This window comes from Pleurodeles waltl, chromosome 2_2 (genome assembly GCF_031143425.1).
Source record: "Pleurodeles waltl isolate 20211129_DDA chromosome 2_2, aPleWal1.hap1.20221129, whole genome shotgun sequence".
In the NCBI taxonomy this organism is placed as follows: domain Eukaryota; kingdom Metazoa; phylum Chordata; class Amphibia; order Caudata; family Salamandridae; genus Pleurodeles; species Pleurodeles waltl.
The window spans coordinates 76,442,760-76,586,938 of NC_090439.1; positions in this window are offsets into that span (position 1 = coordinate 76,442,760).

Genomic DNA, 144,179 nt, shown 5'->3' on the forward strand with positions numbered 1-144,179 from the left:
CCTCTATTGCCCTTTTCCTCCTTTTTGTCACTTCAATAAACACCCCTGAACACAACTGAACTGTTATGTGCTTTATTTAAAACAATATGCAATGTCTTGAGCTGCATTCTCCTGTGCAAATGTCCTGTAAAGTGTGAATCCATCCACCAAATGTGTGAAAGCAGCCTGTAGTCATCACATTAGTTCACAGTTGTGACCACACCAACATCTGCGAAAAGGAAAACCATTAGTGACAGTCAAATGAGAAGTAAAGAATCAGAGCAACATTAGCCCCTGTAACATCACAACCTACATTCAGTTGGACATTTCTACTCTGTAATTTGCACAGTAATTGACTCCTAATACCATAAGTGAGTAGAAACAACCCATTTCAGTCCGTCACACAAGATGACACCGTACTAGCTATGCCGAGTTGTCAGCATGCCAGTCCCTCCTCTGGACCACCTACTCTGGGCCACACTGTCAGGGAAATTGAAGTCACAGGGCGGTTGTGTGAGCACATTGTAAGTCACATATGCTATGTACTGTATGGGATGAGAACACAGTTTGATGTGGGCATGTATCTGAGAAAGCTGAACTACTGACACAATGCTTGGGCAGAATAAGCCTGTTCTATATCGCCATAACACTTGCACGACTGACCACAGATGAAACAGTGTTGTTGTGTAGCTATTTTAGCCGGGTTCTAAAACATCTTGTTTTATATGACGAGTCCTGCCGCTGTGCACTTTAACCGAATTACATTTCATCTGCATTGCTTTATTTTTCTAGCAATAGCTACATTTGCAGTGCTGTTTTATTTTCTCTATTTCATTGTTCTTTCAACTAGGAAAGCATCATGTTCCTAGTAGGACATGTAGTTCACTTTGGGCTTTCTTCAAGGCTACAGTCAGATAGGGTTGCCGACAAACACTGTATGATGTGTCTCCAACATTCATATAAAAACACACACTCATTCGTGGGGATTATTTCTTAGAATGTTAGCTGTTTTATTATAAAAACACCCATTTGTCACAGACACATTAGAGGAAGAATCCAGCCAGATGACAACAACTGTATGCTGATTGCTACAAGCTTTACTACAGCTACCTGCCTAGATGGCTGAGCCCTGATCGAGATGGGGACTGTGTCTTTATAGACTTCAGGTCTTTTCTTCTGGTATGAGGAATAATGTTCTCCCAGGAGGATACCCGAAGGGCAGATTAGGCTTAGTATGCTGTGCTCATACTTAGCGTAGGTGAGGGTTTATAGATCCACTCCCCTATTTAGATAGCATGGTAGGAATGTTTCTATGTTTTATACTTTCAGTTACATGCCTGCTCCTATTGTCTTTTATTATCCTCATTATTGCCATGCTCCTGCTTTTATCCAAGATGCAGATATTTTAGTAAATGCTTATTGAAATATATTCTGCCTCCGTTGTCCTTGCCTGAGTGAGATCCTGGCACTAGAGAGAAAGGGATGAGATCTGTTGTACCATGATTCCCTGGGGTGTCTATCTTGCCATGAGCCAGTTGCCACAATCATCTCGGTCAGAGATGGGGTGCTGCTAGCTAGCCGGAAACCCCGGATTAGGCTGACAGGTATCACCTGGTGTGGAACTGTACTTAATACCCACAACCCAGGCGATCCTACCATCCAAATCCAGTAGCCTCGTTTCCATAATAAGAACCTATGCGACATGGCACCCAATGTTTGGTCAGGCACAATAATCGGATCCTCATAAGTATCTCTGTCTCACTAAAGGGTAAAGGCACCTCGATATTATATACGGAGACAGGCGTGGTATTGAGGATTTATTCCTCACTATGTAGGTGGGACCTATCCTGAGCTGTAAGTAGTTCAAGCTTGAACCATAAAAGGAGTAATCCCCCGTTGGTATCCTTATCTCTGAACACATAAACTAGTAATATAGCGAACCCTCAATGGGTAGCAATAGCAGTAAATATGAGAGGCCCCCTTACTGTACCTTTATTGGCAAACAGCCTAATGGCCCAGGGAGGTCCAGTTACATTTGTTGTAGAAGCTCATGCAGCCCACAAAACAGAAACATCTTTCCAGCAGTAAATGAGAACACAAATACATTTCATAACTACATACCGGTAAATCCACCTGCACAATGGAGAACTTCTGCATATCCAGAATACCTTTATCTTATCAAGACCACAATAATTGGCTTGATGGCACCCTACCCCATACAATAATCTTTGTTAGATTAGGTACGTTGAGTAATGCTGGCCCGACCTGGCCTTTATCGGCCACATATACACCACATCCTGACGCAGCAGGCTTGGCGGTAACTGAGGTCCTCTGCTTATATATAGAGATCAGAACTATATAGAGATTGGTAGTACAATTTGTCATGCAAACACTAAATACAAACTCAGCACGGGCTGCTCCAGTGCAAGCACATGCAGCAACGCCAGGCAATAATCCTGTAACTGTACATTTGATCATGGGTAAAGTACTCTCCAAACGGGAGGAGATTCCATATTGGTTAGCTCAAAAAATGAATGCACTGGAAGCAGTCTTTCCCCGTACAGGACCTCAGGATAAAAATAGAATTCTGACAATGTGCTTGCCTTTCTGGATGGTTCAATACATGGGGCACGGTCTTTGCCGCACTCTAAACAACCGCATACAGTACACCAACACTTGCCAATCTTCCGGAGGTATTGAAACAAATTCAAGATGGATATGGGGCAGCCCCTGCCCTATATTTGGGGATGCAGTTAATAGGTAATTTTGCCACTGTGTCTTCAATCATATTAAGGAACATTAAAGGGGAAGCAGTTGCACTGACAGTGCGCATGAGGCTTTGTGAATTTCCGGTACAGGATCAAGAACGTGAGCTGCCAAAAGTTATCGCTGAAAAATACTCCAGTATAGGTCAAGATAGTCTGGGAGCCTGACCGACTAAGCCACAAGTACAAGATAGATCCAATAACACGTGAGGGTCCTAAAAAATACTGGGATAAAAAACAACAAACATCTAAAAAGGAAAGGACTCACCAGAAAAATGCAGTGAGAGAGGTGAGCGGTCAGATCAGCGGACCGAGAACGTGAAACCGAGAAAGGACTTGCAACACTTGTCAGAAGTTTCTGTTAAAAAAGAGGAGAAACTTCCACAACAGAAACACAATTTAAAAAGAAAAAAAGTGGCAGCAGTTGCAATATGGCATGCCACTCAAGAAGAGGGCTTCACTAAAGAACAAGAAGTGGGCGCTGGGCTTGCTAGACAGTGCAGCAGAAGTCACAATACTTTGCCGGGATCTTCTAGAGCATCTGGAGGTAAAAGCAACTGATGACTATCTACATGTCAAGACTGTGGGCATGAGTGTACCCAGATCAGAAAGAGTGTATAAAGTAACTATTCAGTTGGATGGGGACATCAAACGTATAATAGATGCCATCTTTTGGGATTGCGTCGTGTGTATTTATGATACTCTGCTGGCTGAAAAAGATTGACCACCGGTATTTGTCCGTGAACTCCCATATGGAGCGGACATCATTGGAAAATCCTTCTTGCCCCTTGTTCCGAAAGAGCTTGTTGAAAAATATGCCATTGATTGAGCAGTGGTGCAGGTTCCTGCACTATATTGCAATCAAGTAGGGTGGGACAAAGATTCTCCCTACCACATAATACCAATAAAATTCAAACCTCAGCCTCAACCTCAATACCCAATAAAGTATGAGGCAAAAACCCCAGTGAGGGAAATCCTCCCACAATTAGAGTCCCAGGGTGTCATTGAACCCTCAGACTCATCAATGAATAATCCATTATTTTCAGTCGTTAAACCCGACCATTCATTTAGAATAATCTTAGAATATAGGCACTTTAATAGCCACACAAAAGCATATGCTATACAAAACTCATCTAGGACAGCACTAATTAATAACATTGCGCTGGAAAAATATAAAACAACTCTCAATATATCCCATGGGATTTTCTGCAAAAAAAATAGTGCCTGAAAGTAGGGACTTAACAAGTTTCAGCGTTTTAGGCTCTCAGAAAAAAAAAATCTGACTCCCACAAGGCTACAAGAACAGTCCTAGGCTGTTCTCAGCTCGCGTAACATCAATATTACACGACATAGACTCTGAGGCATTGTCCTATGTGGATGATGTTTACCTCATGGATCATGACCTCATACAACATTTAAGACGAGTACCCTGCATTGTGGAATTCGCCGAAACTGGCTTCAAATTCAACTACAAAAAAACTAAAATAGCCTTTTTCAGTGTCCTGTTTCTGGGATACGAGTTGTCGAATGAAGGCAAGAGTCTGGCACCCCAATTTTTAGAAAACTGCACACAACGACCAAATACAATAAAAAAGCTCCAATCAGTGTTGGTCTTTCTGAATTTTGGCAGAACTTACATTACAGATTATGCACAACTTATTAAAATCCTGACTTTACCAGCAAACTCCGGACAGTCGAACACACACGCATTCTCAAAGCATTAGAAAAAGACATGCATGAAGCAATAAAATTTACACACAAGGGACAATAAAAAACATTTGGGCAGCATTGTATTTGCTGGTGCCATTGGTTTCACCTATGTGACTTTCAATGAGGGTGAGACTGTACCAATTGCGTATAAATCACACCCATATTCCACAGCTGAACAACGCTTTGCTCCAACTGAGAAAATTCTCACTGCTGTTCAGATGGCGGCCCTTAAAGAGGGAAATGCATCACTAACGTAACCCCAGTAAGAGCCATTGAGGCTGTTGCCAGAAAACATACACACAGACTCTAGGGGACTGTACAGCACAACTTGCAGAGCTCAGGGCTCTGGTGGTGGCACTGGAACATACGGATCAGGAACAGATGACTCTGATTGTCTGTGATTCGTACTACTGTGTCCACTCCTTCAATGAATGCCTGCATTACTGGCGACAAAGTGAGTTCAGAGACTCAAAAACTAATACCATAAAACAAAGACTTCTGTGGGGGAAGGTAGCTGATCTGAAGGAAAAACTACCTAATGTCCATGTTGTACATACACTAGGACACCAATGTGTTGGAATACATGTTGAAGGCAACGCTTTGACTGATGAAGCAGCAAAGTTGGAAGTAGCATGGCTTTGGACACGCTCTAGAACAAGAGTGGATGATGAAACACTAGCAACTATAGGAGCGACGGCCGAGGGCACACCTATGCCCAAGGCCTGTCGCACTAAATATTCCTACCAGATGGGAGGCATGTTTGACACAGAAGTATAAATTCCTGGTGTGGGGGTCCGAGTGATTTCCAACAAAGACGTAAGATCAGAGTTAGTAAAAGCAGCGTCTGAGGGGGCTGCATCGGCACATGATGGGGTAGCTGCTCCAATTTAAATATTACAATCATGCTACTGGTGGCCTGGTATTTATGAACAGGCCAAGCAGTATGTCCTTTGCTTTGACATCTGCCAACAAATAAAAGGCTCCAGTGTTAAGTGCCCGACACAGACACCCCTCTTAATTTCCAACAAACCATTACAAGGTGTGTACTTGAACCACTGTGGTCCCCTGACACCAGACAGTGCATACAAACACATTTTATTCGCTGTAGACTCATGCTCCGGATTTCTATGGGTTTGGCCACAAAACTCAGCTGAACTGTTATTAGAGATTTGCAAGTCTTTGTCGGTTTGGCGGTCCATATGCTGTTGTGGCTTTCCATTCGGACTGGGGCACTACTTTCGCCTCCAGGGCTTACAGGGATACCATGGCTTCATTTGGGCTCCAACTGCATTACTCATCTCCATTTCATCCCAAGGAAAATAGTGTTGTGGAGCGACAAAACTGTGATCTACAGCAATCCTTAACAGCTAGAGCATTAGGCACGGGTCGTAGTTGACTTACACACCTGGATGGAGTTCAGGGAGCACTTAATAATATGCCCAGAAGTTCACTGGGAGGGCGTACTTCATAGGAGTGCCTGTTTGGGACTCGAATGTATGTTACATTTCTTGATGGTACTGGCATGGTGGTGGCAGATACACCTTTTGACATAAGTTAACGTGTCACTTTCTTGCAGGAATTACAGCAATTCCCTGATGACAACGCATCTGCCACTGCTGCCTCCTCTGGAATTAGGGAAGTACTGCTGAACATCTATCGGCTGGATTCCCAAGCTAGGGGATCTAGTACATGAAAAGATTGCTGTGAAAAAGGAGTTTGGTCCTTCTCATCATGCACCACTCCCAGTCCTGGGAATACACGGTACCAGAACTGTTATTCTACCACCTCTTCCTGGTTCGAAAGAGAATCGCTTTGTCTCAATCGACAATGTCAAACTACACCATGTGGCCGATCCTGCACAGCAGACCTAGGGAGCTCCAAGGTAGTACCCAAATCACTCCCACTACCAACGAGGATCTTCCCCTACAAGTCATCATCAACAATACTGAATACCTCTCCGCGCTTGGGGAGGGTGGAGAATGATCTTTCATTGGTTCCACAACTTCTACATTGATTTCTGCTAATGTGGAGCAACCCTTGAGGAGCAACCCTCTACAAATTCAACACAAACGGATGTTCTAACATACTGCACACCACCGAAAGAATCTTGAGCAGTTTCTCCTCTTCCAAATACACCTCGCCATTCGTTTGTACAGATGACGGTTACTTCGTTGATGCTGATGACTACTTTTCGGATCCATCTGCCTCAGCTGTGACAGAACTGTCAAGAGCACGTAAGTTAATACCTTGGCTAAAAATTAACTATCTTACTTTCTTCTTTGGATTGGGTTTATCATTCTTTTCTTGCTTCTTATACATGACCATTACCTTCCTGATCGCTCTGCAGTTGAACTAGTGGATGAAGTTTTAAAACCTCATTTTTCTTCACTGAAAATACGCAGAGACTTGTCCCTAGTGAACATTGTACCAGTGCCAATTCATGAAAGGATTGTATGGGATAAAGTCTTATTCGACGTATATGGTCCTACAAAGATCATTCAAATTCCTTATATGTTCACACTTTCATTGACTGATGTAATTACACCAGGAGTGGTTTCTGGTGATTGGGACGTAAAAACAGCTGATACTATGATGTCTGATCTACAGTATTATACAGTTTTTGAAAATGATGTTGTGTACCAATTTAAAGGAAATTATGGAGATATGTTCTGCTACAATCATTATGGACATCAGTTCATTCACAGAGTTAGTACCCCAAAGACTATTTTAAAATATGCACAATGGAAACACTGCCCAACTCAAGTGATCCTACCTCCCAAATCCAGTAGCTTCATTACCAAAATTATAACCTATGTGACAGTATCAGGTCACATAATCACACATTTGTGCTTGGCACAACTAAACAGCCACACAGCAATTAACTGTAATGGAGGTATGAACAGAACTTCTGTCTTACGTGAGTGTCATTGGAAGTACTGCTGTATCAGATGTGTCCCATTTTCCACATCCTCCTCCTCCTCACTGTCTTCAGTGTCTGCTGTTGCCAAAGGTTGATTGACTTCTCCCTCCTGGCACATGGCATCTGAGGGCCAAATTGTGCAGCATGCAGCAAGCCACCACTATCTGGCAGACCTTCCCAGGGGCATAGATTGAGGATCCACCAGTTAAATGGAGGCACCAAAACCTGGCTTTTAGTAGCCCAAAAGTACGTTCAGTTATCCTTCTGGTACACCCATGTGTACCTATTTAAAGGAAATTATGGAGATATGTTCTTCTACAATCATTATGGACATCAGTTCATTCACAGAGTTAGTACCCCAAAGGCTATTTTTAAATATGCACAATGGGAACACTGCCCAACTCCGCTGATAGGCATTTCAAACACTTATACTGACAAGTTTGCATGTTTTTCTGGGCACAATGTCAAGAATGCAGAGTCATATTATTTCAAACTGCCAGTGATGGAAAATTAGCATGTATTATTGGCTGATACAAAATTAATATATTCTGATTCCTTTGGTTCCCGATTGGCCATAGAAGGTTATGAACATTGGTTTGATTTGATTGATTTAAAAAGTGCGTGGGGAACAAAAAGTTGACAAATTAGAGGTACAGAAGCTTTATTTAGAGCTTGTATGTTTCCTGTTCAGATGATGCTTTTAAATAAAACAGTAGAACAAACAAGCTGTTTAGGCTTAGCAAATGTAAAAGACTTGAATACACTTAGGGGGTCATTATGACCATGGGGGAAGGCGGAGAAGCGGCGGTAAAACCGCCAACAGGCTGGCGGTCTTTTTTTTTGTATTATGACCATGGCGGTTACCGCCATGGTCATCTGCCGGTTCTCCGTTCTGCCCGCCAGGGCGGAGACGACCACCGGGCTGGAGACCTGGGTCTCCAGCCCGGCGGCCGTCACTATACCACCAACGGTATTTTGACCCAGCTTACCACCATGGATTTCCTGCGGTTAGAACCGCATGAAATCCATTGCGGTAACCACTATCAGTGCCAGGGAATTCCTCCCCCCACCCCCATCCGACTCCCTCCACTACACCCCCACCACCCCTGCCACCCCCCAAAGGTGGCAGGGCCCCCCCCCCAACATCACAGAACTCACACACACGACACGCATGCAGGCACCACCAACACACACACGCACACACACCAACATACATGCCTACATCCACACACAGTCAGACACGCACACCCACATACAAACATACACGCACACAACCATACAGACATACCCACAGACATACACGCACTCATTCCCAAAACACGCAACACCCCCGCAAGCATACACGCACTCACACACCCCCTCTACATACACAGACGCACACCCCCATGCACCCACACAACACACAACACCCCCCACCCCCCTCCCCTAACGGACGATCGACTTTCCTGTTCCGTCGATCCTCCGGGAGGGGACAGGAGCCATTAGGGGCTGCTCTGCCGACACCACATCGCCAACAGAACACCGCCACGCCGAATCACAGGACGTGATTCGGTGGGGGGTGTTCTGTGGGCGTGGCGGTGAAGGTGGAGCAACCTCCACTTCCCCGCCGCCCACCAGTATGGCTTTTGGCGGCTCTCCGTCGGAAAAAGGACGGAGAGCAGCCAACAGTCATAATACGCCGAGCGGCAAACCGCAACTACTGGCGGGCTTCCGCACGGCGGTCCCTTGGCGGTCTTGTAAAAAGACCGCCGAGGTTGTAATGACCACCTTAGTATTCCTGTCCCTACAAAATTTACCAAATGGCAAAAGTATATAAATGCTCCTGAAGATCAGCCTAATGGATGGGTACAAAATGCAACATATGACACGTCATTATCACATCCTGGTGGGTGGTTATTGTGGCCTGTAGACAGTATTGGGTGCCATACGTGTTTTGTAGACTCCTCAGGGGGGCGTTAGAACTAATAGGCCGGATCCTCGCTATATATCCTTATAACACTCGGGTATTGTGACAACATATAGGGGGTCATTACAACATTGGCGGTAAAAGCCGCTTACCGTCGTGCAGAAGACCGCCAACACACCACTGCGGCCGCGGAATTCCGCCACAGCTATTATGACCCACATCTCGAAATCTGACAAAATTCAGACACCCACACAAGTCCGCCACACCAAAGGTCAGTGATAAACTGGCAAAAACAAATCCTCCACCGTCACGCCAACAGAAACACGCCCATGCTATTACGACCCACGAATACACGTGGCGGTCTTACAACCGCGGTATTCCATTGGCGGTACACACTGCCGTGCTCAAAATACACACACATCTCCAATACACCGCCACATTGGACAATTCCAAATACACACACCTGATACACATACACACACCACTCCCACACACACAATACAATATAAAACACACACCCACATCACCCACAAACCCCTACGACAAAAATATCTGAAAGAAGGCCAGAGAGAGACAACAGCAATAGACAACCGCACCACACAGAGGCACACAACACCATCACCCATACAACATCCACGCTCAAAACACCCCACACCACCACATATCACCACACACATCAACACATACACCACCCCACACATCACCTACACCACCCCATGTCACGCCAAAGACACCCCAGGTTTTCCGAGGAGGAGCTCAGGGTCATGGTGGAGGAAATCCTACGGGTAGAGCCACAGCTATTTGGAGCACAGGTGCAGCACACCTCCATAGCCAGGAAGATGGAGCTATGGCGAAGAATCGTCAACAGGGTCAACGCTGTGGGACAGCATCCAAGAAATCGGGAGGACATCCGGAAGAGGTGGAACGACCTACGGGGGAAGGTGCGTTCCGTGGTCTCAAGACACCACCTGGCGGTTCAGCGGACTGGCGGTGGACCCCCAACTCCTCCCCCACAACTAACAACATGGGAGGAGCAGGTCTTGACCATCATGCATCCTGAGGGCCTCGGAGGAGTCGGTGGAGGATGGGACACTGGTAAGTTAAATCTTAACTATCATATCCCCCACGCTACCTGCATGCTATCTCACACCCCCACCCTCACCCCCTCCCCTATCACGCCAAATCCTCACTAATGTACTCAATACACAAACCACACATCCCAACACCAAGCCCTGCATGCAACACCAAAGCATGGTCACCCCTCACTAAAGCATGCCCACAGCACATACCCTTAACACCCCCCCAACCATCATCACACAAGCCCCCACACTGGAATGCTAGCACTGGGGTACACGTTCACCCACCCATTGCACACAATGACACACACACATGCAATAATCATGCTTTTATACCCCTACAGACAGGAGGGTCGAGACATCTCTACCCCACCCACAGAAGAGGCCCACAATGATGACAGCAGCTCTGGCCAACTGGATCCAGATGACCAGCCCGGACCATCGTGGGCCTCGGGACAGTCGGTTCCCCTTGCACAGGCACAGCCCAACACTGACCTTCCACCCTCTGGTAACACCAGCACAGCACCCACCCAGCGGGCCCATACCTCCGTACCCAGGACACGTCAATCAGCGGTGTGTCCACCACTACAGGGAACCCAGGGTAACCCACCACCCCAACAACAACAGGGACCTGGGGGCAGTGGTAGTGGGCACACAGTCCAGGGGACGGAGGCACAGGAACACAGGGGAACTGGGAGGGCTGCTGTGCGACAGGGGGCGGACAGGCCAAGGGAACCCACTCTCCACGAGGCCCTCTCCTCCATCATGGGAGCCTACCACCACTCCCAGGAGATGATGGCGACGGTCCTGGCCAAGTTTCAGGAGACCAAGCACCTGCAGGACGAACAGTATTTGGGGTTCAGGGAGGAGCTCAGAACCATCAGCTCCGCCCTGGGCACCATCGTAGGGGTGCTGAAGGACATACAAAAGACCATGAGGGACACCGTGGCACTACAAGGGGCCCCTGACACTAGCATGGACAATGAACTGCCCACCACCTCCGCCGGCGCTAGTGGACAGGACGCCCCGCCACAGGACCACCACACCAGCACCCCACACCCTGCAGACGGAGAACCACCCGCAAGCGGTCCCTGAGATCTAGGAACAGGACAGAGCTAGATGGCATGACACTCGCCAGGAAATGAGACCACCCTGATTGTCCTCCCACTGTCCTACTTTGTTACCCTGTCCAGATTTGAACTGCCCCAGCTCCACTTCCTATGCCCATATGGGCAATGCACCTGTGTGACTAATAGACTGGACTCTGCCATGGAAATTCCTCCACCATCACCCATCACCATTTTCCCACCCACTCCAATAATTAGCACTTCAATAAACACCCTTGATCCACAAAACAATCTGGAGTCAGTCTGTGATTATGAAAATGTGTATTAACTATGACAATGGCAAAATCCGTTCGAAAATGTAATGTCAACATACCTATGTCACACATCACAAGTCCATGAAGGATGCAAGCAGATGACACACATTGGTAACCACACCTGTGAAACCGTAATGGAAATGTACAACTCAGTTACCATATACTGCTACTAATTGACAGACAGGATAGAGGTAGAATTGTGAAAGTGAATGTGATAGTTAAAAAATAGTTCTCACCTGTGTGTCACTGGAAATATTGCTGTATGACTGACTCCCTGTTGTCTATGTCTTCTTCCTCAGCTTCATCCTCATCACTGTCCACAGGCTCCACAGGCTCCACAGCTGCCACAACACCGTCATCTGGACCATCCATCTGCAGAAAACGCACCTGGCGTTGCAAAGCAATATTGTGAATCATGGAGCAGGCGATGATGATCTGGCACACCTTCCTTGGTGAGTAGAATAGGGAACCACCTGTCATATGGAGGCACCTAAACCTGGCCTTCAGGAGGCCGAAGGTGCGTTCGATCACCCTCCTAGTCCGCCCATGGGCCTCATTGTAGCGTTCCTCTGCCCTGGTCCTGGGATTCCTCACTGGGGTCAGTAGCCATGACAGGTTGGGGTAACCAGAATCCCCTAATAGCCACACACGGTGCCTCTGGAGTTGACCCATCACATAAGGGATGCTGCTATTCCGCAGGATGTAGGCGTCATGCACTGAGCCAGGGAACATAGCATTCACCTGGGAGATGTACTGGTCTGCCAAACATACCATCTGTACATTCATGGAATGATAACTCTTCTGGTTCCTGTACACCTGTTCACTCCTGCGTGGGGGGACCACAGCTACATGGGTGCCATCAATAGCACCTATGATGTTGGGGATATGTCCCAGGGTATAGAAGTCACCCTTCACTGTAGCCAAATCCTCCACCTGAGGGAAAACGATGTAGCTCCTTACGTGTTTCAGCAGGGCAGACAACACTCTGGACAGCACGTTGGAAAACATAGGCTGGGACATCCGGGATGCCATGGCCACTGTTGTTTGAAATGATCCACTTGCAAGGAAATGGAGCACTGATAGCACCTGCACATCAGGGGGTATTCCTGTGGGATGGCGGATTGGTGAGATCAGGTCTGGCTCCAACTGGGTACACAGTTCCTGGATTGTGGCACGGTCAAACCTGTAGGTGATGATCAAATGTCGCTCCTCCATTGTTAACAGGTCCACCAGCGGTCTGTACACCAGAGGATTCCGCCATCTCCTCAAATGTCCCAGCTGACGGTGCCTAAGAAGGACAACCGCGACCACAGAGTCAACAAAATCCCAGGTATGTACCCACAGCTACACAGAACACGACACCAAATACAAAACTCATCCTGTATGTGTGTTGAGTGTAGGCCTAGGTATGTGTGACGCAGTAGTAAATGAAGCCATGTGGGCCCCTGAAATGGCGGCTGCCTGACCTCTAAACTGGGACAATGGAGTGTGAGGTATCTGCGCTGGCGTTGTACACCGTCGCGGTAGGCGGTCGTAGACCGCGGCGCAATGCTGCATTGGTTAACATTGGACCCTATGGGCCCCAGGAGCCAATGACGAAGTGCGCCGGCGGTGATGATATGCACCGCCGCGGACGTGACCGCCATTTACTATCTGTTCAATCACTCGATACCTGATCTTCGACAGGAGAGGACCTATACTGCAAGTGCTGCTGTTACCTCGGTCTGGAAGAGACAATGGCTGCTGCGTCTGGGGAAAGGGCCCCTGCCTTCACTGCTCAGGAGTTGGAGAAGCTAGTCGACGGGGTCCTCCCCCAGTACACGCTACTCTACGGTCCTCCAGACCAACAGGTAAGTACACAGGGAGCACGTTGTATGGGCTATGCTGGGTGGAGAGGGCTGGATGTCAGTAGCAAGGGGGCAGAGTTAAGCGACCATGAAGGACTGTGAATGCATGTGCCACATGGCAAGGGTAGGGATGGGGGCCACTCACTTCGACAGTGCACTTGTTAATGACTTCTCTTCTTCCCCTGTACATGTCATGTAGGTCAGCGCCCACCAGAAGAAGGACATTTGGCATGCCATCGCCAAGGACGTCCGGACCCTGGGGGTCCACCAGAGACGGGGCACCCACTGCCGTAAAAGAGGGGAGGACATTTGCCACTGGAGCAAGAAGATGGCGGAGGCTCAGCTGGGGATGGCCTCCCAACGTGGGAGGTGTGCCCGTCGCACCATGACCCCCCTGATGTTCCGGATCCTGTCGGTGGCCTACCCTGAGTTGGATGGGCGCTTGAGGGCATCACAGCAGACACAAGGGGGTGAGTACAACATCATTCTGCGGACTTTGCGCACAGTGGAGGGGTCTGGGTGGGGGAGGAGGGCTGTGGGTTCCCCTAGGCAAGGGCGAGTTAGGTAGGCTAGGCTCCTCCGTAATGCATGCCATGTGGCACTCCACCCCACCTCTGTAGAGTGCCAAGTACAGGTATACATGCCCCTGAGTCATCTATGTGTGCAGAAGTCCACTATAGCCATGTAGGCCAGATACCAGGAATTGCATCTGTAGAGACCAAGAGCACTGCGTAGTGAAGGGGGCTGCTGTGTCTGTATTGTCCGACAACGGTAGCGGTAAGCCATGCACTCAACCTGTCTTTCTTCTGTCGTCCCCCCCCCTTTTTGTACTCTCCCTGTTCTTTTGTGCATCAGCATCATCAGGCGGGGGTACAGTGGCACCGGAGCACGAGGGAGCTGCATCCCACATGGCCATGGAGGGCCACACCACAGACTCTGAATGCACCAGTGGGACGGAGGGCGAGGGGAGCTTCACGTCGGTCACCGGATCAGCAACCAGCGACACGGACTCGTCCTCCGATGGGAGCTCCCTTGTGGTGGTGGCACCATCTGTGTACCCCACTTCTACAGGTACAGCCGCCACCCCCCCCTACCAGCACCGCCCTCCCAGCAGCCCCTCAGCCTTCGCTCCGTGCCCGCTCACCCAGGAGGGTGGGCATCACCTTCGCCCCAGACACCTCAGGCCCTGCCCCAGTCACCCCTGCTGCCCTCAATGAGGAGGCCATTGACCTCCTCAGGTCACTCACTGTTGGGCAGTCTACCATTGTGAATGCCATCCAAGGTGTAGAAAGGGAGTTGCAACACGGTAATGCATTCCTGGAGGGCATTCATTCTGGTCAGGCTGCCCTTCATCGAACCCTGCAATCTCTGGCCTCAGCACTGATGGCAGCCATTGTCCCTGTGTCTAGCCTCCCCCCTCCAACTTCCTCCACCCAGACCCAATCCCCTGTACCGCAGCCTATCCCAAGCACACCATCAGACAAGCATGCACACACCCCAACACACAAAAGTCACTCAGGCAAACATAAGTACCACACATCCCAGAGGCACTCACACAAGCATCACCCACATACAGACACAGCAACATCCACTGCCTCCACTGTGTCCCCCTCCTCGTCGTCTCCCTCCTCCCTCCCAGTGTCGTCTACACTCTCACCTGCATGCACTACATCTACAGGCACTAGGACTCACACCAGAACACCCAGCACCACACCCCGCTCACCTGCACTCACCACCCCCACTACCATTTACACGTCCCCTGTGTCCACTCCCAGTGTGTCTGTGACGCCCCCTCCCAAAGTACACAAACGCGGGCACCCACACACCCAACATCCATCAACCTCACGACAGCCTCCAGTACCTGCACCTGCACCCAAATCACCTAAAGTAACACCTCCTACAACCACCTCCTCTTCCTCCACTCCCAGACCCCCTCCAGCTACCCATCCCAAGGTTCGTCAGATACTCTTCCTCCGCGACGTTGACCTCTTTCCCCCCACCCCCACCCCTCCCATTCATCGGTCCCGTAGTAGCACCTCAGCCAAAAAAAGTCCAGTACCAGTGGTGCGTGTTAAAGGTGTGTGGAGAGCACCGGCCACCAGGGCAGCCAGTGTGACACGGAGCCAAAGCACTGCCAGTCCACCCCCTGTAAAGCACCTTAAGTTGGAAAGTGGCCGACGGGAGAGGGTGAAGACTCCTGGCGGGAAAACAGCTCACAAGGGTCCCAGGGGGAGTGCTGAGTCTGCTCTGGCTCCTCCCAAGGTGTTGAAGGGGCAGAAGAAGTCTCCAAAGTCTGGGAAGAGCAGCACGGCGGAGAAGGCCGCCATCCTCCCCGCCGGCCGGGACGCCACTGCCAGCAGTATCGTCACAGGTCAGGAGACCACCGGCGGAGTCAGTGCCCTGGAGGGCACCAGTATTGTCACAGGTCAGGAGACCACCGCCGGAGTCAGTGCCCTGGAGGGCACCAGTATCGTCACAAGTCAGGAGACCACTGCCGGAGTCTGTGCCCTGGAGGGCACCAGTATCGTCACAGGTCAGGAGACCACCGCTGGAGTCAGTGCCCTGGAGGGTACCAGTATCGTCACAGGTCAGGAAACCACCGCCGGAGTCTGTGCCCTGGAGGGCACCAGTATCGTCACAGGTCAGGAGACCACCGCTGGAGTCAGTGCCCTGGAGGACCCCGGCAGCCACAGCCCCGCTGGGCACTGAGGGACCGTAATGCCACACACCGCTGCACAGGTCAGAGACAGCAAAGGCAAGCACCGCTGAACAGGCCAAAGACTGACATGGTGAAGACCGCTGAACAGGGCAAAGCACCGCTGAACAGGCCAAAGACCGACATGGTGAAGACCGCTGAACAGGGCAAAGCACCGCCATGGCAAAGCACCGCTGAACAGGCCAAAGTCCGACATGGTGAAGACCGCTGAACAGGGCAAAGCACCGCCATGGCAAAGCACTGCTGAACAGGGCAAAGACCGCCATTGTGAAGACCGCTGAACAGGGCAAAGCACCGCCAAATCAAGCTTTGTTAGCCCATGTGCAGCTGGGACAGTGACGGAACAGGGTCCGTCACAGGGAGCGTGACGCACTCTGGGCACCAGTCCCCCTCCAGAACCAGTGGAGACTGTTATCCACTTGAGAGACTGTGGCTTTGCACTCCCCAGGATGGTAGAGTAGGCAAGCCACCCACTGTAGAGACTTGAGAGACTGTGGCTTTGCACTCCCCAGGATGGTTCAGTGGGCAAGCCGCCCACTGTAGAGACTTGAGAGACTGTGGCTTTGCACTCCCCAGGATGGTACAGTGGGCAAGCCACCCCCTGTAGAGACTTGAGAGACTGTGGCTTTGCACTCCCCAGGATACATCAATGGGGATGGAGCCCCCTCGTGAATCTGGCGTGGTGCTCTAATCCGGCTGAGGTGCCCCCCCTTCCCTTCCCCCTGAGGTGCCTGTTGTATTTCTATCTGATGCCCTTGCAGTGTTCTCTCCGTTTGGGGACAGGTATCTAGTATGGGCCTCGCCCATGCATTTTGTGCCCAGTGGTCCACGGACATTGAAATGTGCATACCTGCACTACTAATCATGATGTATATATTTGGAAAGTGTATATCTATCTGTATATAGTAGGTTACTGTATTTTGATACATTACAATGTTTGAACTGATTTGGTTTTGTCTTTGCATTCTTCCGGGGGGGTTGGGGGTTGTTACCGTGCTGTTTGGAACTGCATTGGTGTGTGTGTTGTAGTGTGCGAGGGTCGGGTTGGGGGTGGGGGTGTTGCGTGTGTGTCCCCCTGACTTTTGCCTCCCCCCCCCCCTATGTCATAGGTGCAGTACTCACTGTTGTCTTCGTCGCCTACGTTGCTGGTGATCGTACAGGAGCAGGAAGACAAGCGCAGGGAGTATTTGTAGTTCGGGCTCCATGGTAGCCTCCTTCCGTCGTGGAGTGTGTTCAGGTGAGCGTTTTCGCATTGCAAAAGCTGTTTCCGCCGTGTTTTTATCCACAGTGAATCCGCCCCGGAAAAGGTGGCGGATTGGCAGGTTGTAATACTGTGGGCGGTACTTTGTCTTCCTCCTGTCTGTTGGCGGTGACCGCCGCGCTGCTTGTCTGTACCGCCATGGCGGTCGGAGTGTTAAAGTGGCTGTCTATGTTGGCGGTTTCCGCCACGGTCATAATTCCCTTTTTTTGTCCGCCGGCCTGTTTGCGGTATTACCGCACCTTTAACACCGTCCGCCAGGGTTGTAATGACCACCGTAGTGTAGGGAAACTATGCCAGCAATGAATAAAGGTCTCCTCACTAGATGCTGTTAGAGAGCATCTTGGTCTCCTGTCCAATAACACAGATTTACAGGACTTCTTGTAAGACAATGCAGAAAATGCTTCATACCTGAAACATACAATGACATTTGGAAACTTTCTCAACAAGAAGCGGCTAGCCGAATAAGTAAAATGGATCAGGAAAATTTATAGAAAGCATTAGCCGTCATAGATAATTGAATTAACACCTTGTCCGACCGCAATTACACCCTAAATAACATTGTGTCCTCAGCGATAGATATAGTGCAGAGTGATGTGTTGTTTCTGCAACATGGACAAAGTCAGCCATGATCCATCATGCAATTATGTTGGACACCACAAACATTGAAGGCAGGTCGTGTCCCCTGGCAGCATGTGAGCACAAGGGAGATTTTTTCAACATTCAGTTTAATGCGACAACAACAAATGATGGCTAAGAAGGAAGCAACATATATCATGTTGAGAATAGAGAAATTAGAAAAGGTGCCTTTTACTGTGGCTGTGGCAAGGGGAAGATGTTATATAGCTATTTTAGCCATGTTCTAAACACGTTGTTTTAGCTAACTAGGCCTGCTACTGTGCACTTTAACCCAATTACATTTTATTTAGCATTGCTTTATTTTTCTAGCAATAGCTACATTTGTGGTGTTGTTTTATTTTCTCTCTCTCATTGCTATTTCACCTAGCAAAGCATCACGTTCCTGGGAGGATATGTAGTTCACTTTGTGCTTTCTTCAAGGCGACAGATAGGGTTGCTGACAAACGTGGTATGTGTCTTCAACATTCACAGAAGACCACAAACTCATACGTGGGGACCATTTCTTAGAATGTTAGCTGTTTTATTATAAAAATACCCATTTGTCACAGACACATTAGAGGGAGATTCCAGCCAGATGACCACGACTGTATGCTGATTGCTGCATTCACTACAGCTACTTGCTTAGACAACTGAGCCGTTATCCAGATGGGAACTGTGTCTTTTTAGACTTCAGGCCTTTTCTTCAGGTATGAGGGATAATGTTCTCCTGGGGGAAACCTGAAGAGCAGATTAGGTTTGTATGCTGTGCTCATACTTAGCGTAGGTGAGGAGTTATAAATCCACTTCCCTATTTAGACAGCATGGTAGGACTGTTTCTGTGTTTAACACTTTTAGTTACATGCCTGCTCCTATTGTATTTTGTTATTCTCATTATTCCTATGCACCTGTTTTTATCCAAGATGCAGATATTTTAATAAATGCTTATTGAAACATATTCTGCCTCTGTTGTCCTTTACTGAGGGAGATCCTGGCACTGGAGAGAAAGGGATGAGATCTGATGTACCCCAATTCCCTGGGAAGTCTATCTTTCCATGAGCCCTGTTGACACAATCATTTTGGTCAGATATGGGGCACTGCTAGTTAGCCAAAACCCTTGATTATGCCGACAGGTGTCACCTGGTGTGGAATTGTACTTAGTACCCACAACCCAGGCGATCCTACCTCCCAAATCCAGTAGCTTCATTACCAAAATGATAACCTACGTTACAGTATCAGGTGAAATTGTGGGAAGTCCTAAAGAAAATTGGCGTCCCGATGAACTTGGTGCATCTAATTCAAAGATTGAAAGAAAGATGCTCGAGTAAGATGGGGCAGTCATGGGGAACTTACTGATCGCATTAATATCAGGCGGGGGTACGCCAGGGCTGCGTCCTGGCACCCACTCTCTTTTCGTTGTTTATCAATGAAATAGTGCCAGTTGCAACTGACTGTCAAAACGATGCCCCTTCTTTGAATAATTCAAAAGTTCCAATTCTCTTATTTGCTGATGACTCCCTCTTGATCTCTAAAACACCTATGGGCCTTCAGGTCCTTCTGGACAGGTTTAGTGTGTTTTGTGCAGACCATGGATTGGAACTCAATTCTAGTAAAACAAAACTTATGATCTTTGGTCCTGGTAGCTCAAAACGATGTAACATCTTGTATAATGAGGTTCCCTTGAGCAAGGTATGCTCTATTGACTATTTAGGGGTGAGAATCAGCAACGATATGAACTGGCAGGCCCAGGTAGGGAAAAGCTTAGCCCTCTTAGCACATAGGTCAGGGGCAATTTTGCGTTTTCAAATGTCTAATACTGAGAAAGTTGTTTCCCCAGCTATTAAAATTTATCTGCACATGGTAGGTTGACGTCTCTTTTCCTTGATTACAAGTGGTTTCCCCACTTCGAACCCTTCCTGGACTTAATTACCGATCAACTAAGTAAAAGTTTGTATGCTCGATTTAGGTATGGATGCCTCCCTCTGAAGTCCTTTTCTAGTTCATGGAGCTCCACCCTGCTATCCGATAAATGCCCTTGCTGTAATGGTTCTGTGGAAACTGTAGTGCACTTTATGTTTATTTGTCCTGCCTACGGCGGAAATGGCTTTGTCCTGCTTGTAGAAATATGGGGTTGAGAACGTGCAAAGATGCCCTCAGGTTGATGCTGAGAGACTGCTCTTCTCTCTTAATTTGTGCGGTCAGCAAGTTCCTTGCGTCCGCCTGGTATATACGTACATATTTTAAAAAAAAAGGATTACAGTGATTCGATATTAATTGAACCCTGATTTTACCTTATTCAACCCAATTGTTTTATTTATTGAATTTCTTATAAATTATTGATGAGGAAGTTAAAGGCAGCCAATAAAAAGGAACTTTGACACTTCCCCCTTATTTTTAGGACGGGACACACATGTGAAGATTTATATCAACTTTTTCTCTTTGTACACTTGCAGATCTCTCATTTTATTTTTTTTCTCATCCTCATTACCTACTTTTCAATCTTGTTATTATATATATATTATGTATAGATCACGATTTTATTGTTGTAAGTTATTGCTTTGATGGTTAATTAGACCGAATAAAGCTTGTGTGACTTGACAGTATCAGGTCACATAATCACACATTTGTGCTTGGCACAACTCAGCAGCCCCACAGCAATTAACTGTAATGGAGGTATGAAAAGAAATTCTGTCTTACGTCAGTGTCATTGGAAGTACTGCTGTATCAGATGTGTCCCATTTTCCACATCCTCCTCCTCCTCGCTGTCTTCAGTGTCTGCTGCTGCCAAAGGATGATTGTCTCCCCCCTCCTGGCACATGGCATCTGAGGGCCAAATTGTGCAGCATGCAGCAAGCCACCACTATCTGGCAGACCTTCCCAGGGGCATAGATTAAGGATCCACCAGTTAAATGGAGGCACCAAAACCTGGCTTTCATTGTCCCAAAAGTACGTTCAGTTATCCTTCTGGTACACCCATGTGCTTTATTGTACAGATTTTCTGCCCCTGTCCTCAGACTCCACACTGGGGTCAACAGCCAGGATAGGTTTGGGTAGCCTGAGTCACCTGGAAGTAGTGAGAGACATACATTACTCATGTGCAATGGAACAGTGTACAACTTCAGGTGGCATACAGTGACATACATTGTTTGAAAACTCAAGCTCACCCATGATCCATGCTCTCTCTCTCTCTCTGCACTCGTACCATCACCTGTGGGACGCTGCTATTCTTCAATACATAGGCATCATGCACAGATCCAGGAAACTTGGCAGTATCGTGGGAGATGTACTGATCTGCAAAGCACACCATCTGGACACATTGAGTGGTAACTCTTCCTATTCCTGCTCATTTGTCCTGCAACTCATCATTGGATAACATGGAAGTTTATGGAGCACAGGAACCAATGATGATCACCGCCAGCGGTGATGGTGTTCATCACAGCAAACTTGACAGCCATTTCACTTGATTCCTGACTCTCAACGCATCCACACCTCCACTGCATGTGCTGCTCTGTCCTGTTTCAGGAACCCGTGATGGCTCGTGCTACAGGGGATAGGGCCCCAGCCTTCACATCGGAGGAATTGGAGAAGCTTGTGGATGGGGTCCTACCCTTGTATGGGAAGTTGTATGGGCCTCCAGATCAACAGGTGATCCCCTTTTGGGTACTTTGGATGCCACATGGCTGTATGTAGATATGTGTGGGTGCTGGCAGTGTGTTATCTGGGGATTATAATGTTTGCTGCATGCAATGTGTATTCACAGGAATGAGTAATGTGTGAGATTAATGTGGGATCCATGCAGTATTTGAGCCATTGCTGTAACAGAATAGAGTGTAGAGTTCATGGTGTCCTTTTATCTGTGTTCCATATGCAGATAAGGCACCCATCAGAAGAAAGAGTTATGTGGTGTGTTGGAAATGGCCTTTCTGCAGGGTCACTTCCAAACTTTTTGTTGTCCTCCTTCTCTTTCTCTGACCTCATTTTTGCTGGCTTTAGGACTCTGCGCACTTTACCACTGCTTATCAGCGCTAAAGTGCATTTGCTCTCTCCATAAAACATGGTGACATTGGCTCATACCCAATTAGCTTATTTAATTTACTTGAAAGTCCCTAGTCAAGTGCGCTACATGTGCCAAGGGCCTGTAACTTAAATGCTACTAGTGGGCTGCAGCACTGGTTGTGCCACCTACATAAGAAGCCCCATAACCATGTCTCAGGCCTGCCTCTGCAGTGCCTGTGTGTGCAGTCTTACTGCCACTTTGACTTGGCATTTGAAAGTACTTGCCAAGCCTTAAACTCCTCTTTTTCTACATATAGGTCACCCCTAAGGTAGGTCGTAGGTAACCCATAGGGCAGGGTGTTATATAGGTAAAAGGCAGGACATGAACATGTGTGTTCTATATGTCCTGGTAGTGTAAAACTCCTAAATTCATTGTACACGGCTGTAAGGCCTGTTCCTTTCATAGGATAGCATTAGGGCTACCCTCATATACTGTTTGAGTGGTAGATCTTGATCTGAAAGGAGTAGCCACGTTATATTTAGTATGACCAGAATGGTGATACAAAATCCTACTTAATGGTGAAGCTGGATTTTATATTACTATTTTAGAAATGTTACTTTTAGAAAGTGAGCATTTCTCTACACTTAAATTCTTCTGTGCCTTCCAATCCACTTCTGGCTAGGTTTAGATGACAGCTCTCTTGTGCATTCACTCAGACAAACCCCAAACACAGGATGCTCGGTCACACTTGCACACATCTTCATATTGAATGGGTGTTCCTGGGCTGGAAGGGTGGAGGGCCTGACACTTACATGTCAAATTACAGTAGCCTGCCCTCACACAAAGGACTGACACACCCCCTACTGGGACCCTGGCAGGCAGGATGGAACTGAAAGACGACCTTGTGCACTTCTAAGCCACTCTTTGAATTCTCCCCCACTTCAAAGGCACATTTGGGTATTTAAACAGGGTCTCAGACCCTACCACCTCAGACACTTCTGAGGTAAACACTCTATTTCATCAAGACACTTCTGGACAAGATACCACTGGAGAAGAAACCCTTAACCAGAACCCGCAACCTGCCAAGAAGAACTGCCTGGCTGCCCAAAGGACTCACCTGACTGCTTTTCTGAGAAGGGCTGCTGCCCTACTGTTGCCCTGCTGCCTTGCTGCTCTCTGGCTGTGCTGAGAAGTGCTCTCCAAGGTCTTGGATAGAGATTGCCTCCTGTGCCCTGAAGCCTCAGGACCAAAAAGACTTCATTCCTGCAAAAGAACTCCTTGTGCAGTGGAAATCGACTAATAACCTGCAAGAAACGATGCAGGTTGCATCACGGTGAGAAAATCACTGCATGCCGAACTGATTGATTGATTGATTGATTGATTTAAATGTATTGCTCGATTAATAAAAACCTTTTCAATATAAAACAAACACTACATAATAAAACTAACACTAAATCTTAAAGGCTTGACAGTTAAAAATCATTTCTAACCAAAAATAAACCTATAGGATCAACCTTTGAGAAATAACCTACAGCAATTTTCCCAAGTCCATTTTGGTGAGTTTCTTATGTAGCAGTTGTAAAAATGTTACCCCTTTACAGCAAAATGAAATTGACTCACCCTTGAGCCAGAAGATTACCGCTGATCTACATGAACGGATATTATTAACTATAAAATCATGTTTTAGCAGTTTTCTTCTTTCCAGACCTAAAGCGGGACACATACAAAAGACATGCAACAAAGATTCTTGATTATAGCCGCGTCGCTGGCAATTTTGAACGTTATGCTGTCCTTTCCGGGAAGGACGATCTTGTTTAGTATAAAAGAAACCCATACGGTATAGCAGGAATTGATGTTTGATGTAAACAGAAAAGTGGTCAGCCAAATACCCCTGAGGGGATAATGACGAATAGGACCCCAGGACGCCACAGGCATGCTGTCTTTTGGCCAGGATGGCTTTGTCTGTGATGAGCGAGAGTAAGCGAACTGTCTTGTTAACTAATCTATTAAATTCAGCCTTCCCAATGGTACATTTCCAGGCTTTTTCCATTCCCAGGCTAATGATAACCAGGGTTAGGTAGCTTCCCCATGTTCCTTTCAATTTACCAACCTGCTGCACCTGCACTCTTGCCTGCAGGAGTGTAGTATGGAGGAATCCTCTGCCACACGTAACTTCCACGATGATTTAGTGAAGGAGCCTTGTTGCTGGAAACTTTGTTTTTTTAGGCCCATCTCCAGTCTGACCTGCGCCGGGGAGGCACTTTTTGGGATGTTAAAAACTGCCTTTTATGTATTAACCTGACTGGTATTCAGAGCCATGATCTCACGGCCTTTCAATATTTCAGACCCATGGGAGATGGCTGGAAGCAGCTGAGCAGACATAATTTTTAATAAGTGCGACCAATTTGGGCAGACCAACTTCTTTTTAAGCAGGTTAAAGCTATATGTTAATTAATTGGCCTTTACCTTGATCGACTGTAGTTGGCGTTTCCATTTCAGGCCTGGTTCAAGATGAACACCTAAATATGTGCACGACTGCACCATCTCCACTTTTTTATCTCCCAGGTACCAATTAAACTGTTTATAATTTGCCTCTAAGAACCTTATCAGTTTGGTTTTCTACAGATTGATTTCCAGGCCTTGCTCGGCCATGAAGATGTTGAGGGCTGATATGCTTCGTTGCAGTCCTTGGGGAGTACGGTTCAGCAGGACAATGTCGTCTGCATATTGTAAGCACCCAATTTTCTCTGAACCCAGTGTCGGGGGGAAAAAATTCACTTGGGCTAACATGCCACCGAGGTCTGCCAAGTATAGATTGAAAAGAAGCTGTGCCAGAACACAACCTTGCTTTAAGGCATATTTTGGAGGTATTCTGTTGGTTCATCTTGAACCGTCTCCGATTTTAATCTGGACCCAGGTATCAGTGTAGAGATCTATAATGGCCCTCAGTAGTTTGTTGGGAATGCCCCATTTAGTCAGCTTAGCCCACAATCTTTCCCTTGGGACCTGGTGAAAGGCTGATTTAAGATCAATAAAACATGCATAAAGGCCCAACCTCTTGTGCTGGCTTTTTCCACAATAAGGGACAGTGCAATTAGATTTGATGACGTTCCCATGCCTGCTCTGAAGCCTGTTTGAAACCTCGGAAGAAGCTTATTTTCATCTACCCAGGCTTGAAAGTGCTGCAGCAAACATGAGCCATATAGCTTGGCCTCTACGTCAGTGAGGGCTATAAGCCTGTAATTTGAAGGAAGAGAGGGACTTCCACTTTTATAGATGGTATGTATTATACTTCCTCTCCAAGATTCTGGGATCTGATTGGAGTGGACGATAGCGTTAAAGAGTTGCAAAAAATATTGAGCCCAATATACTGGATCGGCTTTGAAAATTGCATTTGGAAGTCCATTTGGTAGGGCTGCCCATTCCGACTTCAATTTACTGATCAGACCGACTAATTGCTTAAGCTTCGAAACTTGCATTTGATCATCCTTTTCAGCAATGTCTACGATCCTGCACTTAAATTGAAAATCTGGAGGTCGATTAATACTTATTGAAAGTTCAGACCCCATCACTGTGGGAAGAAGACTGGCTCCACCAATTGACGGTTTGGTTGCCAGCCCGTACAGACTACTAACGTGACTCACCCAGGCTGCTTGGGTTATCCCACAATTATGGTGTCTACTTTTCCCCACTGCCAGATCGTTCACCAGCCCCTAAAAGTCAGTCGGCATGCCCATAATAATTTGGACCATGCATGTTCCTGGTAGGTTCTTTTTGCGACCCAACAATCAAGACAATACTTTTTTTTCAGAGTCCATAACATATGGTTTTCTTCATCACTTCCTCATTGGATCGCTTTTACCATTTTCCTGGTTTGACGCGCAATGTTTTTTCTGATTGTGCAGAGCTTTATTGTACCATGGTTGACTAACACGGTCCCTTTTGTGGACGTGGGATTGCCCCAGAAAGTATGAGTTAAAAGTAGCCGGGAAATTTGACAGCCGGCCCAGTCTTTGTTCCAATCTACATTGAGGGTTGGCTCCTTTTGTTGCTTATCTGCAAGTGTTATTCTTTCACCCAGGGCACCAGCCATCTGGAACACCTCCTCCATTACTGATGCTGTTTCCTTCTCACACCATTTCAATCTCTTAGGATTAAACAACTAGGGAGAATTTATTAGGGCATTCGAAGGCTGTAGCAACTCAGGTTTATATGCTAGTTCCAATGATTGTGGGAAATGATCACTCTCCATTCTACATTTAATCTGAAAGTTCCTTACCAGTGCCCTTGCAGAGGAATTTATGAAGGTGTAATTAATGGTTGAACTTCTTTTCCCACTTATAAAGGTAATAGATGCCAGAGAATCCTTTTCACTGTTTCCATTTAGTAAGGATAGACCACATTTTTCAAGCTGATACCTTTGAATGCATACCCTTTTCTTTTTTGCGTTTCCTCCTTTTGGGGACAGTAGATTAAGATTGAAATCGCCACTAATGATGAGTGTGGGCTCCTGGTAGTGTCTCAGTATGGTTTTAATAAATTTGCACAGAGTTTCCAATTTCCCCCCTTAAGAGCTTTTTTGGGTGAATGTACACATTCATAAGGATTAGATCTCATTGGCTGCACTGTGGTCTGCCAAATGTGATCTTGGTTGCTTGAATCCAATTTGATTTAATGTCAATTGGGATTTTATGGCATATGACGGCCGTGAAAATCAGGGTCGCCAGGCCTCCTTTTGCATGGCTATGTTTGCTGTTAGACCTTGCTGAAATGTATGAGATGTAGTACCCAGATACATTGATAAGCTCTGTGCACCAGATTTCTTGGAGTAAGATGATGTCATATTCCTGAAGAAATGCTTGGGCTTCTTGATCAATTAGAAGTGTTTGAATACCATGGAATTTCCATTAACAGATTTTGATGTATGGATTGGCTGCATCACGATTCCTGACTTTTTGACTGCTGTCAGGGATTTTTTTGTTTTTTGTAGATTAAAAGGGAGAGATTCTTTGGAGGCCCAAAATATGTGGCCTATTCCTATTTCACCATTGTGTTTCGTAACTGATAGATTTCCCCTTGCCAAAAGGATTATGGGGGATATTCTAACTTTGGAGGAGGTGTTAATCCGTCCCAAAAGTGACGGAAAAGTGACGGATTTACCACCAGCCGTATTACGAGTCCATTATATCCTATGGAACTCGTAATACGGCTGGTGGTATATCCGTCACTTTACCGTCACTTTTGGGACGGATTAACACTCCTCCAAAGTTAGAATAACCCCCTATATCTGCCCCTGTCGCCCCTCTTAGCACTGATTTACTACAGTACCTGGGGGCCCGCAGTGGACCTGGATAACATGGCCCCAAGACATGCCCCCATGACAAAATGACGGAGTGTGATATTATTTGCTGCACTTGGCCTGCTGTGGACCAGGTTGTAAGTGTGGCCTCTCGATCGTTCCCAAGTGGGTGGGGTTTAAACTCAACAGAGAGCAGATCCACTGATGAGATGTGAGATAAACTTCTTTGTTCTCCAATTAATGTAAGAATGTTTCCTCTATTCAGGGTATCAAAGTTTCCCTCTGATTTAAAATGGGGAAGTAGTTTATTAACGTCTGTGGCCACCCTAAATGAGGCATTAGTGGATGCTTCGTTGTTCTGGATCAAATATTTATAGCCAGTATCCAGTTGACGCAGCAACAGATATTGTGATGGCGAGTTGGAACTGGATGAACTCTTTTCATTCCTTCTTTGGGCCTTTCCCACCTTCTCCTGTTCCTGATTGATATCCTCTGTTATTAAATGCTGATGATCTACTATGTCGTTATACCCTGGATTTATTTGAGAATTTACTGGCGTGTATACCCTGAGGACTGGTCTTTTGTTAGTCGGTTTACTGGTAGTGTATGACACTTTGGCCACATTTTGTCCAGCCATTGATTGACCAAAGAGACAGCTTTGTTCCTTGTGTCTTTGGCCCTCTGTTACTGATGATACAAAAACACTTTGAGAGCTTGGGCCTGAATCTGCACCTTCCTCAACCGTTGCAGGTAATTTGATATTGGGTGGCAAAGACGTGTTAGCGTTAGCATTACTAATGACTGGTTGTTTGCGATGCGTAAAAAATTGACATATACTTTTCTGTTTAACTAATTTTGCCTTTTTCCTTGCTTTCCTTTGCTTTTTCTTTTCCCTTTTTGTCCTTAAGTGTGCTGGGCTTTGTGAGGCATTGTGGGGAGTATTCACCTCAATATTTCCAAAGATATTTAAGTTCTTAAAATGGTTCCCTGATTGGTGGGTCCCTTCATGTGAATTGCTGTAAGAGTTTTCAGGCTCTATTTGTGTTGTAACTTGTGGGGAGGATGCATTTAAGGGTTCTCTTAACAGATTTTCCATTACATTATTATCTTCTTCAGCCTTTCCTGAATCTTCCAAGTCTAAAACACAGAGTATTTCCCTTGTACTTAGGGCCTGTGCTCTGACCTCCGTTAATATGTCGTTTAGTATGGGGACAATGGTCTGGGTATTATCCCCTGGGACCGCATAGGCACACGCCACTTGCTGTATATAATTTAGTTTTTGGGCTCTCTGGATCAGCTCATTGAGGGCTTGTAGTTTTGAGTCAATAACCATGATATATTTAGCCATAATATTAAGTAAGTCGACTTGGATATCTTGCTTATCTACCTGATGCTTTATTGCTGTTGCCATGACGTCCAATGTCGACAAAAGTGTGCCCCACGTATTGGCCAGAACATCCTATTGGGGCTGGGAATTGCAGGTACTATCCTGAAACGGGCTAAGGGAAATGATGGTACACAACATATCTGCTTCGTACTTTTGACTGGATTCATGGGGATGAATAGTTTTTCCTTGCTCCGTACTTGTATCCCCTTCAAGAAAGTCTGTATCAATAAGTTCTATCAAGGGATGGTCAGGAGTCCCACCCAAGTCTGGCAAATCTGACACCTTCCTTGCCTGGCAGTTTGGAAGAGAATCCTCCCAGACGCTGAAATCCAGGTCTTGAATTGACCCTGAACAGTCTGGACTGTCGGTTTCAAACTTCGAGGTCTCCTTGCCGTGGGCCAACTTCGCAGTGACTTCGCAGACAGAGATCCTTCTCAGAATTTATCCTGGCATCCGCGTTAGCTAAACCTACCGGTGCTTTGTTTTCGTGTGAGCGTAAATGCTCAATGGAAAAGAAGTATGTGATTTTATGCTCTACTTTTTTTGCTGATGACATTGAGGAAGATTCCAAGTTGGGTTCCCTCTGTTCAGTGGGCTGTGTCCCTTCAATTCCAGGGATGCTTAAATATACTGCTGGGGAGTTCACTGGATGGAAATGCTTTGCTCTTTTTGGGGTTCTTATCCTCCCCCCATCGGGATCAACTCGATGCTTGCCAGAACGCATTATACTGGCTTACTTACTGACGCTTACTGACTCTGAAGAAGCAGCAACCTATGGTGGGCTTTGTTCAGGTTAGTCCTTGCTTCAATCAAAGCTTCACTGCTTGCGTGCTGCGCTGACGGTCTGTTCTGACACTGGCTCTTGGTTAATGCGGTGAATAAGTTCCTGGTGGACCAAACAGTTTGTCCAAAAGGTGCTGCCTCTCCTCCATGCCTATACGTTGTAGCTAGCACTAGGCACTAGGCTGACACTGGAATGGGTGATGGAGGCAGTGGAGGGGCACAAGTTAGTCACACTGGCGCTAGATGAGTAATGGGGGCCATACGTATTTAGTCAGCAATCCTTTGAAGGTTAGATCCAGAACACCTGTCCGGTCTCTGATGTGTTGTTTCTTTTTTTTTCTTTTGGTTGGATGGGGGTCCACTGAGAGTTGGATTGGCGGCTGAGGACCTTGGGCTTCCAGCGCGGGCTGCAATACTGCAATGCAGCCCCCGCATCGTGTCTATTCCTCCTGGGTGTCTATTCCTCCTGGCTGCCCCCGACTAGGTGGAGGAAGCTCTATGCCTGCCACCGCACCACACCCCTCACCCTTCACCCAGCACCCCTCGGCCCCCTGCAAGCCGCACCGACGGTCGGGCCGCTTCTGCGGGGGTCCATGGAGGGGTTGCAGGGGGACCGTTTGCCACTTGCCTTAGGCTGCCGCTCCGGCAAGTTCCGGCTTCTGCCTCTCCTCCGGCACTCAGATGTTCCGGGGTGGAGTGCGGCTGCGGGTGCAGGAGCAGATGGGGCGCGCTAGTCGGGTCGCTCTGGTTTTCTCCGGTCCAAGGCCCCCGGTCGCTGGCGCTGGGTCTCCGGCTCTCTGCACCGATGTGCGCCCAGCCCTCCGTCCGAACTGGAATGATGCAGCATGACTTCACAAGGAGAAGATCGACGCAGCGCCAGCATTGTGACCAAAAATTTTACGCACGGCCCACTGGATTGACGCAAAGCTGAGCCAGTACGATGCAGCCCGACTTCCTGAGAGGAATCGACACAGTGCCTGGCGTGCTGTAGAAAATTCCACACATCGCCCACCGGATCGACGCAGCCCCCATTCATCCTGCAAGCACGGGTTTCAAAGCATTGTCCCTGGGGTGTCCAAAAACCCCGCATCCCAAATAGGATCCAAGTCCGCATACTGGAAATCGACGCAAGGCCTTCCCCGTGTGGAAAATAAACAACACATCGTCTGTGTGCAGCCGGAGAAATCGATGCACACCTTCCCGTTTTCCGCGCATCTCCTCCTCCGCGGCCCCTTGTGGAGGATTTGAATGCAAACCAGGTACTTTGTCCTTGCAAGAGATAGTCGTTGCTTTTTAAGAGACTAAAGACACTTTATACGATTTTAACAGTGATATTTCAACATATTCTTATTGCATCTTAATTGTTTTGACCTGCATCTTATCAGATAAATATTAGATATTTTTCTAAACACTGTGGGGTGTATTCTTGTGGTGTTCTACTGTGTTATTGCATGATTTATTGCACACATACTTTACACATTGCCTTTTAAGTTAAGTCTGACTGCTCAGTGCCAAGCTACCAGAGGGTGGGCAAAGGACAATTTGGATTTTGTGTGACTTACCCTGACTAGAGTGAGGGTCCTTGCTTGGACAGGAGGTAACCTGACTGCTAATCAAAGACCCCATTTCTATCGCCATCGCCAAGGACGTGCGGACCCTGAGGATGTATATCCGGTGGAGCACCCACTGCAGAAAGAGGTGGGAGGACTTGCAATGCTGGGCCCGGAAGACAGCTGAGGCCCAGCTGGGGACATCCTCCCACCGTCTCCCCCTCCTCTTCCTCCCACACAGTCACATCAGCACTCACACCTGCAAGCACTGTGTCATCAGTCCCAGGCCCTGCCACCTGTGCAGCTTTGCCCACACTCACCACAACAGCAGACACGCAGACTAGCACCCCTTTCACTGGATGTACAGTCACCATGACCACCATCACAACCATATGCTGTCAGGAGTCAAGTTGGGCCTTGTACGTTGCCCTGTGGCTTTTTCTGTATATTGCACTGGCCAATGGCCCTTTGTGTCAATAAATATTATGACTTTAATGTGGTCGCTATTCCCACCGGAATACAGTGTTTGGACCAAAGGTATGTTTCCTGGCTTTCTTTATTTCTGGCTTATGTTGTTGTTGGTCATCGAAGCAGATTGTTCTCGGTATGTGGCATGTGTGTATGATGTGCGTTGTGTGTGTGGCAGTCACTCTCCTCTACCTCACTTGTGTGCTAGGCAGCTGTACTCACCGTCGGCAATATTGCTGCTCCTGTACTGCCATTGCGTGGTACAGCATCAGCAGGGCTTCCAGTTCGGGACCCATGGTGTCAGCTGACTCCTCTGCCTCCCTGGAGGTGAGTGTCTCCTTTACATGATTAGTTTCCACCAGGCTTCTCGTGGTGGACGTCCCACCCCGGAAATCCTGGCGGTCTGCTATGTCATAATATGGTGGGTGGGGAATGGTGTTCCACCAGCCTGATGATGGGAACCGCCGTGCTCCGTGGCCGGACCGCACTGGTGATTCAGGTGGTACTTTGGCTGTCTATGGAAGGAATCACCACCATGCTCATAATTTGGTGGTCTTCACCGCCAGCATGGCGATGGTACTACCGCCATCGCTGGCGTGACGGTCAGCTAACCGCCAATGTCATAATGAGGGCCAATGTCTTTTATTTCTAAGTACCAACCACTACTTTGGTAGAGCCATAGCTAGATGTTGTCCAAATTTATGTTGACTAAATTATTTTGCATGAAGTCTAATTATTCTTGCTGTTGATTTGTACTGTAACTCTCGAATGTTTAGTGATCAATACGTTAGTTAAATTGAGATGCTTTCGAAGATTTGGTCAACCAGTGTTATTCTTACATGTCTATCAGTTGGTTTTGAGATTAATTTACATGACATTAGCATTGTTAATATAGGAAATAAATATTCTAACTTTTACATAAAGTTGTAGTTATTCGTGGCCTAATGGGTCATGGTGTATGAAGATTCCTGACTCCTAGGTATTTGATGTAGTTTACTAATGTTTATGTAATTACGTTATGTTTGAGATTTATGGTGGGAATCACTCTCACACGTCCCCTCATGAATTAAACCTTAAAAGACCAAATAGGGACAGCCCCACTCACAGATTTTAACTAGCCGTGCACTTACACCTGTTCGCTCTGAGGTCGTATGTGCCAGTAGCATGGAGTTGACCACACACAGTAATTATTAGAGTCCATTAAAGTTGTATCCCTTAGATACATTTTAACATGTCAAACTTAATGAAATTTACCAGGGAAAAGGTTAGCTAAATAACAGATCATGTAGATTTTGATGCCTCACATATATAAACTCACGTTATGCCTCAGTTTTGGAGGGTCAAATCTGTGATTGGCGATATTTATCGCACTCAATAAATTTTGAACCCTAGGATATTAATTTGTTAAGGGGCTGTACATAGACCAGTGCATTCAAAATCAAAGCTATGATGATACTTTGTATACTATGTTAAATTGTGACTGACACCCATCATGTTGATGTCAACTGTTAAAATGTGCTCCTAAACCAAATTAGGCTTTCTTCGACTCCTTAGTCCATGTGGAAATTGTACCTTAAAACCTTGAGATGATTTAGACATAATCACACATTCTGTTGGGTCGCAAAGGTGCTTTGTAATTGAAGTGCAGCTCTTTTGAATGTCTGCAATGATCATGCGTTGATTATTTCATGACTGATGTGGCAAAGTTGTCTACTGAAATCAAATGCGCCATATTCATTGCCCCCTTCAGGCGGGTAATCCCCTTTGCAAACATAATGGCTGGGCCAGGGCTCATGGGCATGAAATGTTGACAAAGTTGCGCTATGCATGCATTGCACCACTTTGTTGACACATTCCTGGGAAAAATGGTAGGGTGGCAGTGCCTTAGCGTTTCATACATGACACAATGCCGGTGCACAGGTGACGCTATGGGCTCTGAAATGTATGCCTTTGTGATGCTTGTGCAGGACTCATCAGACATCTGTCCTACATTGGCATCATTGTTGCATTCAACCTGTTCACAAGCATTGCATGCAGCACTCCAACTTATCTGCTACTGTCATTCAAAAGCTTTAATCAGTCAATAGTATGCAATGGGAGACTTACCAACAGTTCTGCCGATCTTGAGCCTCAGGTGATCTAGCAGATCCTGCTCCCTGGCCACCAGATCTGCCTAGTGATGCTTCAGCTGGTGGTTAGTCCGGCCTGTTTGGTAGACACACCTCATGTGGTGGAGCACCTTGCCCCACCGCAGCCGCCTGGCCTCTGTCCGGTTGCCGAGGATCACCTGCCTACCCATTTGCACCATCATTGGGAGGCAGTGTGCAACTAACCAAATGAATCCTCCAAGTTCATCCGCAGACATTCTGCTCATCCTCCTCTTGCCAGACATGTCGACAGATGTAATGAGTTCACCCCAATAAATTATGATGCAAAATAAAAGGAAATTTAACCTCACTAACTTAACCCAACTATCCCGACTAATTAACAACTCTGGACAGACACCAAAAAGTACAATTACAAAACTGGATGAAAACTACACAAAACTACAACTTCTAGGACAAAATGCACATCAAATCTCACAGGACACAGCACAAGGGACACCACAAACTTCCACTCACACTCAACAATCAACCACCAGCTACAACCACTCACAGTCACTATGGCACAGACTGTAAAGAGAAAGTGAAACTACAACCACTGTACTATGCTTGTAGACGGGATTTCCTATTACATCACTTCCTGTGCATGTGCTTCACGTTTTTCAGTTATGCGTGTTTTTATTTGAAGCATTAGGCATATGTGTAGTTTTTTTTAGATGCTTAACACACTTGCGTCGTTTACATTGACACATGACGGTTATGCATCAATTTCACAGAAGGTTGCATTAAGAGGAGTGTGAATGTAGAATTCACGCTAAGGTCATAATGTTTGCCTCAATTTTGGTTTACGTGGTTTGTTGTATTGTCCTTGAGTGCACCCTGATTCACCATACATGTGACATGGGCTGTGGTGCAATGTGGCATATGGGGTATGGCCACATGTGGAAGTTCATTCAGCAATGTGGTAAGGCTGTGATTGGTCGGTTCCCCCAATAAGTGTGTTACGGAGTTAACAGCATGCAGTCATTTACATGTCGTGCATATAAATACATGTGGTTAGAAATGGGGTTCGCAGTCAGGTTACCCCCTCCCCAAGCAGGGACCCTCACTCTAGCCAGGGTAAAGGAGAATCACCGGCAGCTAACCCCTGCCCACCCCCCAGGTACCTCGGCATGAGCAGGCAGGCCTAACTTCAGAGCTCTAGGTGTAAAGTATTTGTACCAACAAACACAGTAACTTAATGAAAACACTACAAAATGACACAATACAGGTTTAGAAAAATAGAAAATATTTGTCTAAACTAAACAAGACCAAAACCACAAAAATCCAACATACACAAGTCAAATTATTAATTTTAAAACCAAAAGAGTCTTAAATCCTTTTGTAAACAGGTAAAACACTGTTAGCATTGGAAAGTACCTGGGTAGCATCAAAATAATACACACGGGTAAGTGTGCATCTAAAAAGGTAAGCGGTGCATCGATTTCTCACCCGCAAGCAAGACCATGCGTTGTTTTTCCTTCTCTGGTCCGGTCGGCGTGCGTTGTTTTTCCTCTCCGCAGGAGAGCAATGCTTCGATCTGGGCAGCACTCGGATCCCGAAAGGTGCTGTGTCGTTTTTCCGTGGCCAGCAAGGTTTGCAGCGAAAATCCTGCTGCACGGCGTTAGCAAAACCGTGCTATGTGGGTTGCGAAGATACCAGCCTCCGTTAGAAATGCGGCACGTAGTTTCTCCAGCCGTGTACATCGATTGCCCAGCCGTGCTGCAGGCGGTGCGTCGATTTCAGCCGCAGAGCTGGTGGTGTGTCATTTCTTCAGCCGCTCTCGAAGGTTGTGTCGGAGATTTCCCCACACGGCGTTCTGTGCGTGGATTTTCATTCTTGGTCTGCCAGCTTCACCTGTCATGGCCCCAGGAACTGGATAGGGCACCACTTGGCAGGGTAGATCTCTTAGCAGAGAGTCCAGGTGCTGGCAGGGTAAGTCTTTGATGGCCCTGAGACTTCAACAACAGGAGGCAAGCTGAGGATAAGCCCTTGGATATTTCTTCACAAGCAGGAATGCACAACAAAGTCCAGTTTTTGTCCCCTTTCACCAGGCAGAAGCAGCAACAGCAGGATAGCTTCACGAAGCACAGTCACAGGCAGGGCAGCACTTCTCCTCAGCTCTTCAGCTCTTCTCCAGGCAGAGGCTCCTCTTGATGTCCAGAAGTGATCTAAAGTCTGTGGTTTTGGGTGCCCTTCTTATACACATTTTGGCTTTTGAAGTAGGCTTAATTCAAAGGAAAGTCTTTGTTTGTGAAAATCCTGCCATACCCAGGCCAGGCCCCAGACACACACCAGGGGGTTGGAGACTGCATTGTGTGAGGGCAGGCACAGCCCTTTCAGGTACGAGTGACCACTCATCTCCTCTCTCCTAGCACAGATGGCTCATCAGGATATGTGGGCTACACCACAGCTTCCTTTGTGTCACTGTCTAGAGAGAGGTGCAAACAACCCAACTGTCAAACTGACTGAGACAGGGAATCTACAAACAGGCAGAGTCACAGAATGGTTTAAATAAGAAAATACTAACTTTCTAAAAGTAACATTTTCCAACACACAATCTCAAAAACAACTTTACTAAAAGATGTATTTTTACATTGTGAGCTCAGAGACCCCCAACTCCACATGCCTATCCGCTCCCAAAGGGAATCTATGCTTTAATCATATTTAAAGGCAGCACCCATGTTTACATATGAGAGGGATAGGCCTTGCAAGAGTGAAAACCAAATTTGACAGTATTTCACTGTTAGGACATATAAAACACATTAGTATATGTCCTACCTTAAACATACACTGCACCCTGCCCACGGGGCTACCTAGGGCCTACCTTAGAGGTGTCTTACATGCAAGAAAAGGGAATGTTGAGGCCTGGCAAGTGGGTACACTTTCCAAGTCGAATTGGCAGTTTACAACTGAACACACAGACACTGCAGTGGCAGGTCTGAGACATGATTACAGAGCTACTAATGTGGGTGGCACAACCAGTGCTGCAGGCCACCTATTAGTATTTGAGTTACAGGCCCTGGGAACCTCTAGTGCACTGTACTAGGGACTTACCAGTAAATCAAATATTCCAATCATGGAATTCCAATCAACAATACAATTTACACAGAGAGCATATGCCCTTTAGCACTGGTTAGCAGTGGTAAAGTACTCCGAGTTCAAAAGCCAACAACAACAGGTCAGGAAAAATAGGAGGCAGGACCCAAAAAGATTGGGGATGACCCTGCATAAGGGTAAAAGTCCAACACATGTGTACCAACAGTGTGTCCACATATGTTTGGCACATGTGTGCCCTATGTGTAGATATGTGTTGGTATCTGAATGTGTGGGGGTTCCACATAGTAATCTCTGTGACAACAATGTTTAGACATACCCATGACTGATGATATTTGATGGCCCGACTCCAACACCTGCTCTGTCATGTGTCAGCCATTACAATTTGGACTCAGAGTATACAGTGTACTTGACCTGCTTTAACATCACATTTCCACTGATAAGTTACGTGGCGTTGTGTGTTGACTCTGTGGTTTGTAGTTGCATGCTCCTTTTTGTTGGTCAGGTATATGTGTGTCATGTGTTTACCCATGCATCTCAGTTGCTAGTGATGTCATGTACACCAGTGTTTGTGATATGTGTAATATACCTTGTGTGTGTAGAAACAAGTGTAAGTGCATTTTGGTAACACATTATGAGATTGGTGTCTGAAGGGAATATTCAAGGTCACATTACAATCTTCCAGCATGGACAGATATTGGAATTTGACTATTTCATATGCAGTCACATCACTGGCACCCCTTCAATATGTATGTGGGTACACATGTAGAGATCATATATGGATGTCACAGGTGTTTTGCTACCTATGCCATCATAGTAATGCTAGGTTGTTTACTGTCCTGGATCCTGACATGTTACAATGCCAGGGCCATTATGGTTGAAAGTGTGCAGTGACATGTTGTATATGTGTGCTTGCCTCCAAATGGACTATCAGACTTTCTTCTTCATGTTTATCATTATGTCACATACTCTGCTGTACCAGTGGTTACCACTGTTGCAGTGTGGCATAGTTTAAATGTCTACTCTCCATCATCACTGTGTGGGTATGAATGGCAACAGAAACACATGTTTGGGAGGCTGCAAATCCCTGGTGCTCCAATTTGTTTTTGCCCCTGTGCAGCTACAAAAGGGACATGACTATGTCATATGTTGATGTAGTCAGGGCAGTGGTCTGTGGATTAACAAAGCTGGGATCTCGGCCATTAATGATTGGAACTCAGCAGCCTATGCTGACTCCCCAGTGGTTCTACACATGCACAAATGTGTTCATGCAGACCGGGATATGCTGCTTTGCTGTGCAGCACTTGATGTCAGCCCTTCCCCTCTCAGGTACAGTGTTTGGATGCTTGCACACGTAGGACATCTCACATTCATGGGACTCACAATCTGTTTCCATTCGCAGCAATTGCAGGGGTTGTATGAGTGTAGTTGTCTCAACAATCAACTAATGGCATGGTACAGATGATGTTGTATGTATGATGCTCCTGTCATGGTGCCAGGTGTAGGCCAATTGTCATGTTATAGTAGTGGCAAAATTGTCTGGGTCAAGTAAATACCTGGCCAGCCTCAATATACATATGTAAAGGCTAGACCTGCGATCATTGATGTGTTGCACTGTCTCTTTTGGAGTATCTCTGTTCATTTCCTTATTATTTTCTGGCATTACTGTGAAGTCGTGTATTATCTCCTCCATCAATCACAGATATTTGGCAGCTACTGCTTAGTATGCATCTTCTACAACTACATTGTGTGGTGATGTGGGGACAGAATCCAACATATCACTTGGGTGATGTTGGGATCTTGCCTCCTCCTCTTCCTACTGGCAACTTGTTAGTTCCGGTACCATTGGTGGTATTTGTGAGATGTAATGAGTGCCACGCACACATATCATGACTTATGGCACAGCACTTGTGTAGTCTCCAGGTGACATGGCATGTACTATTTGGAATTGTGTATCTCTGAGCTGTCCAACCACACCCTCCATGGAATATGGTCATGCAATTCTTCCAGCATCCCACAACCTAGCTGACTCTAACCATGACTGTATAATGTAACGGTTAGAAATCATCTCAGGTCTGTATTCATCCCTTGGAACAACCTACCTACATGGCTAGGTGTACTCCGGCTCAATATGATGTTAGATATCTGATCGTATTGGATATTGTAACACCTATTCCAGATTGTGCTTTGGGAGTCCATAACATGTATGGGACACATTTTAACATTTAGTTCCATGCAATTGTTATGTATTGTGATTTTGTATTGTGTTTTGGTATGTGATGTGTGATATTGTCATACAGAGCATACTATTTAAAGCTGCATACACAGGTCAGGCATTGTTGATGATGGGCGAACTGTTGCTGCCTAGGAAATACAACCAAACATCTGTCTCAGTATTTAGATTTTGATGGTCCGGAGACATGTGTGAAGACAGCATATTTGTTTGACATGTGAACATCTTGGGTACATAGTGTGTGTGACACACTCTGCCTCCATTCCACCCAGAATATGCTTTGATCACACATTTTTTATTTAACTCATTGCATTTACCAATAGTTGTTGTTTTTGTTTTGTGGACCTGCAGCCTTAGCTGTAATACATTTTCATCCATACCAATGTGCGTTCCACAGACGTGTGCAATGAGTGAGGTCATGTTTACCCGGTATCAAGGTTGTGCCCCAATGGCAGTGGCAGGACAGTTTACCATGGATAGACTGTGCAGGCTAGACTTCTTCCATTGGTTACTATCCCTGGGCAAATCATGATAACCATAGTTACTAATAAAGTCCCCCCTCTCGTCAAACATGTTTCATGCAGCTATTTCAACTATCACACTGAGTTGTGACAGTCTTCAATTTCAACATTACTTAAGTTCAATTTTTTGACATCCCCTACCTCATGTGTGGGCCCCTTGCATACATCCTATTAGCACATGAGGTGGTTGGGTGTGAAGGGCTATTGATTAGCAAGTTGGCAATGTGAATGTACACAATATGTAAAGGTCCATGATTTGTGTACTTCAGTTGTCACACACCAGTGATAAGGCTGCAAGTGATGTGTGTGATGATCGCAGTATGATGTAAAACACCACATATAATGTTGCTAAAATACTTGTCAGTTTAGTGTTTTTACATGCTCCCTGAGGTTAGAGTCACATTCCCAAGGTATATGTAGTGAAGATTGAATAGACCAAAGCAGGATTGTTGGAAAACTGTGAACTGTTTATTTACATATTTTACATGGTGATTTCTGTGGTTCTCCCGTATTAAAGTTGTCAACAATATGTTGTCTCCGGTCTACCCCGGCATCTTTGTTGTGCATTTCCCCCTCCATATGGTTAGCACCATCCTCCTCCTCCTACTCAGGCAGGTCAGCAACCTGGTCGTACAATCGCACATTCATGCGCACACATATGTTTTGCGGTATGGCACATGTGAGGATTATTTTACACACAATGGGTGGGGCATAAAGGAAGCTGCCTCCTGTCAGGCCCAGCCACCTGAATCTGGATTTGAGGATGCCGAATGTCCTTTCCACGACATTGCGTGTCTAACAGTGTCCCTCACTGTAGGCACGCTCTGCTGCTGTGTTAGGGTTTGAAAATGACGTCATCACCCACAACTGTATGCCGCAACCCTGATCCACTGCAAAGTTAAAGATGGAAGTTGGTGTTAAAGATTGTGACAGGTTTAGTATGTAGCGTGGCAGTTGTTAGTTAGAGTGGGTTGTAACTCAGACATGTTTGTGATATGGTGTGAGTTCCTGGCCTTGTGCTGAGTTTTACTAGCACTGTGTTGTTGGACATGACAATCTTGGGTATTGGCTCAAGGACCTGGAAAATATAATTTGGATTCCTGACTGATGCTCAGCATGTATGTACCATGTGTTGTGTAGTGCATCTTTGTAGCAGTGTGCTATTACTAGAGGGGACATGACACATCCTTGCAACACAATGGGATAAGATGTAGTGATAACATGGTAGCCCTACAAAGCCTGGGCATCCCAACCATTTTGATGTGTGGCAGTACAGATGGAGTGCAACACTTAGCCCATTTTAAAGAGTAAATTACAGTGCACAACACACCTCCAAAATTGCAATGCCATGCTGCATCATTTTCACTATGCAGGAATGCACCATGTGTAATATGTTACAAAGCAAGCCGTGCACCAACACTGCCAACCTTGCACCAGGGTGCTTGAATGGCTGCCCTCTGGATGTGGATAAATCTATGTAGGAAGGGACACCTTCCTATACAAATACTATTTTCATGGGAAATTTGCTCTTTCTGTGTGTGCAGCAGAATGCGTCATGCATAGTTGGCACATTCATATGAGGCCAGATCACAGTCTATTTCCTAATTGCAACCTGCAAACGCCCCCCCTGGGGTGGTGTTTGATGTTGGCACTGCCTCAGGTTTTAAGTGACACCTACATCTGAGTCAGCGTCATAATGCTATGTGTCTTGCGGTGACACACCTACTGCAACGCACATTGCATGCCCCTTCCACACAAAGTTCTGCATGGGAGGGGACCCTATTTACAATGTGGCATCAAGTCACAAAAGAGTGGTCATTCGCCAACTTGTACATAAAGTGCAGGGAATGACGATGGCACTAGGGGATCCCACACATGTTCCTTAGTGATATTGACTGGCAGCTGATGTTTATGCCCTCCAGCAGGTGTACAAGGGTGTGTATCCCATTGTTTTAGGATGACCAACATTACTACCAGTGTTTCTCCTATCTTCAATACATGAATCAGCATTTATACTGTCAACACATTCACTGTGCAGGCTTTGGGATGGGGCACAGCTACTTTACAAATGTGTCCTTTAGCACAGTGCATGTAAGGTCAGGGATGCCCCATATACTCCTACAAGGTCCCAATTTAGCATCCATGATCTGGACTTTCTAACAGTGACTCTGCCCCATGGTGGGCCATTTATTGTTTATGGTGATGTGGATCAGTCAGTGGTGCATGTAAGGTGGCACCATATTAGGTGTGGTGCCACTTCTCACAAATCTGACTTATGGGCCCTCATTACAACCCTGGCGATTAGTGATAAAGTGGTGGTCATACCGCCAACAGGCTGACGGTAAATACCGCCAATTATGACCATGGCGGAGAGAGCTCAGACAGACAGACACTTTAACACACCGACCGCCAGGGCGGAATTAACAGGCACCACGGCAGTAACCGCCTACAGCCAGATGGAAGCCAATGTTCCGCCCACTGTATTAAGACACACAAAACTGCCACCTATTTCAGGGTGGTACCAACGACATCAAAAGCCTGGCGGAAACAGATCTCAGAAGTCAAAGGACTCACCTGTGGAGACTCAGGAAGAACCACAACGCCATGGAGACTGAGCTGCACATATTTCCAGTGTTGATTTACGTCCTGCTCCACTACGAACACCAACGACGGCGAAGACGACCACGGTGAGTACAGCAACCTAGCACACAGGGGAGAGGGGAGGGAAAAGATAGTGACACACACACGCAACACCCCCAACACCATACACACAAGCAGATGCAGCAACATAACATACATAACTTACCCAGTACCCCTCAGGAATAATGCAAGGACACCTACAATAGATTAAAAAGAGTGTAATAAGCTAAAATAGAAGCAATACGTGCATCCAAATAAAAAAGTAAATACATATTTACAAATGAAGGGACACTGCCCAGTCCTCAATGTTCGTGGGCCACAGGGCCACATTACAAAGTCCAAGGCCCCACTCACTCCTGCAACAACACGGAGAGAACAGTGCAGGGGCACCAGGTCAAAAATAGGTAGGCACCTCAGAGGGACGGGGAACGAGGGCACCTCAGCCGGCAGATGGTACAACGCCATTGGTCCTGGAGGGGGCAACATGCCCTGTGCTTTTTCCTGGGGAGTGCAAGGCCACAGTCTCTCAAGTGGGTGACTTGCCCACATGCTCTGGAGGGGGCAACATGCCCATTTCTTTGTCCTAGGGAGTGCAAGGCCACAGTCTCTCAAGTGGGTGGCTTGCCCAATGGTTCTGGAGGGGGAAACATGCCCATTGCTTTGCCCTGGGGAGTGCAAGGCCACAGTCTCTCAAGTGGATGGCTTCTCCACTGGTTCTGGTGGGGACATCGCGTCCAGTGAGCTTCATCCTGGGGAGGATGGGATGAGTGGATGGCATCTCCACTGGTTCTGGAGGGGGCATCGTGCCCAGTGATCTTGATCCTGGGGAGGATGGGGTGAGTGGGTGGCATCTCCACTGGTTCCGGAGGGGGCATCGTGCCCTGTGATCTTCACCCTGGGGAGGATAGGGTGAGTGGATGGCATCTCCACTGGTTCTGGAGGGGGGCATCGTGCCCTGTGATCTTCACCTTGGGGAGGATGGGGTGAGTGGATGGCATCTCCACTGGTTCTGGAGGGGGCATCGTGCCCTGTGATCTTCATCCTGGGGAGGATGGGGTGAGTGGGTGGCATCTCCATTGGTTCCGGAGGGGGCATCGTGACCTGTGATCTTCATCTTGGGGAGGATGGGGTGAGTGGGTGTCATCCTCACTGGTTCTGGAGGGGACATCGAGCCCTGTGATGCAGATCTTGGGAGTGCAAGGTCACAGTCTCTCAGGTGGGTGTCATACCCACAGGATTTGAAGGGGGCATGCTGTGCAACAGCCCATGAAAGCAGGTCTACAGAATGTCCGCCAGCGGTGACAGCTGTTCAGTGGTGGCACTGGTGCTGCTGCTGCTGGAAGTGGTGGTGGGAGGCTCCAGCCCATCCCCTGCAACCTCGGACAGCTGCCCACTTGTGCTGCTGCTAGTTGTGGGGGGGGTGCCCCAGCCCATCCCCTGCAGCCTCGGACGGCTGCCCACTGGTGCTGCTGCTGGTGGTGCTGCTGGCGGTGCTGCTGGCGGTGCTGGTGGTGGTGGTGGGGGGAGGCTCTAGCCCATCATCTGCAGCCTTGGACGGCTGCCCCCTGGTGCTGCTGCTGGTGGTGGTGCTGGTGGCGGTGCTGCTGGCGGAGCTGGTGGTGGGGGAGACTCCAGCCTATCCTCTGCAGCCTCGGATGGCTGCACCACCATGGTTAGTGGTGTGGGCTCTGACAGAGTCCCAGCACCAGGCCCCTTGTCCTTACTGCCTGCTGGTGCAGGCCCCTTGCCCTTCCTGCCAGCAGGTGGGGATGGCTCCTTGCTCCTTTTGGCAGCAGCTGGGGGTGGCTCCTTGCCCTTCCTTCCTGCAACTGAGGGTGGCTCCTTGCCCTTCCTTCCTGCAGCTAGGGGTGGCTCCTTGCCCTTCCTTCCTGCAGCTGGGGCTTGCTCCTTGTCCTTCCTTCCTGCAGCTGGGGCTGGTACCTTGCCCTTCCTTACAGCAGCTGGGGCTGGCTCCTTGCCCTTCCTTGAAGCACTTGGGGCAGGTACCCTTTCCGTCTGGCTGGCTGGTGGCCGGGATCCTTTCCCATCTGGAGTTGCTGGGGACACTACTGTGCCTTTGGACTGGGTGGCTGATGTGCTTGCTGGGTTTTGACCACCCTAGCCTGACATAAAGGACGGGGGAGGAGGGGTAGGGAAGAAGTCTATGGTGGAGAGGAAAAGCTTCTTAGGGACATTGGGGCGGGAAGAGGGAGAAGGTGTTGGAGTGGAGGAAGAGGGAGTGACTGTAGGAGGTGTCAATCTGCTGTGTTTGGGTGCAGGTGCATGGGCTGGATGCTGTTGTGAAGTGGATGGCTGTTGGATGTCAGAGTGCTTGCGTTTGTGTACTTTGGGAGAAGGGGGCACAGACACAGTGGGAGAGGACACAGGGGACATGTGCATGGATGTGGGGGTGGTGACTGCCAGTGAAGTGTGTGTTCTGATAGGTGTGCTGGTGATGGGGTAATAGATGAGGATGTAGTGCATGCAGGTGTGAGTGTAGATGCAATTGGGAGGGAGGTGGACGATGAGTAGGAGGGGGCCACAGTGTAGGCAGTGGATGTTGGTATGTCTGCATCTGGATGGTGTTTGTGTGAGTGCCTGTGGGATGAAGTGTGGTGCTTGTGTTCGCCATGTCTACTCTTGTGTGTTGTAGTGTGTGTGTGCTCGTCTGCCTGTGTGCTTGGGATAGTTGGGGTTGAGGGGAATGGGATTGGGAAGAGGAAGTTGGCGGGGGAGGATGGAAACAGGGACAATCGCTGCCCTCAGAGAGGAGGTCAGATCCTGGCTTGATCTCTGTTGGGCCGCCAAGCCAGTGTGCATGCCCTCTAGAAATGCATTGGACTGTTGCACTTGGACTGCCAGCCCCTGGATGGCATTCACAATGGTTGACTGCCCAACAGAGATGGATCACAGGAGGTCAATAGCCTCCTCACTCAGGGCAGCCGGGCTCACTTGGGCAGGGCCTGAGGTGCCTGGGGCGAAGGAGATGCCCACCCTCCTGGGTGAGCAGGCACGGGCAACATGATGAGGGGCTGCTTGGAGGGTGGTGCTGGTATGGGGGTGGCAGCTGTACCTGTAGCTGGGGTGGGCAAAGAGGTGTCCGCCACCACCAGGGAGCTTCCATCGGAGGAGGTATCCCTGTCCGAACTGTCCCCTCCAGTCTCCACTGTGGTGCTCCCCTCTCTCTCCGTCCTACTGGTACCCTCACTGTCGGTGGACACTGCCTCCTGGGTCCTGTGGGATGGAGCTCCCTCCGTCGCCAGTGCCTCTGCTCCTCCGCCAGATGATGCTAATGGACATAAGGACAGGATGACAAAACAAAAAAGGGGGAGGGAGACAAAGGATACACTTGGTCAATGGCGGCACCAACACCACCGTTGGCGTACGCAACACACTCACACACAGGGAACAGCCCCACGCACTAGGCAATGCACTACCAGTTACAATGCTAGTCACCATGACATGGGTAGGGACAGCTACCGCCAACTGCAGCATACCTGGAACCCTCACACCCCTGTCCAGTAGTGGATGCCTACTAGCTAGGTTGTAGGAATTTCACATCAGAACCCTGTCCAACATGGGACCTACTCTGCAATGTCAGGCCTGGACTAGGGGCACCCACAGGCACACATTCCCCACCCAGATACCAACCCACCAGGCGTAAGTAGTAATGAAGGGCACTGTACTCGTCCCCTTGTTGCTGCTGTGATGCCCCCAAGCGCCCATCTAGCTCCAGATAAGTCACAGCCAGTATGCGGGCCATCAAGGGAGTCAGGGTTCGACGGGCACCCCTTCCTCGTTGGGAGGCCATCCCCAGCTGGGCTTCTGCCATCATCCGTGCCCAGCATCTCAGGTCTTCCCACAGTTTGTGACAGTGGGTGCTCCGCCTGCCGTAGACCCCCAGAGTTTACACGTCCTTGGCGATGGCACGCCATATACCCTTCTATTGATGGGCGCAGATCTGCAGAGGAAATCAACACAGGGCAAGGTATTAGTCAGACCGTCCTGCCTGTTACACTTAAGGCAAACCATGCCCTTTACCATCCCCATTAGCACAGACATGCCCCAGCATCCATGATGCAACCTGCCCAGGTCCCATCCACCAACCCCCCCTACATGAGGCCTTCACACACAGCCCTCCATGCATTCATGCCCCATGCATCGTACTCACAGTGTACTTACCTGTTGGTCTGGAGGCCCATACAGCAGTCGGTACTGGGGTAGGACCCTATCCACCAGTCTCTCCAACTCAACTCAGATGGCAGGGACCCTTTCCCAGGTCACACTAGCCATGGTAGGTTCCAGACACAGGTCACAGCAGCACATGCAGTGTAGGTCCTCTCCTGTTGAAGGTCAGTTAGCAAGTGAGTGAATAGATACAAAATGGCAGGGACGTCCGCGGTGGTGCATACCGTCACCGCGGGTGTACATCACCATTGGCCACTGCACCCCATAGGGCCCAATGATAACCAATGAGGAGTTGCATAGAGGTTCCCGACCGCATCTCGCAACGGCACACAATGTCAGCAGAATTACCTAATTTCTACCTGTCCCTTCATACTGGACAGGCGAGCACCATTTCACAGGGGCAGGCCATGGATCCTAACTGCGTCACAGTTCACAATTTCACATTCAGGACATAATGCCACCAAAATATTGTAACAATCACAATATGCATTGAACTGTAGTGGTTACAATGTACAGATAATGACCAGCTGCTCACTCTTTTGCCCCATAGATTGCAACTGCTGCAGATGAATAGGAGATGGAAACATCCCCCTGTGTACAGACCCCTTGTGGACTTGGCAGCAATGGAGGACAGGCACATTATCCTCACCTACAGACTTGACGGGCTACAATCACAGAGCTCTGTGCCCAATTGGAGCCTGACCTTATTTCAGCTATCAGTGCTCCATTATTTTTTGGCAACAGGTTCTTTCCAAGTGACAGTGGGCTTGGCAGCAGGAATGTCACAGCCAATGTTCCCAATTGTGCTGACTAGAGTGTTATCTGTCCTGATTAAACACATGTGCAGCTACATCGTTTTCCCCCAGGTGGAGGATTTGGCCACAGTGAAGGCTGACTTCCATGCAATGGGTCATATCCCCAACATCATTGGTGCGGTTGATGGGACACATATTGCATTTGTCCGCCCCCCGGCAAAATGAACAAGTCTTCAGAAATCAAAAAAGTTATCACTCAATGAATGTGCAGATGGTGTGTTTATCCAGGCTCGGTGCATGATGCTTTTATCCTGAGGAATAGCAGCATCCCAAATGTGATGACCCAAATACAGAGGCACAGGGTGTGGTTAAAAGGTGAGCCCTGACTCCCACCCAGTGGATGTTGGTGTATGGGTATGGTGTTGGCCATAAGGGATAGTGTGTGGTTAACTGTTGTCCCACGATATTTGCAGGTGACTCTAGTTACCCCAACCTCTCATGGCTACTGACCCCTGTGAGGAATCCCAGGAAAAGGGCTGAGGAGCATTACAATGAAGCACATGGGTGACCAAGAAGGATAATAGAACATACCTTCGGACTCCTGAAGGCCAGGTTTCAGTGCCTCCATCTAATAGGTGGATCCCTGTGTTACTCACCCAAGAAGGTCTGCCAGATAATCGTGGCTTGCTGCATGTTGCACAACCTTGCCTTGAGACGCCATGTGCCTTTTCTGCAGGAGAAGGAGGCTGGAGATGGCTGTATCGCAGTAGTGGACCCTGTGGACAGTGAACTTCCAATGACACACAGGTAAGACAGTGTTATTTCACATTTCATTGACAGTTTGATGTGTGACATTGTCACTGGCAGGCTGTGAATTTCTACTTCTATGCCCACTCACTGTAACCATTGGCACCTCTTTTTGCAGATGTTGGTGCCCCACTAATGCTCCTGGTGTGTTCACTGCAGCCAAGTACAGGTCTTTCCTATGTTAACATTACTGTACAGTTGAATTGCAATGTTTAAAGCTTGTTAAACGAATACACACATAAATCATTTGACATATTCCATACTTTTTCAAAGTGTGTTTATTGCAGTGCTCTGATGAACAGAGGGAAGTGCAATGGGCTGGGGTGATGATGGAGGAAAGTCCAGGTTAGAGTCCAATCTATTTGTAGCACAGATGCATTGTCCAAGGGGGCATAGGAAGGGGAACAATGGCCGTTCAAGGGGGACAGGGTGACAGAGTGGGACAGAAGGGTGACAATCAGGAAAGTCTTATTTCCTGGCAGGGTCTGGGCAATAGTCTCTGGCTTCTGCCTGGATCTCAGGAAATGTTTGTGGGGTGAATCTCCTTTTGCAAGGAGAGGGGTGGTGGTGGTGAACTGTTGGTCCTATGGCGGGGCCTCCTGTCCACTAGCGGCAGCGGAGGTGGAGGGCTGTTCAGTAGTCTGGCTAGTGTCAGGGACCCACTGGTGTGCCACTGCCTCCCTCATACTGTTGGCCATGCCTGCCAGCACCCCTGCAATTGAGACCAGGGTTGTGTTAATGGACTTCAAGTCCTCCCTGATTCCCAGCTACTGTCCCTCCTGCAGCCGCATGTGTAGGAGGCTGGACTGGTTTGTTGTGGGTACCTTGGGTACTTACACCTTATACCAGGACTAGTTATCCCTTTTTAGTGAAATGTAATAGTGTTCTAGCAGCTAAGGCTGATAGCGGTAGCTATAGCAGAGTAGCTTAGGCTGAACTAGGAGACATGCAAAGCTCATGCAATACCACACAGTACTTATGCACAAGTAAAGACAATACTCAGTGTTACCAAAAATAAAGGTATTTATTTGGGTGACACAGTACCAATAATATCTTACAGACAATACTCCTTCTGGAGGTAAGTATTATACACAATATATACACTAGACAACAAAATTAGACAAGTAAATAGTCATAGAACATGGCAAACAATAGGAAATTCTATAGAATGCAATGGGAGAAAATAGGTCTAGGGGCAACACAAACCACATGCGAAGAAAGTGGAATGCGAATCACAAATTCCCCCCCCTAGACAAGTGTAGTGTGTGCAGAATTGTTGGGTGAGTAAGAATACAGTAAAGGTAAGTAAATTACGTCACCCCAGAGCCCAGAAAAGCAGAAGTACTGCATGTTTCCTTAGGACACACTACACCTCGTGATTGGGATTTTGCAGCAGCCAATCAAGTCTGCAAAAAACAACTGCTGGATTCCTGGGCCTGAAAACCTGCAAAGGAAGGGGACCAATTCCAGGTGTCAAAAGAAGTTCCAGGAAGGACAGGAGCCCCTGCCAACCCAGAAGATGGTACAAAAGAAGAGTCCCCGGTTAGACGAAGACTACAGGAATGCACCCTAGGAAGATGCCAGTGGGTTCCTGCATGATGCAAAAGATGTCCCAAGGCGTGAAGATCGTTGCAGATGTGATTTCGTGTTGGAAGTCACCAACAAGCCTTGGCTACGACAAAAGTGCATTTTGCATTAAAATGGCGCTGGATGGACCCAGGAGGGACCTGGGGGCCTCAACTCAATGTGAGGAGGAAGAGGGGTCTCTCAGCACTTTAGAGAGCCCTTAGGATGCCAGCCAGCTCACCCAGACGTCCCAGGACACAGGAACAAAGGAGGTGCAAAACTCAGTTGATGCAGAACAACAAAGGAAGGTCCCACACCGCCAGAGAACAACTCTGTGAGTTGAGCATCACTGAATGGAGTGCTGGGGACTGGGCCAGGCTGTGCATGAAGAAATTTAGCAAAGAGTGCAGAGAGGCCACAGGAGGTGAAGAAGACGCAGTACAGAGGGGTACTGTCGCTCTCGGGGAAGGCAAGGACTTACCTCCTCCAAATTGTGTCAGCAGGACCTCAGGACAGTCTATGTCGATGATGTATGCCCTCTGTGTCCTTAAGAGCATGCTTGTCACTGTGAGAGGAGTCCCAGGGTACCGGTCGTTGGCTTGGAAGGTGCCTGCTTGGAGCAGGGGAGTGACTCTGTCACTGCACAGGAGATTTCTTTGGTCCTTCTGGTGCAGGATGAAAGCAGGGAGTCCTCAGAGCATGCACACCATGGAAACTGTTGCAGTTGCTGACTTGGAGCTGAGGTTTCTGAAGAAAAGTATCTCTTGTGGATACATTGTTGCAGTTACAGCATTTCTTGGAGCAGGCTGCAGTTGATCCGAGGTCAGAGGAGTCTGAAGTTGTTGCAGAGGATTCCTAAAGGAAAACTTGCAAGCAGAACCTGAAGAGAACCCACAGGAGAGACCCTAAATAGCCCTCAAGGGGGATTGGCTAACTTATCAGGTATGGACCTATCCGCAGGGGACTCTGACGTCACCTGCTGGCACTGGCCACTCAGAGCCCTCCAGAGTGCCCCCACACCTTGCAAAGCAAGATGGCTGAAGTCTGGGACACACTGGAAAAGCTCTGGGCACCACCCCAGAGTGGTGATGGATAGGGGAGTGGTCACTCCCCTTTCCTTTGTACAGTTTCACGCAAGAGCAGGGGACAAGGGGTCTCTGAACTGGTGTAGACTGGCTTATGCAAGGAGGGCACCATCTGTGCCCTTCAAAGCATTTCCAGAAGCTGGGGGAGGCTACCCCTCCCCAGCCTGTAAGCCCCTATTTCCAAAGGGAGAGGGTGTAACACCCTGCTCTCAGAGGAAATGCTTTGTTCTGCCTTCCTGGGACTGGGCTGCCCAGACCCCAGGAGGGCAGAACCCTGTCTGTAAGGTGGCAGCAGCTGTAGCTGCAGTGCAAGCATCAGAGAGTTGGAATGGCAGTACTGGGGGTCCATGGTGGATCCCCCAGGATGCATTGAATTGGCTCCCCAATACCAGATTTGGAATGGGGGGACAATTCCATGATCTTAGACATGTTACATGGCCATATTCAGAGTTACTATTGTGAAGCTACACATGGGTATTGACCTATATGTAGTGCACACGTGTAATGGTGTCCCCACACTCACGAAGTCCCGGGAAATGGCCCTGAACTATGTGGGGGCACCTTTGCTAGTGCAAGGGTGTCCTCACACTTAGTAACTTTGCACCTAACCTTCAGCAAGTGAAGGTTAGACATATATGTGACTTATAAGTTACTTAAGTGCAGTGAAAAGGGCTGTGAAATAATGTGTGCGTTATTTCACGCAGGCCTCAATGGCAGGCCTGTGCAAGGTTTTGTCTGAGCTCCCTATGGGTGGCAAAAGAAATGCTGCAGCCCATAAGGATCTCCTGAAAGCCCAATGCCCTGGGCACCTAGGTACAATATACTAGGGACTCATAAGGGGGGGTCCAGTGTGCCAATTGAAATTTGTAAATGAAGTCACTAGCCGACAGTGACAATTTTAAAAGCAGAGAGAGCATAAGCACTGAGGTTCTAGTTAGCAGAGCCACAGTGACACAGTTACGCACTACACAGACACACACATTAGGCCATAAACTATGAGCACTGGGGTCCTGACCAGCAGGATCCCAGTGAGACAGGCAAAAACATACTGACATACAGGTAAAAATGGGGGTAACATGCCAAGGAAGATGATACTTTCCTACAGCATGTTCTCCTGCAGCTTGTGTAGTATCTGCCAAAGCGTATCCTGGGAAAGTTGGTATGCCCCCAGGATCGCGGTGAGTGCCTCCTGGAGAGTCAGTTACCTGGGCCTGTCCTCCCCTTGGCGCACAGTAGTCCTCCCAGCTTCCCTGTTGTCCTGTGCCTCTGTCCCCTGAACCGTGTGCCCACTGCCACTGCTCCCAGGTCCCTGATTGTCCTGGGTTTGTGGGGTGCCCTGTGGTCCCTTTAGTGGTGGAAACACTGCTGATTGATGTGTCCTGGGGACAGAGGTATGGTCCAGCTGGGTAGGTGCTGTGGTGGTGTTTCCTGAGGGGGGGTCTCTGTGGTGGTGTGAGGCTGTGCCTGGGTAACCAACTGTCCAGAGGTCCCTGATGGGCCAGGTTGGTCATCCAGATGCAGGCGACCAGAGCTGCTGTCATCACTGTCGGCCTCTTCTGTGGGGGGGGGGACTGGATGTTGCTGGCACCTCTTCTTCGGTGACATTGGATGGGATACCTGTGGGGATGTAAATGCAGTGTTATTATTTCTGTGTGTGACATATTGTGCATAGGTGGGTTGCCCTCGATGGTTGTTATTGCCCTGGGAGCTTTGCCTTGTGTGAGTTATTATTTGGTGGGCTAGCTGATTGTCTCTAGTGTGCATGCTGTAGTGGTAGGTGTCCATGCAGGGGTGTGAGTGGTGTCCATGCATTGGTATTGCATTCAGGGCTTGGCATTGGGATGAGTGGGTTGTGATGGTGGGGTGTGTGGGAAGTGGTGGAGTGATGGGAGTGAGGGTAAGGGTGGGGGTATGTGATGGCATGCAGGTAGAGGGGGGGGTGATAGTAATAGAGAGTTGACTTACCAGGGTCCAGTCCTCCTCCTACTCCTGCCAAGCCCTTAGGATGCATGATTGCCAGGACTTGCTCGTCCCATGTTGTTAGTTGTGGGGGAGGAGGTGGGGGTCCACCGCCAGTCCTCTGTACTGCGAGCTGGTGTCTTGCTGCAATGGAACGCACCTTCCCCTGTGGGTCGTTCTACCTCTTCCTGATGTCATCCCTTGTTCTGGGGTGCTGCCTCACGGTGTTGACCCTGTCCATGATTCTCTGCCATAGCTCAACCTTCCTAGCAATGGACATCTGCTGCACCTGTGCTCCAAATAGCTGTGGCTCTACCTGGATGATTCCCTCCATCATGCCCCCTAGCTTCTCCTCAGAGAATCTGGGGGTGTCGTTGTGGTGCTATGGGTGTAATGTGAGTAGTGTTGGTGAGGATGTGTAGGGAGATGTGTTGGGGTGTGTGATGTAAGGTGCGTTGGTGGTGTATAGGTGATGGTGGTATGTGGCTCTGGTTGTGTGGCTGCTCTTGCTGTCTCTCGCTACTGGCAATTATTGGTATTCGTAAAGGGTCGTGGGTAATGTGGGTCTGTGTTTTATAGTGGTGTGGGTGTGTCGGTGTGGTGTGTGTATGGGTATCAGGTGTGTGTAGTTTAAATTGTCTAATGTGGTGTTGTTTTGTATGTGTGTGTGTGTATTTTGAGCACGGCGTTATACACCGCCAATGGTTTACCGCCATTGAATGTCCACGTGACGATTCATGGGTCATAATGTTTTGGGCGTTGTTCTGTTGGCGTAACAGTGTGGGTTTTGATACTGCCAGTTTATCACTAACATTTGGGCTGGCGGACTTGTGTGTGTGGCTGTATAGTGACGGATTAGTGTGTGTGTGTCATAATATAGTTAGCAGATATCCACCGCGGCGGCGGCATGTTGGTAAGTGGGATTTACCACCAATGTCATAATGAGGGCCATGGTATGTAATGGCTGTTAATTTGGTATTTCTTTGTGTGTGAACATGGCCATGGTGTATGCCATTGACATTGATGTGCTATTCTTTGTTTGGTGTAATGCGTGTGTGAAGTGTGTTTAGTAGCCAACCTGTGGGCACCTGTAGTGTAGTGGTATGTGGACATCTTCTGTTAGCAAAGGGTACATAGCTCCATCTGTCCTTCATGTGGTGTGCTTGTCAAGTTGTTGGTGTGTTACATACATGTGGGTGTATGTGTTTGTGCTGTATTACAGCATAGTGCATGTGTATTATTACCTGCACATCCGTGTTACTCTGGCCATGTGTTTTTGGAGTGGTGAATGTCTTGTGTGTCCTACAATGTTGGCATGTTGTGTGTATATTGCTAGGTTTGTTGACTTACCCAAAAGTAGACCATTGCCATATTAGCCATCCTGGAAGTGTTAGTTGATCCTGCTGTGCCTGAATATGTAGGCATCACGGACACTACCAGGATACTTGTATAAAATATTTGTAAATAGTCCACTGTGGTCCACCATGGCTTGCACATTTATGGAATACGTATGTTTGTGGTTCCTATATAAATGTTCTGTTGCTGCAGGTGGGACAAGTCGGACGTGGGTGCAGTTCATTGCACCCAGCACATGAAGAAATCCAGCAAATTGGTAAAAGCCTTGTTTTATCTCCTGCTGCATTTGCTGGGTGTTGGGTAAGCAGATGTGGTGGGGTGTCAGGGAGATGATTGCATTTAATACCTTTGGCAGGAAGACCGAGAAAGATGGCTGTGACACACCAGCAACTAGTGCACCTGTTGTCTGGAATGAGCCACTTGCCAGCATATGCAGGACAGTTAGCAGCTATGTGACAGGTGGTATGTTATGTGTTGTGTCCCAAGTTGGAGCAGTAACACTTCCATCTTGTCCTGTGGGTTGCAATGTTGCTTCTGTGAGTTTTCCTTAAGTACTGGTGTGTGGGCCTTATTTTAATGCCTGGTCTGACCCAGGGGTTAAAATGTTATGCATATCGGGGTTAACAACATTTTTTGGGTCCGCCTCCCACCTGTGCGTCATTTTTGCAAGGATTGATAAATATGGCGCTTGGGGCTTAGAGTCATGTTTTGGACGGGAACGCTTACCCTACACCTCATTGACACAAGGTAGTTTCACGAATCCAAAAATGACTTTGACTCCTATATTTTGACACTAGACCCCAAAATAGAAATATGGATTTAAGTTTGTGCTGAATTAGAGTCAAATAAAATGACACTAATTCAGCACAAACAAATAAATATGCCTCTTAGCGTTTAACTGGAAACATGAAGTTTCTGCACTTCACTAGGGACCGGGAGGTAAGACCTTTTGGATGATGAGAAAGTTATCAATGTTTTAAATATCCTTCATTTCTCATAGGAGTCAATAATGAGATTTTGATGTAATTCTAAAGCTTTATTAAATTCCTTTAGTAATAGTTTCTTTATTGTAAGTCATCAATCAATCAATGAAAATATCAATATGATACAAAACAAAGCGTATAGGATGTTCCATAATGTTTACCTCTGTTTTATGTGGAGAATAATAGAGAAAAACATCAACTTAATCCATAAAGAGTTCTAGATTCAAAATGCAACAGCATAAAGTCTTCAGAATATATTTTGTTTGCTTGCAGAACATCCCATAAAGAGAGGTTTAAGAAAACTCAGTAGAATTTCAAAGCAGGGTCAACATGGAGCCTGAGTCTAGGTTTGAGAGTCTGGGACCTAGTAGCGGGGGAGAAAGAGAAAGAGCCCCTGGGTCTCAATCTGAACGAATCTGCTCTCTCTCACATTTCTGTCTAATCTGGGAACATGTGCTTTTTCATACAATAAGATATCAACAGAAGGCAACTTTTTTTGTCAGTGTTTTGGTGATAATCCTTCATCTGAACCAATAGGGAGAGAATGTCTTCCTGGGAGCAGGACAGTTTCTATCAGTTTAGTAGACCTACCAAATAGCATCTTATACACATGATACAATATGGTCCAATTGGTAACACAACTATCAATTCAACAGTTTCCCCCAGCTCTTCTTCTCTATAAGACAAAATAAGACACGGTAAGTAAAATATATATCTTAATGATGTCACTCCCTTTTCCATACACATCTATTATCAAACTAAGGGCCTGATTTAGAACTCAGTTGATGGTTACTCCATCGGAACGGTGACTAATAGCTGTCCGCTAAAATCTAAATCCCATTATGTCCTATGGGATGTAAGATTTCGGAGGACAGGATATCTGTCAACGTTGTGTCAGAGTAACCCATCCACGGAGTTCTTACTTAGGCCCTTATTCTTAAAGTATTTTAATAAGATAATACTAACAGTTTAGTACATTCCTATTTTCTTATGAAAGCTGAATAGATGGGAAAGCTAAGCAGTAAACATCTGTTATTCATTATGTTGTTTCAAAATGCATTTGCGTCATTAGATTGTATTCTTTATGACCCTAACACAGGTCAGAAATAAAACAAAGAGAAAAAGGAACAGAAAAAATGCATTGATCAGTGATGTAAGCTAAATCACGTCTTGATGAAAGTCTCAAGTGCAAGACCAAATTTAATTGCAGCATTTGATTTAGGCCTACACGACAAATCATACAGGTTAATTATGTTAGGTTTTAAGTGAGTAAAAATGCTTCCTCACTATCCAGATATGGGAATTCAGTTTAATACATAAAGCCACTATTGTCTATTAACATATGAATCTAATGGATGGGCAAGATGACAGCCACCTGATCACGGCTGTCTGCGGCTCCCTGACTCAGGCCCGGGTATTGTTGCGGCATGGATTCCCTCAACTCCCCAAGTCCTGAGAGATGTGACCCAGTAGTACGTCAGATTGAGTATGGGGACATTGGTGCGCCTTTATATGTGTCTCAATCAGCAGCACACAGGAGGATCTGTACAGAGATTCACTGCAGCAGCTGGAGCCTTCCTCTCCACTGTGTTTGATGGCCATCCACTTGTTCACCAAGAAGGAGGGTCGGTGCTCTACTCCTTGGCTGAGCACAATGCTTCCTAAACCCATGATAGGATCAAAGGCTTGCAGGGTAGCTATGTCAAAGAATGGTGGGATGTGTTACCCCACCATAGCTCTAGGGAGCAAGATTGAGGATGGCATTCCCTCCAATCCAGTGAAGTAAAAAAATCTGATATATCAAAATTCCTCACAAGCCCCCCTCCCCACTCCAGGGAACAGACTCCGAGGAGGGATTACATGCTGAGTTCAGAGTTGTTAATAACTGTGTGGAGAATCTAGGTGAGTACGGAGAGGGCAATGAAGGATACACCACCGTAACGCTTGGCGGGAGCCTCAGGGGAGTACGAGGGGAACTGGGCATGGCCAATATTCTGCTCTGAGCGAGTATATGCTAAGTCAGAACAAAATGGGTCTAAGAGGAGAAACAACAGTACTGAGGCACTGGTGCAGGTGGATGTGGATGAGGTGTAGGAAAGTACCATCTTGCCTGGCATGTTACCCCCATTTGTTCTGTATGTATGTTTGTTTTTGCCTATGTGCCACTGGGATTATGCTAGCCAGGACCCCAGTGCTCATAAAGTGTGCCCTGTACATGTTCCCTGTGTGGTGACTAACTGTATCACTGAGGCTCTGCTAACCAGAACCTCAGTGTTTATGCTCTCTCTGCTTTTGAAATTGTCACTGCAGGCTAGTGACTAATTTTACCAATTCTGATTGGCACACTGGAAAACCCTTATAATTCCCTAGTGTATGGTACCTAGGTACACAGGGTATTGGGGTTCCAGGAGATCCTTATGGGCTGCAGTATTTCTTTTGCCACCCATAGGGAGCTCAGATAATTCTAACACAGGACTGCCACTGCAGCCTGAGTGAAATAACGTCCACGTTATTTCACAGCCATTTTACACTGCACTTAAGTAACGTATAAGTTACCTAAATGTCTAACCCTCACTTAGTGAAGGTTAGGTGCAAAGTTACTTAGTGTCTGGGCACCCTGGCACTAGCCAAGGTGCCCCCACATTGTTCAGGGCAAATTTCCCGGACTTTGTGAGTGCGGGGACACCATTACACGCGTGCACTACATATAGGTCAATACCTATATATAGAGTTACAAAGGTAACTCCGAACATGGCCATGTAACATATCTAGGATCATGGAATTGTCACCCCAATACCATTTTGGTATTGGTGGGAAAATTCCATGCATCCCCGGGGCTCCAGCATAGAGCCCGGGTCCTGCCAAACGAACTTTCTGGGGTTTTCTCTGCAGCTACCGCTGCTGCCAACCCTCAGACAGGTTTCTGCCCCCCTGGGGCCTGGGCAGCCCAGTCCCAGGAAGGCAGAACAAAGGATTTTTTCTGAGAGAGGGTGTTACACCCTCTCCCTTTGGAAATAGGTGTGAAGGGCCTGAGAGGAATCGCCTCTCCTGGCCTCTGGAAATGCTTTGAAGGGCACAGATGGTGCCCTCCTTCCATAAGCCAGTCTACACTGGTTCAGGGATCCCCCAGCCCTGCTCTGGTGCATAACTGGACAAAAGAAAGGGGAGTGACCACTCCCCTGACAAGCACCTCCCAGGGGAGGTGCTCAGAGCTCCTCCAGTGTGTCCCAGACCTCTTGGATGCAGAGGTGTGAGGGCACAATGGACAGCTCTGAGTGGCCAGTGCCAGCAGGTGACGTCAGAGACACCTCCTGATAGGTGCTAACCTTTATCTGTAGCCAATCCTCCTCTGAGAGCTTTTTAGGGTCTCTCCTGTGGGTATCTCAACAAATAACGAATGCAAGATCTCACCAGAGTTCCTCTGCACTTCTCTCTTCGACTTCTGCCAAGGATCGACCGACTGCTCCAGGACGCCTGCAAAACCACAACAAAGTAGCAGGAAGACTACCAGCAACATTGTAGCGCCTCATCCTGCCGGCTTTCTCGACTATTTCCTGGTGGTGCATGCTCTGAGGGCTGTCTGCCTTCACCCTGCACTGGAAGCCAAGAAGAAATCTCTTGTGGATCGACGGAATCTTCCCCTGCCAACGCAGGCACCAAACTTCTGCATCACAGGTCCTCTGGGTCCCCTCTCATCTTGACGAGCGTGGTCCCTGGAACACAGGAGCTGGATCCAAGTGTTCCCTACAGTCCAGTGGCCCTTCTGTCAAAATTTGGTGGAGGTAAGTCCTTGCCTCCCCACGCCAGACAGTATTCCTGTGTACTGCATGAACTGTAGCTGCTAGGGCTTCCGTGCACTTTTGCAAGACTTCCTTTGTGCACAGCCTAGCCCAGGTCCCCAGCACTCTATCCTGCATTGCCCAACTCGCTGATTTGGACTCCGACTTTGTGGGACCCTCTTTTGTTGTGCTGAGACGACCGTCATGTTCAGATCTTTTGAATGCCTGTTCAGGTGCTTCTGCCGGAGCTGCCTCCTCCAAGGGGTGACCTCCTGGTCCCTCCTGGGCCCTGGCAGCACCCAAAATCCTCAACCGTGACTCTTGCAGCTAGCAAGGCTTGTTTGCTGTCTTTCTGCATGAAAATTACTCTTCATTCTCCAGCACGCCGTGGGACATCTTCTGACCAAAGGAGAAGTTCCTGGCGCCTTCCGTTGTTGCAGAATCTTCGGCATCTTCCACCCGGAGGCAGCCCCTTTGCACCTTCATCTGGGGTTTATTGGGCTCCTGCCCTCCTGGACACTTGCGTCACTCTTGGACTTGGTCCCCTTCCTTTGCAGGTCGTCAGGTCCAGGAATCCATCTTCAGTGCTTTGCAGTCAGTTGTTGTCTTTGCAGAATCCCCTATCTCGACTTTACTGTCTTTTCTGGGGTAGTAGGGTAACTTTACTCCTACTTTTCAGGGTCTTGGGCTGGGGTATCATGGACACCCTTAGGGCCATATTTATACTTTTTGACGCAAAGCTGCGCCGTCGCAGTTTTGGGTCCCAAAAATTTGCGCCGGCTAACGCCATTTCGATGCGCCGTGCGGGCGTCAAATTTATACTTTGACGCACGGCGGCGCAACCAACAGGTGGGAGTCATTATTTCGTGACGCACACAGCGGCGTCAAGTCGTAAAGGAAACCAACGTTAACGCGACGCAAATGACTGTGGGTCGATTTACAACAGCGCAACCCGGAAAGCGCCGTCAATTTTGACGCAATAGTGTCAAATTTACCCGCGAACACTGCCCTTTCAGCAGAGGAGAGCCAAAATGGATCCCAGATGCCCCAACATACCCCAGGAAGATGACAGCAGACCAGGAACCAGCCAGGATAATCCATACAGGAACCAGGACATTTTTAGAAAAAAAAGAAAGTGTCGCTTCAGTGCAGAGGAGCAGGAAATCCTGGTTAAAGAGGTGACGGAACACCAGCACCAACTGTTCATCACCTCTAAGTTGCCAATCAGCAGGAGAGAGGCCATATGGAAACAAATTGTGGACAAGATCAACAGTGTGGCTGAAGAACGCAGAACAGTCACCGAGTGTAAGAAACGCTGGCATGACTGCAAACGTAGGACAAAGGAAAAAATGGCCAGGAACAGGAAGGCAGCACTGCAGACTGGAGGGGGGAGTCCAGCACAACAGGAGGCCCTGGACCACATGGAGGAGATGGTCGCAGCCGTCATCCCTGAGGAGATCGTCACAGGGATTCAAGGACAGGACAGCGCAGACTACCAGGACACAACGCACATGCAGGGTAAGTCACATGGGGAATTATAATGCAATAATGATAATTGCAACCGGGGTGGGGAATACCAACTACACAATGCATGTAAGTCAGCATATATATGAAGTGGCATGGGTAAAGGGGCACGGCAGGGGGGCATGCCCAGCACAGACAGAAGCTGGGGCACGACAAAACACAGCACCAACACCAGTCCCATGGGGCCATCCTGTCATGACAACAATGGAGCTAAGGGAAAGCAGCGACAGGTGGGAAGGCCACTACGTCAAACTTACATCCAGGCACTCAACAGTCAAAATGTATCCTACATCAACTAGGTCCCTATCAGTAATCCAGTAGCCAAAACAACAACTGCAATGTAACTGCAACAACAGTTGACACTAACACCTCTGATCTCTGTGCAGCTATAGTAGCAAATGGAAGGAACCTCCCCATGGAACATACCTACCTAAATTAGGGGGTGAGGATGACTTCTGCAACTATTTCTAGAAATAAGACAAAGGCACCAGTACACTCAAATGCCAATGCCCATAGTTAACACATACATCAGCCAAAGTAAACAGCAATAGGAGCCACACAGCACTAAGGACACACACATGCTGCATATGTCAGGGTCCCTCACGTGCCTGGCTAACAAGGCAACATCACTAATGTCATACTGCTCAGACAACAACATTGAGGAGGGGACACATGCAACTGGTCACTGAAACACACCTGCACAGTCTGAGAACCAAATAGGACATTGATACGATAAACAGGGCAATCCAATTAAACACACATTACCCAACATCAGCTGGAAACATCAACAATGTTTAAATCCATATCACATCCTAACATTGCCATGCATAGGATATGTCACATAAGAATTACATTTAGGTCAATGTGAATAAAAAGATTTTGGGGCAGGTCCTGAGAGGCAAGTGTGCTGGCAGGGAAATCACAACACCCACAGCCAGTGAAAGTGTAGTGTGGTAAGTTTTACCTATCCTTTGCGCATTAGCTTCAGGCTTTAGGCCTTTGTGCACTTTGCCCTGAATGTATTTTATTCATTTGCTGACAGCTTAGAGCCTCTGTGCACTTTGCACTAAATGCTTTTTATTAGGCATCGTACTGTTATTTTCAAATAGCCAGTTCTACGGTCTTGTTTTGTATTCATTTCACACTGTTTAGCCTACTTCAGCACTGGAGTTCTCCATAACATATTCACTCTGTGTTTCAGTCAAGGATACAGTCTGGTACTTTGCCGATAGACATGGTAGGAGTTTAGATGTCGCATTCCTGCGTAGGGACATTTTGTGATCACGATGACATGTTAGTTATAAAAACACTTCCTTGTCCCAATATACACAAGAGGGAGTTTCCGAACAGAGAACCACAACTAGACGCTGCCTGCCTTGTTGCAGATGCTGAACCAGATCACAGGCCTTTGCTCAGGTATGAGGGCTGATGTCTCCCCAGTGATTCGGAAAGGCAAGCTAGAAGCTGAACATGCTGTGCTCTAAATAGAACAAGCAGAGGGAGAGTAGAAACTGTTAGGCACTATGATAGCTTTGTACTTAAGTTTTACTCTCCTGGTGACTATTTCAATTCTACTATGTTGTATTGTTCTGGTTATTGCGGCTCACGCCTTATTATCTAAAATACAGTTGTTTAATGAAATCATCATATAAAACTCATACTGTCTTTGTCATTTGTATATGAGATCATACTGGAAATGAGAGAGTTGGTTTGGATCTGAGTGACCACCACTTCCCTGAGAAGTTGCAAAAATGTCATGCGCTCGGCTGCCTAATCATTTATTCCCCGTGGGAGACATGAGGCACTGCTAGTTAGCCAGAGCCAGAAAAAAGATTTAGGGTGACAGAGTTCTTTATAAGTGGGTCAGACTCAGGCCCCCACACCATTATCGATCCTGCTGCCTAGAAATCCAGTAGTCTAATTTAGGATAATGAGAGCCCACGCAACAAAATGTCTCTCCATAAGAATAGATATACACGGAGGGACGAGTAGGACAAAAAGATGGCAATTCCCTAATTGGTACAAAGCAACACCTAGAGGCGATTAGGCAGACAAGTCTGATAATTATATATCATACATGTGACACACAGGTGGGCCATAGGCCTATAACAATGCTCATATGAAGGACAGCAGATACCAATACCAAACCAGAGCACAAAGTAAACTCAGCAAAAGGCTTGCATGTTATGGCAAAATTGTCACAACACAGACACACTAATTGTACCCTGTTTCATTGCAGAGGAACATGGATCTCCTGTCGATATGCCTGTCCCTGATTTCCCTGATGACATGGATGACGAGCCCATAAACATTTCCCAGGAGACCATCCAAAAGGTCCTTGAAACCCTCCAGACCCCACCTTCAGTCACAAGGAGGAGCAGAGAACAAGCAGCCATCACAGAAGACCCACCCACCACCCCAATTGTAAGACCTGCCAGCTCCTACACAGCTGAGGACTCTGACGACACTGGCACCAGCTTTGAAAGAACTGTAGTTGGTGTGCAGCGGGAGCTGGCCAATGAGGTGCGGGTGGGGATGCAAAACATGGCAGCCAGCCTTGAGGGGGTGCGTTCGTGCATGATGTCATTTGCAGATCAGGCAGCTGCAATGCAAGCCCTAACATCTCTCTTGCAGGAACTTGCTAAAACACAGAAGGAAATCAGCACAGCTGTCATCCAGTTGACACAACACCTACAACTGCAATCCAGTCAACGTGTGCACGAATGCAACATTGAACCCCTCAGGGCCGACCTGGCTGCCTACCATCATGATGTGGCTGCTATTCTCAAAAACCAGCAGGCCCTCCTTGCAGCAGTACTGCCCTTAAGAACTTCACAGGGAGCAGCCCCCGGGATGTCTGCCTCCACGTCTTCTAACACTTAGGTGTGTGTTGCCCCTTCACAACCAACAACAACAAGGATAAACCAGGCAACACACACATCAGAAGAAGAAGACATGGAACAGATCACATTCTCACGGAAGAGTACCCGGAAGCACTAGTCCCTGCACCATGGCCTACTTTGACCAAGGTCCCATTTTTTGTCAAATGCCAGTCTCACTACAACTACACTCAATGACTGTTCTGCAATCCACTGTATGACTTGTCACCATTGCCAGTGAATGTCTCTCTCCTACTATTTGCCAATTCCTGTCCCTCTGCACTGTGACATCATCCCAGCATCTCAGGAGCATCATCCACACCCCTTCTGTATGATCACCATGTAAGAATGCACCAGAAAGGACTCAGCAAACATGGACAATGGACATTTTGCACTACAGCACCTATCAATAAATAGCACTTGCACACATAATATGTCTCTGTGTGATTTGACACATCAACTGTGCAGTAGATAACTCTAAAGTGCCTGTGTGGCAACCATGTAGCTTGTCAATACAACTGTCCTGACATCATGTAGTCTGATACATCTGTGCAGTGGCCAGGATTGCATCATAGCCTTACCATCCTGAGGAGAATAACTGATGAAGGGACAAACCACACACAATCATGCTGTTTTGGACAGAATAATGTTCCATCTATAGCAATTCTAGTCAACTAATGGTGGCTGAGAAATGTAGGCACCATGCAATACTAAAACATGAAATTATGCAGCAAATTCTAAGCAAACAAAAAAAGAAAACACTGCATCAATCACCCTTTCTGAGTATACTTCGATGAAGGAAAGTCATGCTGAATTATTACACACATGATCTAGTTCAGCAATGAAGGCAACAAGACAAGAGTGTTAACAACACCTCATCTACAAAGATCTCCCTGAACATCGCACTGCAGTCCAACCTATTAAATTACCCACAATAACAAGTCTGGAAGCACACTTTGTGAAGTAGAATACCTACTCATCAACACAAAACCTTGGTGATCGATGCAAACTACCAATGGTGGGTCTTACCAAGTTAGCACACGGGTAGCTGGCATGTTAAACCTCAATTTTCTGTGGTGGGTAGCATAGGACACTAATGTCATAGAAAAACATTCACCTACACTGATGTCAAGGCCATGATAAAGTAGCACCTAACGCATCATGCACAGGGTTAACTATATATTTATTACTATTTATTCACACAAGAGGCAACTAAGTGAAAAGTAATACCTACACTAATCTAACCTGACTACTACTAACTCACAACTGTCCCTAACTAACCTAAGCTAAACTTACTCTACACATATAACGAAACGATCTAAACATCAACCCCCACCCACCATTATGAGACAGGACACATGCAGGACAACACATACTAACCTACACACACACTATACTATCCTAAACAATCATATATTTTTTTTGTATTTTTTAATTGTTTTTGTATTTTTTTTTTCTTTTAAACAAACAGGGATCCCAGCATTGACCCCCATCACAAAAAAAGAAAAATAGAAAGAATAAGGACCCCCCACCCTCTTCCCTAACACTAACTAAGCTAACAACCTATACTAACCTAATACTAATCCCCAAAACCCAACTATCAGTACAAAATAGGAAAGAGGAGAGAGGGGAGGGGTAAAAGTAAAACATGGCAAAGTCCTAGAGGTTGGCCCTCCGTAGGGTCCATCTGATGGACCGAACCCTTTTCTTGATATATGCCACATCCTGGCTTAGCTTGTCCACCTTTGTAAAAACTTTGTCCAATTTACGGCTTAATGCCAGGAATGCGGCTGGGTCCACAGGAGGGGCTGCTGCAGTCTGTGTGCTGGCCGAGGTGGACCTTGTGCCAGTAGTTGAATGCCCACTGGACTGTCCTGGGTGTTGAACATGGCTGGGTCCAGGTCTTGATGACAAGGCAGGGTCAACTGTCCCCGCCGTTGCTGGGGTCACTTGGGGAGACCTGGTGGATGTGGTGGTGGTGGCTGTTGTGGGCAATGTAGGGCCACCCTGTGGTGAGGCCCACCATGCCCCGGAGGCCCGATCTGCTTGGTATTTGCGGGCCATCCTCCTTTACCCCGACTGCACCTGCAGGATGTGCCGGTATCGCATGGCACGCCTCTCAAACTGGTGTCTATCTGCGGCACTCATGTTTGCAGCTGTGAAGAGATATGGCAAATATTTACCATGGGAAATGCATTGGGTGGAATAGCACAATGGGTCATTTGCACATTACTTGTACTGTATTTGTTCCAGCAATTGTAACAACATAGTTCATTGAAAGTCTCAGAGGAAGTACATGTGAAGCCTGCATACATAAGGCCATCTCACACCTAGCATATCCATGTCTCTACATGATGGGTGACATCAGCCTAAACTTCTCATCTAAATAATGCCTAATGCAGCTGACATTATGGCTGAACCTCTTCCGCATACTGACTTCACTACATATGTCACTCTATGTGATAACTATCACAACCCTCACTCAATGCCATTTGTAAATTGTTGTTTGCAAATATTGAACCCATGGGCCATAACCGAATGTGTACACTAGGTTCTAAACAAAGTTGCAAAAGGTCACAAGTATGTGTAACATACTGGTTGCTACAGTCCTAGGTACCCTATTCCCAATCACATGGCACTCTTTGAGGGTGGGGTGGGAAGAACAACCAACAATCCCAGATTCAATGCACACCCAGGAGTGTATAGAAAGGTCAACAAGTATTTGGCTCCACACACAACACCAATGAAGGGCTAGCAACAGTTTGGAGTCAGCCAAACATTGTCCTATCCAAGGTCCACACATGTCAAAATGCACTGACTCAGGCCAACATCACATACTACCAGTGAGGCATGTTTTACCACACACACAGAGGAGCAAGAACACCCATGATCATGAGTCGACTGAACACCTAGGCCATTGCACTCTAGTCACACACACTTCTAGTTCAACTTGTGGAAGTACATGCCCCCGGAAGATCCAACCTACAGTGTACACAGTCCATCCTCAACTAGGAAGCTGCATATTTTATACAAGCCTTTTGCCAAAGCTATCTGGGAGAATGTCAGTCTGATATGCAGACTCAGTCCAAGCCAAGTCCCAGAGTTACATTAACCAGTGTATTCCACATGACTCATCCCACTCCCCATAGCAGGCCGACTGGAATGACCTACAGCCCCTAAATCTGAGAGATGGCTAAGTATTGGTCTACAGAAACAGAAGTGATATTTGAAATCCCACTAAAGCAACAATGCCAATCAATGGGCAGCGCATCAAATCTTGAATTCTGTGGAACACACAGTAGTCCATCATGCATCACTAGCAAACAATAAAAATAGCACTCAGGCCACACTCACTGTAGGTATCGGGGTCCTCAAAATGTGCCACCTCTCCCACGGTGTACGGTGCAGGTCCATCTGTAAAGCATGAAAGGAAGAATATACTCAGACTCTGTGCACTGACAAATAATTGCAGTTACTATGACACTGTGTGAATATGACATGCGTAATGATACACTTTCACACATGCTCATACTGCATGGCTGTATTTTTAAGCAACATTTACATTGGATGAGTCTCCTGCTACAGTTACACACCCTACTACACACATGCAGTGGCCAGGACAGTCATGTGGTGTCAAAGATACACCTCCATTACTATGCCCCAACAATATAGGGTTGCATTCATCTCATCATGTGCATCCCAGAGAGACATCCAAAAGCTGGTTACTTGAGGACTGCATGACCCCTCAAACTCAAACAGGCTATGTGGACATTTTCAACACACACCAACCAGACACACATGTGACATATGTGTGGACAACATAGCTAACTTCATGTGACGTGAAGGCACCACACATTTATAGCATCATCATGGGTTTACAATTTTCTGTCTAGCTATGGCGTCTACATATGTAGGTATGATGTTTCAACATCACTTTTTCACTGGCAATTATGACCTGTAGAGTTCAAATAGAGGCATTAACGTGTCGCTTGTCTGACACAAAGGCAACAACACATTACATACAGCTACAGGCATCCGGTATTTGTTGAAAACATGAGCCATCTGACTGCTAGCATTGGTCTTCCTACACATTGTGCAACAAATACACATTAGGTTTCCCTAGCATTACACACAGTCAGCTATTTATCTAGCAGATTGGGTAACAATCATCACATGTCCCCACAGAGCTTTCAATTATTCACATGTAATTGATTTGTACTCACCAACATGGCCACCAATCCTGATTCCCAGGTGGTCCAGCAGATCCTGCTCCCTGGATATCAGATCAGCCCAGCGGTGCTTGAGTTGATGCTCATTCCTAATGCTACCGTAGACCCGGCCCAGGTGATGCCGCACCTTCCCCCACCGGACTTTACGTGCCTCCGTGTGATACCCCTGTATCACACGGTCCCCAGCCTCCAGCATGAGTGGGAGGATATGGCAAACAAGCCAAATGAATCCCCCCAATTCCTCCTCCCCCATCCTGGCAAGCCGAGGCCTAATTGACATATTTACAAATTGAAAGGTGAAAAATTAGACAAAAAAATAAAAGTGGGAAATGGGGAAAGGTAGAGTAGTGAAGGAAAAAGAAAACTTAAGAAAAATAGCCCAACTAACCCCAAATTTAAACTACCCAGAACAGACTCCCACAGACAAAACAAACAAACACAGGATTTGACAAAAGTATACAAAAAAGACTAAGACAATATTAGACAACAAGACTATGATCACAAAAGCACAATATACAAGGTACACAGGACACAAAAGCAGTAAAACACAGGACAACACTTTTCACACAGCCACACAGTCTAGAAGAATCTGAGACTGCAAAGTGAAAGTGAAAGTAAACTCACAGTACAGATTATGTAAACAGGATATCCTATTACATCACTTCCTGCAGAAAATGGCCGCCGTTTTTATTTTTCCGTTATGCGTCATATTTTCACGCATACAGATTGTGCGTCATATTTTTTGACGCATAACATTGCACATAATGCAGAGTCAAAATTAATTTCTTCATTGTTCCCTTACATTTGTGTGAGGATGAGTTTACAGTTCTACAGTAGAATTGTAATTTGCTGGCACATATGAGAACCAAATATGAAAATTATATTTGACTCTGCATTCTGTGTACTCCTGTACGTCAAAAAATTATGACGCCCATGCTGTATGCGTGGAAATATGATGCTTCGTAGACAATATGGTGTACATGTCATGTACCTTATTATTTTATTATTTTTCATATAATATTTTTTGACTCTGCATTCTGTGCACTCCTGTATGTCAAATAATTATGACGCCCATGCTGTATGCATGGAAATATGACGCTTCATATACAATATGGTGTATATGTCATGTACCTTATTATTTTATTATTTTTCATATAATATTTTTTGACTCTGCATTCTGTGCACTCCTGTACGTCAAAAAATTATGACGCCCATGCTGTATGCTTGGAAATATGATGCTTCATAGACAATATGGTGTACATGTCATGTACCTTATTATTTTATTATTTTTCATATAATATTTTTTGACTCTGCATTCTGTGCACTCCTGTACGTCAAAAAATTATGACGCCCATGCTGTATGCGTGAAAAAATGACGCATTTTGACAAAAATGTCTACATTTTTTCAAGTTGTGAAAGGAACTTTGTCATGGCCAAACGGTGCTATGTGATACACATTTGTGGTTAGCTATGACACATGTCCCTTATTGGATGTATAGAAGGCATTCACACTGTAAAATTTATGATTGCTCAAAATGTTTATTAACCATATTTGTACACATATTTTGGGTAATTGCTGATGGCTATTTGGAAATGATGAATGGGATACCAGGATGTATTCCTTCTCAAAAATGTGTCCACATTTATCACGGTAATGCATTTATCTATAGTCCAAACAGAGAGTGCAATAGTCACTTACACTTTTTATGGGGCTAACCATGTCCTAATAATGATTTTGTGTATCTGATTTGTGTTTGACTTTTGACATGTAGGCCACACATGCACTTTATGCATGTGTTTACTTCACATCTACCTAATTCTTGTATATTTGGGGGGCGGTAGAGGTGGACTTAGGCCCCCAGCACCCTAGGTTTTGCCCTTCCAGATTTGCTAATTTATCCAGGTCTTTCATTTATGCTGTTATGCTAAACCTGCAGCAGCAGGCTAATGGAAGGCCATAGGGTATGAATCACTTGTTGTTTTTGCATATGAATCACTGTTAGCCATTCAATCATCCCATTAGCCCATTTGACGTTTGCCCTACTGATTATTTGGAGCAATCTGACATACCATTTTGCACTGACTATGTTTGCTAAATCTCGGCGTTCCTCATGTGCTGATGACAAATAGGTTGTTGATGTATGTGGCCCTTTATGCATTACCTGGTTTAGTGGCATGTTACATTCTTCCTGCTAGGTTCGAACTGGGACACTACTGTGATCGGCTGCTTACAAATATTTGGTTGATTGGATGACATATGTTTATATGTGTGGGCGAATGTGGATCCACTATCAACTGTCTGGGTGTATGTTGTCACTGTAACTTCAAGGTCTCCTCATGAGTTAGTGGCAGCTAATCTTGTTGCAATTGGGTATTGTTTATATCAAAATTTGATACATGCTATTGAGGACATGGTCACGTACATATGGATGGTCCCACCCTGTCACTGAACACATGTAATGAGACTTTCAAATGAGCTACATTTTTGTGCTGAGTGAGAGACTGTCTCAGGTGTCAGGATCCGGCATGTGTCATTGCCACATTTGTACTTCTGTTGGCCTCTGTGGATGGTAATGTATCATGAAACATCATAGCCTCTGTGCAGACATTTGTGGTGTATATTTTTTGTGTGATGAGTGTTATGTCATTATTGCACAATGAGACGACATTCTTCTTCAGAAAATTCAAACTAAAGGTGGGCAGAAATGAATAGGCCAAAGCATGATGTGGTGTTTGTTATCTGTGTTTATTTACAATTGTGCAATAAGTGTTGATATAAGAAATTATGAAAAGAAATTATTTACAAGCTGTTGGCGCCTACGCACTCCAGCAGCCGTGTTTGGTTGTTCCCCCTCCTGTTGCAGGCCAGCATCCTCCTCTTCGTCGTCTTCCGGCATGTCTGGGTCTGGTTCAAGGAGGGGAATGTTCCTTTTTACACAAATATTGTGCAATATGGCACAAGTGAGTATGATCCTACAGACCATCTCTGGGGAATATAGTAGGCTACCGCCAGTGATGTCAAGTCAGCGGAACCTTGACTTTAGGATCCCAAAGGTCCGCTCAACAATGCTGCGTGTCCTCTTATGGGCGTCATTGTATGCCCGCTCTGCAGCAGTAGTCGGGTTCCCAAATGGTGTCATTAGCCAAGGCTGGATGCCATACCCCTGATCAGCTGAAAGAGAAACACAGAATGGGATCAATTAGATGTAGGAGGCACTCTTGTACAGACCTTTGATGGCAGTAGTTGTGTTGGGTTGTCTGTGACTCTTTTGTGTACTAATGTGACAACCTATACTTGTAGGGGAAAAGTTTTGCATTGAGTTTTTTCCTTGGCTGAGCAAGTGTTGGTTAGCTAACCGTTTGTCAGCAGTATGTATTTGGATTTTCAGAACAGTGTGCCCTCCCTTGCATTGTGACTTGTGATACACGTGTCCGTGTGTCTTCAGTGGGGGTGAGATGATAGTTCCATGCAGAGTTAAAACATGAAAGTGTAGTTAACACGTTCATATGAAAGTACCCTGGACATCCCATACCTTAAGACTTATGCAATGTGTTAATGTACAGGTTATTGTGACACTTCCAATTTGCAAGGTGACATTTAGGCAACCACACTCATTAATGTCTTCACATTAAGCTGTGGAGTAAATTCCAATGTGTGACAGGTTCAATGGTGACTTCAGAAACAGGGCTAGTGATGTGAGGACCTCAGTGTGTTCCTGGCTAGTTGTTGCTATCGTGGTGTAGGTGTTGTTTGTCCTAGAGGGTTGCTGTGCAGTGTGTATATAAGTTTGATTTTTGTACTTACCAACAAGTAGTCCATTGCCATACTGTCCATCCTGGAAGTGTTGGTTGATGGTGCTGTGACGGAAGATGAATGCGTCATTTACACTCCCAGGATATTTTGCCACGATGTTGCTGAACAATCCTTGGTGATCGACTATGGCCTGCACGTTGATTGAATGTGTGTGCTTCCTGTTGCGGTAGAGGTGTTCTGTTGCAGCAGGTGGCACAAGGCGTACGTGTGTGCAGTCGATTGCACCAAGGACGTGTGGGAAGCCACTGATGGCGTAGAACCCCTTTTTAGTTTCCTGCTGCTTCTGCAGTGTGTTAGGGAAGCAGATGTGGCGGGGTGTCAGGCGAATGATGGCATCCAGGACTTTTGGCAGGAATGCGGAGAATGATGGTTGTGATATTCCACCAACCAGGGCACCAGTTGTCTGAAACGAGCCACTTGACAGCAGGTGAAGTACGGCAAGCAGCTTTGTTTCTGTTGGTATGGTGTGGGGTGTCACCAAAGTGGGGGCCAACTGCTGTTCAATATTTCTCAGCAGCTGCTGAATGGCCTGCCAGTTCAACCGGTACCTCTGTATGATGTCGTGTTCCCTGAGGCCATGCAGGGTTGTTCTTGGGCGGAATATCCTCTCCTGCCTTCTGCGCTGCCTTTGGAGTCCCTGCTGTTGTTGTTGTAGCTGCTGTTGTTGCTGCAGGGCTCTGCGTCTACGTGCACGCTGAATAACAATCACCTCCATGTCTCCCTGTTGCTGCTCTGCTGTTTTTTCTGTGTGTTCTGATTAAATACAGGTATGTTTGCCCCATTTTAACGCCTGCCCTGACCCAGGCGTTAAATTTTGGCGCACATCGGGCTTTGCGTCATTTGTTTGCTCCGCCTACCGGCCGAGAGTCCTTTTTGCCCGGAAGCATAAATACGGCGCACGGGTGTGTGCGTTGTTTTTTGGATGGGAATGCCTACCCTGCATGTCATTAACGCAGGGTGGGTTGCCGCTTCCAGAAAATGGCGCACACTGCGTTTTTTTCTCGTGCGCGGCCTCGGCGTCAGGGTTTAAATATGGGGCAACGTTTGCGCTGATTGTGCGTCAAGACTTTTGACGCAGATTCGGCGCAAACGGAGCATAAATATGCCCCTTAGTGTTTTCTTACACTTCCAGCGACCCTCTACACACTACGCTAGGCCTGGGGTCCATTTGTGGTTCGCATTCCACTTTTGGAGTATATGGTTTGTGTTGCCCCTAGACCTATTTTCTCCTATTGCATTCTGTTGTGTTCTACAGTGTTTGCAGTACTTTTCTAAGTGTTTTACTTACCTGATTTTGGCTTGTGTGTATATTTTGTGTATTTTACTTAGCTCCTAAGGGAGTATATACTTTTGGCATATTGTCACTAAAATAAAGTACCTTTATTTTTAGTAACTCTGAGTATTGTGTTTTCTTATGATATAGTGCTAAGTGATATAAGTGGTATGGTAGGAGCTTTGCATGTCTCCTAGTTCAGCCTAAGCTGCTCTGCTATAGCTACCTCCATCAGCCTAAGCTGCTAGAACACTACTAATCTACTAATAAGGGATAACTGGACCTGTCACAAGGTGTAAGTAGCACAAGGTACCCACTATAAGCCAGGCCAGCCTCCTACATGAGGGCATTGCCCAACACCCCCTAAATGTCCCAGGGAGTGGAGTGCCTATCTGTGATAAGCAGTCCCCTAGGTTAGCACCGACTGATTCAGGTGCAAGAGGCGGGATTGAAACAGAGGCTCGGGAGAAGTTTTTCTCCTTGTCAGACATCTCGAGCTGGTCGGGGAGGAGGAAGTGTAGGACTAGGCTGAATCTAGTGGGGGGACAGCAAACCCCCAAGGCCTGATGATCCCCATTCCTAAGACCAGCTGGTACAGGCATAGTCGGGAGGAAGAAAAAAGAGGGTGACACTACAGATAGAGGGCGGCCTGGGGGCAAGGATCTGCTCTGGGACTATTCAACTGCCCCAGTCTATGGGGCCATTGACTTGGGTAGCAAACTGAAGAGTGAGCTTGACTCTGAAGCCTTGGAGGAGATCATACTAGGTACTATTTACCAAAGTATTATGGCACAGATAGATGCAACCAAAACGGAGAGCCGGAAGAATCAAGCTGCTTGTCGTAAAATGCAATTGGCTATCCAGTTGGTGGACAAATCCTGCTCTGAATTCGCAGAACAGATTGGGGAGGCAAAAAATCATACCTCCACCATGGAAGAAGATCTTTCAGCCCATAAGGAAGCCTCTAGTACGCTGAAAGCGCAAGTAGAGGCTACGCAATGGAAACTCAAAGATTTTGAGGACAGATTAAGGTGCAATAATCTCCGAGTGCTAGGCATTTCGGAAGGGGCCAAGGGATCCGATATGTGTTAAACCTGGCTAATGCGATATCTTATGGTTGATGAGGCGGAAGTGGGGGGGGGGATCCACCTAGTATTGAGAGGGAGAGGATAAACATGATGCGAAAACAAAGTAATGAGGCTAATGAGAGCTATATTGGGGTCTGGGTAAGGGAGCCCGCACTCCATCGTGAATGTATCTTCACGATCCATATGCCCTCACGGGTTGGCTAGGGGAGGGGGAGGGGGGGAGGGGCTCAGGGCTGGGAGATTGAAGGGGGTAGAAAGGTCATGCGGGCGGAGTGGTTGCACAAGGGTGGTGGTGGACCGATGTGGGGTAGAAATGTCAGTTCAGAATCCTGTTTAAACAGGTCCGTTTGCCTCTGGAGTCTTAGGGGTGCTTTTAAAACTTCCAATAGGTGGAGACTGATGTCTCCTTTTGGTAAGTATGTGAAAATGAATGAAGACAACAAGCAACATAATGACGGCAGATAAGCTTCATATTTGCTCTATTAATAATTGCAGCCTCAACGACAAAGAGAAGAGGCAGAGAGCCAGATTAGAGCTTAAGGCTATGCACCCAGTCATTGTATTCAGGAGACCCACAGTTCCTGGGGAAGGCACCAGGTATTCAATGCTTGTGGTTGTCATTAATATATTAATATTAATATGTTGTTCTGAGCAGGGGATTACATCTAGAGGGGTGGCAATTCTTGCCAAAAGCTCTCTCTGTATTTCTGGTCACTCATTAGCAGACAAGTTGGGTCTATGGGCTATTGTGGAGCGGAACGTGGGCTTCGCTTTGTTCATCCTGTGTAGGTATATGGTTCTAATGTCGATGAGTCTGCTGTCTTGCATACACTAAATTGTCTGTTGTCCCATTTGCCGTTACCATTGGATGTGTGCAGGGATTTTAAAATTAACTTGATGGTCAATAGTAAGTCTGTGACAGGCCAGGGTTATGTGGGTGAAAGCCAGGAACATTTAGAGCCCTAGAGTGATGGGTGGCTGATCAGGGGCTGGTGAACATCTGGGCTAAACAAATGGCCCGGACCAAGATTTTACTTTTTTCTATACCATACAACAAGCTGGTTCTGCTGGATTATTTTTTTGTCTCCATTTCTGGTGCTGTGGGAACCAACATAGAAAACTTCCCCCGAATACTATCAGACCACCATTCCTTAGTTCTCAAAATCACATTTGTGGGACTCTGCGGGCCCCAGGGAGTCTTTACTTTTGATAGGAAACTATTGATGGATGAGTCTCATATAGAACATATGCGTTGTTGGCTGAGGCAGTTCTTGGTGATTAATAGAGGTACGACCTCTTTGGTGGTCATTTGGGATGCCCTGAAGGTGAGGATATGGGGAGAGATCCTAAGTCTAAGCATATTCAAAAGAGGAAACAGAGCGATTTGCAGAATATTTACAGGACGCTCGCTCTGGCTGAGGAAGAGTGAACCAGGGAGGTGTCAGATGGGCGCATCACCTGTGAAACTCAGTCCCCAATAGCTAAATGTAAGGCCAGAGTCAACCAAGGCTTAAAGGGGAAAATGCACAAAAGTATCAAGTATACAGGGCACAGTGAATATAGGAAATCTACTGGCAGGTTACTTGCGATGTGGATTAGTCTGAAAGAGGTGAAGGGACCCTAGGGGTAATGTTACAGAAAATTTGCTAGAGATAGTTAGGACCTTCTGAGATTACTGCCAAACTCTTTACTCAGAGGAGACGGATACCTCAATTGTTAAGTTTGGGGAGTATCTTCAGGGGAAAGATAGAGGTAGGTTGAGCAATCCCAACTGATGAAATTCTGGTGGCCATAGACTCTCGTTGGCTGTGCGGAAAGTTGCTGGCCGCTATAATCTACCACTGAAATTCTATAAAACCTTTTTCTCTGAGCTGCTACAAGACATGCTCCAACTGTTTTGAGGTGAACAGCAGGGTGATGCCCCATCCTCCTGGGTATGTGCAAGTATAGTAATCTTTAAGAATAAAGATAAATTGCCTGTGTTTGACTCAGTTCTATAGGCCTATCTCCCTATTGAATGCTGATGGGAAAATTCAAAGTCCTTGCATCTAGACAGGTTAAAGCTATTTCCCCATTAGTATCAGACAGGCAGCATTGGTTCATTCCCGATAGAGGGACAGTCGGTCATATCAGGAGGGTGATTACATTATTTGATATTGCTACCACCCATGAAACCCATCTGTGTTTGATATTATTGGATGCTGAGATAGCATTTGACCATGTGTCATGGCAGTTTCTTTGGTCGGTGATAGAAAACAAAGGTTTTGAGGAAGGATGGATAAGGGCCAGTAAGACACTATATAAGAACCTGGCTGCCAGACTACACATTGCCAGTTTAGAGACAGCGGATATACATATTGCAAGAGGAACAAGGCAGGTATGTCTCTGCTAAACCCTGCTTTTCTCTCTCTACATTGACCCGTTCATCCCAAACTAGAACAGAACTTGGGTATCAAACCTGTATCTCAACATTCTTTAGACTATAAAGTCTTTCCATATGCTGATGATGTAGCAGTAGTCTCCACTGATCCGGGGGGGGGGGGCATAACTGAAATTGAGAGCCTCGCTAAACAGTTTGGGGTGTATTCAGGGTATGAACACAATACTGCCAAGAATCAGGTCATTGGCACAGACTCTGTGAGCAGTAGAGACCAGCGGGTCATCCCTGAAGCAGGTTACTTGGGGTAAGGAATTACAGCCACAATCCATCGTCTGGCAGAGATTAATATGGCCCGTATACTGGATAAAGTGAGAAGGGAACTTGAAAGAATAAACCACTTGCATCTCTCTTGTGTAGGCAGAAGCAATGTGATTAAGATGTGTGTATTACCAAAGGTACATTTATCTATTTTGGGCAATCATCAGATTGGTAAGGGGTGGTGCAGGAAGTCGGATTCGCTATGCCTCAGCTTTATGTGGGGCTATCAAAACCACGGAGAACTGGCAAGTATGTGACCTTGTCAAGGAGCTGAGGGCAGTGGGCAGTCCCAAACTTTACCTTGTACAACTGGGTCTCCATGCTGCAACATGTGGCCATATGGTTAATGGGGAACACCAGTGAGCTAAGCATGGCAGAGGCCCCAACTATATACAAATTGATGCTTGGGGGGAATTAAGGTCTTGGAACCCAGTTACTGAGAAGAAAAACAACACTCTTTACGGTTTTGAAGGCTGCCCATAAAGTATGGAGTCAGCTAAAAAACAGGTTAGCTCTCAGGAAGGTCCATCAGTACACACCTACCTCTGCATCAGGCATATTTCCCTCTATCATCCAAGGTTCTGTAATGAAGAAGTGGAGGCAGAAAGGGTTCCTACTGATAGGGGAATTTGTTACAATGCTCAAGGTCGTCCTATTTTAGATTACAGGAGCTGTATGACCTGCCAAAAGGAGACTTCTTTAAATACTTGTAAATCCAATATTTTGTTTTTTTAGAATAGCACAGTGTTGAAGGGTATGGTTAAGCCTGCTTATTAAGTCGATCAGACTGAAGCAGAAGATTGAATGTATTTATGTTTTGTCGGTGCAGATGAAGAAGGACAATTTAGAAGCCCAGAATATTAAATTGGGTGCTAGACTCTGCAAGTAAAATGTGGTGATCCAGATATTGCTCGCTCTTTGTGATAGTGTGTTGCTCACTGTGGGTCTGAGAAACTAGCATTTTAGAACTATCTTTGATCTATCCTATACTCCTGCAAATTGGTTAAATGGGGAGTGGACATTGAGGGTAGATGCAGACGTGGTGCAGAAAGGGCTGGTATTGTCCACATGTTTTTTTGCCTGTCCTAAACTTGATCCTTTTATGCAGTCTGTTGCAGAGTTCCTGACTGGTGTGCTCGGCAACAATTGTGGTTGGATTTCCAAATGCTACCTCTAGGTTTGGCAGAAGATACAGATGGCCACACTGCGGGGAATAAAAACGCTCAGTTGATATTTATTGCAATGGTGGTGGCACGTCCGTGCATTGCCACTGACTGGCTAAAATCTGAGCAACATACAATAAGGAGTCAAGTCTACGTAGACTCAAGGGGCTCAGAAGCCGCCGTCGGGGTGAATTGATCTGGGATACAATCACCCGGTGGTTAGTAGAGGTCTAAGCCAGTCGATGGGGGGCTTCATGTCTGCCGTTTTAAAGCTTTTCTGATGGGGTGAGTTTTAGTTTTTGTATAAGGTTATTGGTACTTTTGTTAACTTAGCGAATGTATTTTCTGATCATGTTATCAATCAAATGACTTCTCTCTCTTCTTGACTTTCTTCTTAACACTTCATCCCCCTTTTCCTCTCTTCATTTACTATGGACATGCTGTGTATAAAATGAGGAGGCTATCTTATCTGTCCCATCTTTGCTCTGGCGTATTCTTTGTGATTTAACTTAACTGTATCTTTGAACTGGCAAAAAAGAAATAATAATAATAATAATAATAACAATAATAATAATAATAATAAAAGAATAAGTCATGGATCTACAATTACTGTCTGTGTCATGACTGATGTAACCTAATAGGAAAAATGGATGTGCCATCACTGTGTCATTACTGGTGTAACCTATTAGGAAAAAAAGTCCACAACTTGTATTTAGCGATCCAACATTCTTTGTAATGTGATCTTAATGTAAGATGAGAAAAATATTCCTTTCAGTAATGTATCGCCACTGACTAATACACATGAAATCTAGCAATGGATATTCTTCACTATTCTGTGTTTGTATGCAATTTTAATAATGGTTCAGTTACACAGCAGGCTTATGAAAAGGTCACATTACCTTGGCTTACTTTTGCAGGCTACAAGGTGTGGATTCCACCATTATATTTAGACAAAATACATAACTCGCAAAGTTCAATATTGTTTGCAGTAGGGCAACACATAATGGCCAGGCATTCATCATCTGATAAGAAATGTGCCAAAGAAAATGCACTCTAGCTTTGATGTCAAGTTTGACATCATCTAAAACGTTTCACACAAAGCTTTTTATCCATCTGAGGGAGTTCCTTTTTTAAGGTCTTCATACAGCCATGGCAGGACCTGTGATGGGATATACGTGATCCTGATTGGAATAAATTGGCACCCATATGGCAACCATTTGTGATTCTTCACCTAATCACAAGACCACAATTGTTGAAAAGATAAGGAATCCACTAAAGCTACAGTCAGATGTGTGGAAAGCAAATAGAAACAAAGAATGGAAAAGTCAGAGACCATTATTACTGTGTTAGCACGCACCTTGGATCACAATGCATTTAAGGTTAGTTGTTGATGTGTTCATTTTTAAAAGTTTTATATGAAAATGGAAAAATGATAACAAATGTGTTCATCCTATTACAGTAACAGAGCACCTATTAAATGAAAAAAAACATATTATTCATCCAGTATTTATTAATGATTTTCAGTAATTCCAAATATACATTTTCTTTTCCTTATGGTGTTTTTGTTCAGTCATGTTTTCCATTGCATTTATCCATTTAAGTTGTTGCCACTAGATATTAAAATCAGTTTCATTAACATTTTTCCTAAATATTGCAATTGTTAATCACCATACACCTGAAAACTAAAGAACTAATATAATGACTATTTGGGTCAAACAGTACAGTAGTTAAATCCAAATGTATGTCCCCTTTTAGGGCATTTCTAAAAGAGAATCTTGTCAGTGACCAAAATACTGATAACGTCAGGTACAAATAAAATATATAGGTGGCCCACATTTCAGGCCAGATGTATGAAGGTCCACAATTGTGATTCCAAAATAGCAATTTTTACTGAATCGCTATTTGGGATTTACAGAATCTGATGTAACAAGGCAATGACAGAATTTTTTGTGATTACGAAAAAATTGTAATCGCAAATAGCGAGTACCAAATAGTGATTCGGTAAAATAGCGAATCGGTATTTGGAAATTGCAAATGACGACTTTTGTATACTAGAGCAGCATGATGACATCACAACCAGGAAGTGAATCAGTGCATGAGACATGGAAAAAGAACATCCTGACTGACATGCTGTGCATTGTTGTTGCAGATGTACTTGCCCCTGATTCAGCAGAAACTGAAACATGGGGGTATGAGGAAACCCAGCCACAGTCTGATACTGACATCATTGAGTCCATTATACCAGCACCACCCAGATGCAGGGCAAGAGTGGAACCCCTCCCTGAATTTACTTTGATGAGTTGCAAGAAGTTGTACACACACCACCTTCTGATGGTAGACGCACTCACAGACATAAGTCCCTGTTCCAACACCAGTATACTCCCCTCAGGAGGCATAGTGAAGAAGTCAGACAGAGCACAGAAGAAGGTGAAGGCCAATCTCTATTTTGTGGTCTGGAGACATCCATGTTAAAGGTGCAGTGCCTACAATGTCAGCAGAGGAAATCAATGCACAGGCAGTTGGTGTCTATCAATCACGACATGTGCACACTGCATGAAGGAAAGCAAGCTGCAGCATAACACCTAGGGGAGATGACAAATTCAATTAAGGAACTCTACACCGTAATGCAGCAGGACCATGTCACCCACCGTAGGCACCATAATCAATTGATGGGTAGGTTGGATGGGTTCAGCAGATCTGTTAATTTTCTCACTAATACAACTGCTTTGCTGCCACAACATGCTGTGAGCATGCAAGTGGAAATGGCACATTGTAGTGGGGACGTTGCACAAGGATTGGTGCAAGTCACTAATGCATTGGAGACAATGTAGACAGCCCAGAGTGCTGCACACAGCGAGCTGGATGGTGGGGATAGTGAGGAGCTCTCTAGCCTCAGTAGTGTCACAGCCCCTGTATTGGCTCCTAGGCGTCACAGTTCTAGACACATTACTTTTTCTGGACCATCAACAAGAGGTGTAGCTGAGCCCACTGAGCGTTCTGGCGGAGTGTGTGGACATAAAAAGTAACGTTGAGATGTTCAGGGCCTTGCGTATTTTCTGTCAATGAATTGTTACTATGATGTCAATAGTATGACATTGTAATTGGGTATCGATTGTGCTTTTGGAATACCTATGTCCTATGCCCACATAAATGACCTGAAGTTAATGCAATAATTGTGATAGATGTAGGAAACAATGGAACAGGACATGGTGTTGTCATTACTTACATCAGAAATAGTTGCACGTAATCTCAGCAGGTTTTTGCCTGTCATCTGCTGCTCTGCTTCAGTCTGCGGGGTGAAAGGATGGCAAGGGGTCATCATCCTCATCTGAGTCTCTTTCTGTGGGTTCCACTTATATGCCTCTTGTTGTAGCGATGTTATGCAACATGGCACATGTGGCCACAATCTTGCAGGAGGTTTCCAGACTGTATTATAGTGTGTTCCTACTTTTGCAGCAGCACTGAAAGCTACTCTTCAGCAGTCCAAAGGTCTACTCAATCACACTCCATGTCCTCCTATGTGCTGCATTGTGTCACCGTTCACTTGGCGTGGCTGGATTGAGGTATGGTGTTAGGATGAAGGTCCGCACTGCAGATACACTGTCTCCTATAATGACAGTGGTGTAAAATGAGTTATCATTATCTGTGATTCACTTATACTATATGCTGTATTGTTCTCTGTTACAATATCAAGTAGGTATCCTTCTCCAAACTCTCCAGCAAGAAGTCTTCTGTTCATTCCACTATGTCTAAAGATGTATGAATCGTGTGTGGTACCAGGATATCTGTCCACTAAAATAATTATGCTATGGGAGGCATTGCAAGTGACCTATATGTTAAACGATTGGCTATTTTTTATTTTCCTGTAAATGTACTCAGTTTCAGATGGTGGACAGATTGCCACATGTGTCCCATCTATGCAACCAATGACATGTGGAAATTGGGCTACCTAGTAGAAAATTTATTTAGTCAGCTGCATGTCCTGTCGGGTGTTGGGGAATTTGATGTGTAGATTAAGTTTTTGATAACACTGCATTGAGGAATGCATTGAAAAGGCACTAGAGCACACTTTGAGACACACCTCTAGCTGCTGCTATGCCCCCCTGATAGCTTCCTGAGGCTAAGAGGTGCAGGGAGCATAATATCTGCACATGCGTGGGTATGGCATTGGTTCTGTGTGTGTGGGGCTGCTGTTGCAGTTGTAAATCTGCTAATAGGTCCAGTATCATAGCAGAGTTCAACCTATACTTATCAAATATTTCCTCCTCTGTCTGATCAAAGAGAGTAATGCGCACTCTGAAAATGCGCTCCTGTCTCCTCCCTCTCCTCAAGCCTGCCTGGATCCTCATTCTTCTTACCATGACGTACAGTGCAGCCATTGTTGAAAAGGGCTGATGCACTCTGGGCCTCTTTTTATAGGTTGCACCTGATTACCACCTGTTTGAGTTGGTGGTAAATTGAACATGCAAAATCCCTGTCTTGCCACGATTTGCAATTTGTGAATGCTTCACACATTTAATTTGTGATTCCTTATTTGAGAGCCGCAATTTGGGACTCGCAAAATAGAGTTACAATTTTAGGGAATTTCTATTTGAGCGATTCCTTAAAAATGCACTGCAAATGCCCTTCATATATCGTAAAAGGCTATTTTGCATTTGCAAATGGTGGAATTTTTTGATTCGCACTGTCTGCGAATGTAAACTACTTTGATACATATGGCCCTTTGTACCTTACAAAGCAACATCACAAAACAAAATAAAATGATGGACTGAGTGTTGAAACTTTTCAAACACTCACTCCCAGTCACAGATCTGGGTTTAATCCATCGTTATTTTGCTCGCCAAGTCACCCCAGTCTTGACCCTGTTCCCCATGGGAAAAGTCCAGCCGGAACTGCTAGGCCAGGTTCTCCCTGGACAGGAAACAAGCATCCTGGGACCAGTTTCTGGGTATCACCCTTTGTCAGCCAGGCTAGCTTGAATCCAGTGGCGCAGCGAGCAAGGGACCCATGTCTGGGCATACCCCTGCCATTTAGGGCGCACAAAGCAACATCACAAAACAACATAAAATGATGGCTGGAGTGTTGAAAATTTTCAAACACTCACCCCCAGTCACAGATCTGGGTTCAATCCATCGTTATTTTGCTTGCCACGTCACCCCAGTTTGGACCCAGCCATATGCAAATCAGTCTTGACCCTGTTCCCCATGGGATCAGTCCAGCCCGAACTGCTAGGCCAGGTCCTCCCTGGACAGGAAACAAGCATCCTGGGACTGGTTTCTGGGTATCACCCTTCATCAGCCAGGCTAGCTTGAATGCAGTGGCGCAGCGAGCAAGGGACCCACGTCTGGGCAAACCCCTGCCACTTAGGGCACAAAAAGCAACATCACAAAACAAAATAAAATGATGGAAGGAGTGTTGAAACTTTTCAAACACTCACCCCCAGTCACAGATCTGGATTAAACCCAGATCTGTGACTGGGGGGGAGTGTTTGCATTGTTCAGCACTCCGTCCATCATCCTTTTGTGTTGCTAAAGTTGCCCCAAGTGGGAAGGGTATGCCCAGACATGAGTCCCTTGCTCACTGATAGCTATTGAGAGAAAAAAAGGTAATTTTGGAAAAATAACAATTTTTACAGAACTTATTCAGCCTATTACACATGGGGATAAACCTTGATGTTGGTATTACAGTTTTTATAGTCTTGTTGACTTGTTGAATATATTGACATAATGATAAAGAAACAATTATTTGGGTGTCAATGAAATTCAAACCGTTTGATATGTTTGATTTCTTTCTTTTAGTAATTGTTAATGTAGTCAAAGGTAGTATTACTGCCTTTCTTTTTATCCCACACCATAAGGGAATGTGAGCCTCCTGCCTTTAAAAAATCTGTGAAAACCAGTTGTAATTTCCTAATTTGTTTGATTACAAGTGGGTCAGATGTTACAACAAAAATCATTTGCCTATTGTTTGATCTTTGGAATGATCCTCTTTAACCTATAGCTAGGTATCTCTTCCTTAGGACTTTATGAAATAGAAAGTGATTCCGTAACAATTGGAACAGTAATGGCAAAAAGGGAAAGTTTTTACTGGTTCCTCTCTATGGGCCATATGTATGAAAACATGAGCTTGCGAATCGCAAATAGCGATTTTTAAGAAATCGCTATTTCCGAGTCGCAATTGGCCATGTAACAAAATTGCGATTCAGAATTAGCGATTTCTTAAAAATCGCTATTTGTTGTTTGCGAGGCCCATTTACCGAATCGCAATTTGCATTCTCGCAAATTGCGATTTTTTTGCGATTCTGTAAAAAATCGCAAAATGCGAGAAAGTTTGAGAATGCACACCTGGAGGAGCCTGATGACATCACCAGCAGGAAATGAGTCATCCCAGGCAGTTTCAGGTACCACACCCTAACCAGCATCCTGAGAGAGAGCAGCCCAGCCACACAGAACAGCACTCAGCAGGAGCAGAAACACCTGAGCCAGGATGGACACCCCAGGCCCAGCACAGGAGAAGGCTGAAAGGAAGCGCAAGCTTAAATTCAGTGAACAGGAGCTTGAGGTCCTGACTGAGGAGGTGGTGAGGAGCCATGACCGCCTGTTCGGAAAAAGCTCACTCTAGGTGCCTGAGAGTGAAAAGAGGAGATTATGGCTGGATATCCAATCCAAAATCTGCGCCATTGGAGTGGCACAGCGCTCCATCGAGGAAATAAAAAAAGGTGGTACGACCTGCGCTCCCGTGCAAAGGAGAGGGTGGCAAGGAGACTTGCGGAGGCCAGGGGTACAGGTGGCGGACCACCAACAGAAGCACCATCCACACCATTGGAGGACCTGGTGGAATCCACACTCCTCCCTGAAGCTGTGACTGGGGTCACAGACATCGACACCTCCGGCACACCGAGTACCAGCCAAGGTAAGTGCAATGATGTTTAGGAACCCTATATGTGTATGCACAAAAGCCCCTTAGGAATTAGCATGTAATGTGAAGCAGTGTGTGAAGTAGTCTAGTCCACATCTTAGAAGCAGCACAACAATGCATTATGGGAGTGGCAGTCCACAAACTAGTACAGACAGTAGCACAACAATGTAATGAAGTATAGTGACACCCAAGGTAACACAACACACACAACACCGTGTAGAGCAGTACCTGTACCTTTATTGCCATTTTGTGACAGATAATGTAACATACAGAACTGACATGCTTCATATTGTTGTTGCAGGTGGACCAGGCCCAGCAGCCACACCATCTCCATGTGTAGGGGAGACGGACACCCATCAGCCCTCGGACACAAACACCAGTGGGTCCCTCCACATGTCCACTGTCCGCCGCTGGCCCAGGGCACTGCCACTGCCAGAGTTCAGCGGCGACTCTGATGAGCACTTAGAAGGGCCAAGCACACCGTCAGCACCAGACAGGCGCAGCCAGATTCTGTAGGGCAGGGGTCATCTAGCCCCACGCAGGATTGCGACAGAGTCCCAGGCACAACATCATGAGGCAGGTGAGGGTCCGTCCTTACTCGGGGGCCTTGAGGCTGCTATGTTGCAGCAGCAGCGTCTGCAAAATAAGCGGATCCTCAGTTTAGACCGAAACCTGCAAGTACACAACCGCAACATGATGGGCCTGCATCGCCAACTGGATGCACTAAATGGCAATATTTTACAGCTGCGTGAGGGACAGGTGCAGTCTTCAGAGGACACCAGGGACCTAACAAGTGCTGTCTGTGACCTCTGCCAGGAGCTGCGCCATGAGAGGGTTAGCCGGCGCAGACAGGAGCACAGATTCCAGACAATGTTTGGCAGCTACTGCAGGTCCTCCAAAAGGATGGCTAATTCCACTGCATTAATCACCCGTCGCGCAGTGGCGGCACAAGTGGAGGCTGCACATAGCAGCAGGGACGTTGTCCAGGGACTAGTTCAAGTCACAAATGTGATTGAACACATAATGGGACAAAGATCTGCCACTCCCAGTGAGGTAGCCTTGGGGGATACTGAGGACAGTTCAAGCCTCAGTAGTGTTGCCGTACCAGCAGCAGACACCAGACGGCGCAGTGCCAGGCACAGCACTGCCACTGAAGGTGACAATCGAGGTGCCAGTGACTTAACTGGGCACCCGAGTGGTGTGCGTGGGAGAAAAAAGTGACTCTTGCCGCCATTACACTGCTGTTGCCACTATGAGGGAATAGTACATGACTCTCTTCATTAGTTTATTTGCATTTGTGACATCACCTGTTTCATTTATTTCTCAATCATACATTACCTGACGTAAGGTAATAAATTTATATCACTACAGGTACAGTTGTCAGTGGATTTGTGTCATTCATACTCACGTCTGAAATGGTTGTGTGTGATGTCGGCACGCCTTTGCCTTCCCTCTACTGCACTGGTCCTGTGTGCTGGCTGTAGAGGTGGTATGGGATCGTCATCCTCATCTGATTCAGTGTCACTGATTTCTATAGGTATGCCTCTGGTTGTAGCTATATTGTGCAAGATTGCACAAGTAGCCACTATTCTACATGTGGTCTCTGGACTGTAGTGTAGTGCCCCTCCACTTTTGTGGAGGCAACAGAAGCGACTCTTCAGCAGTCCAAATGTGCGCTCCACCACGTTGCGGCTTGCCCTGTGTGCTGCATTGTATCTCCGTTCTGCTGGTGTTGTGGGATTGAGGTAGGGCGTCATCATCTAGGTGCGCACTGCATAGGCACTGTCTCCTGGAAGGGACAGAGGGTGTGATGAGTAACTGAGCCATCTGACATGGGTTCGCCATCTATGCACCAGTGTACAGAGTGACATTACCTAGTAGATATCCTTCACTAAACTCCCCAGCTAGCAGTCTTGTGTGAATCCCGCTTTGGCGAAAGATGTACGAATCATGTGTGCCCCCTGGGTACCTGGCCACGAGATCAGTTATGATATAGGAGGCATTGCATATCACCTGAATATTCATGGAATGTTGGTATTTACGGTTTCGATACACATACTCTGTGGCTGATGGTGGACAGATTGCCACATGTGTGCCATCTATGGCACCTAGGACGTGGGGGAACTGTGCTATCTGGTAAAACTCTATTTTTGTCTGCTGTATTTCCTGTGGGGTGTGGGGGAATCTGATGTACTTTTGGAGTTTGCTTAGCACGGCATTGATAAATGCATTGAAAAATCTGGAGAGGGTACTCTGTGAAACCCCTCCAGCTGCTGCTATGACCCCTTGATAGCTCCCTGAAGCAAGTAGGTGTAGGGAGCATAATACCTGCACATGGGTGGGTATGCTGTGAGTCCTTAGTGTTCTGCGCTGCAGTATGGGTTGTAGCTCAGCTATCAGATCAAGTATCATGGCTGAGTTCAACCTATACCTCTCATATACTTCCTCCTCTGTCAGGTCAAAAAGTGAAATGCGCACTCTGAAAATGCGCTCCTGTCTCCTCCTCCCTCTCCTCAAACCTGCCAAGATCCTCCTCATCCTCCTCGCCATGACGTAGAGTGCAGCCATTGTGGAAAAGAGTCTGAGGCATTCTGGGCCTCTTTATATAGGTTGCACCTGGTTACCACCTGGTTTCACTTAGTGGTATTTTGCATGTGCAAAATGCCATTCTGCGAAAAATCGCAATTTGCGATTTTTTGATGCATCTATTTGCGACTTGGATTTTGTGAATCGCATTTTGCGCCTCGCAATTTCCTACTGGAAATACCGAATCGCAAAATGCGAAACCAGGTTGCAACGCAAAAAATCAAAATTTTTGCGATTTCTTATTTTTGGTCTGCAAATGCCTTTCATGCATCGCAGACCATGTTTTTGCACTCGCAAACGGCCGATTTTTGCGATTCGCACCGTTTGCGAATGCAAAAACTTTTGATACATCTGGCCCTAGATCTGAAAACTCTACCTCTGCTGACTGTCAATTAGAAATAATACATAGGACTCTATTTAAAAGCTTGAATTGCTTGCAAAAATGGAGTCGGAAATTTAAACTGTACCATCGCCTCCCGCAAATACTTCCAGCATCACACATGAAAAGCCTTTCCATGTTTATTATTATTGCCAACAATGGAGGAGATGCAGTGTTGGGGACAATCTATACTGGTCAATATTGTGTTGCTAAATTAATCTTTGTTGATCTGGATACATTTTTGAAGAAGAATATTTCAGTCAGTATTTTAACTTAAATATTTCCCTCAAAATTAAGAAGAGAAATTTGGACCTCATTATGACCCTGGCGGCCGGTGGTAAGCTGGCGGTAACACCGCCAACAGGCTGGCGGTTTTCGCCAGCTATTATGACCATGGCGCTATAGCCACGGCCATACCACCGGCCCCTCCACTATACCGCCAGGCTTCTGCCTGGAGGTCATAATCCCCAGGGCAGCGCTGCAAGCACCGTTGCCCTGGGGATGATGAGTCCCCGACCGCCAGCCTGGCCACGGCGGTAAACACTGCCATGGAAAGGCAGGCAGTAAGGGGGACTTCGGGCGCCCCTGGGGGCCCCTGCACTGCCCATGCACTTGGCATGGGCAGTTCAGGGGCCCCCAGGCATAGCCCCGTCGTGCATTTCACTGCCCTAATTTCAGGCAGTGAAATGTGCAATGGGTTACACCCGCTGCACATCAGCATTGCCGCCGGCTTTATTACGAGGCGGCAGCAATGTTAATACGACTTTTCCGCTGGCCCAGCGGAAAAGTCAAAATAAGGAGACCGCTGAGGTTGTAATGAGGGCCTTTGTCTCTATGATTCACAGCACTTGGAGATTATTTGATTTCATAAATAAATTCACATAGGTTTCTTTCCATTAATTATAAATAGTTCTTCTTTCACACATACTTTTGCCAAAGTATTTGAAATAGTAAACAGATCGTTTCAGTTAAATATTTTAATATGCCTTGCGTCGTGGTAATTAATCAGGGCATAGTTAGATGTTCCATAAAATGTTTAACAAATCTCTGGTCAAAATGTTCACTTAGCCCAGGGGTGTCAAATACATTTTCATACAATTTAAGAAATATTTATTGATTCAATGTCTCTGTCATAGACACTTTTCTTTTAGCCTTTATTACTCTAATGTGTATCTATTTACTTCGGTATTGTTTGTCAGGCTAGGAGTGTTATACTTTTTTTGTTCAATACATGTAGCCCCTCTTAGTGCATATCATGTTCTGCCTAGTTGTCTGGACAAATTGTTACTGAAACTTTTTGCATAGTGTTTCAGTTATTTTTTCTGATTTACGTTTTTTGTTGTGAGCGGCCCATTGCATTATGAATTTATGATTGCAACCTTTTCATACCTGCAATAAATCTGTCTCTTCTGATCTTCTTTTCATCCCTTTCTAAGAACAATGATTATGTTTTGAAGCCCTCACATAAGCTTTGAAGGAAACCTATACCTGAATGATGTAGGCAGATGCAAAAATCCCTAAAAAATATCATATTAAACTATTTCAACAAAAAATATATCTTTTATCATTGCTGCATAAAACGTCACCATTATAGTACCATGAGTTTCACCATACATGGTAACCATAGGTGTTATCTGGCAAGTGAAATGCTCGTATTTTAATTTTAAATATTCCATCAAACAGTTGTAATGACAGCAAAAAATAATAGCTTAGGGAATATGAATTATATTTCTTCAAGGGAAATGTATAGCTTGGTGTCTAGGGATTTAACTTACTATGTGGATCTACTAAGTCCAAATTGTGTTTTAGACCATTTATATCCTCTTTTAATTTAGGGTGAGGTTTGGAAAATCTTTTGCTCAATAATATTGTGCTAAATGCTATGCTCCCACAATAATGTATACTTCTATTTAAATTTCATGAAACACAGCAGGATTATCAACATCAGGACTGTACAGTTTCTAACGTGTGTTACATATTAAGTATAGTGGCTGCCAATCTGCTTATTGAATTTGCCTTTCTTGTTAGAATCACATATGATTTTTATGATCATAATGACCATGCCATATGGTTTCCTGTTTAAAGCCTAAAAAAACTGGTTCATATCCGTCTTTAATAATCAAATATGGCTAAGAGAAGTATGATGTGTTTTCTTGTACTAGTAACCCATGTATTAATTTCTTCCCCATAGTTTCAGAGAACTTAGAGCACAATTGTACATTTCATCATGCAGCAATTAACTATTTCCACCCCTCTACTCAGAGGTGTAAATGTAATTTGAAACTCAAGTATAATATATTTTATGTATCTAATAATCTGCTTAGAAACCTTATTACTTTCTGTGATGTATGGTCACTTCTGGGCATACTGCCCCTTTGGGTATCCCTCTCTTTCCTCCCCTGTTCTACTCCTTCATGCTATAACATTTCTTGCGGAACCCACTTTTGTTGGTGACAAGGCACCCTTGGCCATGCTAGATCCTTGTATTTTACTTTCCCTTACTTCTAAATATATTCTTAGTGGAAACTAAATCAAATATCATCTTAGCCTCTGTATTTGAAAGAAAATCAATTTAGAAGAACATACTACAAGCTTTAACCTAGAGAGAAAATCGGGATATGCTTTCTATCTGTGGATTTGAATGTAGTCATGAATGGATCAACTTCTAGCACCACTAACCAGTTTGTTTGCTTATATCAGGTTGAATTTAAATTGTCTGGCTTTTACATTGGATCGTTTTGGAAGTATATTCTAAACTACAGAACATGTTTGGAAATGTAAAAAATATTGCCATTGAAGCATCCTTTCATCTATTGTATGGTGGATTTACTGAGCTTTTGCTTCCAGATCTACTGAAGGTGGTATTTCTTTCATATTTTCCAGCAGAAATTTGATGGTGACATCTTTCAACTCTTTGCTACTTTCTGTCACATCAGGTAGTCCAATCGTTCAAATGTTATTTCTGCATGAGTAACACTTTGTTCATTCAATGTTAGATCACAGGGCATCTTTTATTTTCTCCAGAGGCTCTGACTCATTTAAATGTTTCTTGATAGTATTACTAATGCAGCTTATGCTGCTCAAGGCTTTGATTTCTGCTGTGTTCTTGGCTTGCTGTGGAGACAGATTTTTGATTTCTGCAAGCTGCCTACTAAAAGTTTTAATGCATCACCATTTTGAATTAACACAATTGTTTTGCTCAAATCAGTTGACAGAGTTACTTATTGGGTCTTTCATTTCTCCTTAGTGCAATAGGTCTTTCTGATAACTCAGTGTAAATGGCTGCAGTGTGATGTGTTTTTCACTACTTATAGATTAAAAGGTTTTTATCCCAAAAGACAACCTGTTGTAGTGTTTAGTGTACCTTCTATTACATGTTTTTTCAACTGTGTCCCAAAGACATCTCTGGTGGTTTCTATGGTCTCAATGCTAGAGGAATGATTTACTTCTGTCATGATTTGGGAATGAATTTTAGTCAACTCTTGTTTCAAGAAGGTAGGGGTTTGGACTTGATTAGATCATTGTTATCCTGAATTCTGTTTGCTCCTCTACCACCTCCCAATTTTTTCCTGATTTGTACTTTTGAAGTGTTCTTTAACATTCAAAAATTGGATACTATAGTCATTGTTTGTGATTCATATTCCACCCAAAAATCTTGAAACAATATTGTGGTGTAGTCTAAAGGCACTACAATTGTCTACACAGAAAGGGTTATTATTGGTTGTGCCCAATGGTTTAAAATTGCTAGCAAGGGCCAAACATTTCCTTTGTGTCTTACCACATATTTATTTGCCTATCTCCCAGATTTTTTTATCAGTTTCATTGCTATTGTCATGGCTATTACAACATTACCTCTTTTCCCTTTGAATCACCTCCACTCTTAATCCTGTGAGCTGAGCAGCTCCTCGGTTATTCTCTCTATCTCTCCATACTTGATGTCCAGGAAACACATTAAAGGTAGGCTTGAGTAAAGAATGTTTTTGTGCCTACCTAGTTGGCATAATTTTGTTAATTTTGTGTGGTAAACTTTCTGGGTTATTATGTAGATTACGCCATTGTGCCATGTTCAAAACAAGACTTCCATTCAGGGAGGAATTGTAACGTAAGATACAGGGAAACAGCTAATTTCAAACTGAGCTGAATCTTCCCAATGTGAGTGGTATTTCCTTTAACATGGGGAGGCAGCACAAACATTTCAGTAAGACCTCTAGTGTGAGCAGAGAGGTTGGGTGATTTTTGAGTGCCAAAGCACAAATCCAAACATGCGCAGCAACAGTCATAATGGGAGTGGCAGTTTCTTAAACACAGGTTATCAACAAATAGGTTTTTTTTAGTGACCAGCCAGCTAATTTTTGAACGTCAAACTACAAATCCAAACATAAGCAGAAATATGCTGAATGCAAGCAACCAGCAAATGAACTCCAAATTACATTCCTAGACTGGATTTGTACCAGACTCAACCATTCGTACACTATTTTGAGTGCAAATCTTATTTATTTGTTAAACAGGAAGTCATTGAGACTGAGCCGGTACTGTACATGCAGTAGGAACTTCCCCTTCCTGTCCTGAAGATTCGTCCCTCTGCTTTGTTCAGCTGTGGTCATTTTGGATTTGGATTCTGGGGGAGAGATCATCACTTTCTTTTTGTCTGTAATCTCTTAGGAAAAATCAAGTAGGTTCAATACAGCACTTTGCAAAAATGTTCCTGCTTTGTGGAAAGTCATACACCAATATTTTAGTTCTTTTTGTTTTTTTTGTTTGGCCTGTAGTTTGGAGAGGGAGCCATGAGGGATTAACTTTATTTAAGGGAAAAAAAATGCATATTTTTGGACGCAGTAGGTTTGGAGTTAAACATAAATTGTTTTGTTGTGTCTGTTTTTGTCAATGTTTCTACTGATTTGTTTATCATTTTACTGTGTTGTTGTTATTTAGCTGTTTGGGGTGTAATCTGTCCTTAACTAGGCCTTGGGTGTATTTTTATGTATTTTTTCACATTCTTTCTGCTACTGTACAAACTTTTAAAACATTTAGTGGCCCATGACTGGCCTTGTATTAATGCAAAATGTAGTTTTTTTTGCCTGCATGTTCATGGTGGTGGCTAGGGTCCTGGTGGCTCCTGAAGTCCAGGTCCATGTAGCCAGACATCCTCATTGGTTCTCAGCTACCTTCTTTCAATGTGCTTGTCCACCAATTTTTCTGTAAATTTGTCTATTAACGACATGGTTGATATATTGCGTTTTACTTGTTTTCTATAAAATGTAAGGGTGTGTTTGATGGGTAATTCTTGTTGCCTTTGACTAATCTTGATTGGGGAATTTTTTAAGTTAATTTGATTTTAATTTTTTTTGCATTGCTGATTTAACCCCTTCGCTGCTGGGCCTTTTGCCCCCAAGTGCTGAGCCCTTTTTCAACTGTTTGGGGTATTTTGCGCTTAGGGCTCCATAACTTTTTTACTACACAAGGCATCCATGCCAAATTTCTGCCCTTTTTTCTAACATCCTGGGGATTCTAAAGGTTCCCAGGGTTTATGGATTCCTCTTGAGAGGACTGAGAAAATAGGCAAAATATAGCAAATGTTTGAGTTTTTTTTTTCAAACAATAGGTAAATAGTGCTTCAGATAAAAGTGCATGGGTTTTTCCCTAAAAAAGGCAATCATGAATGGCTTGCTCTACTAAAGTTACCATCTCCTCAGCTTTCAGGAACATGCAGAGCTGAATAAAAAATCTAATTTAGCACAGATTTGGCATTTTTCGAAGAGGTAACCCCTATTTTGTTTGCTCTCAACCTACTTTCATTTTGTGGTGGAAACCAGTGTGAAACACATAGGTGATCCAAAAAAGCTATAGATTTCAGAACTGAAAGTGTACATAGTTCTGAATTCGGCAAGGGGTCATATGTGTAGATTCCTCAAGGTTTTCCCAAGGATAAAAACTGTTGGAATAAAGAAATATTGAAAATGAGTAGGAAAAAAACGGACATTTGTGACAACATTTTCACTTGTAACTTTTTGTTATGATGGCTGATTTACAAAAGCAATAAACATTACGTCTGCTAGACCTTCCGGGTTGTGGAGATATATAGTGTGTAGGTTCTCCAGTGTTAGGCCTGACAGCCTTAGGGTGGTCACTCCTAACTTTTTTCCTGCCTCCCTCCACTTTTTGGACACTGTTTTTTCTAGTTTTAGGACTCTGCAAACTTTACCACTGCTAACCAGTGCTAAAGTGCATATGCTTTCTCCCTTAAAACATGGTGACATTGACTCCTACCCAATTGGCTTATTTAATTTACTTATAAGTTCCTAGTAAAGTGCACTACATGTGCCCAGAGCCTGTAGATGAAATGCTACTAGTGGGCCTCCAGCACTGGTTGTGCCACCCACATAAGTAGCCCCTTAACCATGTGTCAGGCCTGCCATTGCAAGGCCTGTGAGCAGTTTCACTGCCAATTCGACTAGTCATTTAAAAGTACTTACTAAGCCTTAAACTCCCCTTTTTCTACATATAAGTCACCCCTAAGTTAGGCCCTAGGTAACCCATTGGGCAGGGTGCTATGTAGGGAAAAGGCAGGACATGTACCTGTGTAGTTTATATGTCCTGGTAGTGTAAAACTCCTACATTTGTTTTACTCTGCTGTAAGGCCTGCTCCCTTCACAGGGTAACATTATGGCTGCCCCCATATACTGTTTGAGTGGCATATTCTGATCTGAAAGGAGTAACAAGGACATATTTAGTATGGCCAGAATGGTAATACAAAATCCTGCTGACTGGTGAAATTGGATTTAATATTACAATTTTAGAAATGCCACTTTTAGAAAGTGAGCATTTCTCTGCACTTTAATCCTTCTGTGCCCTACAATCCATGTCTGGCTGGGTTAGTTGACAGTTCCCTTGTGCATTTCACTCAGAAAACCCCAAACACAGGATGCTCAGTCACACCTGCACACATCTGTATACTGAATGGGTCTTCCTGGGCTGGGAGTGTGGAGGGCCTGACACTTACGTGTCAAAGGACAGTGGCCTGCGCTCACACAAAGGACTGCCCAACCACCTACTTGGACCCTGGCAGACAGGATGGAACTGAAAGGGGACCTTGTGCACTTCTAAGCCATTCTTTGAAGTCTCCCCCACTTCAAAGGCACATTTGGGTATTTAAAGAGGGCCTCTGACTCTACCAACTCAGACACGTCGGGACAAGATCCCACTGGTGAAGAAACTCTGAACCACAACCTGCAATCTGCCAGGAGAAGCTGCCTGGATGGAAAAATGACTCACCTGACTGCTTTGCTGAAAAGGACTGCTCCCTTGCTGTTGCCCTTCTGCCTTGCTGCCCTCTAGCTCTGCTGAGAAGTGCTCTCCAAGGGCTTGGATTGAGCTTGCCTCCTGTTTTCTGAAGTCTCAGGGACATAAAGACTTCATTTCTGCAAAGAACTCCTTGTGCAGTGAAATTTCGATGCACAGCCTGCCAGAAACAATGAGAAAATCACTGCACGCTGAACCGGAATGACACAGCCTGGCTCCCCGAGTGGAGATTGACGCAGAGCCAGCGTTGCGACCGGAACTTAGACGCACAGCCCACTGGATCGACGCATAGTCCAGCTGGAATGATGCAGCCCCACTTCCTGCAAGAAGAATCAATGCAGAGCCTGCCGTGCGCCAGAAATTTCCACGCATCGCCCACCGGATCGACGCAGCTCCTGTGACTCTGTCCTGCACACCCAGGATTTCCCCACATTGTCCCCGGGCCATCGAAGTACCCCGCAAACCAAAGAGGATACAGCAGTCTGAGCACCGGAAATCGAAGCAAGGCCCTGGCTGTGTGAAAAATATCTATGCATCATCTGTGTGCGTCCGGAGAAAACAACGCACACCTCCCCGTTTTCCACACATCTCCTCCTCTGCGGTCCCTTGCGGATAATCTAGACGCAAACCAGGTACTTTGTGCTCGCAAGCGATGTAGGAAACTACCATCTAGCCTGGCATGTTACCCCCATTTTTACATGCATGTCAGTTTGTTTTTGCATGTCCCACTGGGATCCTGCTAGCCAGGATCCGAGTGCTCATAGTTTGTGGCCTGAATGTGTATACCCGTGTAGTGACTAACTGTGTCACTGAGGATCTGCTAACCAGAACCTCAGTGCTCATGCTCTCTCTGCCTTTAAATTTGTCACTATAGGCTAATGACCACTTTTACCAATTTCAATTGGCACACTGGAAAACCTTATAATTCCCTAGTATATGGTACCTAGGTACACAGGGTATTGGGGTTCCAGGAGATCCCTATGGGCTGCAGCATTTCATTTGCCACCCATAGGGAGCTCAGACAAACCTTTATACAGGACTGCCACTGCAGCCTGAGTGAAATAACGCACACGTTATTTCACAGCCATTTTCACTACTTTTAAGTAACTTATAAGTCACCTATATATCTAGCCTTGACTTGCTGAAGGTTAGGTGCAAAGTTAATAAGTGTGAGGGCACCATTGCACTAGCAAAGGTGCCCTCACATAGGTCAGGCCATTTCCCCGGACTTTGTGAGTGCGGGGACACCATTACACACTTAAACTACATATAGGTCAATACCTATGTGTAGCTTCACAAAGGTAACTCCGAACATGGCCATGTAACATCACTAAGATCATGGAATTGTCCTTCCATGCCAAATCTGGTATTGGGGAGCCAATTCCATGCATTCCTGGGGCTCCACTATGGACCCCGGGTACTGCCAAACCAGCTCTCTGGGGTTTTCTCTGCAGCTACTGTTGCTGCCACCCGACAGACAGGGATTTTCCCTCCTGGGGTTTGGGCAGCCCAGTCCCAGGAAGGCAGAACAAATAATTCCCTCTGAGAGAGGGTGTTACACCATCTCCCTTTGGAAATAGGTGTTAAAGACTGGGGAGGGGTAGCCTCTCCCAGCCTCTAGAAATGTTTTGAAGGGCACAGATGGTGCCCTCCTTGCATAAGCCAGTCTACACCAGTTTAGGGAACCCACAGTCCCTGCTCTGGAGTGAAACTGGACAAAGGAAAGGGGAGTGACCACTCCCCTGTCCATCACCACCCCAGGTGTGGTGCCCAGAGCTCCTCCAGTGTGTCTCAGACCTCTGCCATCTTGGATCCAGAGGTGTGAGGGCACTCTGGAGGCCTCTGAGTGGCCAGTGCCAGCAAGTGATGTCAGAGACCCCCCCCCTGATAGGTGCTTAACTGCCTAGGTAGCCAATCCTCCTCTGAGGGCTATTTAGGGTCTCTCCAGTGGGCTTTTCCTCAGATAACGACCTGCAAGAATTCAACAGAGCTCCTCTGCACCTCTCTCTTTGATTTCTACCAAGGATCGACTGCTGACTTCTCCAGACACCTGCAAAACTACAACAAAGTAGCAAGATGACTACCAGTGACATTGTAGCACCTAATCCTGCCGGCTTTCTCAACTGTTTCCTGGTGGTACATGCTCTGGAGACTGCCTGCCTTCATCCTGCACTGGAAGCCATGAAGAAATCTCCTGTGGGTCGACGGAATCTTCCCCCTGCTTCAGCAGGCACCAAACTTCAGCATGACCAGTACTCTGGGACCCCTCTCATCCTGACAAGCGTGGGTCTAGGTTGCTGAGGGCTCCCTCTGTCTCCTCTTCCAAGGGGTGACATCCTGGTCCTTTCTGGGCCCAGCCAGCACCCTGTTTCTTTGAAGTGTAACTCTTGCAGATAGCAAGGCTTGTTTGTAGTATTTTGCCATGAAAACAACTCTGCCTCCTCCAGCACGCCGTGGGACATCTTCTGCACAAAGGAGAAGTTCCTAGCACCTTTCGTTGTTGCAGAATCTTCAGCTTCTTCCATCTGGAGGCAGTCATTTTGCACCTTCATCTGGGGTTTAGTGGGCTCATGCCCCCCCTGGACACTTTCGCGACTCTTGGACTTTGTCCCCTTCCTTTGCAGGTCCTCAGGTCCAGGAATCCATCTTCAGTGCTTTTCAGTCTGTTGTGGTCTTTGCAAAATCCCTTATCACGACTTTAGGGTGTTTCTGGGGAAATAGTAGTACTTTACTCCTACTTTCCAGGGTCTTGAGGTGGGGTATCTTGGACTCACTTAGGGGGTCATTCTGACCCCGGCCGGCGGCGGAAGCCGCCGGCCTGGCTGGAACCGCCAGAATACCGCTGCGCGGTCAAAATACCGCCGCGGGTATTCTGGGTTTCCCGCTGGGCTGGCGGGCGACCGCCACAAGGCCGCCCGCCAGCCCAGCGGGAAACACCCTTCCATGAGGATGCCGGCTCCGAATGGAGCCGGCGGAGTGGAAGGGGTGCGACGGGTGCAGTTGCACCCGTCGCGATTTTCAGTGTCTGCATGGCAGACACTGAAAATCTTTGTGGGGCCCTGTTACGGGGGCCCCACCACACCCCATACTGCCATTCTGTTCCTGCCGGCCAAAACCGCCAGGAACAGGATGGCGGTATGGGGGTCGGAATCCCCATGGCGGCGCAGCAAGCTGCGCCGCCATGGAGGATTCCCCAGGGCAGCGGGAAACCGGCGGTACACCGCCGGTTTTCCATTTCTGACCGCGGCTGTACCGCCGCGGTCAGAATACGCATGGGAGCACCGCCAGCCTGTTGGCGGTGCTCCCGCGGTCGTTGGCCCTGGCGGATTTTACCGCCAGGGTCAGAATGACCCCCTTAGTGTTTTCTTACACTCCCAGCGACCCTCTACACACTACACTAGCCTAGGGGTCCATTTGTGGTTTACATTCCACTTTCTTAGTATATGGTTTGTGTTGCCCCTAGGCCTATTGCATCCTATTGTATTCTACAGTGTTTGCACTACTTTTCTGACTGTTTTACTTACCTGATTTTGGTTTGTGTGTATATTTTGTGTATTTTACTTACCTCCCAAAGGAGTATATCCTCTGAGAGATTTTTGGCACATTGTCATTAAAATAAAGTACCTTTATTTTTAGTAACTCTGAGTATTGTCTTTCTTATGATATAGTACCTAAGTGGTTTTGTAGGAGTTTTGCATGTCTTCTAGTTCAGCCTTGGCTGCTCTGCTATAGCTACCTCTATCAGCCTAAGCTGCTATAACACTACTAATCTACTAATAAGGGATACCTTGACCTGACACAAGGTGTAAGTACCAATGGTACCCACTAAAAGCCAGGCCAGCCTCCTACAAGAGACACTTATTGCTTTTAAGAACTTAAGACTCTTTTTATCATTCTCTAAAGTTATATTACACTGTGTACTTATCAAATCTTGATCATTTTGACCTTATTGTAGCCAGATAAATATTCTATATTTTTCTAAACATGTGTGGTGTGTTTTTCTGTTGTTTATACAGTGTTATGGCATGATTTATTGCACAACTACTTTACATATTGCCTTCTAAGTTAAGCCTGACTGCTCAGTGCCAAGCTACCAGAAGGTGGGCACAGGATAATTTGGATTGTGTGTGACTTACCCTGACTAGAGAGAGGGTCCTTGGTTGGACAGGGGGTAACCTGGCTGCCAACCAAAGACCCCATTTTTAAAATCCAGCAATCCAAGGTACCCAACCACATCAACTGAGCTGTGCTGTACAATAGTTTTTCACTGAACGCCGAGTATGGCCTAATTCATACAGCAAGAAAGGAATAGTAAACAATGTGTATTAAGAAAACCTATGTACTTCTGAAAAGGGAACAAGATATGAAGTTTAGGATCAGTGGGAGTTTGTACATCTCTGAATTTGTTGGTACCTGCACTAGCATATGATTTTGAGGGTATTCTTCAAAATGTCATCTTTCTTATAAAATTACTTACATTTGAAAGGTAAATAACCACAAGGGACTGAGAAGCTATAAAGGGGTAATCCTCAGCCTCTCTGAATAGAACCAATTTTTGCACAGGAGAGGGTTAGCCTGTCTAAAATTAACTTGTCACGTTTAGGAGGTCAGTTAGCTGGTCTCAATATATGTTAAGATGTTAGGGGATCTGCATTCAGGTAAATTGGTTGGTCCCTGGCATATCATGGATACGTTAGAAGGATCAACATCCACAAATGCCACCAGTGGAATGCTTCATCATCAAATCTTCCCCCACTGTACCTAGTAAGAGTGGATTTGCTCAACGCAGTTTGCAAGTCGAGCACTTTTTCTAAGGGATAACAATTGTAAGTAAAAATTGCCTTCAGGATCTTGAATCCTGTTTACTAGCAAGTTCCTTTGACAAGAATCAAACCAGTGAAATGTTTTGTAGGTATAATGACCACTAATATCTATGGATTTACATGTTTCAGTCTGTATCGAGTGCCACCAAGGGTAAATAGGCATTCTTCAGGACCGGTAATGTATGTATTATACCTACAATATATATTTAGTCACTAACAACTCTGAGTAGTAGTTTATACCAACATCATGAAGCATGGAAATATATAGACCAAAGTGGACCTTTTCCTGTAAGGATCTCTAAAACAAAAAAGCATATTTGTATTTCTGTTAGAAGTTAATCCTGACACTTTGTTATTGTATTGTCTCATGCTCAGGCACACTGTGTTTGATGTGTGTGACTGAGCATGCAGACATGTGAGGTTACCTTCTCAAACATCTGACATGACATATATATACATAAAAAAGCACACACAGAAAAGTAAATAAAAGCAAATCATATTTGTAGATAGTGTTCAGCATGCACAAACAGGTGTATATCAGAAATAAGGAAACCCTAAAACCTACATATCCTCTATTAATTAGAACTTTATGAGGTAGTGGGGGTAGGCAATCCCTGTAGTGACACTATGGGAGAATAAAATGGATAGTAAGCCTTTTGAAAAGAATATATTCATGGCACATGGTCTCCGGTCGCCTTTTAGAAACGAGAGCCCCCACACTTACTTCAAGAAGGGACCTTTTCCTCCCTTACACCTACTTTGTCTCCCCACACTCCTCTGATGCTCACAGAGTCTGGACCAGTATGGATGTATGCAACATTCTGGAGGTAAACGCCAGGTGTCTCATGACTGCATCACATGATCATCAATCAATCAATTAATCAAATAATTTCTTAAGCGCACTACTCACCCGGTAGGGTCTCAAGGCGCTGGGAGTGCAAGTGCCGGTTACTGCTCAAAAAAGCCATGTTTTAAGGTGCTTTCTGAAGGATAGGAGGTCCTGGGTCTTGCGTAGGTTGGTGGGGAGGGAGTTCCAGGTCTTGGCGGCGAGGTGGGAGAAGGATCTGCCACCGGAGTTGGCACGTTGGATGCGGGGGACTGTAGCTAGGGCGAGGTCGGCAGAGCTGAGCTGTTGGGTTGGTATGTGGAAGTTTACTCGTTCGTTGAGGTAGGCCGCTCCAGTGTTGTGGAGGGCTTTGTGAGCGTGGACGAGGACTTTGAAAATGATCCTTTTGTTGATGGGCAAACAGTGTATGGATCTGAGTGGGTGGATATGTGTTCGTGGCGAAGGAGGTTGAGGATGAGACATGCGGCTGCGTTCTGGATTCGCTGGAGATTTCTTTGAAGCTTGGCTGTGGTCCCTGCATAGAGGGCGTTTCCGTAGTCCAGTCTGCTGCTAATGAGAGCGTGGGTGACTGTTCTTCTTGTTTCTAAAGGAATCCATTTGAAAGTCTTGCGTAGCATGCGAAGGGTGTTGAAGCAGGAGGATGATATGGCATTGATTTGCTGGGTCATGGAGAGAGATGAGTCCAGAACGATGCCAAAGTTGCGTGCGTGCGTGGGTGGTGGGTGTTGGGGGTGGTCCGAGAGTGGTGGGCCACCAGCAGTCGTTGTCTCGTTGGGGCTGAAGATGATGTTCTCTGTTTTGTTTGAGTTTAATTTGAGGTGGCTTGCTATCATCCATTTGGCGATGTCGAGGAGACCGGCATGCAGGTTAATCCTGGCAGTGACTGGGTTCCTGGTGAGGGAGATGATGAGCTGGGTGTCGTCGGCGTAAGAAATGATGGTGATGTCGTGGGGGCGGAGGATGTTGGTGAGAGGAGCCATGTAGATGTTGAAGAGGGTGGGGCTGAGGGAGGAAGGCAAACTCTTTGGGTTCTTTCAGACAGGAAGGAGGTAAGCCAGTCAAGGGCCTTGTGGCGAATTCCGACGTCAAAAAGGCATGCGCAGAGGGTTTGGTGGCATACAGTGTGAAAAGCTGCAGAGAGGTCTAGGAGGATGAGGACGACGGTCTCGCCCTTGTCCACTCTGGTCCTGATGTCATCTGTGCAGGCAATGAGGATGGTCTCAGTGCTGTGGTTCTTGTGGAATCCAGACTGGGAGGAGTTGAATATGTTGTTTTCTTCTAAGAAGCGAGACAATTGTGTGTTTACTATCTTCTCAGCGACCTTTGTGGGGAACGGGAGAAGAGAGATGGGTTGGTAGTTTGTGAGGTCTTCCGGGTCTGCTTTGGGTTTTTTGAGAAGAGCGCTGACTTCGGTGTGTTTCCAAACGTCTGGGAAGGTTGCGGTGTCGAAGGAACTGTTGATGACGGCACAGAGCTGGAGAGATATGATATGGCTGGCCATGTTGAAAATGTGGTGGGGGAAAGGGTCTATTGGGGAGCCTGTGTGGATGGAGTTCATGGTTTTTCCGATTTCTTCGTTGTTGGTGGGAGTCCAGGTGTTTAGTTGGTTGGTGCGGCAGGGTGTTGTGGTGTTGGTTGTGTCGGTGGTGGTGATGGTGGATGCTGATGATATGAAGCTGTTGTGTATGTCTGCGATTTTGCGGTGGAAGTAGTTGGAGAGGGAGTTGCAAAGGTCTTGGGAGTGTGGGGGGTTGATGGTGCTGGATTTGGGCTTGGTGAGTTCTTTGACGATGGCAAAGAGTTCCTTGCTGTTGTGTGTGTTGTTGTCTATGCGTTCTTTGTAGAAGGACCGTTTGGTGGTCCGGATGAGTTGGTGGTGTTTGCCGCATGGCTGTTTTGAGGGCAGAGAAGTTGCACATTGAGGGTTCTTGGCGCCAGGCTTTCTAAATTTTTCAGCATTCTCGTTTGGGAGCCTGGAGTTCTGTGGTGAACCAGGGGGGGTCTTGATGGCGAGGGAGTTGTTGTTTGTTTTCAAAGGGGCGAGGGAGTCTGCGCAGGTTGTTAGCATTGTGTAAGGTTGTGGGCGGCGGTGTTGGGGTCGTTGGTGATGGGAGGTGGAGCTTGTGTGAAGTTGGAGATCAGGTGCTCTTTGGAGACCTTGTTCCACTTGTGGTAGGGTGTTGTGTGTTGTCAGTGGTGGGTGGTGGGTTTCATGAAGGAGAAGTGGACGCAGCTGTGGTCAGTCCAGTGGAGTTCGGTGGTGTGAGTGAAGGTGATGTGGCTGCTAGAGGTGAAAATGGCATCTAGCATATGTCCTGCTGAGTGGGTGGGTGAGGTGACCAGTTGCTTGAGGCCGAGATTCGTGAGGTTGTCCAATAGGGCTGTGGAGTTGCAGTCGTGGGTGTTTTCCAGGTGAAAGTTGAGGTCACCAAGGAGTATGTAGTCTGTGGAGGTGCGGGCGTGGGAGCTGATGGTATCTGCGATGGAGTCACAGAATGGGGGCGGGGGCCCGGTGGTCTGTAGACGAGGGTTCCTCTAAGGGTGGTGGTGGCATTGATGTGTATTTGAAAGTGTAGGTGTTCTGCGTTGTCTAGGGTGTTGTGGGTGTTGGTGGAAATTTTGATGGTGTTTTTGTGTATTATGGTGATACCTCCTCCTGGTTTGTTGATGAGGTCTCTACGGGTGACTTTGTAACCTGCTGGGATGGCTATGGCAATGTCGGGTTCTGATGAGTGGTTCATCCATGTTTCAGTGAGGAAGGCGATGTCAGGAGAGTTTGTGGTGAGCAGGTCCCAAAGCTCGATGACGTGCTTGTGGACAGAGCAGGTGTTAAGGAGGATGCAGTTAAGGTGATTGCGGGGTTTGGTGTTATTGAGGTGCTTGTTGGTGTTGCAGGTTTTAGTGTGAGTGCAGGAGAAGTAGAAGGAGTGGCAAGTGAATGGTCCGTGTGTGTGTTTGGGGTTGGCTTGGGTGCAGGCGGGGTGCTGGCCTGGGTTGAGGGCATGGAGTTCTGTGGAGGAGTAGTGGTGCTTCGGGGGGGTTGGAGAATCGTGGACCGGGGGACGGACGCTGGGCGCGGTCCAGTCACAGATAGGCGCAGACGGGCTTGCCTCTGGCGCGCCCCTGGCGGGCCAGCAGCCCGGCCGCACAGCGAACGCCATTAAGAAGGGGAGGTGGGAGGGAGGAGCAGCTGGGAGGTGGGAGGGGAGAGTCCAATGGGGCCGCAAGGGGGGGGGGCACAGGGGACGCAGCGGCAGGGAATGAGGAGCCGGCGAGAGCCGGGAGGAAAAACAGGTGCTATTGAGGCTCAAAATACGAAATGGAGCACAGAATGGGCACAGTAACGGTCACAAACAGATCGAAAAATGAAATACAGTAAATGAAATACAAGCTATGGAAACTAAATGCAGAAAAACGAAATACAAGCTATGGAATGAAAATACATGACAAGACACGCCTACCACTAGGCACCAGGGATGAGGCGCAGGCGAGTGCCTGCGGGTGGTGGAGGGCCTCGAACTTCTTTAGCAGTGGCAAACGGTGGGGTCAGGGGCACGGAGGCCGGCTGGTGGAGCCGAAGTGGACTCCTGGCCTAAAGTAGGTCAGGGGGTCACACTATGCTCCACGCAGCGGGTGCCATTAAGAAGGGGAGGTGGGAGGGAGGAGCAGCTTGGGAGGCGGGAGGGGAGAGTCCAATGGGGGTGTGAGGGGGCGGTCCGCAGGGGATGCGGCGGCAGGGAATGAGGAACTGGCGAGGGCCGAGAGGAAAACAGGCGCTATTGAGGCGCCAAATACGAAGTGGAGCACAGAATGGGCACAGTTACGGTCACAAACAGATATAAAAAAGAAAAATTAAATACAGTAAACTAAATACAAGCTATGGAAACTAAATGCAGAAAAACTAAATACAAGCTATGGAACACAAATACACGACAAGACACACCTACCACTAGGCACCCGGGATGAGGCGCAGGTGGGTGCGTGCGGGTGGTGGAGGGCCTCGAACTTCTTTAGCGGCGGCAAACAGCGGGGTCAGGGGCACGGAGGCAGGCTGGTGGAGCTGAAGTGGACTCCTGGCCTAAAGCAGGATGGGTTCAATCCCATTGGTTTTAATGCCAAATTTGGCCGGGATGTTGGGAAATGTAGTCCTGCTTCTTGTTCATCCTTCAATGCTATTGGAGGTGAGGGATAGTGTGGCCACTCAACTTTGGTGAAGGGAGAGTCACAAGGGCTCAGGAGGTAGGGAACTGTGGTTCTGCCACCCGGCTTCAAATGTTTAACTGCATAAACTGTGGTTTTGTTGTGTATTGTATATATAGGGATCCTATAGAAAGGATATTGTTGAAATGCACTCTGGGGTGCCTTAAAACGTAAAAGCTTGTTCAAAAAGTCTGAAAAAAGTGAAACCTCATAATGAGTTTGGTGCAGTGAGTATTAACAAACATGGGGGTAAAAAATGTGCAAAAGGAAAGTGGCTTTGTGCTGATTTCTCAAAACTACTTACTGGTTATACATGGAGTAGTCTGTCAATTACAGTGTATTTTAACAGGGGATGACATAATTTAGTCCTTTTTTATGCGTGGATAGTTTGTAAATCCAACGCTGTTTCTTCTCAACGAGGATTATCTCTATGTTACTTGTTACTACATTGACTTGTTCTAGGATGACCCACTTGAGATCTTTAACAGTGTCCAGTCAATATGTAACGATCCGTCATTTTTGTAGTGTCGCATCTGCACCTGATATTGCTCCTGTCCTCACATATCCTGATGCTTATTTGTCTTATAGTCATGCCTATGTATTCAAGATTGCATGAGCAGGTTATTGGGTATGTCACTCCTTTCGAGTTACAGTTTGTATGTTTTCTCAATTGTCCATGGAATCATAGACCTAAATCCATTTCTTTAGTGGGTATTGTTAGATGGCAAGCACAGCACTGGACACAAGGGTAGTGACCTACTATGCCTGGGAGACCTAGGTTATTGTGGATGGTGTTGGTTGGTTTTATTTGAGGTTTAGGTCTGGTATGCACCAGTGTATTGCTCAGGTTTTTTTATCTTTTGTTGGAAAAGAGGGGGTGATCCCAAAGTCTGGGTCCTTTGTTGAGGATACACCTACTGCATTTAATGATCTTCTTAAGGCAATCTGAGGCAATATAATATGTGGTAAAGCATCCCAGTGGCGGTTCTGTCTATTCTTTTGCTGGAGTATCCAGTAGTGTATCTCGATTCCGGTTTCTGGACCTTTTTTGTAGCTTTTTGGATGATCTGCTTAGGACAATTGTGTGCCCTTAATTTGTCAGCTACAAAGGCAGCTTGTTGTTTAAAGTCATTTGTGTGGCTACAATTCCACTGTAAGTGAAGCAATTGCTCATAGGGGAGATTTTCCAGTAGTGGATGGGGGTGAAAGCAATTGAAATGAAGCAAGCTGTTTTTTTGCAGTTGGCTTCTGGTGGGTATCTGTTTGTAGAATGCCTCTTTCAGAAACAAATTCTACATCCACCATGGTCACATACTCTTTGCTAATTGTGTGGGTAAATCTTAAATTTCTGTCCTGGTTGTTTAGCCAGGTAACAAAGTCCAGGGCAGCGGTGTAGTCATCCCTCCTTATCACAAGGATATCATCAATGTATTGCTTTCATGTGGAGATATTTCCCCGGTATGGATTTGTTTTATGTAGGATGTTTTTCTTTTCCAGATTGTAAACTTATATTCCAGCCACACTAGTGAAGAAGGTACTCCCCATTGATTTGCCATGGGTTGGAAGAAAGAACGTCCTCACAAACTTGTTAGGGCAAAAAGGGCACAGTCCATCACAAAGTTTCTTGGGGTGGTGTATGACCACTCCATGTTTTCCAGTATCTCGTTCATAACTTCTAGAGTTTCTTCTTGGGGAGGCTGGAATATAGATTTTCGACTTCTAAGATTATTAAGAGGTCGGGTTTGTCACTGAACTCTATGTTTTTGATATGGATCAATAAGTCTTTCATATCCCTAATGTAGGGTTCTGTGGTCTGTATTGTGTATTTTTGAAAGACGTTACAGAATTGTGACAGGGATTCCAAAAGGGAACCTATCCTTGATTCAATTGGCCTACCTTGAACGGGATCATGATTTTTGTGGATCTTGTGGAGCATGTAAAAGTATGGTGTTACTTGTTGGGTGTTCCTTAGAACATCCCCTTCATGTTTGCTGACCCACTCTTCACATTCTCCTTCCTCTACCAACTTGTAAGTGTGGTCACTTTAAAAGAATGTTATACCTAGAGTTATCTCATGTAACTATAACTCGTAGCTTAAGGTACCTGTGACTTGTGCCCTCACCATGCACAGCTAATTACCCACAAAGTATGCCACTCATGACATCTTTTATAACATCATTGATAATATCAATGTCATGTTTGCAGTAAATGCTTTGACAAAAATACTGTGCATAGTGCGGAAGCGAGGTATGGTTACCTTAAGGCATGAGTTACAGTTACTTGAGATAACATAACTATAACTGGTGAATTTCTAAGGCTTTGTATGTTTAAAATATGAAACCTAACTATAACTTCCCTGTAACCTTTGTTTTTTTTAGTGACTGTGTATGTTTTCTTAACTCTATTTCCTAACTATAAAGTCACTGTAATGTTTGTTTTTTTCAGTGAATTTCTATGGTTTCTTTAAGGTATCGTAATTGTCATTACCATACGTTAATCTAATCACTTTAATGCATGGCCTTTGGCTGTGCACAGCGGAAGTTGAACAACCCCCTATAAACTCCCAAACTCACACCGTGCACAGCCTTGACCCATGTGCAGTGGGAATTGCCCGCAAGACCTGACCTGCAGTCAGTCCCTGCGGCCAACCTCCCTAACCACCCAAACCCATGCTGGACATTGCCCTTCGGCCATGCATGGTAGGAGTTGTCAGTGGCCTCTCTGGGTGTGAGAATAGGTGTGAGAGGGCGTATCTAGGGGTGAGAGTGTCAGTCCATTTCTCTGACTGGGTGTGAGAGTGTGCACATCAGTGATTCAGTGGGTGCATCAGTGTGTGCACGGGTCTGTGAGTAGGTGCATGAGGGTGCCAGTGGCTCTGTGAGTGGGTGTGTGACAGTCTGTGTGTGTGTGAGGGAGTGCATAACCATCTGAGTGGGTCAGAGTGAGTGTGTGAGGGTCTGACTGAGGCTCTGAGTGAGTGCATGAGTGTCTAAGTGAATCTGCAAGCCGGTGCATGAGTGTCTGAGTGGTTTCGTGAGTGGGTGTGTGAGTATCTAAGTGGATCTGTTAATGGGTGCGTAAGTGTCTGAGTGGGTGTGTGAGTCAGAGGATTGATTGAAAGAAAGAGAGAGAAAGTGAGAGCTTTGATGTCTGAAATACTTAGACTGAGATATTTTTATCCAATTTAAAATAAATAATGTATATATATTTTTTAAATATATATTTTTTTTTTACTTAAAAAAAATGGTAATGAGTTCAGCTGGACTTGAACCCTTGAAGCTCAGTGGGACGGTCCACGACCTTAACACTGAGCTACGAGGATTTTGCTTTTGTGTTTTTTTTTTTTTTTGCCTTTTATGAGCTCCCCCGTTGTCTGCCTTATTTATTTATTTTATTTTTTTAAAACATTTTATTATTTTTAATAAAATGCCCTTTATGGGCTAGCTTAAGCCTTAAGCCTTAAGGCTTCCCCTGCAGTGCCAGTGCTTAGCGAGCATGTAGCTGCTTACACAGCAGACCTGTGCATGCTAAAGCATTTCATATGTGTACCCTGTGCAGGGGACAGAGATGAAAGCTCTGCTGTTTGACAGCGGGACCTGCTTGCGATGCAGCCAAGCCACAGCCAACAGCTATGTCCCTGGGCCGGGCATCCGAGGACATAGCAGGAGCCGCCTGGTGGGTGGGGGTCCCCAGGGCCATCAGTGGCTCCAAGAGGGGGGTTGTGCAGCCCCTCCTTTAACAAGAACAGCTCCAGGGGGTGGTGGTCACCGGGGTTGCGAGGGGTGGGGCTGAATGGCCCGTAAAAATAAATTGCTTTTTGCCCTGGGGTGGTGGTCCACAGAGTGCAGGAGGGCCCCATACCTCCCACACTAATTAAGTTGATAGCCACAGGGAGGTGGTGGTCCCTAGGGCTGTGGGAGACTCACTAAAAAACAGTTTTGCCCTGGGAGTGATGGTCCCCAGGGTGCAGGAGGGCCATGGCCCCCCACTTTTATTTGGACATTCACCCAGGGGAAGTGGCGGTCACCAGGGAGTATTAAAGCCCATGGAGGGGGACCTGAGCCCCCCCTCCTATATGATGCCTCCCGGACCTGGCCCACCTGGGGACAGTTAAAAAAAAGCGTGGGAGACTGTGTTAAAAAAATAATCTAGGAAATATCCACAGATCCATCACCAGATTTTTATGAGATTTTTTTTTTTTAAATGCTTTTCAGCCCTGGCGGAGTCCCTCAGGCACCCCAGTATTTTTACCCAGAATCTGTTATGCAGTTCCTACTTTGATAATATGAATGCATGGGTAGGATGGGATGTCAGAACTACAAAGTGTGGGAGATTTAGGCCCATATTTATACTTTTTTAGCACCGCATTTGCGTCGTTTTTTGACGCAAAATCGGCGCAAACTTTCAAAATGCAATTGTATTTTGGAAGTTTGCGCCGATTTTGAATCAAAAAACGATGCAAATGCAGCGCTTAAAAAGTATAAATATGGGCCTTAGTCTATGCCACACATTTAATGATTGCTGACCTAATTCCTTGCAGGATTACAGTGCCTCACCCAAACCTCCAAACACACTAAGGTAGAAGATGGTTATGGCAGCCTGAACGTGACACTCCGACTCCCCAGGGAAGCAATGGTAACAGATTCATTCTGTTTCTCATGCATGTGCAGGAGAGACAAAAAGATGCAAACTAAATATTCAATATATTTATTGAAACAATTGCAATGTAGCACATAGAAAGTGGATTGTGATAATTAGGCAGATGAAACAACTAAGGCATTACAAACATGATAGATAGAAGATGAACAATCCAACCATAATGTATGTGAATCTAGATATGCTAGAGGCTCCTATCTAGCTCTATGTCTATCTGACAGCATAGAGGTTGTAACCCTCTGCCTGGTCTAATCTAAGGGATTATCCCCACCCCATATTTGGAAACATTATCAGGAATCAGTCTGTGGTGTAGATGGTAATCCTCTTGGAGGGAAGGCAGATCAGTGTCAGCCAAGCTACATGTCACACAGCGTGCATACCAGAAAAGCCAATGGCACAATGCCCTCTTCCCCCCTTTGGTCAGTGCACCATTTACATAACAAACCATACCACATTGGAAATACAGTTCTGATGCAATTCTGTGTCTAGGTAATAGAAGCTGTCTCCAGAACAAGCAACATAAGCTAGCATGGCATATCCTGCTTTCCATCACCTTGGACACAAAGTACTAATAATATATTGTGCAAAGGATAATAAACAAGCAGCGTGTCCCTTCCTTTCCTGGAATAAAAGCAAACTGATAAAATGTGTAAAGGTTATCGTTCAAAGGCAGCCTTACCAAAATGAATAAAATATGAATAAAACATGAACTATAAAACTAAGTTAAAACAGGGGTGCCCAAAATGGGTCCTAGAGGTCCTCACAGCCTTCTCACCTTGACAGTTATAGCAGACAGATTCTAAAAACCCATCCTAAAATACTAGAAGCCATAACATTTTCACAAAAAGTAGAGAAAACAATTAAAATGAGCCAATTAAAAATAAACAATTTGCTTTAAGCAAAGGCCAAATTAAAAATTCATGGGAGGCATCCATGATGTCATCCAACAAATCAATTGACAGAGAATCCAAAAGGGATTCCGCATTTGTAGACAACAGAGCCACTAAAACCTCAGTGAACAAATCAAAGAAAAAAACATAATCCAAAGCCTCAGCCACCAACGAGGAAGTAGCATCATGTGCAATGCCCTCATTTATAGAGCCAGATGGAAACATCATTGCAATGGTGGCATCCATATACATGTAGGATGGGTCATAATAGGCCTCTTGGAGCAACCATAGTCTCATAATGGGAACATCACAAGATCCATATCTATACATAGTACCAGTTGCTGTGCAAGACACACATCCAGTGCACATTCCAAAGGGCATCAAAGACAGTAGAATAAACCGGTCGAAATGACAAAGACCAGTTGCCATCTAGTTCCTCTAATAAACATACTCCAAAGAACTGTATCATGCATTGACCACCACCATTTGGCTTTGAAGTAGGACATCCGTTGGCGAGCATAAATAGCAATAGCAAAATACAGCTAATTAATTTAAAAATACTGAATGGATGAATTATGGTATCACTCCAAAAACAGTCTGGAATGAGTTAACAAAACCAGACTTGATTGCCTTAAAACAGCCGCTACCAGTTGTGTTAGAAATGCTAAAAATGTGCCTCACATGTTCATTGAAGTGCTTTTGAAAGTTAGTATTTATAAGCGATTCTATCTCAGCAGATTACCTCACCACTTGCAATTCGAATGTTTCACGGGCAGATTGAAGCAATAGTACTTTCAGTCTTCTCAGCTTGTCAAAGTTAACATTAAAGATAGAAATAGAAAGCCGCACACTCGCTACCCTAATCTCATGCACGGGGAAAACACATTTCCACAGCAGGTCACTATTTGAGAAAACTAAATTACAAAAGTGATGCCTGCTCTCATCCCGCGGCAACATTGATTACTCAACATTAAATAACTTACATTAAAACCTACCTGTAGTACTGTAGACAGGAAGGACAGCTCAAAGTGTGTCTTGTAGGATCTTGCTACACAGATCATTGGCCCCAAAATGTGTCTGTTGTATTGCATTGGCAGCACTCACTTCCACAATGCACTGATGACAGGATAAAAACTATCGCACATCATCAAAGGTCCTGACAATGCCTGCATGACAAACAAATAGCTTTCAAGATGACCCAAACGTCATCCTGACCAGCCAATGTCCTGCCTGCAGTAAGTCTATTACCATCCCTCCAACAGCTAAGAATTCCAGACAGCCTGATGCTAGGTCACTGAACAGGAATTGGTATGTGGCTACAATGTCAGCTCACTACAAATGACAATATGTGTACCTGTCACATGAGGGAAATAATCAAATACGAGCATGGCCCTAGCCCATAGTCACTGTCAACTATTGGAGGTAGCTGTCACAATACAACTACTAACATTATCTTTCCACATCAACAGGTTGTGCTGCCACTGCAACTGGGAATGCTATCACTGACACCACAGAGGAGACTGCCACCACCCCTATGGATAAAGCCCTCAGTGAGGAGAACACTCCTGGACCGCTAGATGTGGAAGATGGTTCTGGCCCATCTGGGCAACCTGGGGAGATGGCCCCGGTCAGGCTCAGCTTGACCCATTGACTTTTCCCAGCCCGGTGACCTCAAAATTGTAGGTAGCAGGTTGCCCACAGACCTACAAGCCTACAACAATCTCCTACATCTTGTGCCCCTAGTTCAGGTTCCTGAGTCACAACCTACCAACCCTGACAATGATGGACCTGGAACCAGTGGAGGGGGGCAGGCTGCACCAAGGGTGCAGACACATGGGGGAGGGAGGGATGGTGTGGCCCAGTGGAAAAAGGCTGCTGGTGATGCCCCTGGCCAGGATACCATCAGTCAGGTCTTGGCTGCCTACCAACTTTACCAAAGTGAGATGAGCCAGTTGCTGAATGAAGTCAGGGAAATCAAGGAGCTACAGAGGGATTTCCATTGTGAGATGCGGGAAGAGTGGGAGGCCCACAGTTCCAACATTACATCTCTAACAGGGGTGCTGAGGGACATGAACAGAACCATGAGCAGGAATGGGCAACAACATCACACCCCTTCCTTTGGCACATCCACACCAGGCCCTTCATCGATGCCAGCCACTGGAAAGGAGGTCCAGCCAGGGAAGCACTCGCCTCAGATACCCCTGCCTCTGTAGTTACTGAGCCCCTCGCAAGTGGGGACATCCAGCCAAGCATCCAGGAGCTGCAGCTAGCAAGGCACCAATTACTGCCTGCAACTGACCACTTCCTGATGTCACTCCTTTGTGTGCCACGGACTCACTCTTGGTTCCTTAACCACTTTCCATATTCCGTGCTAGTAGGACACTGGCCTCTGGACCCCAAATAATGTGGCCTCTACTCTATTGATTGCATCCACCATGAATGATCCCTGAAGTATTGTTTTTTATCCAGTATCACAATTCATTTTTGTTCAAATGTAAATAAACACTCATGACTAAAACATTGCCTACTACCCCTCTTTTTTATCTGTCTGGAATGTTGAATTCTAATCACATGTAATGTACATGCTTTAGACATTAGGGGCCAATGGATGGATGGTGACATACATGGAGTTTAGGCAAGTAAAGGCATACTTAAGACAAATACTTCATTTGAATCTTCAGATGTTTCACTGACAGTGCAATGTGACTGCCCACACAAAGGAGATCCATCAGAGACTCACATCTGCAAGCCTGATGTAGACTGCAAAGCAGGGCTGTATGATGTATAGCATGAGATGCCCTATCTCATGGTGACAGAGATACCCTTCTTAGCAAATACTGACCCCTACAGTACCCCATGCAGTCACATTAACCACAGAATGTTAGAAATAGGGTATTTGGTTGGCAGTCAGTTTCCCCCTGTCCAAGCAAGGACCATCACTCTGGTCAGGGCAAAGGTTAACCCCCACTTACCCTCTTGGTAGCTTGGCATGGGCAGGCAGGACTAACTCAAAAGCAATGTGTAAAGTATGTGTAGCAACACACACAGTAATACAGTGAAACACTATAAAATGGACACCACACCAGTTTAGAAAAATAGGCAATATATATCAAAATAAAAAAATACTAACATGACAAAACTACAACATATACAAGTCAAGAAATTAATTTTCAAAAGAATAAGAGTCACAGAAAACATTGGAAACTATGATTTTGCACAAAGTACCTGGTTAGCAAAAATAAACCTGCACAGGCGAGCTTGCATCGGAAAAGGCAGCGATGCGTTGATTCCTTCCTCGCAAGGCCGGCTGTGCATATTTTCTTCTCTGGTCAGGTCAGCGATTTGTTGTTTTTCCCCTTGCAAGAAAGTGATGTGTCACTTTCCGGATGGGGCACTTCAAACTCATGAATAGTCAAGATGACTTTGACGCCCAGCGACAATGCTTGGAAAATCCGGTCACACAGTGTTAGGAAACTGAGCTGCGTGGGGTTTGCATTGTTATGCATCACAGTACATCATGTAGCCTACAGCCAATGGCCATTAGGTGTCCATGTGCAGAGCTGAGGAGCATAGTGAGTCATTATCTGGCTCCCAAACAACAGTCCAACACGGCAGATGTGGCCTGAGATTACTGTGCCAACATAGACAGAGCTCAAATAGCGATCAACCGACACATGCAACATGCATTCACCCTTCCTTCTGTCATGTAAACACGTGTGACCACACATTGATAACATCGTCTGCCAAGAGTTGCCTAGGGATGGCTGTCATGACATCTCACCTAGTAATGTGCATCCAACACAAGTTGGGTCAAGGGACACTCAATACACACTCACCACAATGTCTCAGGACACACTACCTGTCACTTGACATAGAAACATGCTCATTGACTCACCCAATAATGCACACTGCAGCACTTACAGGGCTTTGACTCCACACTCTGACACACTGGGCCTAAGCCTAGGCCAACTAAAGCTAGGATAAGTAGAAGTACTGAGAAAAGTGTGCACATGGAGCACTTACCTGCTCTTCTGGTGCACCATAGAGATGTCCATACAGGGTTATAATCTCATCCACCAGCTTCTCCAGCTCTTCTGGCGAGAAGGCAGGGGCTCCATCACCTCTAATATGTGGCATGATTGCTTCCAGAGGTGGTACACAGCAGCTCAGGTAGTGGAGGTCTTACTGGCAGCAGTATCAGGAGTCAAGTGAGGGATTCAACAGAAGATGGAAGTCACGTCCAGTGTCACAAAAACACCCATCACTAAAACACTGCCTACTACCTCTTTTTTATCTGTCTGGAATGTTGAGTGCTAATCACATGTAATGTACATGCTTTAGACATTAGGGGACAATGGATGGAGGGTGATATCTCAGGTAGTGTCATGATGAGGATGACTAACAACTGCCATTGCCCCAACACTGCCACAGGCAGCAATGTTATCCTATGGCAGTGTCTACCGCAGTAACATCCGCCTACCTCTATGATGACGTCCGCCGGCGGTCACAGGTGGTTCCTAATGTCCAGTGGAATAGGTCAGGCAGCTGCCATTAGAGGTATACTGTGCAATTCAACACTATTTTTAATGTGTCACAATTCAGAAAAAGTTGTCCTGATGATGCTTGAGTGCTAGCCATGTCCTGCATGTAGGTCAATCACCTTCATAATCATATTGGTATGTGGTTCAACACATATGACAACATAATCGGAGGCACAGCCACCACTTCCACCCTCATGGACAATCCAGGATTTGGGACACTGAATCACCGTCCGAGTTGCAAGTTACATGTACATATTGTTGCTGGCCAGGTAAATGGTGTATACATATGTGGAAATCAAGGGGGTAACACTTTACTAATGTGTAATTGTTAGTGGTGATGTGTACTGTGTATCATGTCCTTGGTGAATCACATGACATGTCACAGTTCTTATATGATATGTATTATGTAAATTGCAAGGGACACAATGATTGACAGCCATATATTACTTTTCTCCAACATAGTTACCCTGGGAGGAGAAGGATCAGACAACTTCCTGTGTACTGTTGGATATGGTGTTTTATGTAGGTCTGTCTGCTCAGCCTACAGAGACTGGGGCCTATCTATTGTTGCTCACAGTATCAGTTGAAATCTGGGCTGGTCTTTGGCAATGCAAGTGTGACACTGTGCCCACTCCCTGTATCCCTACACAGTGTGTGAAGGTGTCAAATCATGCCTCAATGCCAGTGAGCCACTGTCCACTGATTATTATGGGAATTGCATTGGGGGTAGGGTAGTGATTTGTGACTGATTTGCTCCTATTTTCTTTGACAATGCGTGTTACATAGCCTTGACAGGTCCCTTGATCCCACAGCCCTGTTGTCTCTTTCATACAGCACTTGTGGGGGCCTTGCATTTTGGTCATTGCACATCTACAGTGTGTTGTTAACTGATGTGTCATGATATCGGACTTTGTTTGTTTGGGCATATAGAGGGACATGTACAATGCATGGCTAGGTTTCTCTTGAGGTACTCTATGTTTAGTGAACACACATGTCTGGAAGTGTGCATTGTAATGTTGATGTGACACACAGACCCCCACACCCTGACATGGCAGGTGCCTGCATATGTATATGCACATGTTCACACAAGGACAGGCTTCCCTCTTTGAGTGCCCAACATGTCACTCCCTTCATTGTGGTCCAAGTGCGATGGGTCAGTATCTAGGCTGGCTATGACCTGAAGGGACTGTATGCAGTGGGTGACATTCAGAGGTAGTGGATGTTTGTGTGTATTGTTTGCTGGGTGGTTTGCCTGTCGCTTGCCAATCTGTGTGATGTTTCCCGTAGTGTTCATGGTCAATGTCATGTTGCTACCTCATGCCCCACAAAAGTCACTGTTGGCCTACCTAGTCACTGCTTTCCTTTGGTACATGGGGAATGTGCATTGTTATGGATGATGTGTCATGATGGTAGTCAATATTCATTGTGCCTACTTGTCTGCATGTGCTCTGTTCACACTAGGATATATATCTATGCATTAGATGTAGGCATGTGCTAGCCACGCGGATGCGATGATGTATGGAATCTCTATATATGTGCATGAAGTCCTGTTGTTGTAATGGTACATCTGCAATGGTTGTCCATTTACTGTGATGTCCCAGACAGGACCGTGTCACAATCATATGTTGTCTGACAGATACATTCATGCCTCACAGTATGTCATTAGTCATGTGTAACTGCAGTAGCTATGAGGGACATGACATGTTGGGACAGGGTATGGATCCACTTCATGATTATTTGTACCCTTGATGTGAAATGATGGTTGTACGTGCACAAAACCTGTGTGATGATTGGGGATTGTGCCCTGACTGTTGGGATGCATCATGGATTGACTTGCAGTGATATTTGGATTAAATGTTTTGTAGGAGGCTGGCCTGGTTTATAGTGGGTACCTATGGTACTTACACCTTATACCAGGTTCAGTTATCCCTTATTAGTTAAATGTAGGCAGTGTCTAGAAGCCAGGCTCTCTAGAGGTAGATGTAGCTGAGCAGCCAAGGCTTATCTAGGAGACATGCACAGCTCATGCAATACCACTGTAGTCAAGCAGTACTCACAAACATGAAAGAAAATACTCAGTGTTACAAAAATAAAGGTACTTTTTTTAGTAACACAAATGCCAAAAATACCATAGAGGCTATACTCCCCTGGGAGGTAAGTAATACACAAATTATATACAGTAGTATGCAAAAACAGGTGTAAAAACAGTTGCGAATGTCAGTTTCCCACCTAGGCAAGTGTAGTGTGTAGAGGGGCGCTGGTAGTATTAGAAAACACTAAAGATACGTAATAGAACCCACCCCAGAGCCTAGGAAAGCAGGAGTAAAACAGTGTAACTTTCCTGGAACACACAGAAACATGAGACAGAAGATTAGCAAGAACCAGAAGGGACTGCAAGACACCAACAGTGAATTCCTGGACCTGAAGACCTGTGGAAGAGGGGACTAAGGCCAAGAAGCACAGGAGAGTCCAGGGAGACCAGGAGCCCCTGCTAACCCAGATGAAGGTGCAAAAGAAGAACCACCGGTGAAGAAGATCAGTTGGTACTGCACCCAAGAAGTCAGATTCGGGGTCCTGGTTGGTGCAGATGATGTCCCACGCCAGATGAAAGATTGCAATCTGGTTTGTGTCACTGGAGTCCACCAACAAGCCTTGGCACACGCAAAGCTTGCAGTTAGCGGAAAATGGTGCTGCCCGGGACCAGGAAGGACCTGGTGGACTCTACCCAGGAGGAGGAGACATTAGGGGTTCTCAGTAACGCAGAGAGCTCACAGAAGACCAGGCAATGTGCACAGTAGTCCCACAGCATGGAGACAAAGGAGGTGCAAAGGGGGCCAATGCAGCACTACGACAAAGGCTCCCACGCCGCCGGAGAATCACTGAGGAAGTTGTGTATCACAGGATAATGTGCTGGGGCCAGAGCTGCACGGTGCATGAAGAACTTCATAGAAGGATGCCAACAAACCTTGGCAACTGCAAAACAAATGGGGGCATATTTATACTCAGTTTGCGCCGAATTAGCGTCGTTTTTTTAGACGCAAATTCGGCGCAAAACTAACGCCATATTTATACTTTGGCGTTAGACGTGTCTAGCGCCAAAGTATGAGGAAAGAGCGTCATTTTTTTGCGTGAACGCCTTCCTTGCGTTAATGAGATGCAAGGTAGGCGTTCCCGTCTAAAAAAATGACTGCGACGCAAATGCGTCGTATTTATACTCCCGGGCAAAAATGACGCCCGGGAGTGGGCGGGGCAAAAAACCCCGCATTTGCGCCGGATTTTAGCGCCTGGGTCAGGGCAGGCGTTAAGGGACCTGTGGGCTCAAAATGAGCCCACAGCTGCCCTCCCATGCCCCCAGGGACCCCCCCTGCCACCCTTGCCCACCCCAGGAGGACACCCAAGGATGGAGGGACCCACCCCAGGGACATTCAGGTAAGTTCAGGTAAGTATAATATTTTTTTTTTTAATATTTTTTTTTGGCATAGGGGGGCCTGATTTGTGCCCCCCTACATGCCTCAATGCCCAATGACCATGCCCAGGGGACATAAGTCCCCTGGGCATGGCCATTGGGCAAGGGGGCATGACTCCTGTCTTTACTAAGACAGGAGTCATGTAAATGGCGTCTGGGCGTCATTAAAAATGGCGCTAATTGGGTGGAGGCGATTTTTTGCGTCAACCTGACTTGCACCATTTTTAAGACGCCCTAGCGCCATTTTTCCCAACGCCGGCGCTGCCTGGTGTACGTGTTTTTTTTCCACGCACACCAGGCAGCGCCGGTCTGCTTGCGCCGGCTAACGCCATTCAATAAATACGGCGCCCGCATGGCGCTTCAGAATGGCATTAGCCGGCGCAAAACTTTTTGACGCTAAACTGCGTTAGCGCAGTTTAGCGTCAAAAAGTATAAATACGGGCCATGGTGCACGGGGGTACTGTCTTGCTTGGGGGGGCAAGCTCTTACCTCCACCAAAGTTGGACAGTAGCACATCAGGACTGTCGCAACCACTTCAGTCCACCACCTGTGATGCAGGATCCATGCAGCTCATAAGGAGAGGGAATCCACGCAGCTGGTTGTTGATGCAGTGAGGTGCATGCTGAAACAGGGGAGTGACTCCTTCACTTCAAGGGAGATTTCTTCACGCTTCTGGTGCAGGCTGAAAACAGGCTGTCCTCTATGGATGCCCAACTAGGAAACAGTTGCAGTTGCTGACAGGAGCTGAAGATACAATGTTGCAGATGTCGTCTTTGCTTCTTTGTTGGAGTTTGTAGAGTTCCTGGAGGATCCAGATGCAGTTTCTGTGGTGAAAAGGTGAAGGGAAGGATGCAGAGGATTCCTGCTGGAGTCTTGCAATCGGAATCTGAAGAACCACCCAAAGGAGAAATCCTAAATAGGCCTGAAAGGGGTATTGGTCAGCTAAACAGGTAAGCACCCATCAAGGAAGGGTTCTGACATCACCTGCTTGCACTGGACACTCAGATGCTCCCATAGTTCCCTGCCAACTTGGTATCCAAGATAGCAAAACCCAGGAGTTTGGGGTCAAGGATTCAACAACGGACAGATGCCATGCTTGTGATGACTGAGGTGTGGGTAGTGATGCTACTTCTTATTGGAGAATAAGTTGGTGATTGCAAGGTCTGTGTCACTCCTTCCTGCATGGTACAGTTGTCAACTACAAACACACTCAGGTGTTAACATAGAAATGGATGTGAGACATGGGCAGGGGCTATCATGGGCCTTACAGGATCGTTCTTGTGTGTCTTCTGGGGACACCTCTCCATGAGGTTTAGCATCTGACTTCATTGTTGATCCTTGTAACACCACATATGGGGCATGTCTGAGTGACCTTGGTACTACCTCCTTGACTCATTTTGGGCAGGTGTCCCTTGTGGAGCTGTACATTGTGGGATGTGTCCATAGTGACATGGATGTTTCCATGTCACCCAATCCAGGTTTGGCATGTTTGAACCAATGTTGTCTGCATTTCCTTAGCAACATCTGTTTTTGATGGGAGATTACGTCAGTACATTTCAGATGTGTGCATAGGCTTGTGTCTGTGTAATTGGTAGGGTACCTTACAATGGGATCCAATTATTGGCTAATGGTTCACTGGGTGTGCTGCATGTGGCATAGGTTTTGGAGTAGAATGGTCACCTAGTTGTGGTATTGTTAGTGTGGTGGCTAAACTTCAACCATGCTATTGTAGTTGTCTGAGACCAAGATTGTGTCATGTGTTACTTTTGTAATTCCAGATGGCATGCATGGTATTGGCACATGATGGTGCTACTTTGCGGGTGTTGCAAGTGGTCACTTGACATGATGGTATGTTTTGTCTCTCAGAGTTGTCATTGACGTGTCTTTATGTCCATGTTATGACCCTACTTCACTTTGTTTTGGCAGCAGCAGCACCATCTGCTAAAGGAGATGGGACCCAGCCAAGTGGGGAAGCATATGGCCACAGGACCTAGGGTCAAGAGCCACTAACACAGAGGGACCCAGTGGCGTAGAGGGTGAGGGGAATGCCACAGGGGAGACAAGATCTGCATCGTCCTCCTCGGATTCCTCCTCCAGTGGTCACTCCCTAGTGGTGACAGACCCATTGGGAACCCCAAGTACCATCCTTGTCAGCCACCCCTGTTCTATCACCACCCTCCCTGTTGCTCCCCACCCAGTTGGCCATGTCTGCTTACCCAAGAGGGGTGTCTCCTCCGCCCAAGCCCCGGTTCCCCCTGCTGCCCTCAGTGAGGAGGCTATTAAACTCCTGAGGTCGATCTCTGTGGGCCAGTCTGCCATTGTGAAAGGCATCCAGGGACTGGTAACCCAAGTCCAGGAAAACAACACATTCCTGGAAGGCATTTACAGTGCCATGGCTGGCCTATAAAGATATTTTCAGGCTCTGGCCTCCACACTGATGGCAGCCAATCACCACTTGTCTTCCTTCCCTCTTCACCTTCTTCTTCCCAGTCCAAATCCCCCTTTCCCGACCTACCCAAAGCACACAGACAGATGCATGAATCCACCTCAACAGACAAGGTTAGCGCACACAAGCACCACAAGACACACTGGCACTCACACAAAAAACATTCACTCGCAGACACAGCAACAGTTATGCTTGCCCTGCCCCCAACTTCAGCATCATACACACAGCATCTGCCATTCCTACAGAACAGTCGCTGATACAGCCACCACACCCATCCTACCCCCAGACGTCACCCCAGTAGACCCTCAGCCATCCACCCCAGTCACTGCACACCCAGACACGACAACCACAGACACCTACATGCAGCACATCCACCATACCTGCAGTCACTACCCCAAAAGACTAACACCACCCACCACTGCATCCCCCACACCTCCACCCACCTCAGCCTGACACATAAACACCCTCACTCACCCACCCTGCAGACACCCACCACACACAAGCATACCTCCCATAAGCACGCACCCGAGACATCCACTTTTACACATCAGATAACAACTCCCTCAACCTCCAAATCCCAACCTTCTTTTGATTCCTGTCCACGTATGTCTACTAACCGTTTCCTGTGTGAGCTTGACCTTACCCCTGTTCTCTACCCATACCACACCCAAAAGACCTTCTACCCTTTCCAAGGCCAACCCTTCCACCTCCAAGGCCTCCCCTGCACCCCTACAAGCACCCATGCCCCTCCCCCAACAGGAAGAATCCCACCCCTCCCAAGAAGGATACCCCCTCCCAAGCCAAAACCCAAAAGCCCCTGAACCCACCCTCCCCTGCCCCCCAGTAATCCCTGATGCCCCTGTTTGTGAAGGTTTTATGTCAACCCGGCACTCCCTCCCCGTCAACCTACATCTGACCCAGGACCTCCTGACCTTCAGGAAACATCTCAAGACCTGGCTATTCGAGCAGTAGCAACCCCTCTCCCCCTAGCACCTTGAGACCCTATCGGGTGAGTAGCGCGCTTAACAAGTAATTGGTTCATTGATTGATTGAGTCAGGAGTCAAGTAGGGGCCCAAAACTGTGCCTTTTGGGCAACATTCTCAGACTGGCCATAAGACCTTGTGTTTTATTTCTGTAAATACATCTCAATAAAGCCAACCAATTTTAGTTTTGTTGGGTGCACATTTGTCCTGCATCTCCTTCCCTAGCTTTCTGTTGTTCCCGCTGACATTGGTTTTGTGCCTGTAATTGTGTGTTTGGCTTCCTTGCTGCTCCATGTGGCGGTTCTTGGAAGATGTGAGTTTGTGTGCAGTGCTGTTGTCCCCCAAGGGAAGAAGAGTGTCTGTTGTGTGATGGGTATGTGTGTGTAGATGCAATAATGGTGTCATGGCATTGTGTTGTGTTTATTGTGGTATGTGTTTCTTTTTGTGGTGTGTGATGTGGGCATGAATGGTGTAGGATGTGTCCCCCTGATATGGCTATTGTCTAGATGTGATGTGTGTTTTTTTTTTAGTTTTGTCAGTGCAGACATGGAGTGTGTTGAGTTGTGATAATTTGCATTGCATTTGAGTGTGTATGTGTCCATTTAGTTGTGTGTCCCTTCCAGCTGATTGGTGTAGGGGTATGTCCCATGGAGTGTGAGCTGTGCATGATTTGTTGACTTGCCTTTCCCCATTGTGTGGCTGTGTATGACAGCTGGTTTTTGGTATTGCTTGTCCCTAAGATTCAATTAGGGCCAATTCCTGTGTGCATGTTGTTTGAGGCACTGTTCAACATGATCTGTATTCCAGTGCAGCCTCCTTCCATGTATGGTACTGATGTCCCCATCCCAGTTGTGCATGTATTGTTGTTGTGTTGCACTTTGTCTCTTTTGTCTCTTTGTCTCTCTGTGTATTATGCATCCATTGTGCTAGGTGTGTGTGTGTGTGTGTGATGTGTGTGCCTATTGCACGGTTGTTTGATGGTGGTGATGTGTGTGTGCCATTGCACATGTATATGCATATGTATGATGTGTGTGTGACCAGTCCCTGACCAGTGTTGGGTGTGAGTGTATGGAATGTCTTTGTATCCAAGCAGTAGTTGTGTTGTTGTTGCTGTGTGTGTGAATGTTGTGTGGCCTTCAGTGTCGCTAAGCCAATGCTGTGTAGCTGTGCGTAAATGTGTAGTGTTGACGTGCAGTGTATGTGTGCTGGCTGAAGTGCGTGTGTTGTGAATGTCTGGGTGTCCGAGTTGCAGTATGAGAGTGTGTGTGTGTCGAATAATAGGTGTAGCTGCTGCCCATAGTGTGCCCCCCCCATGATGTATTTGCCTGCACGGTGTGCTGTTTTTAAAGGGTACTTACGGTTGCTGTTTTCCACATTTGTGTTAATTTTCTTTTGGTGAGCAGGAGCAGCGTCATGACATTTGCAAAGGGATCCATGGTGACTCCAAACATGTATGGCTGCCTGCAGGTGAGTGTCTTTATACTGTCTTTTTCAGCCTGCTTATAGGTGGTGGTTGGACCGCCACGGTCACATTTGCGGTGTGCAACCTCGTAATAGGTCTGGCAGAAATATGGTATCCACCAGTCTATTTATGCTTCCAGGCGACCGTGGCAGTCTGTGCTGCCTTATGGTGGTGGTGGACTGTTGACTCTCTTCTATTTGTTCGCCCGCTCGAGTTGTAATACAGCAGTCTGCTCAACCACTGCATTAAAGCTAGCCCCGCTGATGAAGGGTGACACCCTGAATCTGGTCCTAGGATGCTTGTTTCCGGTCCAGGGATGACCTGGCCTGGTAGTTTGGGCTGGATTGCTCCAATGGGGAACAGGGTCAAGACTGATTTGCATATGGCTGGGTCCAAACTGGGGTGGCATGGTGGGCAAAAGAACACTGGATTAAACCCAGATCTGTGACTGGGGAAGAATGTTTGCGTTGTTCAGCATTCCGTCATCATCCTTTTGTGTTGCTAAAGTTGCCCTAAGTGGCAAGGGTATGCCCTGATGTGGATCCTTAGATCACTGTGCCACTGGAGTCAAGTTAGTCTGGCTGATGAAGGGTGATACTTTGAAATCTGTCCTAGGATGCTTGTTTCTGGTCCAGGGAGGACCTGGCCTGGCAGGCTGGTTTTCATATGTCTGGGTCCAAATTGGGGTGGCATGGTGAGCAAAATAATGATGGATTAAACCCAAATCTGTGACTGGGGGTGAATGTTTGCATTGTTCAGCATTCCATCCATAATGATTTTGTGTTGCTAATGTTGCTCTAAGTGGGAATGGTATGCCCAGATATGGTCCCTAGCTTACTGTGCCACTGGATTCAAGCTAGCCTGGCTGATGAAGGGTGATATCCTGCAACCAGTCCTAGGATGCTTGTTTCCGGTCCAGTGAGAAATTGGGATGGTAGTTCGGGCTGGAATGTTCCCATGGGGAACAGGGTCAAGACTGATTTCATATGGATAGGTCCAAACTGGGGTGGCATGGTGTGCAAAAGAGCGATGGTTTAAACTCAGATCTGTGACTTGGAGTGAATTTTTGCATTGTTCTGCATTCTGTTCATATTCCTTTTGTGTTGCTAAAGTTGCTCTAAATAGGAAGGATGTGCCCAGACGTGGGTCCCTTGCTCACTGTGCCACTGGACTCAGGCTAGCCTGGCTGATGAAGGGTGATATGTTGAAACCGGTCCTAGGATGCTTGTTTCCGGTTCAGGGAGGAACTGGTCTGGCAGTTCTGGCTGGACTGTTCCCATGAGGAACAGGGTCAAGACTGATTTGCATATGGCTGGGTCCAAAGTGGGGTGGCACGGTGAGCAAAAGAATAATGGTTTAAACCCAGATCTCTGACTAGGGATGAATGTATGCATTGTTTATCGTTATGTCCACCCTCTTTTTGTGTTGCTGTAGTACAGGCACTGACATGACTACAACTCTCAGCAGGCACTATTCCTGTAACTACAAACACTAGCACAGTGGTCACATACTACAATTTATTTGTTAGTGAACTCGCGATTGAAGTGAGCTTACCTGAGGGGAGAACATTGGTCAAGTGTGTGTAGTAGAGAGAGTTACCTGACTACGACTCACAGGAGGCACTGTTTCAGCAACTCTAAACACAATATCAGTATTCACTTGTCTAATCAACACACCATTTAGGTTTCCACTTGTCAAATGTAAGAAGTATAGGGAGTGGCATGGCTAGAAAGGCCCTCTGTCTGTAAAGCCAACCATCAGCCCAGGGTTCTCTTGTCCAAATACCAATGTTTCTGATTTCTCAATTGAAGTGGACTCACATGGGAGGATTACATTTGTAGAGTGTGTGTAGTACAGGGAGTTACATTACTCTAACTCCCAGCAGCCCTTGTGCCTGTAACTCCAAACACCAGCACAGGGTTCACTTACCCAAATACACATGTTCGTAATCTCTCCAATGCTCTTCACTCACCTGGGAGTATACCATTTGTCAAGTGTTGGGAACTAGAGGGAGTAACATGTCAACAACTCCCAGTAGGACCTGTATCTGTAGCTCCAAACACCAGACCAGTGTTCTCTTGTCCAAAGCCCTCGGTGTCTCAACTCTCAATTGAAGTGTACTCACCTGAGAGGACAATATTTGTAGAGTGTGTGTAGTACAGGGAGTTACATGACTGCAACTCCCAAGAGGCTTTGTTACTTTCACTCCAAACACCAGTGTCTTCTCCTTCAAAGAGTCCTGTCTGGTTACTCACATATTGGGGATGATATTTGTATAGTGTGTGTAGTACAGGGACTTACATGGCTCCTACTCCTAGTAGGTCCTGTTTCTCTGACTTCAAACACCAGCACAGTAGTCAGTTGCCCAAATACCCCTGTTTGTCAACTTCCAAATGAAGTATACTCGCCTGGGTGGGAGAACATTGGAAAAGTGTGTTAACTAAATGGAATAATCTGACTGCAACTCACAGGAGGCATTGTTTCAGCAACTCAGTATTTATTCATCAAAGGACCCCTCATTGGCAACCCTCAATGTAATTTTACTCAGCTGGGAGGATATAATTTATAAAGTGTGTGAATTAGAGAGACTGACATGATTACTAAGGCCAGGACGGTACCTCACTGTCACTCCACTTACCAGCCCAGTGTCCTCTCCTCCAAAGACTCCTGTTTGGTAACTCACAAATGAAGTATACTCACCTGAGGGGATAACAAGAGTATAATGAGTGTGTAGTACAAGGACTGACATGACTGCTAAGTGCACGAGGCCCTGTTTCTGTAACTCCAAACACCAGCGCAGTGTTCTGTTGTCCAAAGAACCCTGTGTCATAATTTTCAATTGAATTGTACTCACCTCGGGTGAAAACATTATTAAAGTGTGTGCAGTAGAAAGAGTGACCTGACTGCAACTCCCAGGAGGTCTTGTTTCTATAATTCCAAACACCTGCCCAGAGTACACTTGTCTAAAGACCCCTGTTTGGTAACTCACACCCAAATGAAGTTTACTCACCTGGGTGGATACCATTTGTCAAATTTTGGGGAGTAATGAGAGTGACCTGACTGCACCTCCCAGGAGGCACTATTTCTGTAACTTCAACCACCAGCACATTGGTCAAATGTCCCATAACATCTGTTGGTGAACTGTTCAATGAAGGTTATTGATCTGGGGGGAGAACACTGGTCAAGTGTGTGCACTAGAGAGAGTGACATGACTGAAATTCCCAGCAGGCACTGTTTCTGTAACTCCAAACACCAGCCAGTGTTCTCTTGTCCAACTGTAGTGTACTCACCTAGGAGGATGATATTTGTATAGTGTGTGTAGTGCAGGAAGTTACATTACTGCTAAGAACAGGAGGCACTTTTTCACTAACTCAAAACAAAAGTCCAAAGTTCAGGTCTCCAAATACCCTTCTTGGGAAACTCACAAATGAAGTGTACTCACCTGTTGGGATGTCATTTACCAAGTGTATGAAATAGAGGGAGTGAAATGACAGCTAATACCAGGAGGCTCTGTCCTTCTAGCTCCAAGCACAAACCCAGTGTTCTCATGCCCAAATACCCCTGTGTCTTAACTCCTAAATGACATTTACTCATCTGGGAGGATAACATTTCTATGGTGGTGGGAAGTAGAGGGAGTGACTGGAATGCTAAGCTCAATAGGCCCCGTGTCACTAACTCCAACCACAACAACAATATTCACTCACCCAAATCTATCTATTTATGAACTCTCAATTGAAGTTTAATCACCTAGGAGGATGCCATCTGCCAAGTGTGTGTAGTATAGAGTGACCTAACTGCAAAACCCAGGAGGAGTAACTCCAAACACCAGACCAGTGAAAACATGTCCAAATACTGTTGCATGCTAACTCTCAATGGAAGTTTACTCACCTGGGAGGGACCAATATACAGATCATGCTCAACTCTGAAATGTGTCTTGCCACCTAGCTCCCTTTTGACTAGCTAACACAAGATGAAACTATTGAGGACAGGAAGGATGGCTTACCCAGTGTGTAAAACAATTATCTCAAAGGCCTCAAGATGCATAACCAGAATGGTATTGGCAGCAGGAACATTTGCAATGCACTGACCACATGACGAACTCCAGTCACATATACAACAAAGTCCTGGGCCTGCCTGCATATCAATCAAATAGGCCTCAAAATGGCCAAAGACATAACTTGCCTAGCCACTGTCTTCCCTGCACTGGTGGCAAGATGGCATTCTCAGGTCATCCTCCCATGTGCTAATGATCTGCACATTTTGGCAGCTCCTTGACTTAGATGAAATTGCCATGCTTCACAAATGTTAGGTCAATACATCCAATATCATGCCTACTTGCCGTAATAAGAATAATTGCAAAATAATTTTGTACAAGGTCTATGCTTGATGTAACACTAAGGCCCATATTTATACTCTGTTTGCGCAGGATTTGAGTAATTTATTTTACGCAAATTTGGCACAAACTTAACTCCATATTTATACTTTGCCGCTAGACCCATCTAGCGCCAGAGTTATGGAGCTTGAGTCATTTTTTGTACGTGAAAACCTACCTTGCACTAATGACATGCAAGGTAGGTGTTTCTGTGCAAAAAATTACTCTAAGGCATGTGTGCCTTATTCATCCTCCAGCGTCAAAATGATGCACAGGAGGAGGCGGGCCTTAAAACATGGCGCCCAGCCAGATTTGCGCTGTTTTTTTAACACCTGGGTCAGGACAGGCGTTAAGGGACCTGTGGGCTCATTTCCATGGTGGGAGACCATGGAAGCAGTCCACAACAGGCTGCAGCGCGGCTACCGTCATTCCATAAATAAGGCGCCCTGCTGGCGCGTTGGAATGGCGTTAGCTGGCGGGTAAACTTGTTGACGCAAATCTGCCCTAGCACTGATTTGCGTCAAAAAGTATAAATATGGGCCTAAATTATTTGGAGGTAAATGTCACAATACAACTAGTAACATTATATTTTTTACATCAACAGGTCGAGCTTCCACTGACCTCAGTGAAGAAGACATTCCTGGATGTATGGATGTGGAGGACAGTTCTGGTTCTTCTCAGCAGCCTGGTCAGACACCAAAAGTGAGCCTCATTGTGGCCACATCAACACCTCCTGAGTCAGACACGTCTGACAATGAGGGTCCAGGATACAGTGGGAGAAGGTACCCTGTGGCAAGGACACAGGCCCGTGGGCATATGGTGCATGGGAGGATGCTGTGGGCAAGTGGGGTAAGGTCACTGGGACTGATCCTGCACAAAACATCATCAACTAGGGTGCATGGGAAGATGCTGTGGGCCAGTGGGGTAGGGTCACTGGGACTGATCCTGTCCAAAACACCATGAACTAGGTCTTGGGGGTCTTTCAGGAGTACCAAGACGTGATGGGCCAGGTAACAACAAAAACTCAGGGAAATCAAGCAGCTACAGAGGGACATCCATAGGGATATGCATAAACAGTAGGAGGCTCACATTACCAACATGGCCTCCCTAACACAGGTAATGTGGTGACAATAACACCACCCTGAGCAAGGCTCTACCACACCACTATACCCCTTCCTTTGGTACCTAAATACCAGACCCTTCTTCATTGGTGCCAGCTACTGGAAGGGAGGCCCTGCCGCAGGAACAAGCCCCATACACTTCTGCCTCTGTAGCAGCAGATACCCCTTCCACCATGCAAGCAGGGATGTCCGGCAAAGAATCCAGGAGGTGCGGATGGCAAGACACCCACCACTGCCAGCAAGTGACCTCTTCCTAAAGGAACTCCATTGTGTTCCACACATTCACTCTGTTGACTTCCTCAACTATCTACCAGTTTCAATGGGAGGAGAAGTCTGGAGTTTTGACTCCCACTGATGTGGAATCTACTCCAATGATTTCAGTCATGATGAAAGCCACCTTCACTAAATTATTTTTCTTCTTTTCTATCAGCATTGTATTTACTGCATAAGCACTGTAATAAATTCACCCATCACAAGTTCATTGTCTACTTGCTTAATTCCAACATTTTGCAATGTAGAAATGTAAGACCATGTGAACCATATGATGAAGACATAACTTACTTGTGCAAAGTGGATGTGTTATAGGTACACAGGCCCAAAATTATATTCTGTTTGAGCTGAATTATAATCATTCTTTTTTACGCTAATTCAGCGCAAACTTAACTCTATATTTATATTTTGATCCCAGACTCGTCTAGAGTCAAAATATTGGAGTTAACGTAAGTTTTTGGATGCGTGAAACCTCCTTGCGTCAATGAGATGCAAGGTGGGTGTTGCGGTCCAAAAAATTACTCTAGCCCCCTAGCACCATATTTATCCACCTGGGCAAAAATGACACCCGGGTGGGAGGCGGACCCAAAAAATGCTGTTAACTCTGATTTGCACCAAATTGTAATGCCTAGGTCAGACCAGGCATTAAAATGAGGCCCACGCACCACTACTTAAGGAAAGCAACATTACAAACCCACGGGAGAAGATGGAAGTGCTACTGCTCCAGCTTGCAAGACGACGCAGAGGACAGCAACAACAACAGCAACTACCATAACGTGGCCCACAGAGGCAACGCAGAAGGCAGGAGAGGGTATTCAGAAACAGAACAATCCTCCATGGCCTCAGGAACAAGACATCATAAGGACATGCAGACTCAACCAGCAAGCCATACTACACCTGCTGCACCACATTGAGCCACAAATCACAGCCAGCCTGCAGATCCCACACAACATACCACCTGTGTCAAAGCTGCTAGCTGTCCTGCACATGCTGGCAAGTGGCTCTATTCAAACAATGGGTGCCCTGGTTGTTGGTGTGTCACAGCCGTCATTCTCTGCTTTCCTGCCAAAGGTGTCAGACGCAATAATCTCCCTGACACCCCACCAAATCAGCTTTCCCAATACCCAGCAAAAGCAGCAGGAGATAAAACAGGGTTTCTACCAATCTCATGGCTTCCCGCATGTGCTTGGTGCAATTGACTGCACCCATCTCCGACTTGTGCCACCTGCAGCAACAGAGCACTTATACCAGAATCACTAGCACACACATTCCATTAATGTGCAGGCCATTGTGGACCACTGAGGACTATTTACAAACATTTTGGCCAAGTATCCTGGGAGTGTCCATGACTCCTTCATATTCCGGCACATCAGGATCAATGAACACTTCCAGAATGAACAATATGGAAATGGCCTACTTGTGGGTAAGTCAACAAACATAGCAATATACACACAACGCACCAACCTTGGAAGACACTCAGACCTACACCACTACAAAAACACATGGCCATGGTAACACAGATGTGCAGGTAACAACACATATGCACCATGATGCAGTACAGCACAATCAGTGCATTCTACGAACACATACACCTACATGTATGTAACACACCCACAACTTAACAGGCACACCATGTGAGGGACAGGTGCAGATATGTACCCATTGCCAAATGAAGAACTACACAAACCACTAACAGTTCACACAGGTTGCCTACCACGTACACTTCACACACAATACACCAAACAAAGATTAGCACAGCAATGTCAATGGTATACACCATGCTCATGTTACGTAAGTCTCACATAGGCACACATCCCTCAAATCATGCTGTGCAATTCACTTCCAGAACAAACATCAAATGCCAGACAATTGGTGACAATACCAACTACATCTCATCAACACATACCTGACTCACCTGTAGTATGCATATACATCTGCCTGATGCATTGGGTCACACACATAGGAATACAAAGTTAATGCCCATCATATACCATGTGCCAGATATCTGAAAGTGGCACCACACCTTCTGTAGTGCCACCTCACATGCACCACTTACTGACCCACAACACCATCATGTCAGTGCCACAAACAATAAATTACCCACCATGGGGCAGGGTCACTGTTAGACAGTGCAGATCATGGATGCCATAGTGGGACCCTGTAGGAGATTTTAGGACTTTACTGACCTTACATGCACTGTGCCAAGGGACAGATTTGCTAAGTAGCTGAGCTCCAGCCCATAGCCTGCACTGCACGTGTTGACAGTAGAAATGCTGAATCATGTTTTGAAAGACAGGAGAGACACTGGTAGTAATGTTGATCATCCTGAAACAATGGGATACACACCCTTGGACACCAGATGGCTGGCACAAACATCAGCTGCCACTCATTATACTAAGGGACCTATATAAGAGGCCCCAGTGCCACTATCAAGGCCTGCACTGTATGTACAAGTTAGCAGTTTGCAACTCTTTTGTGACTTGAAGGCACATTGGAAATCGGCCACCCTTTCAAACAGTACTTAGCGTGAGAGGTGCACTCAATGTGTATTGCTGCAGGTCTGTCACCACAAGATACATAGCATAATGATGCTGACTCAGATGTAGGTGTCACCAAAAACCTGAGGCAGTGCCAACATCAAACAACACCCCAGGGGTACCATGTGCAGGTTGTAAGAAGGGAATAGACTGTGATTTTAACTCATATGAATGTGCCATCCAATGCATGCTGCATACTGCTGCACACACAGAAAGAGCCAATTGCCCATCAAAACAGCATATGTATCGGGAGGTGCCCCGTCCTGCACAGATACATCCACCTCACTGCAGGTAGCCAAGCACCCTGGTGAAAGGTTGGTAGTGTAGGTGCACAGCTGTATATTAGCCACTGGCGCAGGGGACAACAAAGAGTAGCCCAGTAACATGTCACACATGGTGCATTCCTGCATTGTCAAAATGTTGCAGCACAGTGCTGCCACTGTTGAAGATGTGTTGTGCATTGCCACTTACTCATTCAAATGGGCCTAAGTGTTGCACTTCATCTGTAATGACGCATGTTGAAATGGCTGGAATGTCCAGGCTCTGTAGTGCTACCATGTTGCTACCACATATGACCCCATTGTGTTGTGAGGATGTGTCATGTCCCCTCTAGTGACAGCACACTGACACAAAGGTGCACCACACAACACACGGTACATACATAATGACTATCAGTTAGGATTCCAAATCATATGTCCCAGGTCCTTGAGCTAATACTCAAGACTGTCATGAACAGCAGCACAGTGCTAAGAAAACTTTTCACAATGCCAGGAACTCACACCTTACCACAAACACATATGGATCACAACCAACTCTAAGTAACAACTGCCATGTTACATGACAAACCTGTTGCAAGCCTTAAGAACAACTTACTCCTTTCATCTTTTGCAGCAGATCAGGGTTATGGCATAACGCCATGGATTATGACCCCATTTGCAAACCCAAACACAGCAGCAGAGCCTGCATACAATGAGGGACATCGTAAAACACAGAATATCGTGGAGAGGAAATTTGGTTTACTGAAGTCAAGATTCAGGTGCCTGGACCTCACAGGAGGCAGCCCCCTATATGCCCCATAAATTGTCTGCGAAATCATTCTGACATGTGCTATCCTGCACAACATATGTGTGCGGATGAACGTCCCCATGTATGACCAGGTTGATGACCTCCCTGAGGAGGAGGATGGTGGTAAAGAAATGGAGGGGGAACAGCACAACACAGCTGCTGGGATATGCTGCAGACAGCACAGAGATAAGAACTTTTTCAATTAACAGCCACTTAAATCACCTTGTCAATTTTGTAAATGAAAAAATCACTTATAGAACCAATCCTGCTTTGGCCTCTTCAATCTCCACTATATATACCATAAGATTGTCAGTCTAACCTCACGGAGCAAGTTACAAATAGAATTTGACAAGTACTGTTGCAACATGATACGTGATGTGTAAGATTGTACTGCAACCAACACACACATCACGAATTGCCTCATCACTGGTATGTGAGAACTGAAATACACAATCTATGGACAACAACAACATATATTGTACAACCACATTGCCAACTCGTTCATCAATAGCTCATCACACACAACTACATCATGTCCAAATAGGTAGTATGGAAGGGGCCCACACAGGAGGTAGTGGATGACCAAAATCAGAAAGCTAGTCATGTTGGAACAGAACACTGTCACAACTCAGTGTGAGAGTTGCAATGGTTGCATGGAACATGTGTGACAATGGGAGGTATATCACTGGCAACAATGATCATCATAATTTGCCCAGATATTACAAGCAATGGAAGAAGTATGCCTGCGCAGTACATTCTTGGTAATCTGTCCTGTCACTGCCATGGGGCCCAATACTGACACAGGGCACACATGACCACACACATTGCACAGACACATCTGTGGAATGCACTTCAGTATGGATGAGAACATTTGCAGCTAGGGCTGCAGGTCTACCACACACAACCAACAACCATTGGTAAATGCAATGAGTTAAATCAAACTTATGTGGTCAAAACATAATCTGGGTGGAATGTAGGCAGAGTGCATCATACACAGTATGTACCAAAGATGTACACATGTCAGACATATACGTAGGCCACACACAAGTCTCTATAAACTCCCAATCTACATACGGTGACAGTTGTCGGGTAACATTCTCAGGTAGCATTGGTTGACACATCATCAACAATGCTTGAGCTGTGTATGTAGTTGTAAATATTATGCTCTGTATGACAAAATCATACATCACATACAAAAACAAAATACACAACCACAAACCAGAACTATTTCATTGTACTGACTGCCAAACATATGTGGATACACTGTTGTCACACATGCATATATATGCATGACGTGCAACTATTTGCATGCTGTTTACTCTGTAACACATACATTGGTGGAACAGACCAATTACACCCTCATCACATTGTTGCATAGACTACCACATGTGGCCATACCCAATGTATCACACTGTACCACAGCCCATGTCATATGTATGTTGATTCAGGGCCCATCTAAGGAAAATGGAAAAAACACGCAATCAGAAATTGAGTAAAAAAAATGATGCAAATGCGTCTAAAACATCCGCAAACTCAAAGAAAATGACACATGGGCACTCCTCTCCATGCTTATTTTCAGTGAATTCGACGCATAGCGGTCATGCGTCAATATAATAAATGCATGTGCGTTATACGTCTAAAAAACCCAATGCGTCATATAAATACACGCATAACTGAAAACGTGATGCACAGGGACAGGAAGTGATGTGATAAGAAATCCTGTCTACAAGCATAGTACAGTGAGTGTAGTTTCACTTTCTCTTTACAGTCTGTGCCTTTAGACTGTGTGGTTGTGTTTTTGAGCTTGTGGTTATGTCTTGGTTGCTTATTGTACCTTGTGGTGTCCCTTCTGTCGTGTTACATATTGTCTGCTTTCTGTCCTGGCATTTGTGATTTTGTGTTTTTCACTGTGGGGTGTCTGTCCAGGATAGTTAATCAATTGATATAGTTGGAATTAGTTAGTGGCCTTAAGTTTCCGTTCATTTTTTTCCTACTTATTTGGTATCAACTTTCACCATTAACAACATGTCTGGTAGCTGGATGTTGGCTAGGGTGGGAGAGGAGGAACTGGGTGGATTTGTGTGGCTGGTAGCCCACTACCTGCTGATGATGCTGGTGTTGGGGGTCGGGGTCATCCAGGGCTACCGGACCGAGGCCAGGTGGCTGCAGTTGAGCAAGATGCTCCACCACCTGAAGAAGGTCTACAAGAGCACCAGGAATGATCACCAGCTCAAGCATCGATGGGCAGATCTTGTGGCCTGGGAACAGGATCTGTTCGATCATCTTGGTGTGGAGATCAGTGGACCTGTTGGTGAGTGTCCCATTGGCATACTATTTACAGTTCACTGCTCTTGAATGACTGTAGTAGACAAGTTGGAGTGCTGCATGCAATGCTTGTGGGCAGGTTGCATGCAACCAGAATGAAGGGTATCTGTGCCAGTCTAGACATGGAGTTCATATGTCCAACCATGATACGAATGCAGATTATATGTCTGGTGAGTCAAGCAGAACGATCATGAAGTCACACATTTCAGGGGCCATGGCAACACTTGTGCCCCAGCATAGTGTCATGTATGAGACACCAAGGCACCACCAGCCTAACATTTTTCCATGGATTGTGTCAACAAAGTTGGGCAATGCAAGTATAGCGCAACTTTGTCATAATTTTTCACACATGATCCCTGCCCCTGAAAAAATGTCAGCAAAGGGGGCTTACCCACCTTAGGGAGCAATGTAAATGGGGCATTTGATACCATCAGACAACTTTGCCACATCAGTCATGTATTATCAATGTATGATCACTGCAGACTTAGAGTTGAGCTGCATGTCTATCACAAAGTGCCTTTGGGTGCCTTGCAGGACAAGCTTGAGTACCTGAGTGAATTGTCTCGCAAAGCACTAGGGTGGTGTCATGTATTTATTGCACAACTCACCCTTATACCATGTAGTTCCATCTTCTATAGATTGCCCACATTTTGGTTGTAGCAGGGTGAGGCACTACATGAGTCTCTGGCCCAGTGTAAGTGTACAGATGTGATTCTCTCACTCACCTGAGTGTCTGTGTCATTGTGTGATCATGGTGGTGTGTGTATGTTGCACTGTTTTACACTAGGATAACTAGCTCACTCCTCTCAAATAGTACACACTGAAATATGTTGTCCACTAGTAGTGACTGTGATATGACACTAAGCATGGTTTACCATTCATATCTTACAGGTGGACCTTCGCCCCAAAATGCGAGGTGGTGCAATTTGAGGACTCAGATGTTTCTAGTGATAATGCGTGTCCTGTGAAGTAATCCTGGGTTTGGTGTGAGTGAGTCATGTGTGTTACATACAATGCTGGATGTGATAAGCTGTTCAATGGTCATATATCAAAGTAGGCTGGATGGTGACATTGTGTACTATTGAAAGGATCCCCATGCACTCACTTCTTGTGAGGCTCGTGGTGCTCAATGGCCAGCATTGTGTAAACAAGGTGATGACAAGCCACATGTAGTGCCATATGTGACTAAGAATGACAGAGTGCAACGCTGTGAGAATATTGGCAGTGGGGCACTCCATCATTCTCACAACAAAGGGATGCACTATTTTGAACTTAATTTGGGGATCCCTGTATTGTCATGAAGATGGAGGACTGCCAATTGTCCCCTAGCATGGTGTTCTGTATTTTGCACTCCATGTATGTAACACATATGTGGAATGCAATTGGCATGCATGCAAGTCAAGGCCAAACATGTGCTGGCATGGAAATGAGTGTGTAAGGAATTGTACTGGCAGATCAGGTATTGAAGGGTGTCTACACCTGGACACATGAATGTAGATGTGATAGATCTTTGGATACCAGCTCCCTAGTTGTCAGCCCTCCTAACATATGGGCCACTCCCTGACTCCATGTATGAGTGGGCAAGCCTTGGTGGATGACCAGGACAGTTGAGATGATGGATTGCATGGCCATTCCCTCTTAGGCACAGGGGGAGAGGAATACCAAATGTGTAGGTAGATATGTTGCTCACAGTGTAGGTGACAGTCATATTGATCTGGCTTGCATGTGTACCTATCAGCCTAGACTCCTTATGGTTACCAACATCATCCCATCCTCCCAATAACATGTTCAAGTTACTGATGATGTATGGTTCAAAATTCACTCAGATGAAGAGGAAGTTTGGGCCTGATCTATGTGAAGTTTGCCGTTGCTGTACATACACCACACAATGCTGACACTGATGGTTGCCTGTCTCCATTTAACAGCTGACAACATGGGCAATGAGGAACTGTAAGCATTCTAAAAGAAGGCAGTCTGGTACCGCCACATCCTGGCAGTGGAATCTGGGTTCCGGAGGATGGCTTGCTGCTATCGTGCTGAGAAATCAACGGGAGAATGGCAGGCATTCACACATGGGTGCCCCACACTGGCAGAGGCCACATAGAAGAGACCCAGCTCCACAGTTTCATGTTGGGGTATATATGTGTGTAAAAAAAATAAAAAAGTATATATATTTGTTGAGATTTAGTTAGTATATGTATAGAATAAGTATATGTTGTCCTGCATCTGCCTCGTTACTTAAGGGGGGTGGAGGGGCCAATGTTTGGTGTTAAATGTGTTAGGTAAGTTCAGCATAGGGTAGTTAGCTTTAGTTGTTCGTAAAGTATAGTTAGAATAGGTTAGTTTAGTTTAGGATCGGTTTTCTTGATTTTTTTAGTTTAGTTTCATAATTGATAAACATTTTTGGGTACTCCTTTACTTTTTGTGTCATATGCTTGTGTCTCAGGGTCTTCCCATGAGTGCACAGTGCATATTGTGTGTTGGCCTAGGGATTCCGCCCTGCCTCCAAATCCCTCTCTTGACATGTTCATCACCTGTTTACATCTGAGCTGTCACATTGGCAGCAACAGCACATCTACTTGTCTATGCATCTGCCATCCATTGTCCCTGTAGGAAAATGGCTCCCTGTTGCAGTTACCCCCCACTTTGTGCCTGATATTGATGCTGACTTGACTGAGAAGTGTGCTGGGACCCTGCTAACCAAGCCCCAGCACCAGTGTTCTTTCACTTAAAAATGTACCATTGTTCCACAATTGGCACATCCCTGGCACACAGATACATCCCTTGTAAAAGGTACCAGTGGTACCAAGGGCCCTGTGCCCAAGGAAGGTCCCTAAATGCTGCAGCACATGTTGTGCCACCCTAAGGAACCCCTCACCTAACACATGCACACTGCCATTGTAGTTTGTGTGTGTTGGTGGGGAGAAAAAGGCAAAGTCGACATGGCATCCCCCTCAGGATGCTATGCACTCAACATGCTGCCTGTGGCATAGGTACGTCACCCCTCTAGCAGACCTTACAGCCCTAAGGCATGGTGCACTATACCACAGGTGAGGGCATTGCTGCATGAGCAATATGCCCCTACAGTGTTAGAAATTGTAAGTACAGTGTGGCCATATTAAGTATATGGTCTGGGAGTTTGTCAAAACGAACTCCACAGCTCCATAATGGCTACACTGAATACTGGGAAGTTTGGTATCAAACTTCTCAGAATAATAAACCCACACTGATGCCAGTGTTGGATTTATTACAAAATGCACACAGAGGGCATCTTAGACGATGCCCCCTGTACTTTACCCAATCCTTCAGTGCAGGACTGACTGGTCAGTGCCAACCTGCACTGAGACGAGTTCTGCTCCCCTGGGGTGAGAACCTTTGTGCTCTCTGAAGACAGAAACAAAGCCTGCACTGGGTGGAGGTGCTTTTCACCTCCACTTGCAGGAACTGTAACACCTGGCGGTGAGCCTCAAAGGCTCATGCCTTTTGTTACAGCACCCCAAGGCATCCCAGCTAGTGGAGATGCCCACCCCTCCAGCCACTACCCCCACTTTTGGCGACAAGGCTGGAGGAGATAATTAGAAAAACAAGGAGGAGTCACCCACCAGTCAGGACAGCTCCAAAGGTGTCCTGAGCTGAGGTGACCCCTCCCTTTAGAAATCCTCGATCTTGAGATTGGAGGATTCCCCCAATAGGATTAGGGATGTGCCCCCCCACCCCTCAGGGAGCAGGCACACAGAGGGTGCAGCCACTCTCCAGGACAGTAGCCATTGGCTACTGCCCCAGACCTAAACACACCCCTAAATTTTGTATTTAGGGGCACCCTAGAACCCAGGAAATCAGATTCCTGCAACATGAAACAAGAAGAAGGACTGCTGACCCGAAAGCCCTGCAGAGACGACAGAGACGACAACTGCTTTGGCCCCAGCCCTACCAGCCTGTCTCCTGACTCAAAGAAAACTGCACAGCGACGCATCCGACAGGAACCAGCGACCTCTGAAGCCTCAGAGGACTGCCCTGAAACCCGAAGGACCAAGAAACTCCAGAGAACAGCGGCACTGTTCACCTACAGCAACATCTTTGCAACAAAGAAGCAACTTTTAAAGAACTCACTCTTCCCGCCGGAAGCGTGAGACTTCACCCTCTGCACCCAACACCCCTGGCTCGAGCTCCAGAGAACCAACACCATACGGAGGAATCCCGGGTGACTGCGATCTCGTGAGTAACCCGAGACGACCCCCCTGGACCCCCACAGTGACGCATGCAGAGAGAATCCAGAGGCTCCCGCTGACCGCGACTGCCTGTAACAAGGAACCTGACGCCTGGACCAAGCACTGCACCCGCAGCCCCCAGGACCACAAGGAACCGAACTCCAGTGCAGGAGGGACCCTCAGGTGACCATCTGCCTAGCCCAGTCAGTGGCTGGTTCGAGAAGGCCCCCTGTGCCCTGCCTGCACCGCTAGAGTGACCTCCGGGTCCCTCCGTTGATTCCGATACAAAACCCGACACCTGCTTTGCACACTGCACCCGGCCTCCCCTGTGCCGCTGTGAGTGTGCTTTCTATTCCTACTTGTGTCCCCCCCGTACTCTACAAAACACCCCTGGTTTGCTCTCCGAAGATGCAGGTACTTACCTGTAAGTAGACTAGAACCGGAGCACCCCTGTTCTCCATAGGCGCCTATGTGTTTTGGGCCCCTCTTTGACCTCTGCCCCTGTCTGGCCCTGTGTTGCTGGTGCGGTGACATTGGGGTTGCCTTGAACCCCCAATGGTGGGCTGCCTATGCCCAGGAACTTGAACTTGTAAGTGCCTTACTTACCTGAAACACTAATCATTACTTACCTCCCCAGGAACTGTTGATTTTTGCACTGTGTCCACTTTTAAAATAGCTTATTGCCATTTTAACTAATCTGTGTATGTTACTGCTCTAATTCAAAGTTCCTTACTTACCTGTGTGTGGAGTACCTTGCATTTTATGTATTTACTTCAAATCTCAAATCTTGTGGTTCTAAAATAAATTAAGAAAATATATTTTTCTATAGAAAAACTATTGGCCTGGAGTTAAGTCTTTGAGTGTGTGTCCCTCATTTATTGCCTGTGTGTGTACAACAAATGCATAACACCAGCCTCTGATAAGCCTACTGCTCGACCACTCTACCACAAAATAGAGCATTATAATTATCTAATTTTGCCACTATCTTACCTCTAAGGGGAACCCTTGGACTCTGTGCACACTATGGCCCTCATTACAACCCTGGCGGTAAATCCTGCTTTCCGCCGTGTTGAAGACCGCCAACATACCGTTGCGGCTGCAGAATTCCGCTACAGGTATTACAACCCACATCTCAGATTCCACCACAATACAGACACCCACATAAGTCCGGCACACCAAAGGTCAGTGATAAACTGGCGATACCAAAACCTACATCGTCACGCCAACAGGAATAAGGCCACACTATCACGAGCCACGAATCAACGCGGCGGTCTTTCAACAGCGGTAATCCATTGGGGTACACACCGCCGCGCTCAAAATACACACACATTTAAAAAACACAACCACATTGGACAATTGGAAATGCACACACCTGATACACATACACACACCACACCAACACACCCACAACACTATAAAACACACACCCACATTACCCACAAACCCTTAAAACCAAACATTTCGAAGAAGGCCAGAGAGAGAGATTAGCTAACACAACACCATCATCCACAGACACACAACACCATCACTTATACAACATCCACACACCTCAAACAACACACACCAACACATCCCCACACACATCACAAGAGACAGCACCTCACACATCACCCAAACCACATCATGGCACCTCAAAGACACCCCAGGTTTTCAGAGGAGGAGCTCAGGGTCATGGTGGAGAAAATCATCCGGGTAGAGCCACAGCTATTCGGGTCACAGGTGCATCAGGCATCCATTGCAAGGAAGATGGAGCTATGGCGGAGAATCGTCAACAGGGTCAACGCAGTGGGACAGCATCCAAGAACACGGGATGACATCGGGAAGAGGTGGAACGACTTACGGGGGAAGGTACGTTCTGTGGTATCAAGACAACAGATTGCTGTACAGAGGACTGGTGGTGGAACCCCACCTCTTCCCCCACAACTGACAACATGGGAGGAGCAAGTCTTAGCAATTTTGCATCCTGAGGGCCTCGCAGGAGTAGCAGGAGGACTGGACTCTGGTAAGTCATATCTTAACTACTTCATCCCCCCACCCCACCTGCATGCCATCACATACTCCCACTCTTACCCTCACCCGCATCACACCATCATCTCCATATGTCCCACTATCACAACCCACACATCTCAATACCAAGGCCCTGCATGCAACACCTATGCAAGGACCACCGTCACCAAAGAATGTCAGTACAGAAACCCACACAAAGCCCAAACCAACTATCACAAAAGGCCTAACACAATGACACAAGCACAGGAGTAGAGGGTACCTCACCCAATGCACAAGATGGCACACACAGATACTAAAACTATGCATTTACACCCCCAACAGGACCCCTACCCAACGTCACCGGACAGGAGGTGCCAGACATATCCAGTCCCCCCACAGAAGAGGCCCACAGTGATGACAGCAGCTCTGCACGCCTGGATCAAGATGACCATCCCAGCCCATCAGGGACCTCTGGACAGTCGGTTCCCCTGACACAGTCCCAAACCACCACAGATCCTCCCCCCTCAGGAAACACTGCCACAGCACCCACCCAGCGGGCCCATCCCTCTGTCCCCAGGACACGTCAATCAGCAGTGTGTCCACCACTACAGGGACCCCAGGCAAACCCACCAACCCAAGACAATCAGGGACCTGGGGTCAGTGGCAGTGGGCACAGGGTTCAGGGGACAGAGGCACAGGATAACAGGGAAGCTGGGAGGACTGCTGTGTGACAGGGGAAGGACAGGCCCAGGGAACCGACACTCCACGAGGACCTCTCCAACATCATGGGAGCTTACCACAATTCCCAGGAGACCATGGGCACTGTACTGGCCAAGTTTCAGGAGACCCAGCGGCTGCAGGAGGAACACTACCTTGGGATCAGGGAGGACTTGAAGTCCATTAACACCACCCTGCTCACCATTGCAGGGGTGCTGGCAGACCTTGTCAACACCATGAGGGACACAGCGGGACACAAACAGGCCCCTGACACTAGCCTGGACGATGAACAGCCCTCCACCTCCGCCGGCGCTAGTGGACAGGAGGGCCCGCCACAGGACCAACAGGCACCCAGCTCCCCACCCCCTGCAGAAGGAGAACCACCCCGCAAACGGTCCCTGAGATCCAGGAACAAGACAGAGAACATTGTCAAGACCCCCGCCAGGAAATAAGACCCTCCTGAATGTCACCCTTCTGTCCCACTTTGTCACCCTGTCCACCTTAAACTGCCATAGCTCCACTTCCTATGCCCCATTGGACAATGCACTTGTGAGACCAAGAGACTGGACTCTGCCATGGACAGTCCTCCACCATCACCCCAGTCCATTTCACACCCCTCTCCACTTATTTGCACAGAAATAAACACCCTTGAATCACAAATCAATCTGGAGTCAGTCTGTGCTTCCACAAATGTGTAATTGCAAAATCTCTGGAATTTAGCAATGTCAATGTACTTGTTCACATACCAATGTTACACAGCTGTAAGCCAGGAGTAAACATAGCAGAGGGCACAAATTGGGACTCAGATCTGTGAAATGAAAAGCCAAAGTGACAAGTCAGGGTCCATACACAGAGGTAGAAAGGCAGACTCATGCTAGGTCCTACAATAGTGTGAGATGTGGGAAGCAGTTCCATCTTCTTACCTGTGTCTCACTGGAAGTATTGCATGATGATGTTGTTTCGGTTGTCTACATCTTCACACAGGCTCCACAGCTGCCACAAGACCACCATCAGGCCCATCCTCCTGCAGAAAAGGCACCTGGCGTCGCAAAGCCAGGTTGTGCAACATACAGCAGGCCACGATGATCTGGCACACCTTCTTCGGTGAGTAGTATAGGGATCCACCTGTCAGATGGAGACACCAGAATCTGGCCTTCAGGAGGCCGAAGGTGCGCTCTATTATCCTCCTAGTTTGCCCATGTGCCTCATTGTAGCCTTCCTCTGCCCTTGTCCTGGGATTCCTCACTGGGGTCAGTAGCCATGACAGGTTGGGGTAACCAGAGTCACCTGCAAATATTGAGGGACAACTGTTAGACATCCTCCAAACATTAGGGAATCTCCCATACCCAGACAGCAAATGAAACTGTGTGGGGACTTTAGGCTCACCTATTAGCCACACACAGTGGCTCTGGAGTTGCCCCATCACATAAGGGATGCTGCTGTTCCTCAAAATGTAAGTGTCATGCACAGAGCCAGGATACTTGGAATTCACATGGGAGATGTACTGGTCTGCCAAACACACCATCTGCACATTCATTGAATGGTAGCTTTTTCGGTTTCTGAACACCTGTTCATTCCTGCGGGGGTACAAATGCCACATGTGTACCATCAATGGCAACAATGATGTTGGGGATATGTCCCAGGGCATCGAAGTCACCTTTCACTGTGGGCAAATCCTCCACTTGAGGGAAAACAATGTAGCTGCGCTTGTGTTTAAGCAGGGCAGACAACACGTTGGAGAACATTGGCTGGGACATCCTTGATGCCATGGCTACTGTTGTTTGAAAAGACCTACTGGCCAGGAAATTGAGTACAGACAGGACCTGCACCAGAGGGGGTATTCCAGTGGGATGGCGGATAGCTGAAATCAGGTCTGGCTCCAACTGGGCATACCGTTCCTGGATTGTTGCACAATCAAGTCTGTAAGTGATAATTATGTGTCTGTCTTCCATTGTCGACAGGTCCACCAGGGGTCTGTGCAGCGGAGGATGCCCCCATCTCATCACCTGCCCCAGCGGATGTGCCCTATGGTGGAGAACGGTGAGCAGAGGGTCATACAACACATAGGTATCACAATGCTGTTTTCCAAAACGTAACAATTTCTCTACGTGCATTTGTCTGTCCATATTCCTGGCCTAAATAGGTGTTACACAGTTATTTGGCCTGCCATGTGGCCCCCTGAAATGACGGCTGCCTGACCTGTAAGGTGGGACAAGGGGAAATTAGGTAACTGCCCTGGCATTGTACACCGTTGCTGTAGGCGGTCAAAGACCGCAGCGCAATTCAACATTGGTTAACATTGGGCCCTATGGGTTCCAGGAGCCAATGACGATGTACACCGGTGGTGACGGTTCGCACCGCCTGGGACGTGGCTGCCATTTTCGAACTGTTCACTCACTTGATACCTGACCTTCAACAGGAGAGGACCTACACTGCAAGTGCTGCTGTGACCTGTGTCTGGAAGCGACAATGGCTACAGTGTTTGGGGAGAGGGCCCCTGCCTTCACTTCGGAGGAGTTGGAGAAACTAGTGGATGGGGTCCTCCCCCAGTACACACAACTGTACGGTTCTCCAGACAAACAGGTGAGTACACTGTGAGCATGGTGGATGGCACATGATTGTATGTAGTGTCGTGGATGGAAGAGGGAGGGGAGGGGGACAGGCCAGCATGTGAGGATAGTGTGTG